The 144,179-nt window shown below is 39.4% G+C and overlaps 2 protein-coding genes and 1 pseudogene across 8 annotated transcripts; 2 read left to right on the top strand and 1 right to left on the bottom strand.

Annotated features, from left to right (window-relative positions):
* Positions 1–953: 953 nt before the first annotated feature.
* On the top strand, positions 954–69,350 carry DDX4 (DEAD-box helicase 4). Of its 7 annotated transcripts, none has more exons than XM_029216782.1 (22): positions 954–1,029; positions 1,885–1,961; positions 10,772–10,832; positions 27,933–28,010; positions 30,955–31,032; positions 33,277–33,327; positions 37,486–37,545; positions 42,495–42,596; positions 43,556–43,636; positions 44,691–44,738; positions 46,414–46,461; positions 46,566–46,613; positions 46,839–46,981; positions 47,619–47,771; positions 48,899–49,053; positions 52,213–52,342; positions 53,725–53,891; positions 60,683–60,828; positions 65,890–65,989; positions 67,138–67,408; positions 67,873–67,983; positions 68,658–69,350. In XM_029216782.1, exons 2-22 carry the CDS (start codon positions 1,890–1,892, stop codon positions 68,739–68,741), a joined length of 2,187 nt encoding a protein of 728 aa, XP_029072615.1. In that variant the 5' UTR covers positions 954–1,029; positions 1,885–1,889; the 3' UTR covers positions 68,742–69,350. The 7 variants fall into 7 exon arrangements, with proteins under 7 accessions (XP_029072615.1, XP_029072614.1, XP_029072619.1 ...); XM_029216781.1 differs by having other exon boundaries at positions 988–1,029; positions 1,809–1,961; XM_029216783.1 differs by having other exon boundaries at positions 1,022–1,029; positions 1,876–1,961.
* On the bottom strand, positions 55,801–56,830 carry LOC114893190 (annotated as a pseudogene).
* A 34,643-nt stretch (positions 69,351–103,993) lies between the features above and the next one.
* Positions 103,994–133,250, top strand: IL31RA (interleukin 31 receptor A). The gene is given in 12 exon segments (XM_029218750.1): positions 103,994–104,069; positions 113,362–113,441; positions 115,292–115,333; positions 115,335–115,509; positions 119,766–119,948; positions 120,934–121,035; positions 121,980–122,049; positions 122,051–122,124; positions 124,147–124,287; positions 130,130–130,223; positions 131,409–131,502; positions 132,801–133,250. Coding segments are annotated over 12 exon segments (1,560 nt in total). The 5' UTR covers positions 103,994–104,014.
* The last annotated feature ends 10,929 nt before the right edge of the window (positions 133,251–144,179 follow it).

Raw genomic sequence — 144,179 nt, forward strand, 5'->3', positions numbered from 1 at the left:
CTTTTTGTGGGGCAGAACTAGAATATCTGATTGGTGAGAGCATAAGTACCAAAATGACCTCGGTCACCCTTAAGTTTGGCCAGTAACTCTAGGGATATAAACAGGTAGGCCACAAATCCAAGCGCTGATGAACGACCTACACCAGCAGAGAATTTCCTTCTTCCTTCTGGATCAGAAAGCGTCTCCTTCCCAAAGAGTTGGACCCCCAACTCTGTAAGACAAGCTACTTTTTTTACAGTTTTCTGGGTATCAGCGTGACAGTCTCATCCCTGCCTTCACTGGGAGGAAAAGGAATGCAACCTCCACCGGCCTCAGCCGTACGTTGAAGCACTCGGGAATCCCCCGGATGTGAAGCAAGCGCCTCCGAAATAGGCCAACTGCCAGGGACTGCAATAGGCAAAAGGGGAGAGGACGCTTAAAGAGGTAGGTGAGAAGGCATTTTATTCCTCTAATTTTTTTTTTTTTGCGGTAGGCGGGCCTCTCACTGTTCTGGCCTTCTCCCGTTGCAGAGCACAGGCTCCAGACGCGCAGGCTCAGCGGCCATGGCTCACGCGCCCAGCTGCTTCGCGGCACGTGGGATCTTCGCGGACCGGGGCACGAACCTGTGTCCCCTAGCATTGGCCGACGGACTCTCAACCACTGCGCCACCAGGGAAACCCTGTTTTCAACTTTGACTTGCAGCTCTCGCATACGGAAATTCTATAGCCACTCCAGTTTGAGGACCCCACCCAAGAATCTAGAGACAAGAGGCGCACGGCCAGCTCTCTACCCCAGGCCTAACGGACCACTCTGGGAGGAGCCTAATGGGTCCAGCCACTGCGGCCTAGAATGCCAACAAGTAGGGTAGGAGAGGCTGGAGATGGGGGCGGGACGGCGCGTCTGCCTGACCGCTGATTGGCTGAGGGCACTCGTTGCCTGGCGCCATTTGTTGTCGGAGGGGCGCATCTGACGCAGCCTGCGTCCTGCACGTGCAGCCGTTTAAGCGGCGTCAGCGCCTGCGAGAACTCTGGGAGAGCAAGCAGCGGAGAGGTGAGTGGGCCAGCGGCTTTTTTCCCCCTGTACGCGCCTCGTCCCGACCCTCTGGGCTTCCCAGTAGCTGGACTTTGGGCCGACTGAAGGACGGATGCGGTGGGCGGGGGTTTGAAGCCGTCCTTTGGCGTCATTCTGCTTTGTGCCGGAGGGTCCAAAAGCACCGTGGGTGCCCGAAGTCTGAGGTTGAGGCCTGCAGAGGAGGTGAAGGAGCCTTTTTGACCAGCCCCTGCTCGTCTTTTTCTCTCAATAGGGATGGTTGTAGTAACACTGTGTATAAGTCCTCCTTGGCGAAGCCAGTCCTTTGTTGGAGGTATTCGAGCCACCTAACCACTGCTTCCTTCCCTGCCAAACTTCGAGGCCTTGATCCCCGCCCCGCCCCCCCCCCCAAGAAACTAAGTCAAAAACCTCAAGCTAAACGGCTTACCTAGTTTTGAAGGGAGGCATGTGAAGGGAGAAACCTTGAGTAGTATCTGAAAAATGTCCCCTCCCCTTAATATACAATAAGATGTTTGAGGGCCCTTCGATGGAGAAGATAAATTCTAACAACAGATTTTGGGAGAAAGCCTAAACATCAGTGGGGACATGGTGATTGCTAGAGTGATTAGGTAAGTGGTTCAACTGATTTTTAAAGAGAAAAAGGATGGACATAAATGCTGTCTCTAGGGAAGAAACAAAACTTAATTCCTTTTTTTGCAAAAACTTTTTGGGAGGATCAGCACTTAGTTGAGTAGTTTGGAGGGGTATATGTGAAATGATGCGGGTTTATGCTTTTAAAGATACGATTCTGATCTCTCTGATTCTAATTGAGGCTAAATGTGCATGTTTGTATTTTTATGAAAATAGAACTGGAAGCCACCATGGGAGATGAAGATTGGGAAGCAGAAATAATCAAACCTCGTATGTCTTCCTATGTTCCTGTATTTGAGAAGGTAATAAAATTCAAAGTTTGCAGTTATTAAATGCTGCAGATTTTATCGAAGTTGAAAATCACTGTGGTGAGAAAGTTCTAAATTACAGTTTGTTGTGCTTATCTCGGTGTGATTGTTATTAACTATCTCATGGCGAATGATGAAGAGGCACGCTAAGCCTCAAATAGAATAAAATAGTCTGAGGTAATTTGATAATTAAAAACTAAAATGTATATAATAATATTAACAATTTAATTTAAATCTCGATGATTTAGGACTTGTGGGTGAAAGCAAGCTTATGCTAATGTGGTTGAATGTCTCTGAGATACAGTCATATAGAAAACTGAAAAACTTTAATTTGATTTTGGTTGATGTTTTGAATTCTGAAAATTGGTTTCCTACAAGCAGGGCTCTCAAGATAAAAACATTAGGCTGATTCAGATGGTAACATCAGTTTGATCTTCAAATGTACAAATCAGCAGATCTTTTTTCTCAGTGGTGTTTGAAGAGTTACATTGGAATTCAGAAGAAGGGGTTATGGAGTGGGTTTTGGATTTCAGTTTTGACTTGAAAATTGACTTAATAAGGTGAACAGACTCTACTTTAGAAGATAGTGTATTTTAACGGGTTGCTTTTACTTAAGTGTTACATACTTGAAAATGTCTCCAAAAGTTGATTTTTGTCCTTTTAGAATTTCCAGTTGGTGTTTATGTTAGTCAATTCTGACACTTTCTATTTCAAAGTGATGTCTTAGTGGAAATTCTTAATTTACCCCAAATCATAAGATAAGTAATTCTTTCTCTCAATTGGATTTGATCTGTATGTATATAAAGTTTATATTAAAATACCTAAGATGTTAATCTGAATTTATCATGTTTCTTGTTTTGGGACTTATTTTAGAAGTAACATCTTTTGTATGTTATCTTTTTACAGTCTTCCCATCATAAAAATATTGGAACACCATTGGGAAAAGAGGAGAAAAATCACCTAACAGTCTTGCTCACTAGCACAAATGCTCTGTTTTTAGTAAATTTTCTTCTATTTTTCCCAAACATGTTTTTATATAGATTGTAATGATAGTACATAATAATAATTTTTGATTTCAGCTTTTTCACTCTTCAGCATTAACTATTCCATATTACTAATTTCCTAAAACTAATTTCTAATGGTTATATAATATTTCATGGACTAGAGCTACCATAACATAAATAATTTTCTGTTGGTGCGAATTTAAGATGTTGTTATCTTTCCACTGTAATATTGTCATGAATATCTACAGTTTATTCTTTGTTTTAATTTGGGAGTATTTTTTTCTAAAATGGAATTACTTGGTCAAAGAATATTTTATGGTTCTTTCTTTCCCTGGTTCTCAACAGATTTGTTCTAATACAAAGTTTAACTCACAGATACAGATGTTCTTCCACTTGGACTTGTCTAATTTTTATTTTTTCTTACTCTGAGATTTTGTCTTCACTAAGTATTCTTCAAACAGTATACTTACTGCACTGTAGCATGTTGTGCATGGTTATTGCAAAGGGTGTCTGAAATTGAGGATGGTCAACTGTCAGGCTTCCAGATTTACCTTTTGGAAATCTTTGTGCTATTCAGTAACATACTTTGTTTCTTGATACTGGTCATACTGAGTTGAATATTAATTTATGTTAACAGTTCTACCTTATGATTCTTAGTATCTATTTGTGTGGGGCCAGTTTGTAGTAAACTTTTTGCACTTGTCTGCAAACTTAACACCTGGTACTGGTTGAGCAATTAGTCATTTGGCCTACTTGACTTGAAGGAACATGGTGCAATCAGTGGCTCTGTTTGCCTGCCTTGGTGGAATAAGAAATGTAGAAACTAAGGACGAATACATGACGTTTTTATGTAGAAAAAATCTGAGGTCTTTTCTTCAGCCTATTTTTTTTTTTTTTTTTTTTTTTTGCGGTACGTGGGCCTCTCACTGTTGTGGCCTCTCCCGTTGTGGAGCACAGGCTCCGGACGCGCAGGCTCAGCGGCCATGGCTCACGGACCCGTGTCCCCTGCGTCGGCAGGCGGACTCTCAACCACTGCGCCACCAGGGAAGCCCCCAGCCTATTTTCTTTTAAAGGCACCATTTTGATTGGTTGTTCTAATTGAATTTCCATTTCAAGAGACAGCTGGGCTTCCCTTTTGTTCAATTTATATTGGCTCTGAGACCATCTTAGATTGGTAACAATATCTGTGATCAGCCTTTTCTTTTTTTTATTAATTTTTAAAAATTGGAGTATAGTTGATTTACAGTGTTGTGTTAGTTTCTGCTGTATAGCAAAGTGAGTCAGTTATACATATACACATATATCCACTCTTTTTTAGATTCTGTTCCCATATAGGTCATTACAGAGTATTGAGTAGAGTTCCCTATGCTATACACTAGGTCCTTATTATGTGATCAGCCTCTTCTGAATGCTTCTCAGGATCCTTACTTGGAGATTTAATATTGATACATGCTTATATAATTTTGAACTAACAGGCTACTATTCTGGTAGTTCTCAGAACTTCCCAATTCTAGTTTTTGAAGTGAGTGTACCACCTGAAGATAGAATAATAAAAGATGTGGGGTTGAGAGAAATTTGATAATGTTAACAGTTACAGCAGTCCAGAAAACCCAGTGGTTAGGCATTTGCACATTGCATGCAAACTTGTTGGGATGAGTGGCGGAATGGATGAGTATGATGACTGTAACAGGATGCTGGGTTTGCTTGCTAGTTGTAATGTTTCTTGTTAGATGACCCTGGGAGTAAGTCTACACAGTGATCACTTCTGTCTGATCTTTTTGCCTTTTTTGTGGCATATTTCAAAGGCAGATACTCTTGTGATTAAAGTGGAAACAGCTTGAGATAATTAGTCCATCCACAATTATTTTATTAAGCAGTAAAAGCAAAGTTTGTAATAATTGTTTAGATAAGAAAATAAAGTTCATGGCTTCTTTGTTCATGTTCATACTGCAGTTCTGACGTAGCAGGGGAAAATGTGGTGGTTGGACATTGTTGGGTTGGCAGACCTAAGGAAGTTGATGTGCTGGAGCCTGAGGAAGATTTCCAGCAATTTCTGCTGCTAGTCATCAGTGAGATGTGGGAAGATACTGTGTCTCTTACTCAAGAGCACAGAAAATCATATATGTTGAATAGGAGCAAGTTGTGGGAGATACATAATATGTTCATCCAAATAAAAACCCAGGAAAGTGCTTTCACTCATCTCCCAAATCTAAATGACGGAGTCAAGGGCAGAGGGACAAAAAAGTATGAGAAGGCTGAGGAGAAGGCTAAAGAGATTGCAATGATGGTAGAAATGTTGGTCGAGTTAGTCCAGGGGATAGAGAAAAGTGAATCCTCTTGAAGGAGGATTGGCAGTTTATGACCAAAGGATTCCGATGAACTGCTGGAGATTGGCTGATGCCCATGAGAACCTAAAACCAGAGAGTCTTTCGTTTTCTTCCTTTTTTCTCTGTATATACTCTGTCCTCACAGTAGGTTTGTGGTACAGTCTGCAGTTGATAGCATCGACGTGAGTTTTGATTGCTAAATGTTTTTGTTTGGGGAAATAACTTTTATTTGGAAAATGCTGTCACATGCAGAAATTAGGGCTTAGATTGTAAGCATTTGCAACAGACACATTTGTTCCTAGGCTTTGGTTATTGTTTCTATTTTGAGGTGATTTGCTCTTTCTTATGTGACATGATAGGTCATCTGGAACCTTAGGTCTGTGTGTGATACATGACACTCAGAGTTGGAGTTCTCTAGCTCTGGAGGTGCTGAAGGAGCTGCATTAATTCTAGAAGATGACTCCATGCAGCAATTGCTGGAGAAACTGAAGAAGGGACCAGACTTCAACTGGGAATGTGAATGGGGCTGATCTGGCTGGGACTGATGAATCAGAAGAAGGGATGGAGGATGGTATTGTCTGTATTTGGTGGCTTTAATTTCTGTTTTAGATCATAGGAGGAGAGATGTATTTTGTTCAAAATTTAAATTTTACATGGCATGCTCTCTGATGCAACCTATCTGGTCAGTTTATTTGGACAATGTAACTCAGCTTTATTTGACATGGAACCTAGAACAGGAGATGAGATCTTGGTATTCTGTACAAGTTGATTTAGTACTCTGATGCATTTCAGGGTATTCTGGGCATAAAATGGAGGATATTTGCAAAGGTTCTTAAAGGGCTGGGGAAGAAACACATGAACTGTCTGTATAGGTCACTGAATGGACAGGGAAGAGGCATCTTCAAGGTTCATAAGCTGTCCAGCTATAAGTTCGCTTGAGTAGCAGACCTGACAAGTAATTGAGATCAAAACCCTACCATGTTTTAAAAAAAACAACTTAACATGTTAATGGAAGTATTCATTTGTTTGGAAAGACAAAAGATCTAAAAAAAAAAAGTAAGATATTCCAGAATTGAAAATAATAAGAGTACGTATAAGGTAAAAAGAAATGTGTTCATCAAAATGCAAATAGATTATTTGTAGCTACCTGTGAGAACCCTTATGTTTAAAACATTTTGAAATTTCTCAGTTGGTTCATTTGAATGGATAAAGAGGTTATAAATATTTTATAGCTAAGTGTTCTAAAAATAAGGTAATGTTAAGACCTGAGACTCATTCAGCACATTTTTATTATTATTATTATTTTTTGGCTGCATTGGGTCATTGTTGCTTTGCTGGCTTTCTCTAGTTGCAGTGAGCAGGGGCTACTCTTCGTTGTGGTGCGGTGGCTTCTCTTGTTGCGAAGCACAGGCCCTAGGCGCACAGGCTTCAGTAGTTGTGGAGCACAGGCTCAGTAGTGTGGCACACAGGCTTAGTTGCTCCGTGGCATGTGGGATCTTCCCGGACCAGGGATCGAACCCATGTCCCCTTCATTGGCAGGCAGATTCTTAACCACTGCACTGCCAGGAAAGTCCCAGCACATTTTTATTTCAGCCATACTTGGTGCTGGAGAGAGTGGTGATCGTGATAGATAAGGGGCTCACTGTCATGGATGTTCTGTTTTACTGGGGGACACAGAATAAGCACATTGAAAATCAAATATAGAGTGAAAAATATTATGAAAAAAATCAGGAAACTCTGTGTGTGTGTGTGTGTGTGTGTGTGTGTGTGTGTGTGAGAGAGAGAGAGAGAGAGAAAGGGAGAGAAAGAGAGAGAGAAAGAGAGAGAGAGAAAGAGAGAGATAGATATTGGGATGGGGTAGATTTAGATTACTTGGAGAGGAAAAGCTTCCCTGAGACTATGACTCATGAGCTGGAGACCTGAAGGAGTCCCAGTAGGACATGATGTGTAAAGATCCAGAGAAGGGAACAAACTTGGGGTATCAGGGCAACAGGAGGAAGTACAATGTATTAGTTTCCTATGGCTGCTGTAACAAATTACCACAACCTAGGTGGCTTACAGTAACAGAAAAATTTCTCTTATAGTTCTGGAGGCCAGAAGTTAGAAATCATGGTGTCAGCAGTGCTGTCTTCCTTCTGTAGGCTCTAGGAGAGAATCCATGCCTCTTCCAGCTTCTGGTGGTTATGGGCAGTCCTTGGCTTGTGGCTGCCTCTCTTTCTGCTGTCTTCACAGGCCTTCTCTGTGTTTGTCTTAATACCCTTTGCCTCTCATAAGGACACTTGTGATGACATTTAGAGCCCACTGTGATAATCTGGGGTAATCTCCTCATTTCAGAATTTTTTTTTTTTTTTAAATTTTTGGCTGCGTTGGGTCTTCGTTGCTGCGTGTGGGCTTTCTGTAGTTGCAGCAAGCGGGGGCTACTCTTCAGTTGCAGTGTGCGGGCTTCTCGTTGCAGTGGCTTCTCTTGTTGCAGAGTACGGGCTCTAGGGCACGTGGGCTCAGTAGTTGTGGCACACGGGCTTAGTTGTTCCACGGCATGTGGGATCTTCCCGGACCAGGGCACGAACCCGTGTCCCCTGCATTGGCAGGCAGATTCTTAACCACTGCACTTCCAGGAAAGTCCCAGAATTCTTAATTATATCTGCTCGATCTCTTTTTTCCAAATAAGATAACATTTACACCTTTCAGGAATTAGGACAATATCATTGAGTGGCCATTATTCAATCTGCTATAGCAAGTATGGCTGAAGCACAGTGAGATAAGACAAGATTGGTAGAAAATGAAATCCAAGAAGGAAAGAGAAAAGGAGAGGGAGAGGACCCTGGAGATAGTGGTGGACATAGAGCTGATAGGACTGGATGGGCTGGATATGGGGAATGAAAGAGAGTGATGCCAGGTTTTTAAATTTAAGCAACTAGATAGATGATGGTACTCTTTACTGAAATGGGAAATATGTGGAAGATGAACAAATTTGGGAGGGGAAAAAAATCAAGAATTCTGAATTTGCTGTGTTCATTTTGAGATACCTAAGAAAACATGTAAGTAGGAATGCCAGTCAGTAGATAATATGAATTTGTTGCTTAGGAGAGGGATCAGAGCTATAGATACAAATTTGGGAATTACCTATATATTAATGGGATTTAAAGCTGTGAGATTGGGTAAAGTTAGATAGAGTAAAATAGACTGAGGGCTGTGCCATGAACTGTGGGGCACTCCAACTTTAAAGGAACGTTAGAGGAGGAGCTGGCAAAGGAGATTGAGGAGGGAGTGGCCAGTGGGGCAAGAGGAAAACCAGGGGAGTGTGTGTTCCTTAAGCCAGAGAAGAATGTTGGAAAGAGGAAGGAGAGTCTGTTGTTTCAAATGCTGCTGAGAGTTCTGGTAGGATGAAACATAAAAGTAGTAATTTTATTACATAATATCCTTATTATAAGCTTTTTCAGAGCAGAGGTGAGGATGGAGGCTAGACTAGAGTGGCTTGAAGGAAAAATGGAATATGAGAAAGTGGAGGCAGCAACTGTAGACAAGATGTTTTGCCTACAAAGGAGCAGAGAAGTGATGCAATAGCTGGAAGGAAATATGAAGTTAATTTATTTTTAAGGTAATGAAAAAGGTTAAGGATTTTTTATGATGAAAGATGAATTCTGTTGAAAAAATTTTTTTAAAAAAATTTGCCTTGGAATGTATTTGGGACATTAAATTCCACAGTCTGAAGATTGTCTAATAATAGTAATTTTTCGATTCTTTGGTGCCAGAGTGTTTCATTACTTTTTTATCAGTTATATAATGCTGAAAGTGTTATAACACTTACAAAACCAGCCCTTTTTTGGGCTCTATTCATCCAGTAATACTTTGGCCACTAGAAAAGAGAAAGAAGTCTTCAGGGTTTCAGTTTAAACAGGGAAAACTGGATTACTTTTCTTGTTTTAATGTCTATAGTAATCATAAATTGGAACTTTTTACTGTAGCCCAAGCCATTTCCAGGATTCTATTGTCTATTTTTAATAAGTCGGAAAAATAACTGGATGACTTTCGAGCTTTATAAAGGTAGTTTTTAAAGTCATTTAGTGTCTTTTGTGAAAGAAATTTTAGATAAAAGTATTACCTGAAGAGACCTACCTTGGTACGCTCCCTCCAGCTTTGGGTTTATTTAAAGGAATTTATTTGAAAAAATATTGTGATTCTTCTAATGCAATCAGTTAATTAAAGTATCATCTGTAAATTTTAGGTCACTTTTCATTTTTAAATTATTGAATTCTGATTTTGATGTGCAAGAATTTCAGAGCTCTGTTCAAAAGTTTTGCCTTAAGTAGAGGAAGCTTGTTTGAGAGGAAATAAAGATTTAATGATGATAAGGACATCCTAGGAGTTGGAAGTGAGAAAAATGTTACTCATGTTGTCATTAACCCAGGAATACCCTGAGAAATGTTGGAAGGTTCCAAAATTAACTTGACATTTAGCTATGAATTTTCTGAGTCCAACAGTCGTTACACCATTGCAAGCATAATGCATATGTATTAATAGCGAATAAATTTTGAGACTGAAGTAGGGAAAATGGAACAGTCAGTATTTGGGAGCATTAAAGGCAATCTTGAACTATTTCTGTGACAAATTTGATTGAAATTAACCATGAATATTCTGACCTGTAGCTGGCATCCACCATTTCATTGGATTTTTAGTGCACCTGCGAGATACATCTGTAGATACACTGTTTTTAGTGCATAAGTGAGGTTTTCTTTACTTTAGAATTAATTCTTTTTTTAATAATGTGAGTACATTAGTTTCACTTCATATAAAAACAATTGAAGTTTAAAAATAAATTTCTGTAGTGCTTTACTGTAGAAATTGTTATCTGCCACTCTCCTTCTGTGCTCTACTTTATTCTGCACAGATTTGATGAGTATACTGTAAAATACTGAACTCTGTAACCTATATTGTGTGTTGGCAGGTATTGATTTATTCATGTATTACTTTGGTTATTGTAGTTATATAATAATAGTATTTGATTATACTTTTCAAGTAGGGTGGCTAAAGTTTTATTTGAAGTTGGGTGTCAGCAAACTCCATAAAGGGCCAGGTAGTAAACATTTTAAACTTTGAAGGCCTTATGGTCTCTGTTGCGACTTTGCTATTGTAATGCAAAAGCAGCCATCGATATACCTAGATGAATTGAGGGTGGCTGTGTTCCAGTAAAACTTTATTTACAAAAACTGGTAGCCCACCAGATTTCTCTTGTGGCTGTAGTTTGCTGACCAGTGTTTTAAGTGATATATTAATACGCTATACGTACAATGTTAAAGTGGTGGTGTTTTAGAGTAATTAATAAAGGAACATGCAGTGACTCAGAAAATCTTACATTCTATAATTGTTTTGTTCTGAACAAAACCCAGTTGTTAAAATTTTGTAGTATTTGTGAGACAGATTACACATTTTTATTATTCAAAGTAGAAAACTAGTCTTTTCTTTTTTCTTACAGGATAGGTATTCTTCTGGTGCAAATGGAGACACTTTTAACAGGACTCTGGCTTCATTGTCAGGTATGTGTTAAGGCAAGAATGTAAAACCGTTTTTAGGTTAAGGGCTTCATCCAGTGGATGAGGAGCTGACTAGTAGATGTCTTGTAGAGGATGTTTTCTAAATTTTCTAGTGAGAATTCATTCTGGCTTGAATATTTTGGGTTGGGGGACATTTACAGCTAAAGGAAAGGAGACAGGAGAGAGTGTAGTGCTATAGAGTGTATCCTTTGATTTAGTAGGTTTGCTGTAAAACCTTTGCCCAACCTGGAAGTTGCATGTTTGGCTTTCAGGCTGCTTAGGGAACTGTCAGGGTTCCTGATATAAGGCAGTAGGAGATTGGACTCTGTAAGGTGTTGAAGCAGGTTGCAGTGGTGGTGACCTGTCAGGATAACTGTTTAAACCCAACTCATATCTAGATAATATGAGTTTCTTTGGGATCTGAAAACAAATTTAGGGGAGGTCCTAGGCAAATAAGAGAAACAAATCAAGATAAGGGAGCTGTTGTTTTCTCCTACCACTTATTTCCATCTGGTTCGCCTACATATTTTATAAAGTTGATGTGGATGGGAAGATGGGTGGAAGTGGTAGGACCTGGGCTAGGAAGTTAAACTTATGGCAGTAGTGTTTCATTTTGTTGAAGTCCAAAGCAGGCTGAAATGCTAGTTCTACTATTTTTCTTCAGTTTTTCTTACTGTGGTAAAATACACGTAACACAAAATTAACTGTATTAGCCATTTTTAAGTGTACAGTTCAGTGACATTAAGGACATTCATATTGCTGTGCAGCCATCGCCACCATCTACCTCTGGAATTTTTTCATCTTCCCAAACTGAAACTTCATGCCCATTAAACAATAACTCGCCAGTCCTTCGTCTCCTCAGCTCTTGGCAATCACTGTTTACTTTCTATGAATTTGAGTTGCTATGAATTTACTGTGAGTCTCTATGAATTTGAGTAACTACTACTTTCAAGTCTTACTCTGATGCAAGAGAGGGCCTGGTGACACCAGGTAGTTTCATTTCTCTCATCAAAAATTAGTGGATGAGGTAAAACATTTTATAGTCTAGGAAGCTACTGGCTCACTGAAGCCTGTCCCAAAGTGAAAAAACCTGTGGAGAGGTAGTTTCTGAAATGTGAAGGGGAGTTCGAGAATCAGAGTTCATTGGGTTAAAGCAAATTTAATTCCCATGTTCACCTTAATTTCAGAGTAATTCTCTCTCTCTTTTTTTTAGAGTAATTCTCTTGGTAGAAGGAAGTTGAGTTTAGAAGAAATGCTTTTGCTATTAACAAGATGCATTTGTCTTTTGTAAACATTTAAATGCAGCGGTTTAATATAGAATATTCAGATTCTCAGAAGTTTATGAAATTTATGCCTGCTGAAACCCCAGCAGCAGGCTAACCACATGCATGTGTGTGTACTTGAAGTATTCAGAAAAGAAAATTGGGTAAAAGTAATCTATACTTCTTAACACATCTATATGCATAGATCATTGCGTAATCAGGAGAAACCTTGTTCTGTGAGGTGTCAAAGATAATTTTTGTAAGGGAATGAAAGTTTGGGTCTATAGTATATTAAGGTATAACGTGACTTTGTAGTGAAATCATCAGTAAACTAGATTGAAATAGCCACCAACTAAAACCCTGGACTGTTCTTAGCATTAGATCTTGAATGTTCAGGCTAATGATATAAAATCAAATAATGAAAAATATAGATTGCCTGCTCACCTTCTGGATAACAAATACTTTGGTAGCTCTTTTTTAAGTAAAATATTTTTTTCATGAAAATAGATTTCCTTATTACAGAAATACATACTAGGCCAATGAATGCTATACTAAGTTAATACCTACATACTCTTATTGCAAAAAAAAAATAGTGGAAAAACTTAAATATAGTTGTGAAAAGAAAGAAAATGAAGTGAAATCTTGGCTCTCAGGTTTAACCACGAGTGTCTGTTGACAGTCTTTCAACTCTGATTGTTTAGATTTCTGCATGAATCAACCAACTATGGATGAAAAATACTTGGAAAAAAATTCCAGAAAGTTCCCAAAAGCAAAACTTGAATTTGCCCTCCACTGGCAACTATTTATATAGCATTTACATTGTATTTGGTATTATATGTAATCTAGAGATCATTTAAAGTATGTGGAGGATGTTAGGTTATATGCAAAGATGACACCATTTTATATGAGGGACCTGTGCGCCCAGGGATTTTGGTATCCTTGGGGGTAGGGGGTGGGTGGAGGGGATTAGGTGGTGGGTCCTGGATCCAACCCTCCTCCGATACCAATATTTAGCTCCCCCCCTTTCCCCTATATACTCCACTCATACTTCTTCCCTTTGCACTCTCCTAATAGTTACCACACTTTTTGCATAAAAACCTATACTCAGTTTTTGTATCATGGCTGTGTATATATCATTCATACGTGAACCATGTAATATATTATGGTTGCATTTCCTTTATGATTCAATCTTCTGTTTTGTTTTTACTAGAGTTAATCATTACCTTGTTTACTTGATCTGTGTTTCTATTGCTAATTTACTTCAAAACCCTCTGCCAGAAGCACAGCTATTTATTCATATCTATTTATGTTCATAGTTTTTAACACATCTTTCTAAGCATGGATATGCATCAGACTATATTCATGGTTAGTTTCTATCATGTATACAGTGATCTATCAGTTTCATTTTTTCCTGATTCCTCTATCCTCTCCAGGATAGACTTGCCTCTCTAGCCTCTCATCCCAAGAATTACCCTTCACCTCTTTCGTGTGTCACCTTTCTTTTCCCTGAATCCCATGTTTTTTCTATCTTGATTCCCCTGCCTCCCCACTTCAGTGGAGCCCATTTTCCTGCAGCTTCTTGGGAAAGGAAGCATGGGAAAGAAATTTGAGAGATTGCAAATATCTTTACTTTCATAATTGATTCATAAAAACAGAAGATTGATTCCTACTTTGAGTAACATTTTAGGTTGGAAATAATTTTCCCCCAAAACTTTATAATTGCTTCATTGTACGTGAAATACTAGTCATGCTGCTTAGTTTGATAATCTGAGTTCTGGTCCTTTGTATATGACTTTTTCTAAACTCTTCTAAAGCTTTTAGGATCTTACTTTGTCTTCTGTATTCTGAAATTTTTATGATTGTGTAACTTGATGTGGAACTTTTTATTTATTATACACTTAGTGTATATAGACAGTGAGTGGGCCTTTTAAATCTGAAATTCATACCCTTTACTTATTTTCTTATTTTTTTCTCTGAGGATTGTTATAATTTCATTTGAATGTTATTTCTGTTCCCTTTGCTGGTTTTTAGACTTCTTTTTCCCTGTGTTTGTTTTGTTTCATGTAGGTGACTTTCTTCAAAAGTCTGGTGATCCTTGCCTGCCTTTTTGTATTTAAGAGTGGAACATTAAAAACTCAACCCTGTGCCTGGACACAGCTTCTTGACTGATGGGTTCTACTCTTAAGTGATTGGGCCAGGGCTAGGCTGTTTTGTTGGGGAGAGCAGTTTTCTTAGAGAGGAATCATGTTGTGCTTTTCTAGAGGATTTAAGTTTTTTAAGCTCTCATTTCTTGTTTCATCCTTCCCTCCTCTCTCTTTCCTTGTTGTATTGAACAGATCCTGTGCTGCCTTTGCTGATTTCTTTTTTACCCATTTTTGAATGATTTGAATTCTTCCTAGACTAGCTATTAGAAGTGTCAGGGAATTCTTATTCCTCTACTTCCCTGAAGCAGCCGTTCTTTTTGTGTGTGTGTTTTAAAAGATATGTTGTTACGTGTGCCTATTTTTTTGTGTGCTTGTAATTTTAACTTAGAAAAATGTTACTGTGCTGAAGATCTCATAATTTTTTCTTACCCCCCACCACTATGTTTATGACATATTCCTAATTGTTAATTGATTGCATTATTTCTAACTACTGTATGGTATTTCATATACTTTATCACCAAGTTTTATCTCCTCCCTATCCCCATGATGGACACTGTAATTACCTCTTATTCCCCTCCAGCACCACAAGGATGAACATTCTTTTACATGTCCCTTTATGGGTCTAAGTGAGAATTCTTTGGGTAATGGACTCAGGAGAGGAATTACAGGGTCATGGGGTGTATAAATACTTAATTTGATTAAATATTTAATAATTGCTTTCCAGAATAGCTATGTCAGTCTATACTCCCATAAGTAGGACCTGAGGGTTCTTATATTCCATTGACATTACTATTCAGTCTTGTGCTTTTAGCCAGCCTATTGGGTATATAGTAAAATCTCTGTTTTAAATTCGCTTATCTGATTATTTATTAGCTTAACTGTCTCTTCATATGCATGCATGTTATCTTTTTGGGTTTCCACTTCTGTAAGTTGCCTATCATACATTTAGTCCATTTTTCTATTGGGTTTGCTTTCTTCCTCTTGTTGATTGGCAGGCATTCTTTGTATGTTCAAGATTTTACACTTTTTTTCTGATTTAGACATTGTGAATATCTTCTTCCATTTATTATCTATCAACTTTGTCCATGATATTCCTTACTGATCAAAAATTTTAACTCAAAGCCATTAAATTAATTTTTTTTTTGCTTTCTGATTTGCTTTTGCACTTTTAGTTAAGATGCTTTTCCCTACCTCTGTGTCAAAAAAGTAACCACCTAAGTTATCTTTAGAGTTTTACCTTTCACATTTAAATTTTATTCATCTGAATCTGTACTTTTAAAAAAAAATTCATGATGGCCATATTTGGGTGCCAAATCAGGACTTAGTATATGTAGTATGAGTGTACATACAGGGCTCACAAAAAAGAATCTTTGACGTTAGGGTTTTTCTCGTCAACTTGGGCCATGGGTCTTCAGTGATAGTGGAGGTTTTTTTTTTTAAATCTTGGTAACATAAATGTAACATAAAATTTACTGTCTTAATCATTTTTTAAGGTAAAAAATGATTAAAAACTACTTTTTAGAGCAATTTTAGGGTCACAGCAAAATTATAGGGAAGGTATAGAGTTCCCATAAACCCCCTGTCCTGACACATGCTCTGCTTCCCCAACTACCAACCTCCCCCACCAGAGTAGTACATTTGTTACAATTGATGAATCTACGTTGGCACATCATTATTACCCAAAGTCCATAGTTTACATTATGGTTCACTCATTGTGTTGTATATTCTGTGGGTTTGCACAAATGTGTAATGACATGTATCCACCATTATAGTATCATACAGAATATTTTCACTGCTCTAAAAATCCTCCATGCTCCACCCATTCATCCCTGCCCTCTCCTTCAACTCCTAGCAACCACTGATCTTTTTATTGTCTCCATAGTTCTGCCTTTTCCAGAAGGTCGTATAGCTGGAATCATACAGTATTTGGCCTTTTCAGATTGGCTCCTTTTACTTAGTAATATGCATTTAAGCTTCCTCCTTGTCTTTTCATGGCTTGATAGGTATTATTATTTTTTCTTTTTTCTTTTTTTAGTACTGAATAACATTCCATAGTCTGAATGTACCACAGGTTTTTTGTTGTTTTTTTTTAAACATTCACCTACTGATGGACATCTTTGTGGCTTCCAAGTTTTGGCAGTTATGAATAAAACTGTTAGAAACATCCATGTGCAGGTTTCTTTGTGGACATAAGTTTTCAACTCCTTTGGATAAATACCAGGGAGCATAGTTGTTGGATGGTATGGTTAAGAGTATGTTTATTTTTGTAAGAAACAACCAGACTGTTTTCCAAATTGTGTCTGTAACATTTTGCATTCCCACCAGCAATAAATGAGAGTTCTTGTTGCTCCACATCCTCCTCAGCATTTGTTGTCAGTGTTATGGATTTTGGCCATTCTAATAGGCATATAGTGGCATCTTATTGTTTTAATTTGCATTTCTCTGATGTCCTGTCATGTGGAGCATCTTTCCATATGCTTATTTGCCCTATATTCTTCTTTGATGAGGTGACTGTTAAGGTCTTTGACCCATTTTTTAATTGGGTTTTCTTATTGTTGAATTTTAAGAGTTGTTTATTTTGGATAACAGTCTTTTATCAGATATGTCTTTTGCAAATATCTTCTCCCAGTGTGTGGCTTGTCTTTTCATTTACTTGACATTATCTTTCACAGAGAAGTTTTTAATTTTAGTGAAGTCCAGCTTATCAATTATTTCTTTCATGGATTATGCCTTTGGTGTTGTATCTAAAAAGCCATTGCCATTCTCAAGGTCATCTAGATTTTCTTCTGTTATATTCTAGGAGTTCTATAAGTTTTGCATTTACATTTAGGTCTGTGATTCATTTTCAGTTAATTTTTGTGAAGGGTGTAAGGTCTGCTCTAGATTCTTTTTTTTCTCTTCTTTTTTTTTTTTTTTTGCGGTACGTGGGCCTCTCACTGTTGTGGCCTCTCCTGTTGCGGAGCACAGGCTCCAGACGCGCAGGCTCAGCGGCCATGGCTCACGGGCCCAGCCGCTCCGCGGCATGTGGGATCTTCCTGGACCGGGGCACGAACCTGTGTCCCCTGCATCGGCAGGCGGACTCTCAACCATTGCGTCACCAGGGAAGCCCTAGATTCTTTTTTTTTTTTTTTTTTTAATATCATGTGGATGTCCAGTTGTTCCAGCACCATTTGTTGAAAAGATTTTCTTTGCTCCATTTTATTGCCTTTGCTCTTTTGTCAAAGATCAGTTGACTATATTAATATGGGTCTATTTCTAGGCTCTCTCTTCTGTTCCATTGATCTATTTGTTATTTTGCTAATACCACACTGGCCTGGTTACTATAGCTTTATAGTAAGTCTTGAAGTTGGGTAGTGTCAGACCTCCAACTTTGTTCTCCTTCAATATTGTGGTGGCTATTCTGGGTCTTTTGTCTTTCCATATAAACTTTAAAATCAGTTGTTGATATCCACAAAATATATAACTTGCTGCAATTTTGATTGATATTGAACTTATAGATCAAGTTGGGAAGAACTGACATCTTGATAATATGGAGTCTTCCTATCCATGAATGTGGAATTATCTCTCAGTCTATTTAGTTTTTCTTTGATTTCATTAACCAGAGTTTTATAGTTTCCCACATATAGATCTACATATTTTGTTAGGTTTATACCCAACAGTTTCATTTTTTGGGGTGTTAATGTAAATGGTAATGTGTTTTTTATTTCAAATTCTACTTGTTCATTGCTGGTGTGTAGAAATGCAGTTAACTTTTGTGTAATAACCTTGTATCCTCCAACCTTGCTGAAATTGCACATTAATTCCAGGAGGTTTTTTTTCAGTTCTTTTGGGTTGTCTACATTGATGATCGTGTCATTTGTGAAAAAAGACAGTTTTATGTTGTATGTCTTCCTTCCCAATATGTATACTTTTTAGATAGAACTTCCAGTATGATGTTGAAAAGGAGTGATGAGAGGGCACATCCTTGCTTTATACCTGATATTAGTGGGAAAACTTTTGAGTTTCTCATTATTAAGTATGATGTTAGCTATAGGGTTTTTTTTGCTATACTTTATCAAGTTGAATAAGTTCTCTCATCTTAACAATTTTTAAGTGTACAGTTGAATCCATCCTTTTGAATATGGTGTGAAATAGAGATCATTTTATCTGCATATTGCAACCCAGTTTTCCCGGCACCATCTGTTAAGCATTCTGTCTCTTCCCTCATGATATCTGATGCAGATTTCATCTCATACAATTTTATTCTTTTTTTTTTTTTTCGTCTTGAAGCACTGTCTTCATTGAATAGTAGTAGAAGTAACAAGCATTTAGGCTTTTCCTCATTTCAGTGGGAATGCGCCACATTTTTTATAATTAAAGTGTAATGTTTGCTTTAGGCTTCTGTTAATTTTTTTTTCATTCATGCCAAGGAAGTTTCTTTCCTTTCTGTGTGACTATTAGTTTTGTTCAGGAATGGCAGTTGAAAGTTAGCCAGTGCTTTTTTTTTTGGAATTACTGATTTCTTTTGTTTTTCTTCTTTAAATATGTTAGTGTAGGGAAATAAATGGATTTTCTATTTTATTTTTTAAATTAATTTATTTAGATTTTATTTATTTATTGGAGTATAGTTGCTTTACAATATTGTGTTAGTTTATATTGTACAGCAGAGTGAATCAGCGATATGTATACATATATCCCCTCTTTTTTGGATATTCTTCTCATTTAGGTCACCACAGAGCATTGAGTAGAGTTCCCTGTGCTACATAGTAGGTTCTCATTCGTTATCTATTTTATACATAGTATCAATAGTGTATATATGTCAATCCCAATCTCCCAATTCATCCCACCTCCCCCTTTCCCCCTTGGTATCTATATGGTTGTTCTCTACATCTGTGTCTCCATTTCTGCTTTGTAAGTAAGATCGTCTATACCAGTTTTTTCAGATTCCACATATATGTGTTAATATACGATATTTGTTTTTCTCTTTCTGACTTACTTCACTGTGTGTGACAGTCTCTAGGTCCATCCGTGTCTGTACAGATGACCCCGCTTCATTCCTTTTTATGGCTGAGTAATATTCCATTATATATATATGTACCACATCTTCTTTATCCATTCCTCTGTTGATGGGCATTTAGGTTGCTTCCATGTCCTGGCTGTTGCTGATAGTGCTGCAGTGAACATTAGGGTGCATGTGTCTTTTTGAATTATGGTTTTCTCTGGGTACATGCCCAGTGTTGGGATTGTTGGGTCATATGGTAGTTCTATTTTTAGTTTTTTAAGGCATCTCCATACTGTTCTCCATAGTGGTTATATCAATTGGATTTTTTTTTTTTAACTTGAACTAACTTCGTGTTCCTAGGATAAGTTTCTAGGATAAATTCATTCCTTGGATAAATATAGTTATTTTATTGCAGAATTGGATGAAATTAGGTGTTTTATTTAGCACTTTTTGAATTATATAAGAGTGGCCTGGGGCTTCCCTGGTGGCGCAGTGGTTGAGAGTCCGCCTGCCGATGCAGGGGACGCGGGTTCACGCCCCGGTCCGGGAAGATCCCACATGCCACGGAGCGGCTAAGCCTGTGAGCCATGGCTGCTGAGCCTGCGTGTCCGGAGCCTGTGCTCTGCAACGGGAGAGGCCACGACAGTGAGAGGCCCGCGTACTGCAAAAAAAAAAAAAGAAAAAAGATTGGCCTGTAGTTTTCTTAAGTTGTTCTCATTTGATTCTGTTTTCAGGCTTTTCATTTAAAAGAAAAATAAGCTCTGGAACATGGAAATTACCTGCTTTTTATAAGTTTAGTAGAATTTGTCCACAGAAGTGTCTAGGCCAGGCCAGGTTCTTCTTAACTAAATAATTTTTTTTTTATTGAAGCATAGTGTACACACAGATTCAGTATTTTTAATTGAGTAATATACATATCATAAGTGTACAGGTCACTGGAGTTTTACAAGCTGAACACTCCCTTGTAACCAGCACCCAGATCAAGAAACAATGCATTATAGGAGAACCCTAGAAGCCCTCCTGTGTCTCCCTTCAAGGTACAATCCCTCTGTCAGGAGTAACTACTATTCTGATTTCTAACAGAGACAGGAAATCTTGGGGAAAGTATACAGAAACTTTAGTTGATTGAAAGGTATGTTAGTCTGTTTCTTGAGCCTAAAACATTTCCTGTTGACTCTAAGGGCTTGCCATTTCTTATACACAAGTTACTTTCTTATGTATTTGAGTACCATTGCAACATTTGCTTTATATGTTGATTCACTATAGAGAATGAGTGAGTACTTTATTCCTTTTTCCATTTATGTCTTAGTGATACAGCTTGGGAACTACCAGTCTTAGACCAGTGCTGTTCATTAGGACTTTCTGCAAGGATGCAGATATTCTTTAGTTGTACTGCATTTGGCTGTTGAACTACAAGTTATATTTGATTGTTGAGCACTTGAAACATGACTAACATGACTCGTGCAACCGAGTAACTGAATTTTTGATTCTATTTAATTTTAATTAATTTTGAAGTTAAATAGTCACATGTGGCTAGGCACTACTGTATTATACAGCATAGCTTTAAAATTTGAGCCAGCTAAGGCATGGCTATTCTCGTCTTGTACATTTGGGGAGAGCCTGGCAAACATTAGAAACTAGTGTTTGGAAAATTGTTAATTTTTCTGGCTGTGTCCTTGCCTGGAATGTTCTTGTCCTTGTAATGTCCCCTTCCCTTTTCTCTTTACCAAAAGCAAATCTACTTCTTACTGTGATGCTGAAATTGGTACTTCCTTCATGAGGAGTCCCTTGAATGTCGGAGCAGTTAGATTTTTGAATAGATCTTCTTAAGTTGGCTTTGAGCTTTCCGTCATCTGAGAGCATTTGAGCTTTACCTATTTACTACTACCTGGAACTCAGAAGCCTTTAGGTTACTTGATGAAATGTTTAGCCTAATCAAGAGAGAAGGAAACTAGTATGAATTGTAATGCTAGAGGAGGAACGTACAGAAGAGGGATATGTGACTTAAATGTCTTTTAGCATTTTTTATTTTTGAAAGTTTTTTTTTTACCCTAATATATGGCAAGTAGTGACAGTAAGAATTCAAAGAATAATTGTTACCTTGTGACTTTATTTTATTGATAGAACTTTTATTGAGGGACTTTTCATAAAAAAATACCTACTATATTAAAAATGTCACATTTGCAAATTATAAAGCTTCATAAATGTTTTGAACTACCACCCATTTTTAAGAACACTATTAACATTGTTATATTGTTTATGTATTATTTTCCTGTTCTGTTGTCCAGTCCCCATCCTACGTTGTTTCTTTCCCTTCCTTTTCAAAAAAAAAGCTTTATCACATACGTATGTCTCCCCAAACACTATATTTAAGTTTGCTTCTTCAAGTTTTACAAAAATGGTGCTGTACCATAAATAGTTTTTGTTCCGCAATTTGGATTTTTCACTCAGTATTCTTTCTTTATTCTTTATCTGTGTTGCCAATTGTTGTAGTTCATTTATAATTATACTCTGCTGTGTGAATCTACCATATATATAATACTATATAATATAGAACACAGTGTATGTAAAACTCTGTTGTGACTATATACCATATATTTTAATTCGTTTCTTGGTGCACATTTGAGTTGTTTCCTTTTTTATTGTTATGAACAAAGCTGCCATGAACATCTCTTTTTTTCCTTGTTTGCTAAGTATATGTTTTCAGTCATGAATGGTGTTGAATTGTATTATTTACTTTAATCTGTGGGGATAATTAGTTTTTTCTTTTCTAATCTGTTAAGGTTGTTAATTACCTTTTTAGATGTTCTGATGTTAAAATACCCTTGCATATTGGAATAAACCCAACTTGGTCATAGTGTTTTATCTGTTCAGTTACTGTTGGGCTTGATTCACTAATATGTGTTTTTGAGATTTTGTATCTACTTATGAGTAAGAGGGGTTTATAATTTTCTTCTGTCTTGTCATATCAAAATTACCATGGCCTTGTGGAATGAGTTGGGGTATAATTCCTCTTTCTATTTTCTGGTGGACTTGTATGACATTGGAATGATTTGTTCTTTGAGAGTTTGGTAGAATTCACCTGTGAAACTACATTTAGGTGTGATGCAGAGATTTAAGTACTGGTTCAGTTTCTTAGGACAATTTCGTTTGTTTTTATTGCTTCTTGAGTCTGTTTTGATGAGTTAATTTTCTTGGAACTTTTCTGTTTAAGTTTTAAATTTAGTAGTATGAAGTTGTTCGTGGTAATTTTTATTTTATTGTGGTAAAAAGCATATGACATGAGAGTTACTCTCTTAAACTTTTAAGTGTACAGTATTACTGTTAACTACAAGCAAAGTGTTCAGCAGAACTCTAGAAACTTTTTTATCTTACATAATTGAAACCTTATATCCATTTAACAGCACCTCCCGCTGTTTTTGAGGTTATTTCCTTTTTAAAAAAACTCCAAATACTGTTCAGTTATGTCTTTTCTTTCTTTCCCTTCCCCCTGCCTCCATCAGACTTCTAGTGATTTGTCACTCTGGCAAGTCTTCACTGGTTTCTTTAAAAAAATTTTTTTTTTAATTGAAGTATAGTTGACTTAAATGTTGTGTTAGTTTCTGGTATATAGCAAAGTGATTCAGTTATACATATATATACATACATATGTTCTTTTCAGATTCTTTTCCATTATGGTTTATTACAAGATCCCGAATATAGTTCCCTGTGTTATACACTAGGACCTTGTTGTCTATTTTATATATAGTAGTTTGTATCTGCTAATCCCAAACTCCAAATTTATCCCTCCCTCCCCTTTTCCCTTTGGTAACCATAAATTTGTTTGTATGTCTGTGAGTCTGTTTCTGTTTTTTAAATAAGTTCATTTGTATCATTTTTTTAAGATTTCACATATAAGGGATATCATATGATATTTGTCTTTCTTTTTCTGACTTCACTTAGTATGATAATCTCTGGGTCCATCCATGTTGCTGCAGATGGCATTATTTCAGTCTTTTTTATGACTGAGCAGTATTCCATTGTACATATATGCCACATCTTCTTTATCCATTCATCTGTTGATGGACATTCAGGTTGCTTCCAAGTCTTGGCTATCGTAAATAGTGCTGCTGTGAACATTGGGGTGTAAGTATCATTTTGAATTAGAGTTTTCTCCAGATATATGCCCAGGAGTGAGATTGCTGTATCATATGGTAACTTTATTTTTAGTTTTTTAAGGAACCTCCATACTGTTTTCCAGAATGGCTGCACCAATTTACATTCCCACCAGCAGTATAGGAGGGTTCGCTTTTCTCCACACCCTCTCCAGCATTTATTATTTGTAAACTTCTAAATGATGGCCATTCTGACCCATGTGAGGTGATGCCTCATTATAGTTTTGATTTGCATTTCTCAGATAATTAGCAATGTTGAGCATCTTTTCATGTGCCTATTGGCCATCTGTATGTCTTCTTTGGAGAAATGTCTATTTAGGTCTTCTGCTCATTTTTTGTTTGGGTTGTTTGTTATTGAGTTGTTTGTATGAGCTGTTTGAAAATTAATCCCTGGTCGGTCACATCATCAGCAAATATTTTCTCCCAGTCCATAGGTTGTCTTTTCATTTTGTTTACGGTTTCCTTTGCTGTGCAAAAGCTTGTAAGTTTGATTAGGTCCCATTTGCTTATTTTTGCTTTTATTTCTATTGACTTGGGAGAGTGATCTAAGAAAACATTGGTAAGATTATTTCAGAGAATGTTTTGCCTGTGTTCTCTTTTAGGAGTTTTTGATGTGATTTGAAAAGGGATATTTTTTTAAACTTTCCCTTTCTGGTATTTCATTGTTAGTGTAAAGAAATGCAACAGATTTATGTATGTTAATCTTGTTCTGCTACTTTGCTGAATTTGTTTATCAGTTCTAGTAGTTTTTGTGTGGAGTCTTTAGGGTGTTCTATATATATTATGTCATCTGCATATAATGACAGTGTTACCTCTCCCTTTCCAATTTGGATATCTTTTATTTCTTTTTCTTGTCTGATTGCTGTGGCTAGGACTTTCAATACTATGTTGAATGGAAGTGGTGAGAGTGGGCATACTTGTCCTGTTCCAAATTTTAGCGTGAAGGTGGTGTTTTTCACTGTTGAGTATTATGTTGGCTGTGGGTTTGTCATAAATTGCTTTTGTTATGCTTAGGTATGTTCCCTCCATACCCACTTTGGTAAGAGTTTTTTTATCATGAATGGATGTTGAATTTTATCAAATGCTTTTTCTGAGTCTATTGAGATGATCATGTGGTTTTTGTCTTTTGTTTTGTTGATGTGGTGTGTCACATTGATTTTGTATGTGTTGAACCATTCTTGTGACCCTGGGATGAATCCAGCTTGATCATGGTGTATGATCCTTCTTATGTGTTGTTTGGATTCAGTTTGCTAATATTTTGTTGAGAATTTTTGCATCTATATTTGTCAAAGGTACTAACCTGTAATTTTCTTTTTTGGTAGTGTCTTTGTCTGGTATCAGGGTGATAGTGGCTTCATAAAATCACTTTGGGAGTATTCCCTTTTCTCAGTCTTTTGGAAGAGTTCGAGAAAGATTGGTACAAGTTCTTCTTTGTATGTTTGATAGAATTCTCCAGTGAAGCCATCCAGTCCTGGACTTTTGTTTGCAGGGAGTTTTTAAATTACAGTTTCTATTTCACTTATAGTGATCAGTCTGTTCAAATTATCTGTTTTGTCTTAATTCAGTTTTGGTGGGCTGTATGTTTCTAGAAACTTGTCCATTTCTTCTAGGTTGTCCAATTTGTTGGCATATAATTGTCTATAGTATTCTCTTATTTTTTTTTGTATTTTTGCAGTGTTAGTTGGTATTTATCCTCTTTCATTTCTTACTTTGTTTATTTTGGGTCCTCTGTCTCTTCTTCTTGGTGAGCCTGGCCAGAGGTTTCTTGATTTTGTTTATCATTTCAAAAAAACCAGATCTTGGGCTTCCCCGGTGGCGCAGCGGTTGAGAGTCCGTCTGCCGATGCAGGGGACACGGGTTCGTTCCCCGGTCTGGGAAGATCCCACATGCCGCGGAGCGGCTGGGCCCGTGAGCCATGGCCGCTGAGCCTGCACGTCCGGAGCCTGTAACAAAAAACAAACAAAAAAAAACCAGATCTTGGTTTTATTGATTTTTTCTTTTTTTTTTTTTTGTGGTACACGGGCCTCTCACTGTTGTGGCCTCCTCCGGTTGCGGAGCACAGGCTCCGGACGTGCAGGCTCAGCGGCCATGGCTCACGGGCCCAGCCGCTCCGCGGCATGTGGGATCTTCCCAGACCGGGGAACGAACCCGTGTCCCCTGCATTGGCAGACGGACTCTCAACCGCTGCGCCACCAGGGAAGCCCTCTATTGTTTTTTTAATCTCTGTTTTATTTATTTCCTCTTTGATCTATATTATTTCTCTCCTTCTTGTGACTGTAGTTTTTGTTTGTTCTTCTTTTTCTAATTCCTTTAGATGGTAGGTTAGGTTGCTTGTTTGAGAGTTTTTCTTGTTTTTTGAGGAAGGCCTATATCACGATAAACTTCCCTCTTAGATTTTGTGTGTTTGTGTTTTTGTTGTCATTTGTCTCAAGGTATTTTTAAAATTTCCTCTTTGATCTCATTGTTGACCCATTGGTTTTTGTCGTAGCATGTTGTTTATAGTCTCCTTGTAATCATTTTTTTCTTGTTTCTCTTTCTGTGGTTGATTTCTGGTTTCATGCCATTGTGGTCAGAAAAGATACTTGAAATAATTTCTATCATCTAAAATATGTTGAGGCTTGTTTTGTGTCCTGGTATGGGTCTAACCTAGAGAATGTTCCACATGTGCTTGGAAAGAATCTGTAGTATGTATATATTTTGACCATAATGTCCTGAAAATATCAATTAAGTCTAACTGTTCTATTGTGTCATTTAGGATCTCTGTTGTCTTATTGATCTTCAGTCTGGAAGATCTGTCCATTGATGCCAGTGGGGTGTTAAAGTCTCCTACTATTACTGTATTCCCATCCATTTCTCCCTTTATGTCTGTTAGTATTTGTTTTATGTATTTAGGTGCTCCTATATTGGCTGTATATATGTTAATGAGTGTAATATCCTCTTCTTGTATTGATCCTTTTATCATTATATAGTGTCCTTCTTTAGCTTTCTTTATGGCTTTTGTTTTAAAGTTGATTTTGTCTGATATGAGTATTGGTACCCCCACTTTCTTGTCATTTTCATTTGCATGAAATATCTTTTTTCCATCTCCTCACTTTCAGTCTATGTGTGTCCTTCATCCTAAAGTGGGTTATTGGTTTCCTAAAGAGCTAGGTTTTGGTTTTGTTGAGCCACTATTATATGTTTGTTTCTCCTATTTCATTAATTTCTGCTCTTACCATTTTTTTCCTCCTTTACTTTTGTGTGATTTATTTTGTTCTTTTTCTAACATTCCTATTAGTTGAGATGGCTGTTTAGCTCATTAATTTTGAGTTCTTTTTTTTTTTAGTTCCTTTTTTTGTATAAATATTTAAGTTCTGATATATGTCATTTTTATCATACAATTCTAAGTATTTCTAAAGTTCCATTGTAATTTTTTTCTTTGCGCTATGTTATATAGAAGTGTTTTAGAAATACATTTCCAAATGTAAGAGGATTTTAATCAAGTTTTTTTGGTATTTAATAATTTCTAATTTTTAAAAATTGAAGTATACTTGAGTTATAATACCATATTAGTTTCAGGTATATAACAGTGATTTGATTTTTTTTGGGTTACACACCATACAAAGTTAATATAAGACATTGACTATATTCCCTGTGCTATACATTACATCCCTGTAACTTATTTATTTTATAACTGGTAGTTCGTACCTCTTAATCCCCTTCACCTATTTCGTACCTTCCCCCACCCCTCTCCCATCTGGCAAACCACTATTTGTTTTCTGTATCTGTTACTCTTTTCTGTTTTGTGTATTTGTTTGCTTGTTTTGTTTTTTAGATTTCACATATAAGTGAAAATATACAGTATTTGTCTTTCTTTTGGTAACTTCCAAATTGATTGCATTGCAATTAGAGAATTTTGTGTATATGATATTGATTTTTGAAATTGTTGATTTGCATTTTGGCCTTCCATGTGGCCAGTTTTTATGAACATTCTATTGTTGAATGTCAACTTCTTTAATGTTTTTAGTTCTGTGAGTGTGCACAGTGTTCTGTGAATGACTGTAATTTACCTGTTCTCCTTTGATTTTTTTTTTTTTGGCTATTATAGACAATGCTTATAAAAACATCTTTGTGTGTATCTGTTACCATCTGAGTATATCCACAGGGAAAATCATACTAGTATACTTCCAAAAAGTATTTTCTTTTAAAATCAGGATCAAGATTGATCCAGTTTATAGTTTCAATATTGTATATGATTTGTGCTTGTTTCGCTATGTCCTTGATTAGTCTCAGTATTAGCAAACTGTTTTCCAGTCAGTTGTGGTTGAGAAAATTATATCCTTTTTTTGATTTCCAATTTCTTTAATTATGAGTGAGAGACACTTTTTTTTTCTTTCTTTCTTTTGGAGAACTACCTATTCTTATTCATAGCCCATTTTTCTACTAGGCTTTTCATCTTTCTTAGTGCTATATAAAATTCTTCCTTTACCATGTGGATGGCACTTTGAGAAGGTTTAAAGTTTGCTTACCACCAAGGTATTTTTTTTGTTATTTTGACTTGCTTCAAATGTTATTTGCTTTAGAAATGGATGATGGATCTTCTCGAAGAGATCATTTCATGAGAAGCAGATTTGCTGCTGGGAGGAGTTTGGGAAACAGGGGTAAGTATCTTTCCTTAATCTTCTGTTAAATAGTTTTGAATAGTGGAATGAATAGAGGCCTTTATGGCTGTTTAGTGCAAGGTAAAATCTTTTATAACTTAGTGTACAGTAGACTTTGTTGGGATAATGAGTTTTTTTTTTTTTTTTTTGATGTCTGTTATTTTTTGCTGCTTTACTTTTTTTTTTTTGCGGTACGCGGGCCTCTTACTGCCGCGGCCTCTCCCGCTGCAGAGCACACGCTCCGGACGTGCAGGCCCAGCAGCCACGGCTCACGGGCCCAGCTGCTCTGCAGCACGTGGGATCCTCCCGGACCGGGGCACGAACCTGTGTCCCCTGCATCGGCAGGCAGACTCTCAACCACTGTGCCACCAGGGAAGCCCGCTGCTTTACTTTTTTTAAGATAGTAGGCAGTAGTTAAATTGATTAGATAGATTGGTTAAAGAGAGTTGCTTCCCAGAGCTTCTTCAGGTGTTGGTGATTATTGTTCCCAACAATTGGCATGGGAGGAATGTTTGTAAAAGCTCCAAAGATTATGGTGTGAAGGACTTCTTTCTTAAGTTTTACATTTCTCAAGAAGAGGAAGTATGGAAAGCAGTTCTGTTAGCTCATTAATATTAAGAGGTTATTTTCCAAAAATGGAATTTTTTGTTGTTACTTTTAGAACAACCAGTGCTAGATATGACAGATAATGACCCAGCAAAATACCTTCCTCCAGTCCATTTGATATTAAAATGCTGAAAATATTCTGCACTATGTTTTATTATAGTGCAACAAAATATTTATTATTAGAACCTCAAATTAAATGGTCATATGGATTTTAAAATAAATTTATTTCTTTTATGGGATGCCATAAGCTAGGGTTAATTGGCAGTTTTAAATATACATGACACTTATTCTTGAATTTATTATTATTTTTTGAAAAACGTCAATCCTTCTAGATATTTTTATTCATTGGAAACTAAAGGTTGATGCGTGTATTTCATTTGCCATTTGGAAAATTTAATATTTTTAGATACAGTTAACATAAATGTGAACTTTCATGTTTTGACATGTTTCTGCTACTAATGGAAATACTTTATTTGTTAAATATGCCTATATACATTTTGGTTTTTAAGCCTGCGTATTAAGTAAGAGTTGTTGATGATTTGGAGCATGTAGTTGTGCTAAGAGGTTGAAGTGTGGGTTTTGTTTGCTACTACTAAGATTAGAAATACAAATACCTTAATATTATACTGAGGGAACTATTTAATATTTAGATATATTTTAAAATCCTAATTTAGAATGGGTTATAATACTTTTTGATGAAGACTTCTAAACATTGTTGAATAAAGCCTTTTTAAATGAGAAAGCCATCACTGAGAGAGACTTTACTATAAATTGTTAATTCCATATGTTGTAGGTTGAAATACATTAAATTTCTGATCAAAACTCTTTGTAAATGTTAATACTTTAAAAAGTTATCTTTGAAAAGAATCTGAAAAAGAATAAACATATGTGTATGTATAACTGAATCACTTTCCTGTACACCTGAAACTAATACATTATAAATCATCTGTACTCCAATAAAATTAAAAGAAAAAAAGAAAAAAAAGTTATCTTTAATACTACGTATAATCCTGGAAATTCATAGAAGACCCATGAGTATAACCCCTTTCCCGAATGATCCATTTAACATTTTCGCTATTTTCAATCTCTGTGATATTTGTTCTCAGAACTTGCATATCTAGTCACATAGTTTTGAAATTGACTCTTAATTGCTTAACATATATATTGATTAGCTTTTTATCTTCTGTGAAGTATGGCCTAAAAAGCCTTAACTTCCTGAATCACACACTTCTTTAGAATCTGATGAAAATACTGATAGTTGCATATATGCAATTTTGCATTTGGCATTAGGAGTTTCACAGATCCCTTAACTCCTCTGCACTAGGATATTACAGATGGAGGTAAGACAGTTTATGAGGATCACAAGATAATGATAGTTATCCCAGTGATAGTTTGAAGTGGCAGTTTATGATGTTTTGGATGTCTGTTCTAAGTTTTTGTTTTAAATACTTGTGCTGCTTGCCATAGCAACTCTGCCCTCAAAATTCTTAATTTAGTGGTAGAGAAACACATGGAAAGAAATATTGCTAAAAAAGAGATACACATAGTGTACTGTGGGAATGTGACTGAAGGATTGACTATGGCTGGAGGACTGAAGGAGGACTTCACTGAAGAGGTGGCTTTTGAGCCCGGCTTTTGAAGAGTGAAAAGAATTTTGCTAGGAAAAATAAGAAAGCAGGGAATGTCATGCTGAAGGAACAGCATGTAGGAAGGTAGAAAATATTAGAAGTTCACAATGTGGAGTATGGGAAGTTGTTTTATGAATTAAAATGTTGGGTGTTCAGAGCCATGTAGTGGGGGATAAAGCTAATAAGGCTGATATGAGGACATACTATGGAGGGGTGGGAGGTAAAGGGGAGTGGTATTCATAGCATTTTTTTCTTTATTATGTAGTCCCTTCCTAATTTTAATTTTAAAAAGTGGAAAGACTGAGAGCGACTGAAGTACTAGAAAAATGAATAAGTAACAGAATAATTACAGGACAGCAGTGTAAAATTTTCAGTAGCAATGACTTTCACATAGGGGTATAATGTAAGTAGCTATCAGGGTGAGGTTTCAATATATAGAAAATCAGAGTTGAATTTCTTGATTAAAGGTCACTAGTAAAATAACACCTAGTAGACACTTGTATTTCACCAATAGTATATTTGTTTTTACTTTGGTGTAATTTAATGATTTTAAAAAGTTGCAGGTGTATTTTATCTTTATAAGTTCCTGTACTACTCTCTCCCTGTCTTTGGGAGTTCCCTTAACCCACAGATTCATTTAATTCCTAGTTATTGATGGCACACTTGATTTTGTATGTTGAAGAGTTTTAACTCTCTCTGAACTTTTTCAGATCCTGGCGAGTCTAATACAAGAGAGAATACATCCACAGTGGGTGGCTTTAGAGTTGGAAGGAGTTTTGGAAACAGAGGTAACCTGCTTATGATATCTTACAATCAAAACTTAAGTGACCCCAAGTTTTATAGTCTTTGAATTCTGTTTCCCTTTAATATACATAGAAAGTGTGTGCCTTTCCCAAGACTTTATGGAGATCACAAGGGAGTGCTTTCACTTTCCTAGTCATAGTTTAGAGCAGCAGTTGCTGCTTTGGATGTGTCTGCTACTCTATTTCGCTTTTTTTTTTTTCTTTTTAATAGCCATGCTACTTGCTGCAACATCTCTTCAAATTGATTTACCCCACAGGTGAACCCCAGTTCTTTTCTACTATACTCATGACTTGCTTTCCCTGCTCCCACAAGCAAGAGATCTATCTTATACTTCCAAAGGTGAATCTGAGTCGCCATCTTTACTTGAGCAAAGAACCAGTAGAAGCTTTGAAATTACATTTTTTTTCCATAAAAACTTAAAAAACTGTAAAGTAGAACTTAGGTAAGAGTTTAAGATCGAGACCAGTAGTGTGTAGGTGGAAGACTTTCTCAAGCATTTTGGAGACCCAGCACTTGACTTTTCTGGGAGAGGTGTATGGAGGGGAAGGGGCAATTGTAGAGGGCAGTAGAACGTAATCCTTTTCTGAACCAACTTCAAAGATTGCAAATGTTTAAATGAATAAAATAACTCAAAACCCAATTTTGTGATATATAGTCTTTTTGTAGGGATTATCTTTATTTTGAAATTACATATCTGTTCAACGAAAAAGTGTCATCCAATCATATATTGAGGCCAAAGGGTACTTATTTTTTATATGCTAATTGGGTATTAAATTTCCAAGAGGTTTAATGCTGGAGGGTACATAGGTTTGTTGAACCTGAGATGTTAAATGACTTGATATGTAGACATTTTGCATATATATATATTTTTTAATTTATTTTTTATTTATTTACTTTTGGCTGTGTTGGGTCTTCACTGCTGCGCAGGCTTTCTCTAGTTGCAGCGAGCGGGGATTACTCTTCGTTGCGGAGCATGGGCTCTAGGCGTGCGGACTTCAGTAGTCGTGGCACGCAGGCTCAGTAGTTGTGGCTCGCGGGCTCTAGAGCACCGGTTCAGTAGTTGTGGCACACAGGCTTAGTTGCTCCGCGGCATGTGGGATCTTCCCTGACCAGGGCTTGAACCCGTGTTCCCTGCATTGGCAGACGGATTCTTAACTACTGTGCCACCAGGGAGGTCCCTGCATATAAATTTAACATCTGTCGAACAGTAACTGATTGGTCTCTGTAGTACCAAAGCCATAATTTAATGTATTTTATTATTTAGGTTAGATACTAATTGATAGGCATTGCATATTGACATTAGGTTTTTTTTGCGATATGTGGGCCTCTCACTGTTGTGGCCCCTCCCGCTGCGGAGCACAGGCTCCGGACGCGCAGGCTCAGCGGCCATGGCTCACGGGCCCAGCCGTTCCGCAGCATGTGGGATCTTCCTGGACCGGGGCATGAACCCGTGTCCCCTGCATCGGCAGGCGGACTCTCAACCACTGCGCCACCAGGGAAGCCCTGACATTAGTTTTAACTTACATTATTCCCTGAGTATCTGCAGTAAAGATCATTTTATTAAGGCTCAAATTTTTAAAATTTTATGAAATATTTTGATGGATGCTTTTAAAATGAATTTTAGAGATATATCTATATGCTCCAGAGATGCATAAATCTGGAGATACAAGTTTTTATTAAATGAGATATTTGAAAGCAGAGCTTGATGAAAGATTTTTCTTTAAAATTTTATAAACAAAAAGAAGTTGGCAGAATTTCCTTGTTATTGAGAAGGGGAAAATTATTGAATATTGGATTATAATTCAGTTGTATTGTCCTCCAGCAGATGAAGAGATTACAAGTTAATTTATAAAGTTTAAAAAGTTTTTATATTTTGAATAGAAAGTACATAGTGGTTATAGTGATATATATATACACACACAGCCATGTACATATAGAGGAATATATGACATTTGAGGTAATATAAGATTGGCTGGTATTTTATAAACTGACACAGGAAGAAGTTGTCATACAATGTGTATGAATTCTCATTCACTATTTATATATACAGTTGTATGTGGTTTATACTGTTTTAAAGGGGCATCAAAACTAGAAGTCCCTGTAAAGAGAGTGTTTCTTTGTTTCTATGTTTCTCTTTCTTTCTCTTTTTCTTTCTTTCTTTCTTCTACAAAGGTATAGGTAATTGTTGTTTTCAGAAATGTGCAAGTTTAATTTTATATTTTTTGTAGGTTTTTCAAATAACAAGTTTGAAGAAGGTGATAGCTCTGGTTTCTGGAGAGGTAAGTTCATTGTTTTTTGTAGTGACTTTAAGAATTTAGTGTCCAGAGTACATGCTAAAGAGAAACTAAGATTAATTATCTTAGTCTGTTCCAGTTCTATTTTATTTAAACCCGTTTTATAAAGCAGCTATAGCCAGAGCCTTAACCAAGAGTTCAGCCATCCTAATTTGGCCTATTGTCACCTGCCTTAATTAATCTATAAAGTGCAACTTTTGAATGCTGTGCTTCCTTAAGAAAAAGAGGATAGTAGAAAGAGCAAGTCAAGAATCAGAATTTCAATAAAGATGTAAAAAAAAAAAAAAAAGAATAGCTAAAACAATTTGTGAAGGAAGATTAAAACGGGAGGAATTAATCTACCCAATTTCAAGATTTTGCAGTAATGATGGAGGGTAGATACATAGATCAGTGGAATGGAATAGAGAACCCAGAAATAGACTGACATAAATGCATTTAACTTGTTTTTGATAGCAGTGCAAAAGCTATCAAGGAAGAATAGGCTTCTCAAAAAATGGTACTGAAACAGTTGGACATCCCTCAACAAAAACAAACAAACAAAAAATGAACCTTAACCTAAACCTCCACACCTTACATAAAAATTAAGTCAAAGTGGATTATAATCTTAAATGTAAAAGCAGGACATTTTTAGAAAAAAAAATAGAAAATCTTTGGCATCTAGAACTAGGTGAATAACTCTTAGACTTGACACTGCAAGTATGATCAATAAAAGCAAAAACTGATAAATTGAATCTCATCAAAATGAGTTAAAAATGCTTCATAGAAGATCCTTTTAAGTGGATGAAAACTAAAATTACACAGTGGGAAAACATATTTGAAAATCCCATATGAGACAAATGACTTGTATCTATACTATACAAAGAACTCTCCAAACAACTTAAAAAAATCCAACTAGAAAATAGGCAGAAGACAGGAACAGATATTTCATGGAAGGGAATATACACATGGCAAAGAAGCACATGAAAAGATGCTCAACATCATTAGCCATTGGGGAAATGCAAATTAAGACCATAATGAGATATCAGAGAATAACTAAAATTAAAGTATAGTGACAACATCAAATGCTGGTGAGTACGTATAAAAATTATATCACATCACTGGTGGGAAAATAAAATGGTTTTAGCCTGAAAAAAAAATGAATCAGAATTCCAGTTTCATATATAAATATAGTTTGAGACATGTAGGTCTTTATTCAGGTTCATGAGACTGTGGATCACTGCTGAAATCAAAGACATTTCTGTCAAAGGTACTGACACTCTGGTTTGGAGGAATACAGAGAATGATGAGAATAGAGTAATGTTACCATAAGGTAGACTACAATAATTAACATTACTTTTCCAGGAGAGCCTGGTTGAGTAGATTTGGGTGAGGCCCTGGAACCTGTATTTAAAAAGCATCCCTGGTGACTCTGATGCCTCTTTTGTTTGGTAACCACTGATCTATGGAATCTTTATAACATAATACACTTTGGAGTTCCAGACTTTGTTTCATGTCCCTGCTCTGCTATCTGCTAGTTGAATAACATAGAGCAAGTTGCTTAATTTCTCGGAGCCACAATTTCCTCTTCTGTAGAATGGAGACCATTCATTTTATAGCTTGTTAGGCACACTAAATGAGAATGTGTGTAAAAGCACGAAGCTTAGTCCCAGACACATACATGGTAACCAGTAAATGTCATCTATCTTCATTAAATATTTGAAACTTGATCTTAACTGTGATTCTCAAAATCAAAACCAAACCTAGACCTGATCACCTTAAAACCCTTTTGGAACATGGTGGGGTTTTAATATATCAGTTAAGACTGCTTCTCCAAACTACTGTCAGTCTCATTCTCCCTGCTCTTGTCTGCTTTTTCTCCTATCCTGTTTTAATGAAAACATGTGTAACATACAACTAATATTTGAGAGAAGAAAAACATCACCATTTTTATCCTTTTCCATTTCTCCTTTTCCTAGTTTTCCAACTTTTAATTAGTATTCAAGATCATTTCTACTCACCAAAGACATTCCTTCCCCCCGAGTTGACTCTTTAGTGATGAGCCAGAGTGCTTTTGAGCACAAATTCCAATTTCTCACAGCACTTGAGAGAACTTCTCTCCTCCAGAATGGTCTACTTTCTTCCTTTGATCTATTTACTTCTTTTTTTTTTAACATCTTTATTGGAGTATAATTGCTTTACAATGGTGTGTTAGTTTCTGCTTTATAACAAAGTGAATCAGTTATACATATACATATGTTCCCATATCTCTTCCCTCTTGTCCCTCCCCCCCACCCTTCCTTTCCTTATTTACTTCTATTCTCAGTTTTAGTTCGCCTAAACTAAAAAACTATGTATATTCCTAAAAATTTCTTTCACTCTCACAGTTGTTGGCAAGCCCAGGAGCAGGTTTTGCTATCATTATAGAAGCTTTTTGTCTGCACACAGATGTATAGAGTGTTTTGTGGTTATTTTCTCTGCAATCTCATGTCCCCTAGCTGGTATAGTATAGCGATAAGGAGCTCAGACACCTTGGATTTGAGACCCAGATGCTCCTCCTGTCAGTTGTATTATCTTAAAAAATTCTGTATTTCTTTTTCTCTGTTTATAATTTGAGGATAATACCCACCTCGTAAGGTTTTTGTGAGGACTTAAAAAGTTAAAACAGACTTCATTTAGAGCAGTGCCAGACAGATACTAAGTTCTATTTGTTGTTATTACTATTATTTTTATATAATTAATAGATTATAACTGATCTTGGGATCATCGTCTCATTTTTGTTTGTGCTTGGCTTTATTTTTTAAGCTACAGAAATTATTTTTTTAATTTTTAATTTTGAAATCATTTGACTCAAAAGAAGTTTCGAAAATAGTACAGAGGGTTTCCTCCACCCTTCTTCTAATGTAATTGTACCCTTCACCCAACTGCTAATGTCATCAGCCTATTTTAATTCCCAGTGTGGTAAAAATAGCTTTGGGCTTGTTTTAGAACAGTTGGCCAAAGATTATATGAGACCTTTTTCTCCTTGTCAGGCCCCAGATTAATTCATAGGTTTTTTTTTTCTGTAAGGCAATAAATATTAGCTAACATCATCATTATTCCAGAATTATTATTCCAAGAATCTTTCCAAAATTCTTTCTTTACTGTTCAGCACGCTTGTCATATTATATCTTGCTTCTAAGAAAGTTGTCTTGATGTTAGATGGCTCTTCAGGAATATTTGTCAGTTGTTGATGTCAGCTCAAATAGGAGCCTGCAACAAGAGCTCTGGGCCATTGTTTATTACAAAACAATATTAATTGAGTAGATTAGTACTTTTGCGCAGAAAATTATAGCTTCTACTCTGTTCAGCCATTTGTGTCATCACTGGGACCTAAAGTTCTCAGGTGCTAAAAGTTAGTGATATGTACAAAGATCCCTTGAAACCATCTCGGTATTTCCCAAACATGGCTTTTTTGGAATCTTCTAGAAAGCTTAAAGTTATTAGTAAAAGTTATAATTTTTTAATTTAGAAAAATCATTCCTTGCTGTCACTCTGCACGTTCAAAATAAACATCTCTGGGGGTGGGCTCTTTCCAACTTACTAATAATTTTTAGGCAGCCTTCAGTGTAGTGATCCTCATACCACTATTTAGAAACCCTGGTAATGTTACTTGATAATGTCACTAAAAACAGAAAACCAGGATATCCCCCAATTTCTCCATTAAGATGAATGGGAGAAAGTTTGCATATATTAAAAAAACACTGACATCTCAGATTTATTAAGAAAGGCAAGTTACAGAAGTAATGACATTATAAGAAGAATAGTCATGCATTTCTGAGATCCCCACTACTTAATGGTTAGATATTTCTGAAACTGTTTCTAGTTAAACTGATATTTACGAAATTCTTATTTTTTGGCTGTGCTCAGAATTCGACAAATTATACGCTTAACATTTAATATTTAGATATATTAGGTGATTTGTATAGGGAATTGACTGAATAATGTCTTTGTATTTCTGTGGTTACAATTATTTTAAAAATTAAAATGTTCATATTTTAACTTATAAAGATTTTTATTTTTTCTTAATAATTTCTCTTGTGACAGTGCTATTCCTTAGATGCTACATTAATGTAAATACTAAAGTAATTATTTAGATGCTATTCACATGTTAAATTTTTATTCAAGAGTCTAACAATGACCGTGAAGATAATCAAACACGGAACAGAGGGTTTTCCAAGAGAGGCGGTAAGGACCATGTTTTGGAACAATTTGTACTTAAGACAGAGATACGAAACTGAAAACTACATTCCTTTTTATGGCTGAATACTACTATTCCATTGTATGTGTACTTTTTTTTTTTTTTTGCGGTACGCGGGCCTCTCACTGTTGTGGCCTCTCCTGTACTTTTTAAAATCCATTCATCTGTTGATGTACACTTGGGTTTCTTACTACTTTTGGCTGTTTTGAATAATGCTTCTGTGAACATTAATATACAGTTATCTGTTTGAGTCGCTGTTTTTGCATTTTTGGGGTATATGTCTAGAAGTGGAATTGCCAGGGAATGGGACTGTGGTAAGTTAAAATATGCCACAAAATTACTGCTCTTACCAAGAATCAGCCTTTTTTTTTTTTTTAACATCTTTATTGGAGTATAATTGCTTTATAGTGGTGTGTTAGTTTCTGCTTTATACAAAGTAAATCAGTTATACATATACATATGTTCCCATATCTCTTCCCTCTTAGATCTCCCTCCCTCCCACCCTCCCTATCGCACCCCTCTAGGTGGTCACAAAGCACCGAGCTGATCTCCCTGTGCTATACGGCTGCTTCCCACTAACTATCTATTTTACGTTTGGTAGTGTATATATGTCCATGCCACTCTCTCACTTTGTCACAGCTTCCCCTTCCCATATCCTCAAGTCCATTCTCTAATAGGTCTGTGTCTTTCTTCCTGTCTTACCCCTAGTTTCTTCATGACCTTTTTTTTTTCTTAGATTCCATATATATGTGTTAGCATATGGTATTTGTTTTTCTCTTTCTGACTTACTTCACTCTGTATGACAGACTCTAGGTCCATCCACGTCACTACAAATATCTCAATTTTGTTTCTTTTTATGGCTGAGTAATATTCCATTGTATATGTGTGCCACATCTTATTTTTTGGTTTTTTTTTTCTTTTTTTTTTGCGGTACGCAGGCCTCTCACTGTTGTGGCCTCTCCCGTTGGCGGAGCACAGGCTCCGGACCTGCAGGCTCAGCGGCCATGGCTCATGGGCCCAGCTGCTCCGTGGCATGTGGGATCTTCCCGGACCGGGGCATGAACCTGCGTCCCCTGCATCGGCAGGTGGACTCTCAACCACTGTGCCATCAGGGAAGCCCTGTGCCACATCTTCTTTATCCATTCATCCAATGATGGACACTTAGGTTGCTTCCATGTCCTGGCTATTGTAAATAGAGCTGCAATGAACATTTTGGTACATGACTCTTTTTGAATTACGGTTTTCTCAGGGTATATGCCCAGTAGTGGGATTGCTGGGTCGTATGGTAGTTCTATTTTTAGTTTTTTAAGGAGCCTTCATACTGTTCTCCATAGTGGCTGTATCAATTTACATTCCCACCAACAGTGCAAGAGGGTTCCCTTTTCTCCACACCCTCTCCAGCATTCACTGTTTGTAGATTTTTTGATGATGGCCATTCTGACCGGTGTGAGATGATATCTCATTGTAGTTTTGATTTGCATTTCTCTAATGATTAATGATGTTGAGCATTCTTTCATGTGTTTGTTAGCAATCTGTATATCTTCTTCGGAGAAATGTCTATTTAGGTCTTCTGCCCATTTTTGGATTGGGTTTGTTTTCTTGTTATTGAGCTGCATGAGCTGCTTGTAAATCTTGAAGATTAATGCTTTGTCAGTTGCTTCATTTGCAAATATTTTCTCACATTCTGAGGGTTGCCTTTTGGTCTTGTTTATGGTTTCCTTTGCTGTGCAAAAGCTTTGAAGTTTCATTAGGTCCCATTTGTTTATTTTTGTTTTTATTTCCACTGTAGGAGGTGGGTCAAAAAGGATCTTGCTGTGATTTATGTCATAGAGTGTTCTGCCTGTGTTTTCCTCTAACAGTTTGATAGTGCCTGGCCTTACATTTAGGTCTTTAATCCATTTTGAGTTTATTTTTGTGTATGGTGTTAAAGTGTTCTAATTTCATTCTTTTACATGTAGCTGTCCAGTTTTCCCAGCAACACTTACTGAAGAGGCTGTCTTTTCTCCACTGTATATTCTTGCCTCCTTTATCAAAGATAAGGTGACCATATGTACGTGGGTTTATCTCTGGGCTTTCTATCCTGTTCCATTGATCTATATTTCTGTTTTTGTGCCAGTATCGTACTGTCTTGATTACTGTAGCTTTGTAGTATAGTCTGAAGTCAGGGAGCCTGATTCCTCCAGCTCCATTTTTTGTTCTCAAGATTGCTTTGGCTCTTCGGGGTCTTTTGTGTTTCCATACAAATTGTGAAATTTTTTGTTCTAGTTCTGTGAAAAATGCCAGTGGTAGTTTGATAGGGATTGCATTGAATCTGTAGATAGCTTTGGGTAGTAGAGTCATTTTCACAATGTTGATTCTTCCCATCCAAGAACATGGTATATCTCTCCATCTATTTGTATCATCTTTAATTCCTTTCATCTGTGTCTTATAATTTTCTGCATACAGGTCTTTTGTCTCCTTAGGTAGGTTTTTTCCTAGATATTTTATTCTTTTTGTTGCAATGGTAAATGGGAGTGTTTTCTTAATTTCTCTTTCAGATTTTTCATCATTAGTGTATAGGAATGCCAGAGATTTCTGTGCATTAATTTTGTATCCTGCTACTTTACCAGATTCATTGATTAGCTCTAGTAGTTGTCTGGTAGCATCTTTAGGATTCTCTATGTGTAGTATCATGTCATCTGCAAGCAGTGACAGCTTTACTTCTTCTTTTCTGATTTGGATTCCTTTTATTTCTTTTTCTTCTCTGATGGCTGTGACTAAAACTTCCAAAACTATGTTGAATAAGAGTTGTGAGAGTGGGCAACCTTTTCTTGTTCCTGATCTTAGTGGAAATGGTTTCAGTTTTTCACCACTGAGGATGATGTTGGCTGTGGGTTTCTCATATATGGCCTTTATTATGTTGAGGAAAGTTCCCTCTATGCCTACTTTCTGCAGGGTTTTTATCACAAATGGGTGTTGAATTTTGTCGAAAGCCTTCTCTGCATCTATTAAGAGGATCCCATGGTTTTTCTCCTTCAATTTGTTAATATGGTGTATCATGTTGATTGATTTGAGTATATTGAAGAATCCTTGCATTCCTGGAATAAACCCCACTTGATCATGGTGTATGATCCTTTTAATGTGCTGTTGGATTCTGTTTGCTAGTATTTTGTTGAGGATTTTTACATCTATGTTCATCAGTGATATTGGCCTGTAGTTTTCTTTCTTTGTGACATCCTTGTCTGGTTTTGGTATCAGGATGATGGTGGCCTTGTAGAATGAGTTTGGGAGTATTCCTCCCTCTGCTATATTTTGGAAAGTTTGAGAAGGATAGGTGTTAGCTCTTCTCTAAATGTTTGATAGAATTCACCTGTGAAGCCATGTGGTCTTGGGCTTTTGTTTGCTGGAAGATTTTTTTTTTTTTTTTTTTTTTTGCGGTACGCGGGCCTTTCACTGTTGTGGCCTCTCCTGTTGCGGAGCACAGGTTCCAGACGCACAGGCCCAGCGGCCATGGCTCACAGTACCAGCCGCTCCGCGTCATGTGGGATCTTCCCAGACCAGGGCACGAACCTGTGTCCCCTGCATCGGCAGGCGGACTTTCACCCACTGCGCCACCAGGGGAGCCGTGCTGGAAGATTTTTAATCACAGTTTTAATTTCAGTGCTTGTGATTGGTCTGTTCATATTTTCTATTACTTCCTGGTTCAGTCTCAGTAGATTGTGCATTTCCAAGAATTTGTCCATTTCTTCCAGGTTGTCCGTTTTATTGGCATACAGTTGCTTGTAGTAATCTCTCATGATCCTTTGTATTTCTGCAGTGTCGGTTGTTACTTCTTTTTCATTTGTAATTCTGTTGATTTGAGTCTTCACCCTTTTTTTCTTGATGAGTCTGGATAATGTTTTATCAATTTTGTTTATCTTCTCAAAGAACCAGCGTTTAGTTTTATTGATCTTTGCTCTCGTTTCCTTCATTTCTTTTTCATTTATTTCTGATCTGATCTTTATGATTTCTTTCCTTCTGCTAACTTTGGGGTTTTTTTTTGTTCTTCTTTCTCTAATTGCTTTAGGTGCAAGGTTAGGTTATTTATTCGAGATGCTTCCTGTTTCTTAAGGTAGGATTGTATTCTATAAACTTCCCTCTTAGAACTGCTTTTGCTGCCTCCCATAGGTTTTGGGTCGTCATGTCTCCATTGTCATTTGTTTCTAGGTATTTTTTGATTTCTCCTGTGATCACTTCGTTATTAAGTAGTGTATTGTTTAGCTTCCATGTGTTTGTATTTTTTACACATCTTTTCCTGTAATTGATATCTAGTCTCATAGCCTTGTGGTCAAAATCACTGCTCTTATCAAGAATCAGCCTTTTTTTAAAAAAAAAATGTTCCTTGGGTTGATGCAAGTCCTTGTTGAATTTTCAGTTTGGAAAATGTTAATTCTGACAGTTTTTTCAATTTTTTTTCTTCTTTGGAGTAGCAGCATTTGGAGTCCCTTACTTTGCCATTTTCATTGATATCAGTGATACATACCATTTAATAATTTTCATTTTGTTTGCTGGTGTATAGAAATACAATTAACTTTTGTATATTGAAGGTTCAGTAACCTCACTAAACTTATGGTAAGTACTTTTTCTTTCCATGGATTGTGGAAATACCCTGTTAATGGTGCAGTTGTGGCAACTTTGAGTGTTTTACAACTGTCATTTTTTCCTTTTGGTCATTTTTAGTTTTTATTCCCAAAGCAAGTAGCAGGTTTTTAAAATACTGTAGTATATCTATTTATACTAATGAAGTTGAACATTTATAGGTCACATACAGCGTTTCTTTTTAGTAACTATCTGTTAATGGCTTAAAATATTAAAGTCATTGAATTATGCAAGACTTGAATTAACTTGGCCACCATGTCCCTGGTATTTCTTTCTTGTTGTTTTGTGTTGTTTTTGTGTGTATGTTTTAATATTATAGGCTGTCAAGATGGAAATGATTCAGAAGCTTCAGGGTCATCCAGAAGAGGTGGAAGAGGTAGTTTCCGAGGTTGCTGTGGAGGATTTGTTCTAGGAAGTCCAAGTTAGTGGTGGATTGCAAATAGTGTGTTCATTTATTACGAAAGAAATGATAAAAAATAATACTTATCATATAAGGTTGTTATGATGATTATATGAGAATAGTTAAGCATAGTGGTTGGTACATAATCACTTATATTGTATAAAATATTATTTTTTAGACACATGTAATTCCTTACAGGTTAAGTGGGAATATATGAATCTTTTTACCAGTGTGTGTGACTCATTTCTTTAATATTACATACTGTGAAGCATTTTAGAGCTTTGATAAAGATGGCTGACCTTACAAATAGGTGGCCTTCTCTATGGCTCTGCGTCCCATTATACTTCTTTTATACCAATGTGGCTTTCTACCTAAATTCTACCAGTCATCATTCCTTGGTGCTAAGGTATTGTTTTCTGAAGTCACTGTTGGAATGCGTTTGTCACTTAACAGAGGAGGACAGAATAGTGGAAGCTAAAAACATAAATTGTAATAATGATTTAATAGATGTATAGTGGATTAGTGAATTGTCACTTTAAAAAAAGTGAAGGGATCTGGAGGGTTGCTGTTCAGGACTGATAAAGTTTGATTTGGGAACTGTGGGTGCAAGGGGTGCTTTTCTGGAGAATAAGCAGTGAGATTATGTAATGTGAAATTTCTGGGGGCAGTAACCGTGCTATTTTTCAGAGGTAATTTAACTTTTGCTTATATCATATTTTGGTGTAGTATTGACCCTAACTACTTTTATAAAATAATTTTAATAAAATAAAAATTTTAAGGAAGTAATTTGTAATTGAAGGAAATAATTTGTGGAGAAATCCTTTTGTGTGCTTCTTAGAAAAATACTGTAATTCCTGTTAAATTTAAATTATTCTGCATCTTTTTAAATTATGGCACCATAAGTTGATTTTTTTCTTTGCTGCATGATTTAAAAGCTTCTTAAAAGTAACATAATCTAAATTTATTATCTGTAAATCTAGATAGCAAATATGAACAAGATGAGGGGACCCAGCACACTGGTGGCATTTTTGGCTCTAGAAGATCAGCATTAACTGGTGTAGGTGAGAAATAGAATTTATTACTGAATATTAATCATTTGCTTTTAGCTCTAGGATTAATAAACCTAATATATATGTTTAAGTGTACTAGATTGGCTCATGATTTTCTCTGCTTTTTAGATTTGTAGGCAAAAATACATGGACAGTTTTGCCTCCCTTACAAAGTTTGTGCTCTGTGAATTATTTCTTCTTTCTTATCTACCAGTTAATTTGAGTTATAAATTATACTTTTAATTGGAGGAAGGAAAATGAAGTTTGCTTTGATTTCAAAGAAAGGATTCTGAGTTAGGGGATTTGAGGAGAAAGTGAAAAAAAGGAACATAATTATTGACAAAAAATGTTGAAATGTGGATAAATAAACTGTGGTACTAAAAAGAAATGAGCTATTAAGGTATGAAAAGACATAGAGGAACCTTAAATATGTATTCCTGAGTGAAAGAAGCCAATCTGAAAAGGCTACATACTGTATGATTCCAGCTATATGAAATTCAGGAAAAGGCAAAACTATAAGAAGAAGGGTGAAAAAAAAGGTGGTTGCTAGGGGTTGGGGGAAGGGATGAATAGGCAGAGCACTGAGGATTTTTAGGGCAGTGAAGTTACTTTGTATGATACTGTAATGGTGGAGACATGCCATTATACATTTGTCCAAACATAAAGAATGTATAATACCAGGAGTGAACTGTAATATAAATGATGGACTTTGGGTGATTATGATGTGTCAGTGTAGGTTCATCAATTGTAACAAATTACCTCTTTGGTGGAGGATGTTGATAATGGGGGGAGGCCATGCAGGTGTGGGGATAGGAGGTATATGGGACATCTCTGTACTTTCTGCTTAATTTTTCTGTGAACCTAAAACTGCCCTAAAAAAAATGAAGTCTTTAAACAAAATGTTCAAATGAGAAAAAGGTTTAAGTATAGAATTAAGAGATGGGTGGATTAAGGGACTAGAATCCTGAGTAATTACTCAGTATTTGAAAAGAAATAGCTATATGGTTTATGTGCTTGAGGAGGAGCTGTGATTTCTCTAAATCTTCTGTAAAACAATGCCTTACAGGTAAGGGTGACACTTATCAAAGCAGAAGTGGTAGTGGAAGTGGACGAGGTGAGTTCTTATCTGGTTTACCTGTAAGTGGTTAAAATTACTGTAATCAAAGCTTAATTTTTGAAGTTAAAGGTAACTGTTGCTGCTTTTATACACTTTGTGGAGTATGCATTTGCACAGCCAGTTTTGGGGAGTTGTTTACTACTACTCTTTAATCCAACAATTCTGTTATAGGAATTACATACTGTAGGTGTATTTGCTCAATACATGTAAAAGTGTGTTCACTGCAGCTTCATTTATAATAAGTAAAAACTGAAAATCACCTAAAAACTCATCAGTCTGTTTAATAAATGATATAACCATAAAATGGGAGATACCATGCAGATGTTAAAGATTGAGATGTAATCTATATGTATAAATTCTTATTAAAATAATGTTTTTTCTTATGAGATAGTTATTTGGCTTGGCATAGGGGATAAAGAAAGTTCAGTATAGATGATTTTATACTATGAGAAAATTTTTCAGAGTTAAAAATATTTAAATGTCACATAAAAGTTGAAATGTTTTCCAGACTAGTAAAACCATAAAGCTTGTTTGATGTCTCTGAAAAATTCTTAGTGATCATTATTAGTCCCCACTTCCTTCCTTTGGATTCTTGGATTCTCCACTATAGAAAAAGATTATTAATGGCTAAACCGTATCTTCTACAAATGCTCAGATGTTGTTTGAAAAAGGATTTCAAGACCTATGGACATACAGGACAAGAAAATTAGCTCACATGTAAAGATGCTATATCTAGTTAGCCTTTCAAATCTAATGCAGTCCTTGTTCTTTTTTTGTGGTAGTACCTGAAAGTGGCACAATAGATGACTCCTTGTCTAAAGATCAGAAAGATAGTGTATAGAAAAGAGTCAACACGGCAGACCTGACTGCTGTTCTTTGAAAGTCCTGCTTATAAGGTTGGACCTTACCTGGCTTCTGAGAACTTGGATTTAGGGTTCTCACCACTCTTAACTGGTGTGAGTGGCTCACTGTGCCTAAACAGTTTGTACAACTGTGTGGTTTATGCCGAATACCTGCTTTTCTTCTGGGAGTCTGGAAGTTTGGTACATGCCAGGCAGAAGGTTCCTGCATTATCAGCACCTCATAAGAACCCTGGATATTGAACCTCTAATGGGCTTCTCTGGTAGACAGCATTTCCAACATGTTGTCACAACTTGTCCTGTGTGATACCAGTGGGAGAGACTCTTGAAAGCTTGGTTGCCTGGTTTTCTCTGGACTTTTCCCCGTACACCTTTTTCCTTTGCTGATTTTGCTCTCTATCCTTTCTATGTAATAAGTCACAGCCATGGTTATGACTGTATTCTGAGTCCTAGCAAATCATAGAACCTATGGGTTGTAGTGGGGACATCCCAACAAAGATGGATTTTTAGTTCCTTTTAGAAAATATATTCCTTTGCTGAGGAATATAGGGATTAGGAAAGAGACATAACAGTTTAAACGAAAGAATACTAATATGTTATAACAGTGTAATCTGCATAAAATCAGCATGTTGAATGCTAAGGAAACAAAATGTTCAGGGTTCTATTTATCTTAGTTGTCTCAAGTATTATTTGTACGAAGGGACTTTATGCATTTTCAGAACTTTTTCTCTTTGAAGATAAGCAATGAAAAGAAAAATGTGCATAGTCTTGTATCTTGTATCTTGACTGTATCTTGTGGATTTCTTTAATAGGTGGTTACAAAGGTTTAAATGAAGAAGTAATTACAGGCTCTGGAAAGAGTAAGTTTTACTTTAGATAAGGTATTTGATTTTTATAGTGAGCATTCTTTTACCCTTCAATTTTTAAAAACATTTATCTGTTTTTCAATTTGATTCCTTTTAAGATTCTTGGAAGTCAGAAGCTAAAGGAGGAGAAAGTGGTGACACTCAAGGTATATTAATTTTTGTGTGATCCACATGAGTGTATATTGCATTTTAATACAAATACAGAATATTTAAAAACAGAGCTAATTTTTTAAAATTTGAAGTGAAAACTTTAATGGTAAACATTGGGAATTACTACAGTATTTAAAATTTGAGTTTGTCAGTTCTTGTATGTTTTCCCTCTTATTTTTATTCTAGTCCTTGTAATGTAAATTTTCTTTTTAAATTCTAAGGACCAAAAGTGACCTACATACCACCTCCTCCACCTGAGGATGAGAACTCCATCTTTGCACATTATCAGACAGGCATAAACTTTGACAAATATGATGCTATTCTTGTAGAAGTATCTGGACATGATGTACCACCAGCAATTCTGGTCAGTGTAATAATTGTTTCTATAATGACTGTGTAGCAAACTTCGGTTTTTAAAAACTTAGTACATTTCTTTAAGTTGGTATTAAAGAATACAAAAATTTCATCTTATTCTCTAATGTCTTAGGTTGGAAATTTAGAACCATGACTACCACCTACATTAGAATTAATTGCTATGTTGAAAGGGAGGGTACTATATTTCCTCCCCACCTCCCCAAACCAGGATGAGAACTTTATTTAAATTCACTAAAAAGGATACTTTTCCTAGAGATCAAGATTTCTGCTTCCTAAGTGTGTGAGAAAGTGTGTCTTAGGGGAGTGGTTTTCTAAAGAGTGGGGGAGCCCAGAGTCCCTTGTTGGTAATGAACCATTTTTACTGATTAGAGTTATTTGTATCTCACAGGTTTTAAGGGGACAGAAAAGAGTTTCTAGAACCACTGTCTATATGGAATATTCCTTAATTCTATCAAGTAATAACATACAGGTTCTGGATACTACTTTTGAGTGGGGGCATATTTGTAAAGTTAACCTAGTATATAAAGTGGAATTAACAACTTGAAACTAATTCAAATAGAATATGTTTATGGAATGACCTGTATATGATATATGGAATTTAATCACTGCCACCTGCTTTTTTTTAGACTTTTGAAGAAGCTAATCTTTGTCAGACACTGAATAGCAACATTGCTAAAGCTGGTTATACTAAGCTTACTCCTGTGCAAAAATACAGTATTCCTATTATACTAGGAGGAAGAGATTTGATGGCTTGTGCTCAGACAGGGTCTGGAAAGACTGTAAGTCACTTTCCTGCATGTATTCTGTCCCATATGCAAACTGCTACTTTTTGAACTTTGGTTCTTCCCAAGTAGAAGATTTCAGTGAACTGTCATAAATATTCATTGCTTCTGATTTCTGGTTTTATTGAGGTTTGTGTGCTTCTGAAGAAAGAATTTTGAACTATTTCCAGAGTAGTTCATAGATTTTTAATCTCTAAGCGTGGTCAGCTTTTTCTGTGCAACATAATATCTAAAACAAAATGATTGAGGGTCAAAGCACCAAAGTTTATAAGCCACAGAGAAAGGTAAAAAATAATTTATGTAATACAGCTGATACAGTTTTGGAGTCAAGAGAATGAGAAATAGCTGTAGGTATTGTACCTGATCCTTAGTATGAAGTGACCTCCGGTTATGCTAATTCTAAAAGAACTGATGGGACCAGGTTGGTTTTAGGACTAAACTGTGGGGTTTGTCTACTAAATAGGGTTCCATGAGATGAGTATTAAAGACTGTCATTTCCAGGATGATAGACTCTTGGTTCATACTGTATTAGTCTTAAAAAGCTTCCATAGTAGAGTTGAAGGGAAAATAAGTGAGTTGTATAATACAGCAGCTGTTGTGTGACTTAAATGTGGTTTTGGAGGTAGATTTTAGTGTCTTATTTGTTTAATGAGAAAACTATAGCACAAAATTTCTTGCCACATGTAACTTTAATAAGGGTGATATGTTTAGTAATCCAAATGAATGATTTCCCAAGTTTTGCTCTGCTCGTGGACCACTTTTGTCATGCATTCTGATAATTTTATTTCTACCCCAAAAGGAGTCATTTAGAATGAATGCTGCATGCTGCATTAACCTCTAAAAATAAGTTTATTTAGAATCCATGGCTGTGCTTTTTAAAAAAAGAACAAAAGATATTTTCATAGGGTAGATTAACATTATCAGACATTTTATATTGTATAATATGAGCATGAAGACCTAAATGTTAAAAACTCATGGAAATAAAAATAGTTTTCCTTTCTCATCTTAAATTTACCAAAAAGATGAAAGAAGAAGCTAAAGGATATGAAGACATGAGGAATAGGTTGCCATAGGGAGAAGGATGATGCACTATACATTTGTAAATTATGGAATTTAACTTCTAGGCAGCTTTTCTCTTGCCAATTTTGGCTCATATGATGCGTGATGGAGTAACTGCCAGTTGTTTTAAAGAGCTGCAGGAACCAGAGTGTATTATTGTCGCACCAACCCGAGAATTGATCAGTCAGATCTATTTGGAAGCCAGAAAATTTTCTTTTGGGTAAGTACATCTAGAATGCCACTCACAAACAAGTTTTTCTTTAGAGAATTTTCTTACTTATTTTGGGAAGAACACAGTGCATGAATAAGAATGCACTCATGTAATTGATTGAAGTTTACTTTTTCATAATCTTGTTTATGGAATCTCTTTATTTTAAAAAGAAACATTCTTATTAAAAATTAGATGATAATAGAAATAGATAAGACAATAGTGAACATATTGGTGTGTCTTCTGGTAGTTTTTAAATGTATGTTTAAAAAATGAACTTAGGGTGTTCCTAATAATTTTCTGTTCTTTTACACGTAACTTAATAAAATGGATAACTGCTTATTTAACAACCAGACCTAATTTTTAATGACTTTAAGATTGCCCATGTGTATGTATTTTATTTCTCTATTTTGGGGGATTTAGGTTGTTTCTAATTTGGAGCTACTATAAATAAAAATAATTCTTGCTGTAATGAACAGCTTGCTATATAAATTTTTTCTACTTTTATGTTTTAAGTATTTTCTTAGGGATTTTTATAAATTTAATGTTAAAGAATATGGACTTATTTTAAAGCTTGCCTTCTACCAGCAGTATATGAGAATGCCAATTTCACTACACACTTTGCCAGTATTTGGTATTAGTTATTTGTTGCTGCTTACCTTAAAACCTAGTTGCTCAAAACAATAAATATTATCGGGTTTCCCTGGTGGCGCAGTGGTTGAGAGTCCGCCAATGCAGGGGACACGGGTTCGTGCCCTGGTCTGGGAAGATCCCACATGCCGTGGAGCGGCTGAGCCCGTGAGCCATGGCTGCTGAGCCTGTGCTCCGCAACGGGAGAGGCCACAACAGTGAGAGGCCTGCGTACTGTAAAAACAAACAAACAAAACAAAACAAAAAAACCAATAAATATTATCTTACAGTTTCTGAGGGTTAGGAATTGCAGAACAGTTTAGCTGGGTGTTTGTGACTTGGGATCACTTATGAGGTTGCAGACAAGATGTCAGCTAGGATTGCAGTCATCTGAAGGTTTGACTGGATCTCTGTGTAAGGATGCTTGATTGTCCTTAGGAAATGACAACTGGCTTCCCTTAGATTGAGTGGTCAATGAGAAAGAGCAAGGAGGAGGTTGCTATGACTTTTATAAAACAGTTGCAGTCACTTTGGCCATATTCTGTTAGTTACTAAGCAAGTCAGTAAGTCTAGCCCAAACTCAGGACTGGCTATATATTTTGCTAGAACTAGTGCAAAATGAAAATGCAGGGTCCTTTGTTAAAAAATTATGAATTTTAAGCAGCAAATATAGAGCATTAAACCAAGCACAGGGCTCTTCTAAGCTTGAGACCCTGTATAACTGCATAGGTTGTACACCTATGAAGCCAGCCTTGTACACACCTATGGAGGAGCGGAGTTAGGATCTATATTTAAAGGAAGGAGTATTGAAGAATTTGTGTACATATTTTAAAACCACCACAGGTATCTTCATTTTTTTTTTTCATTTATTTGGTTATTGAGAGGTTGAACGCTTTATACATTTTCTTTTGTGAATTATGTATTTGTTATCTACCAGTTTATCTATTGGGATATTAGTGTTTTTCTTTACAATTTTTTAGAGTTTTCTCTGTATAGAAGCTTAACCTTTTATTTTGTATAAATCCGTTTATTTAAAATGAGAGTAGAAAAAATTAAAATCATTAAAATCCCTTTAATGTCAAGCTTGACAGATCTTTTGGAAAAAGTAGGTGTACATTGCTTATACCAGTGTTTATTTCTTGCTGATCCCCATGTAGTATGTTGCTCGTCAGTCTTTTATTTTTACTTTTTTTTTTAAAGCTTTTCCAGTAAATTTTTTAAAAGTTTTACTTATTTATTTTATTTTTGGCTGTGTTGGGTCTTCGTTGCTGTGCGCGGGCTTTCTCTAGTTGTGGCGAGCGGGGGCTACTCTTTGTTGTGGTGTGTGGGCTTCTTATCGTGGTGCCTTCTCTTTTTGCGGAGCACGGGCTCCAGGCGCGCAGGCTCCAGTAGTTGTGGTGCGTGGGCTCTAGAGCGCAGGCTCAGTAGTTGTGCTGCATGGGCTTAGTTGCTCTGTGGCCTGTGGGATCTTCCTGGACCAGGGCTCAAACCCATGTCCTCTGCATTGGTAGGCAGGTTCTTAACCACTGTGCTACCAGGGAAGTCCCAACTTCAGGCTTTTAAATCAAGTAAAAGATAACAGTTTTCTTTTTTAAAAAACGAAAGCATATGTATGATAAATTCAGATAATTATGCACAAAATGAATATTAGTACATGGATATTTGTTGGAACATTTTTGTGGCAAAAAACTGAAAAGTATCAATGTTTGTCTTTAATTCTCCTCTTCAGAGTTTACACACTATTAACAGTTTATGTGAATTATTGTAGAAATAGCTGGTGCACATGTATGCACTTTAATTCTCTCAACAAATGGTGGCATACTAAGCTTGTTGTCACCCTGTTTTTTAAAAGTGGTGTATGTTGGAGGTAATGCTTACTCTAGAACTGTACTCCTTTTTATGAATGCACAGTATTCCTTTGTATGGGTGGGCTATAATTTTAAGTCTTTTATTGTTAGACAATTAGATAGGTTTCAATCTTTTGATACTAAAAATAATGTTAGTAGTGAATATTATTTTACAGTCATCTTTACCCATGTGTGGGGACACATCTGAAGGGAAAATTCCTAGATGTGAATTTATTGGGAAAAAGATATGTTTTAAAATTTTAATAGAGACTAAAATTGTGTTGTATCAGTTTATCCTCCTGAGTGCCAGTTTCCCTATGCCCTGGATAACATGGTATTATCATACTTGAGGGAAAATGTTGTTAGTCTTCATTTATTTTGCTTTTAAAAGTAATGTTGAACTTAAAGTGTCTAAAAACCTTTGTATTTTCTATGAACCATTTGTTCATGTTTTTGGCTTATTGCGTGAGTGTTGGTCATGTTTATCATTGTTTTTGAAGAGCCCTTTATCAGACAGGTTGCAAATATTTTTTTCTCACAGCTTTTCAGCTTCTTTCTGGGAAGAATTTAATATTTTAAAAATTATGTTGAATGTATTAGCTTTTCCTTTATGGATTTCATTTTACATCTTGTTAGAAACAAATGGCTAATTTTCAAGTAACTAGAAAGCGACATTTACTTTTATTGTTAATAGGACTTGTGTAAGAGCTGTTGCTATATATGGGGGAACCCAGTTGGGGCATTCCATTCGACAAATAGTACAAGGCTGTAATATATTATGTGCTACTCCTGGGAGACTGATGGATATCATACGTAAAGAAAAGGTAGGCTCTAGAGGGATAACAAAGTTGTGGTATTGATTAATAATTTTTTTTGTTTGGGGAAGAGAGAGATTGGTATAAAGATACATATATTTATTACAGCACCATTTATATATTAGGCCCCCATCAGATGCTTTGAATGCATTCTCATATAAATCTTAAAATAATGAAAATAGGAGGTAAATAGTATTTTCCATTTTATACTTGGGAAAACAAGCTTAGTGAGATTATGTAATTTATTTTAAACCTCTCAGTTAGCTCTAGTAAGTGATAGAGCTAGGGTTAGAATCTGGATCTGATTCCAGAATCTGTATCCTATACCCCACTACACTGGGAGAGAAATGTAATAAGTGCTTTTATCTAGTTTCATATATGTCTTGATGAAATAAATTTTTTTTCCTGAAAGAAAGCCTTTGTGGCATCAGTAATTTTGTCTTCTGTTTTAGGTGTGGGAGTGATATTATCCAGGACTATTAATTTTCTGTCTTCAGAAAGAGATTTTAGGGCTATGTATTTCTTTTTGGTATTCACATACCACAGTATTACATCTCTGTATCAATATTTTGAGTTCACTTTCATGACTCTGATCTGCTTTTTTAAGGCCCTTCTCTAAAGGGATTGTTCAAAACATGCTGTTTCTGCATAAAGGGACTTTTCTTAAGATACTTATTAAGAGTATCCAGAGAAATCCACCTTGATTAAACATCTTGCCTGGGGTACCAAAATAACTTGTTTTCTTTTTGCAAATGTGTGTCTGTTTTTAGCACTAAGTATCCATGATAGGTTAGAAAAGTTTCCCAGTTGTTCCTGAGTGATTAGAGAATGGGGGATTTATTAAGGGTTTAAAGGAGTTAGAAATAAGTTTAGCAGTTACAAGACATTTGAATATGTCATGCTGTTAAGAAATTTTATTTCTTACATTAAAGAGTCTGACTTTATCAGATAATATAGTCTAGATCTGTGCTGTCCAATACAGTAGTCACTAGCTACATGTGGCTATTTAAATGTCAAAGTGATATAAAATTAAAAATTCATTTCTTCAGGCACACTAGCTACATTTCAAGTGCTTATTAGCTGCATGTGGCTACTGGCTAACAGTGAAGATACAGAATTTTTAAGTAATTACAGAAAGGTGTATTGTGTAGTACTGATCTAGATGTTTTGGTTTCTTTCTTATAAAATGTTTTATAACATAAGGCAAAATTGAGAACTGAAATAAACACTGATAGTAGTACCTAAACATAACAGTTCTCTTCATTTTATGCATTTATTTCTAATCTTCATCCTTAAGAATATATTAATAGTTGGAGTTGTAGAGAATATTTTAGTTTAATACATTAACTAGTATGCATTCTCTGCCCTCACCCTTGAAAATATCCTTAAAGATTGGTCTCAGACAAGTCAAATATATAGTTTTGGATGAAGCTGATCGCATGCTGGATATGGGTTTTGGACCAGAAATGAAGAAGTTAATTTCCTGCCCAGGAATGCCATTAAAGGAACAGCGTCAGACCCTTATGTTTAGCGCAACTTTTCCAGAAGAAATTCAAAGGTAAATTTTTTCTTCTTAAAAGTAGTTGCTATGTACTTGATGCTTTTATAGCAGGAGAAATACTGTGAATATCTTATTTTTGAGAGATTTACTTCATTTAATCCTAAATTTAAGATTGTAACATAGGTAGTTTAGAAGTATTTCCAGGAAGTTTACCCTATTTTTCATTGTTTCTTACCTTAATTTCTGGCTTTACATTAGCATCACATTTTATTAAAGTGTGTGTGTGTGTGTGTGTGTGTGTGTGTGTGTGTGTGTGTGTGTGAGAGAGAGAGAGAGAGAGAGAGGGGGAGGGAGGGAGGGAGAGAGAGGGAGGGAGAGAGAGGGAGAGAGAGCGAGTGAGCACATGAGTGCAACACCTAGCTAGGATTTAATAAGTGCTTACTAAATGAAATTATTTTTATTGTTGTGCCTTCTCCTCAAACCAAATAATAGAGCTTGGGGGAATTGTGCTTGTGTTGGAAAATTTATATACCAATTTCCACAGATATTTGAGTATCATACCACGTACTGTGTGGTCTGTGAGTTCTGAGATTAGGATGACACATTCCTGCTAGAGTGGTGACTCTACCTCCTGCCTGCTGATCCCTTGGCCACAGGGAACCTGAAATGCCCATGCAGCAGCTCTAGCTTACAGTTCAGTAAGACTCTTCCTGTTTTCTCTGGTGGAACCATTCTCTCTTTGGGAACCAAGGCCTCCAAAACTGCAGAACCTATACTTGTAGTGGGGGTAGGAAGCACAGATTTCCCATGTGGGTCACTGGAAGTTATGGATGATATGTGGACCACCCTTGCTTGTATCCCTTGGTTCACAGACCCATGTACCACATGAAGATCTTTGATTCCTACTGAATGATATTCCATCCTCATAAAGAATCACTTCCAAGCTGTCCCTTTAGCTGTTCTTTCAGTGGACAGTTCCAGTTTGTCAGGCTGGCAACTTCTGGGTGTTGTGGTATGATATGGACCCCATGGTTGTGCACCTGCTGCAATACCACCTTTGCTGAAAGTGGATCCCCTGGTCTGATAGAATGTTATGTGGGGTCAAACACTATCAATTTGTATTACTTATTAGATGATTTTAAAAGTCTTTGTATAAAGTTAAAAAGAGCTCTTTACTGAGGAAAAAGTCTAAATCGTAATAAAGCATTTGGCCAGTTGCCAGGATTTTTTTCTTTCCTAGTGGTACATAAAAGAATAGTTTCTTATATTTAAATGGTGTCTTAAATTTGAAATGGGATATCTACATTCCCATCATCATCATAGGTAATTAATACTAGGTGGGTCAATACCTACCTAATTAGCAGGTAATATTCCTGCTGCCTGTTTTTTTTTTCAACAAAATAATTTTATTTCCGGGACTTCCCTGGTGGCACAGTGGTTAAGAATCCACCTGCCAATGCAGGGGACACGAGTTCGAGCCCTGGTCCGAGAAGGTCCCACATGCCGTGGGGCAGCTAAGCCCGTGCGTCACAACTACTGAGCCTGTGCTCTAGAGCCCGCGAGCCACGACTACTGAGCCCACGTGCCACAACTACTGAAGCCCGAGCACCTAGAGCCTGTGCTCCGCAATAAGAGAAGCCACTGCAATGAGAAGCCACTGCAATGAGAAGCCTGCGTACCGCAACAAAGAGTAGCCCCCGCTCGCAGCAACTAGAGAAAGCCCGCACGCAGCAATGAAGACCCAACACAGCCAACAATAAATAAACAAATAAAATTTTTTAAAATTTATTTTTATTTATATCCTAACACGTGGCAAACATATACATCCAGTACGTACTTATCTTGGACATTTATTGACAGATGACTTCCAAACTACAACTGTCTTGATATTTAAGCAGGAAGTTATCTTAGTTGATATGAAAGATGCTTTTAGATGGATAACAGTATGGATATATTGCATTGGTCACAGCAGAATTTGATTGATTAGTTCTATAAATTTAAAGCTTGGAAAAGTTACTACTTTTGCATCTAATGCTTTCAGACGAATAGGATGCAGCAATATCAACTTGTATTCCAGAGAAATTTCCTTAGTTTTTCTGGTGATGGAACCACTTATCCCCGTCTGTTGGTATTGTGCAGGCGGATTCACATGGTGGTGGTAAAGCGTCCACAATGGCTTTGGCAGCATCAGTATCACACTGGAAGGGGCTCTCAGACACTGTGGTATTCATGCAACTGATTCCTTTTCCATCAGTTTTCTAAGTCACTAATGCTCTCCGGTAGTCATGAGTGCTTTTAATAATATCAGTTGCAAAGTCCTTATCTTTAAATTCTGCGTTGAAAGCAAACTGGTTCTCAGGTTTTCCATCAGGAACCTTGTACCTTCTAAACCAGTCCACAGTAGCTTCCAGGTAGCCAGGTTTCAGCCGCTTGACATCATTAATATCATTATAATTGGCTGCATCAGGATCATCCACATTAATGGCAATGACTTTCCAGTCAGTTTCCCCTTCATCGATCATAGCCAGTATGCCCAGAACTTTCACCCTGATTATTTCCCCTCTTGCACATACCTTGCTTCCAGTTTCACACACATCAATTGGATCATTGTCACCACAGCAGCCGGTGTGTTCACAATTGTGTCCTGGGTCTTCCCAAGTCTGAGGGATGGCACCATAGTTCCAGATATATCCTTTATAAGGGAACAAATTTGCAACATAATGGAGTTTTCCTTTTTTCACATCTTGTTTAATTGGGTTTAAAGGATCCTTTGTAGCAATCTCCAATTTTGCATTCGACCAGCGTGGTACTTCGACCACCATGTGGAACACATCCTTATCTGCATAAATTGGAATATCATGAAATGGAGATATATATTGTCCTTTTTCATTTTTGAGGAAGACTCAGTACTCGAGGGTGAAGGGTGTGGCGTGATCCTCGCTGCTGAAGCCGCTCATGATGCTGGAGACCAGCCGCCGCTGCCGCTGCTGCTACAAAGCCACTCTATTTTTTTTTTTTAATTTTAATTTTTGTTTTTTGGCTGTGTTGGGTCTTCGTTGCTGCACGTGGGGCTTTCTCTAGTTGTGGCGAGTGGGGCTGCTCTTTGTTGTGGTGTGCGGGCTTCTCATTGTGGTGACCTCTCTTGTTGTGGAGCACGGGCTCTAGGTGCGCGGGCTCCGTAGTTGAAGCATGCAGGCTCTGGAGCACAGGCTCTGTAGTTGTGGTGCACTGACTTAGTTGCTCCACAGCATGTGGGATCTTCCCGGACCAGGGGTTGAACCTGTATGCCCTGCATTGGCAGGCAGATTCTTAACCACTGCGCCACCAGGGAAGTCCCATCTATTTTTTTAATTTACCCTGAAATAGGGAAGTGTTTGGCCAGATATTGGCCAGCCCAAATGACTAATGTATACTACCGTCAGTCAGTAGTATTTGTTGAGGACTTTTTATGAGCCATATTTGATTATAAGCCCTGGGGCTATATGATAAATAGGATAGAGTTCCTGACCTTGAGTTGTTTATATTCTTGAGTTCTTGATGACTTCTCAGTTGCTTTACTGTCTGCATTTAAATGTTACAAGTTGCCTATTATTCTGTCTAAAGTCCACTTTTTTCATTCTGCATATTCACTGAACCATTGAAGCATCCATTTCCTTGGCTTGCACTTGTACCTGTTTACTCTCCCAAACTTATTACCTGTATCTTTTTTGATTGAAGTATAGTTGGTTTACAATATTATATTAGTTTTAAGTGCTCAGTGTAGTAATTCAGTATTTTTGTAGAATATATTCCATACAAAGTTATTATAAAATATGAAGTATATTCCTTGTACTGTACATTTTTCTAACTTATTTATTTTATACCTAGTAGTTTGTAACTCTTAATCCTCTTCGCCTCCTTTACTCCTCTCTCAGCCTCCTCCCTTCTGGTGACCACTGGTTTGTTCTCAGTATCTGTGAGTCTATTCCTGTTTTGTTATATTTGTTCCTTTTATTTTTAGATTCCACGTATAAGTGAAAACATACAGTGTTTGTCATTCTCTGACTTATTTCACTAAGCATAATAATCTCCAGGTCCATCCATGTTGTTGCAAATGGCAAAATTTCCTTCTTTTTTATGGCTTAGTAATATTCCATTGCATATACATATACCCCACATCTTCTTTATCCATTCATCTGTTGATGGAAACCTAGGTTTTCATGTCTTGGCTATTGTAAATGATGCTGCTGTGAACATTGGGGTGCACATATCTTTTCAAATTAGTGTTTTTATTTTCTTTGGATATATACCCAGGAGTGGAATTGCTCCATATGATAGTTCTATTTTTAATTTTTTGAAAAACTTCCATACTGTTTTCTGTAGTGGCTGTACCAATTTACATTCCCACCAGCAGTACACAAGGGTTCCCTTTTCTCCACATCTTGCCAACCCTTGTTATTTCTTGTCTTTTTGATAATAGCCATTCTGACAGGTGTGAGGTGGTATCTCATTGTGGTTTTGATTTGCATTTCCCTGATGATTAGTGATATTGAGCATCTTTTCATGTGCCAGGTGGCCATCTGTATGTCTTCTTTGGAAAACTGTCTATTCAGGTCCTCTGCCCAGTTTTAAAAATTGGGTTTTTTGTCTTGTACTGTGAAGGAAACCATGAAGAAACACAAAAAGACAATGTACTGGTTGGGAGAAGATAATTGCAGATGATATGTTCCATAAGGGATTAATATCCAAAATATGTAAAGATCTTCTACAATTTAATATCAAAAACAAACAACCCAATTATTACTTGTATGCTTAATCTCTCTCCTCAGCTCCAGACTTTTAGATTTAACTCTTTAGGATTGTTTTTCCTCTTAGACGAATTAACCGGTAACTCATGTTCATCAAGTCCAAAATTGAACCTATTCTTCAGCTCCCTCTTTCCTTTCCAGTTTTCCTTATTGGCATTGTGGTCTTTGGCAGCCAGAGTTCTTTGAATCATGTTGATTCCTCCCTCATAGTCCTTTAATTCTGCCCTTCAAAAGTGTTCAACTTGGCAGTTATCTCTAAAATATCTCATATTCATTAGTTTATTTCCCACCGTATTTTAGGTCCTTTTCAGTTTCCCTCTGCTCATTGGTAGTAGCTTTCTTTCTAACCTGTCTCCCTGCCTGTAGTTTCATTTTTATGCTGGTAAAAATTCCAAAACAAAGTCTGATCTTTATAGCCATTTATTTAAGATAAACCCTCCCATGTCTTTCCATCTCCACAGACTAACCAACTTTCAAATTCTTTTACACAAGACAACTTCTGCCTCATTTCCACTTTTTTACCTGGACCGATGTATTTCTGGCTTATTTAGACTATTTCCTATCAGCCACACAAGCCAAATTCTGTTCCTCCTCATTATTTATCCTTGTGTCGTCTTATGCATTGAGTGCCTTTCCCTAGTCATCATTTTTTCACATTCTTGCTTGCTGCTTCCTTAGATCAAGCTTCAAACTTGAAGACTCTTTAACAGACATCATTTCATCCATTTCCTGTCAGTCTTGTGAAAGAATCCTGTATCATGTGAAAGAAACTATTTAAAACACTTTTCATGTTTCTTGGAATATAGTTAGGTTCAATAGATATTAACTATTGTAACACTGGATTATTATAGTAAATCATTAAATAATTAAAATATGTAAATATTAACCTATATAAATATTTTAGGTTATAGTAATTATTTTTTAATATAATTATATTTATGCTACCTGATATGAGCACCTCAGAGGCAGAGACCATCACATTCATCTTTATACACCCAGTGCCTTGTACCATGTATGCCTGACACGAGGCACTCAGAATATGTTTTCATGAGTGTAAAGGATGATTGACAATTAAGACTTGCAGATGATCTCAAGGTTTGAGAGGGTTCTTGTCTCTAGAGGTAGTATATCAACAGTGTTTTTCTTTTATGGTAAGAGAGCAGATGAAGAGAGAGAAGCAGCAGTGACTTATTAAGATTATGTATTTACTGAGTTTGAACTATTTTCTTGATATGCTAGGAGGTGGCTAGAAAGTAAGGGACTGCTACATAGGAGAGTATATACAAGACTGCTACATGACCTTCCCTTTTTTTCCTTCCAGACTTGCTCTGTAATTGGCAATTCCCCTTCTCCCTACTCCATGTTCCTGGGTGATCTAGAGCAGGGCTTCCTAATTGTATGCTGTCAGTGAGTTGTGTGTGTGTCAAGATGCTGATACCCCCAACCTTTGGGGTGAGCCTCCACAACTTGGTGTGGCCCTGGCCCCTAGTCTCTTCACATCATCTCATTTTTTTGCCCAATTATGCTGTACAAATATTATCATTTTCTATGTTTGTCATGTTACAAAAAGCACTGACTTAAGATCTGGTTTGCTTCTAATACTTCATTTGAAGTATACTAATTTGACAACTAATATTTTCAGGAAACAACTCCTAGAAATAACATACATGAAAGCAATGAATGAAAAACAGAATTTCTGTTGTAGGGTTACATTTTAATTTTTAATAAAAAAATTCCTGCTTGTAGTCTGATACTTAGCATACTTTTTTTTATTGTTATATACACGTTTTATATAGTTTTGTATGGTGAGCACATCCACTTGAAATTACTTATCCATAATTTGACACAGACTTTTTCACTAGTAGTTGTTAAGTATTTTGCAAAATCTTAACATTTAATACTGATATTTGAGAGTAGTACTTGGATGATGTAAGTATCCACCTTCTCTTATTATAGCTGTTATAATCTGGCTTATTAATATTGAGGTAACACTTGCAGGAATATTAGGAAGGAGTATTAATGGAAGAGGATAAGTTAAGGAATACTGTCTTGTCTTTCAAGGTTGGCTGGGGAGTTTTTAAAGTCGAATTATTTGTTTGTTGCTGTTGGACAAGTGGGTGGAGCATGTAGAGATGTTCAGCAGACCATTCTCCAAGTTGGCCAGTACTCAAAAAGAGAAAAACTTGTCGAAATTCTACGAAACATAGGTACCTTACATTGATATAATTATCTTTTGTTATGATTTTGATTTTTACAAAAATGACTTCTGGAAATGACTTTAAACATTATTTGGTATAAGTTAAATAAATAAGTTTTCACTGTTTCCTCTTTCTCTAAAGCTCTTTTTCTTATGATTCGATATTTTGGGTAAGTGATGTAGCAGTATAATCCTTTCTTCTCTATAAATGTTAAAAATAGGAAGAATTTGAGACTTTGAACAGTGTTTGACAAAAAACTATTCCAGCAGAAATACATATTTTCTTGTTTTAGAAAATAGAAAGGAAGAGTAACATATCTACATCAAGCTCTGTTTACTCCACTAAAAGTGAAATCTTTTGTATTTCTACTTCCCAGTTTCTGCTCTCTAAGGCTTCCTGTATTCATAGTTCAAAGAATTTTGGAGATAGAAGGGACTTTAAAGATATAGTTCTGTTCCTTCACAATGTTGATGAGAAATCTATTTCCCCTCAAAAAAAATTTTTTTTTCAATAGATAGTTGTATTTCTTTGATTGAGATAGCTTTAGTTTGTGCCTTGAAATAAAATTTTCTAATATGGCCTTTTTTTTTTTTTTTTTTACTTTGCATGGAAATGTCATGCCATATATCCTAGTATTTTACATATTTTTGTTCATATAATTATCTCTTTTTCTAATTGTTAACTTAAATCTGCTAGCTTTCCTCTTCTGCCTTTAAAGTGTGTAGGTTTCATTATTTCCTAGTAGTATATACCATCTGCCTTTTTCATAATTTTAAATGAACAGGTGTCAAAGATTTTGTTGAGCTCATTAATTACAAAGGGAGCTAGCAAGATGTTACAGCCAATTCTAAGGAGAATTCAAAGAACACATTTATGTTTATTTATATTTTTTTGGCTGTGTTGGGTCTTAGTTGAGGCATGCAGGATCTTTCATTGTGGCACGTGAGCTTCTCTTTAGCGTGCGGGTCTTTTCTTCTCTAGTTGTGGCGTGCGAGCTCCAGAGCACATGGGCTCTGTAGTTTGCGGCATGTGGTCTCTCTCATTGAGGCACATGGGCTCGGTAGTTGTGGTGCACAGGCTTAGTTGCCCCACGGCATATGGGCTCTTAGTTCCCCGACCAGGGATCGAACCTGTGTCCCCTGCATTGGAAGGCGGATTCTTTACCACTGGACCACCAGGGAAGTCCCCAAAGAACACATTTATGTGTAGGATATCAGGAAAGCTAAGATGGATTTACAAATAGATGCAAAAGTGGTCAGTATCCACAAAGCAATAATCAATTACATTTGAGGGAAAATTTTCATTTGTATTTTTATTGATAAGAATCATTTGCATTGCTCTCAGTTGCAATAGAGGTATAAAAAAATAAAGACAGTAAAAGACACAGACAACCCTTAAGGGTTTGCTCATCAGTGATCATCTTTGCTCTTTTCTTGAAAAACAAACACACAAATGGTTTATATTTCTTGGTCACTGTTACTCCAAGTGTAGTCTCAACCACTTATGTTAATTATTTTAACTGTAGTAACTTCTATTTCAGAGAGTAAACTAGAGGCAGGGATGGACAGTTGAGAGATGTCATACACAAACATTGTAGCTGACTACCAGAGCTCATGAACTTTCTATACCACACATATATCTTTCTATACCACACATATTCTTTTACACTTAAAGTAGCAAAATTGAGTAGGTTCATTTTTTTTTTTTTTTGCGGTATGCGGGCCCCTCACTGCTGTGGCCTCTCCTGTTGCGGAGCACAGGCTCCGGACGCGCAGGCTCAGCGGCCACGGCTCACGGGCCTAGCCGCTCCGCGGCATGTGGGATCTTCCTGGACCAGGACACGAACCTGCATCCCCTGCATCAGCAGGCGGACTCTCAACCACTACGCCACCAGGGAAGCCCGAGTAGGTTCATTAATATGACCCAAAGATATTGCCTCTCTATAGTATATGAAAAATAACAAGCAAAAGGATATAAACTTATGTTTAGTAATTAATGTTTGAGAATTCAATCCTATATTCAGTGATTATTGAGTTAATTAACTCAATATAGTCTACTATTTTAAGTTATCTAAAGCCAAAGATCTTGGAAATTATCTTTCAGATGACAGTATACAAAACGGTAGATAGTGTTGAATAGTCAGTTTAGTTGAACACAGATTTACATTTTCATACACTTAAACAAAACATTATGGAGAATGTTAGTTATTTTGACTGGCAAATCTCTATACATTAAGAAAAACCCAAGTAAAATAAGATACATGTTTGTTTTCTACTTAACACTGATAAATTCGAGAAAATACATTTGTATTTTTAAAACCAAGTAAGTTAGTCTTGTTTACCAAAGATTTCACTTAATTATGGGAACTTGGAATCTTAAAATATTTCTGCTTTAGCTCCTATAGGAAGAATTTTTTTTAAGTCTAATATAGTTAAAGTATTATGAGTCAATTTCTTTATTTTCCAGGAATTTTAGGAGTATTTATCTCTATAAATTCTCTAATTTATCTCTGTAAACCAATCAGAATTGAGCTCCTTTAAGAGACTTTATAATTTGTTAATACTCTCCATAGAGTATTAACATAATGCTTATACATAGTGGTGGGTAAAGCCCTTTCTGAATTATAGGTACATAAAGAGCTTATAGCTTCATTTCTACCACTCCAGCCACAGGTAAAGAGTAAACACAGAAATACAAAAAATTGCAATCTAACTACCAAAGCTAGAATTCTTTTTAGATTCTTAATTGATTTTAGTTCACAATGGACTAATAGTCAAAAAAGGCTAACAAGATGAATTGTCTATTATTTTTCACGCAACAAAATATGTAACTATAATTCATTAATCCATTTACAAAGGTCACCAGATGGTCTGCTTATAAAACTAAATTTGCATTATTGCTGCCACCAAAGGGGTATAGCTTATTGTCTGAAGGAGAAAAAATACCAAATCAGTAGAGGAAAAAAACTAGAGAAGTGTCAGGGGAGTTAAATTTTTTATTACCATTTGGGATTCACAGTGGGAACAAAGAAAAGATGAAATCGAGGCTTTAAGCTGCACAGTAGTATTAGGTAACTGACTATCAAATTTATCAGTTTTGGCATTGGGCATCTTGTTGGATTGAAAGGTAATTTTTGATAAAACATAAAATCATTACTCTCTGATAAATAAAATGACTATGTCTCAAGGATATAACTCATTTATTACTGTAAGAATCAGTTGCTCTATTGATTTCCTACCTGGTTGTCTAATAGATATCTGTGATTTATTGATAATTAAATATCACCTCTAAACCTTCCTTTCTTACAGTCCTTCTATCTCACTTAGTGTTTGTTCCATTCTTCCAGTTGCTCAGACAGAAAATCTGAGGCATCCTTGAATTCTTTCTCCAGTGTGCACATCTGATCTGTTAGCAAAATCCTCTTGTTTCTATCTAGCATCAAAGTATATCAGAACCGGGCTTCCCTGGTGGCGCAGTGGTTGAGAGTCTGCCTGCCGATGCAGGGGACGCGGGTTCATGCCCCGGTCCGGGAAGATCCCACATGCCGCAGAGCGGCTGGGCCCGTGAGTCATGACCGCTGAGCCTGCGCGTCCGGAGCCTGTGCTCCGCAACAGGAGAGGCCACAACAGTGAGAGGCCCGCGTACCGCAAAAAAAAAAAAAAATAATAAAATAAAAATAAAAAGTATATCAGAACCCATCAGCTGCTCAGTTAAAACAAAGATCAGATCTTTCCACTTCTCTTCTCCAAACCCAGTGGCTTCCCTTCTCAAAGTAAAGATCTTTCAGTGGTTTTCAAGGCCCTTCATGATATGGCCTCCATTACCCCTCTGTCTTCAAATCCTACTGCTCTCCCTTGCTCACCCTATTCCAGGCACACTTTGCTCGTTACTATTCCCCACACATAGCAGACATGGTTCTGCCTCATTGCCTTTGTTCTTGATGTTCCCTCTGCCTAGAACATAAAAACCACATGGGGACCTCTTTTCTGTTTTTTTTTTTTTTTCTTTTTTCTTTGAGCACACCAAGAACACCCATACCTTAGATCTGATCCTTTATATTTGTTCTTACGCTCTGGCTTGTAATACTGTTTCCTCGGGTATCTGAATAGTTCACTTATTTTAGTAATATCTCTACTCAGATGTCATCTAATTAGAGAGGGTACATCAGTCCACTTGGGCCCTTTATTCTGATTTTTTTTCCTTTTTAGACTTAATGCATAATATTTGTTATTTGCCTCCCCACAGTGAGTGCAGGGGCTTTGTTTTATTGCTGTGTTTTCAACACGTAGAATAGTTACTGGCATCTACTAGGCACTAAATATTTGTTGAATAAATGAAGCCAGCTCATAGGAAGATGGGGGAGTGGGATTATGAAATGTAATACCTTCTTACTTTAAGGCTATAAATATCTTTCCTGTCTAACATTTTATAGAAAAGTTCCTTGTGTGGAAATGTCTCTGGCTCATGCTTGAATTTCAGCCAATTAAGTACTTATAAAATAACAAGTAAATATTCTTTAATGCGTTAAGGCCCTGGGATAATTTTCTGTATATATAAGATACTTTGGGGATTAAGGGGTTTGAATTAAGAGATAATGTTGGAACATGGAATATTGTAGAGTTTGTCAGCCCTGGGTTGGATGCCATTATTATGAATACCTCTGGTAGTCAAGGTAGAATAAAAGATTCTATGATCTTGGGAAGTAAAGAACAAAGGCATTTATTTATAGAGAGGGAAATGAAGGGCCTGAGACAAATTTGTGGAACTGTTGAGAGTTGGCAGGTAGATATCATTTATCTTTCCCTAAGTCTCTACTTCTTGGTTGGCTTAGGAAGGCAAAGGGCAAGCTGATTTTTTTTTTTTAGTCCTAAAGTAGGAAAAAGTCCTTGTCTCTCTATCTTTGACATTCATCCATTCAGGAAATATTTGAGTTACTATTACCTATTAGGCCTCAGTCTAGGTGCTAGGAATACGGTGGTGGATGAGACAGTTTCCTACTCACCCTACCCTTTTCTTTTCTTTTCCTAATTTTGTAGTTTGAATGTTAATCATTGTTTCATTGTCTTGTAGGAGATGAAAGAACTATGGTCTTTGTTGAAACCAAGAAAAAAGCAGATTTTATTGCCACTTTTCTTTGTCAAGAAAAAATATCAACAACAAGTATTCATGGGTGAGTAGATTGATATGATTTCCTAGTAAGGAGGTAACTTCTGTTTGTCATTTGTTAAGAAATGTCAGTATATTTAGTATAAAATCCTAGAATTAAGATCTCAAGATCTAAACTGTTATTCTTCATCTTCATTTTAAGTTTTTATAAGAACCAAGTGGCAGGGATGGGCGAGTTAAAGGTGTGTCTTAGACTTCTTATTATGAGGATTGGTAACTTCTCAAGACATCTATTTAAAAGGCTCTTTGATAGTTAGAGCTAGGTGTTTCTTCAGCTGAATCTAATCTTTCTGATTAATCAGTGAATAGAATTCAGAGATTATGCTCTTTAAAAAGCAGCAATTTTTTTTTCTTTTTTTACTGCTCAATCGACAGTACTGTATTATTCTCCATCTGAAAAAAAAACCACTCAGAATTAAATAAGAAAAGTTTCAAGACAAACTTTAAAAGGCACTCAACAACTATGTGGAATTGGCTTCGCCTCTGCAGGTTGTTTGGGTACATCCTTGATATGACAAAACTTGTCACACTCTTCCACGTTCTTAAATGTTGGTAAAGGGGCTAGACTAGAAAATGACATTCATAGTTGCCAAAATCTTTCTCATACATCAGGGCATGCCAACGACCCCACTTCTTCTCAGGTAAGAGCACCACCTCCACCTTGGTCCTCTTTCGGGGGCTGGACTCCACCTCTCTCTCTGCCATGTTGAGCCCCGCTTGGAACCACTGCGGCTCCCAGCACTGTGGCGGCAGAACCTCTCGGGCCCCCGGCCCCCACCCACACTCAAAAAGCAGCGATTTTTGAGGTGGCATTCTGATCAAGTAGTATATTTTTTGTCAAGACTAGAAAGAGATTATTAATAGGTACGGTTTGATGTTTGTCACATTTGAGCTCTGTGTATTAGCTGTCACCTTACCTCATCTGCAAATGGGGTTAATTGTCCTAACCTCAAAGTATTATTATGAGAATCCAATTAAATTATGACTTGAAAGTAATTAGTATAATACTTGGTATGTAAGAAGTAGACATTAATGTTAAATGTTGCTATTTCTTACTGTTATTAAAAAGAAATTTATGTGTTGAACTTCAGTGTTTCTTTTAAATAATTTTCTTAAGTGCTGTCCTAATACATACTTTTATCTTCTTTCAAGTGATCGAGAACAGAGAGAGAGAGAACAAGCCCTTGGAGATTTCCGCTGTGGAAAGTGCCTAGCTCTTGTTGCTACTTCAGTAGCTGCCCGAGGGCTGGATATTGAAAATGTTCAGCATGTTATCAATTTTGATCTCCCTTCTACCATTGATGAATATGTTCATCGAATTGGGCGTACTGGTCGTTGTGGAAATACTGGCAGAGCTATTTCCTTTTTTGATCCTGAATCAGATGGCCATTTAGCACAGCCTCTAGTGAAAGTACTGTCAGATGTAAGTTTTTAATTTTTTTTAAAATTTTATTTATTTATTTATTTATTTATGGCTGTGTTGGGTCTGTGTTTCTGTGTGAGGGCTTTCTCTAGTTGCGGCAAGTGGGGGCCATTCTTCATCGCGGTGCACGGGCCTCTCACTATCACGGCCTCTCTTGTTGCGGAGCACAGGCTCCAGACGTGCAGGCTCAGTAATTGTGGCTCACGGACCTAGTTGCTCCGCGGCATGCGGGATCTTCCCAGACCAGGGCTCAAACCCTTGTCCCCTGCATTGGCAGGCAGATTCTCAACCACTGCGCCACAAGGGAAGCCCCAGTTTTTAATTTTTAAAACTGAATAGATAGTGTTCTTACCTTGTCATTGAAAGAGGACATTTTATATATATGTATTTTAAGGAAAAGTAAGCTGTGCCAATCTTTGCAACTTTATGCATGTTGTATATGAAGTTAATTTTTTCTTTTAAAGGCTCAACAGGATGTTCCTGCATGGTTGGAAGAAATTGCCTTTAGTATGTATGTTACTGGCTTCAGTGGTAGTACAAGAGGAAATATGTTTGTATCAATTGATACTAGAAAGGTAAGTTGAAGGGAAAAATTTAGAACTTGGCTTTTAGTTATTCTTTGTAAATGTTGTGCTATTGTGAAGTAACTGTAACATTCAATAATTTACCTATTCCATTATTTTCATACCTGGAAGAATAATAGTTCTCTATAAGTTTTATATACATATTATATAGTTTTGGTCTTAAAGGTGAGTTTGAGATTTATGCTCAGACACCTTCCTTTCCCAATTCTGCTGGCATTTTAAATTCTAATTTGGGATCTTCTGAGATTTTTGTAGGAATTCTTTATTTTTTGAATTCTGACCACATTATTAAGTAAGAAAATAATAGAGGTGTGGTTGCATATCTTTTCTGTTGTCAGTTTATAGGCAACATCATTTTTATACAGAAACAATGAGCATACTAATCATTAAATATTTATGCTTATTCATTGAAGTGAAGAGCTTTGTTTTTCCACTTGCCAAAACTATTGGCTTAAAGTTTTCTTGAAATCCTCTGTGCATTTAGACTTTCCAGGTTTATATGTACCGTTTTTCAAATGGATTGGAGTCAGTTGGAATGAAATTTTTTATATATTTGGGGAAGACATGGTGGAAAGCTTGAATCTCAGTCTAGGCAGTGTAACTTTAAAGCTACATAAAATTAAATGTTTGTTTGTTTGTTTCTTTTTTTTTTTTTTTTTTTAAAGAATTACCAGGGCAAGAGCTCTTTGAACACAGCACGGTTTTCTTCACAAGCTCCTAATCCAGTAGATGATGAGTCATGGGATTAAAACTAAAACAACCTTCAAGTTTGTGGTACAGTTTTGATGCGGAGAAGAAAATAGTTTTGATTTTTGATTTTTTAAATAGAAGTATGAAACCTGACACTCTTGTTTCTCCTGTCTTCTGTTCTTACTCCCACCCTTAAAAAGACATCGTTGCTGACTAGTTATGTGAAATGCTAAAAGTTACAACGTTGCAGTTACTGATACAAATGGTGTTAACTGGAAAGATTAAAGCATTCTAAATGTCTTGCTTATTTTTATTGTATTCTTCAGGGGTTTTAGACGTATTTTATGTCTAAATGCCATGTCTTAGTATAGTGTTTATTGATCCTTTAACAAACAGGACAAACGATACACTTTTGGTTAAAAATTATTGAGTCCTATTTTTACTTAAAAGGAGCCTTTAAACAGTAGTGAGTCAGTGAAATATAATGACATGATTTTCATGACAAATAGACAAGCTTTTAAAAGTAATTTTGATTTTATATCATCAGATATGTGATGAACATAGTTAAATGTTTGCAATGTGAGCTCTGTACTCAATGATACAACTGTTTGTAGTTATACTATATAGACATTCCTTGAAAATAAAGGATGAAACTCTTTTCCCCCTAAGTTTTCCAACAGCACTTTTAATTTTTCTTGTTACAGGTCATAGTTCTCAACTCCTGTCTTTTGAAATTTTATTGAGTCTTGTGAAACCAATGAAGTGAACAAAAAGTCATATAAGTTGAATATAATATACATTAATACACAGATGTAATAATGAATGTCATTCTTTGAACTCAAACTATATCAATAAAAAACACTGCTGTTCACTGTTATAATTTTTTGATATTTTAATATTGAGGGAAAGTACTCTGTTTTTTTCATTTACCATTATATATCTTAAACTTACTATGTCTAGAATGTAAGAAATTCTTAATAAATCATTAAATGAGTGAGCCAAAACATTAGGACATAAAACAAGTGAGATGTAAATATTTAGGGGGACAAAAATAATCAGTTTCAAATGTATGTTTTTATCGCTTAAAATACAGAGCAACATTTCCCCAACATATATGTCTTGTTATAGGAATTTGGTTAATAAATGAAGCATCACATATGAAAAGAGGAGTGGAATATTCAACAGATTCTGTTGGGATAACTAGTTAGATGCCTACCCCATGCCATATTAAAAATAAGCCCTATGTGAATTACATAAAAAATTACAACTACAGAAAAATACAGTTAAATATTAAACCTTTGAATTGGGAATGAGAGTTGACATTAAGCTCAAAGGACAGAAATCATGATGGAAACAACAAACAGATTTGATCACAAAAGAATTAGTTGCTTATGTAAAAAGGTTAAACAATAGACAAGGAAAAGTATTACTGTGACTACAGTGGATTATCAGTGTATAGTTATTTATATGTGGATATTTAGGAATTCTATTAGTCCAATGCGCAAAGAACAGACAACTCAAAAAGGGAGGTTCAATTTTAAAAAACATGGGACAGGAATTCCCTTGTGGTCCAGGAATTCCCTTGTGGTCCAGTGGTTAGGACTCTGTGCTTTCACTGCCAGGGGTCTGGGTTTGATCCCTGGTCAGGGGAACTAAGATCCCACAAGCTGGAAAAAAGAAACAAAAGGGGAAATATTTAACTTGTACTGTTAATCTTACTTCTGGGAAAGGCTAATTTCCAGTTTGTTTTATTTACAAAGAGCATTTATAAGTCATTTCTTTTTTTTTTTTTCATTTCCTCAAAGAGCTTCTTGGTCATAGCCTGATTGCCTTAAAACTTTTTTGAATTTGCTTGATTTGTCAGATTTACCATAATAGCATTACTGAAACAAATGTAAAAAGAGAAAGAAAATCATACCTGATCCTACCATCATTATAAACCAACTGTAAATGTTCCAGTGCTCAATTACTTTCCTCATTTCTAGGTATAGATTTGAATAATTTCTTTTAAAAATATCAGAGTAATGGATACACATATGACTATAAAAAAAAATCAAAGTAATGGATACACATATGACTAGAAAATAAAATTCTATAGAAAGACTAATAATAGAAAGCAATATTCTGCTGCCTCTCCCTTTCTTTTTTTTTTTTTTTGCGGTACATGGGCCTCTCACTGTTGTGGCCTCTCCCGTTGCGGAGCACAGGCTCCGGACGCGCAGGCTCAGCGGCCATGGCTCACAGGTCCAGCCGTTCCGTGGCATGTGGGATCTTCCCGGACCAGGGCACAAACCCATGTCCCCTGCATCGGCAGGCGGACTCTCAACCACTACACCACCAGGGAGCCCGCCTCTGCCTTTCTAAATTGCTATTCCACATCCCACAAATACCTTTAATCATTTACAATGGTTGCCATCATATCTTTTGTTTTTGTCTCACCAAGTTCAGACTTCTATTGACTTTGTGTGTGATAGATAAAGATCACTCACCTCACTCTTACTTCCTTGGTAACTTTATTATGTTTTTCAAGTTTTATTGAGATATAATTGTTATACATCACTATATAAGCTGAAGGTGCATAATGAGCATAATGGTTTGGCTTACACTGTATTGTGAAATGATTACTGCAGTAATCATCATCTTATATAGTATATAAAATAAGAAAGCAAAAGAAGAAAAAAAATCGTAACTAATATAGTTAGAAGTACACTTTGTGAGATGATTGATAAAGGCACCCTTTTCCTTCCCTCTATTTCTGTTTTTATATTACAGCATCTGTAAACTATACATTTACATTTCCAAAGTTAATATTTGCATTCTATTCTATAACAAAAAGTCTCCCTTGTTATATCTACAGGTTGATTCTAAAATTGGAAATCAATAGACAAGGTTTATATTATACAAATATTGTTCTCTGAATGGGCCAGTTAACATAGTCTGATTATCTTTACTATTTTTCCAATTTTGTCACCTCTGTGTTTCAAGGGAGAATTATTATAATTATTATAAATGCCAGGGTCAAGTGAAAATTGATCAAAACCATTTCACATACCAGTTTGCTTTAACCTTGGGCCATACTCTTAGAGCAATTTATTTACCCTGTAGTTTGATTGTCTTTCTTTTTTCTTGTTGGGAGAAGAAACATGCCCTTTTCATCATATTATTACCTTTCTGGGTTCAAAGTTAGTATTGTCTGGAAGCTATATCCTCAAATATGTTGGTGTTGTTAACTTTTATGAATGGACATTTTAATTTTGGCGAGTACTTGGTGTGCTTTGCAGATTCCTGGGAGTGTGTTGTATTTCTTTGATAATTTTTCCTAAGCTTTCTCTGTTCTTTCTTTATGGAACGTCTATTAATTTTGCTAGAACTGCAAAATTAATCTCTAAATCTCCTATCGTTCATGTTTTTTCATCTTTTTGCTTATGTTGTGGTAGAATACTTACCATCAAAACATTTTTAGCAATTTTATTTCCAATCTTGTTTTTCTAAATGTTGCTTAATAATGAATGTTCTGCTTTACTAATACTTGTTTAATCCTTGTAATTTAACCTGAGAAATCTTCTTTTTTTTGCATTAAGCATTTGTTTTCCTGCTGCTTGGCACCGAAATCTTAAGCCTTTATCAACTTCTAAGTTGTATGTATATTGAATGCTGGCTTTAGTCAAATTCAGTAATCTGTTCATTTTTGTGCATTTCCCCCCAACCCCTAGAGTCTAGTGCCCTCTCCTCTCTCTCTAACTCTGTTCATCAAGGCCTCCTCTCAAGAGAAGGGATAAGTTGAGATGTGAATAATAAAGCTTAGATTTTCTTCTATTGAATTCTTTGCATTTTAAGGAGTCAAAGGTTCTGGCCTAAAGTGGGAAGCTCAAACTAAAGTGGGAAGCTCAAAATGTGGAATAGCAAGTATTAGCTGTACCAGTGAAGGGATAAAGATGAAGAATGGTCCTGATTTCGTACTGGGTACATGACTTACTGCATCTGTCTGTTAGGGTCTTGGGGTAGAATAGTCCTCGCTTTCTGATTTAACTTTTCAGCATTGATAACATTTCATCATAGGGCAGCAGCATAAGTTTACCCTCCCACATTTCCCCTAGCTTTACACTTTGAGCTGTTTTTATAATCTCTTTATTGGTCCCCTAATTCGGGAGAAGACAGCTCTTCATGTTGTTTGGTTTGTGTGCTCTTTGTAGATTTTTAAATATGTTTTAAATGGCACTGTTAAAATTTCAGCCACACAACAGCGTGCATGATGCTGTGGTCGACAGGGGTTGTCTGTGTTCAATGCAGGCTTTAGATTTCCCCGCTGTACCCCACGCAGAACAGGAAACCTAGTACCTCCTTTGTAAAAGTCCAGAATGGACTCGTATTATGTCCCACGGTGCTGGTGGTGAGATAAGGCGCTCGTTTTACGATCCGGCCAGCAGAGAGCCAAGCCTCGGCGGCCAGATGGCTGTGTGCGGCCGTGGCCACCTCGAAGCAGCCAGTGCTGGAAAGCAGCTTCGTCTGCATCCCGCCTCCGGCTCGTGGAGGCGGCCCCCCGGGGGCGGCCCTGACCTGATGGTCCTTCCTCTCCCGGACCTGGCAGCGTTCTCTCCGCGGCCTCGGCTGGGGAATGCCAACTAGTACTGGGGGCGTGGGGTGGCAGGAGCCTTCCCCCCGGGGCGGAGCCGGAGGTTGGCCTCAAGGGATCTGAGGGACTGCGATGAGCAGCTGTTACGAAGGCGTCCCTGCCGCCGGGAGCTCCGGCTGACCAAGTCCAGGTGAGTGTGGGGCGTTCGCGCGTGGTGGACTGGCCCCGCGGGGCTTTCCTCCGGCCTTCGCTTTAGAATCGCAGCTCCTAATCACTTTGGACCGCGTAGGTTATGGACCCAAGTTTTACTTCAAATCCCGGGGGATTTATCAACCTATGTAAAACCCATTCGTAGACCCAGCGAAAGGCCCCAGAACCGAAGATTGAATGACTCCTGCTTTAGAGACAGTTGGTAGTGCCCCGAGGAATTCCTCGTGAAGAGAGAATGGGGGTGGGTGGGTGTGGGTTGGAGTGGGGGAAACAGCGGGGTTAGTGTGCTGAAACACTGCGGAGGCTGGAAATTGCGGTGAGCAAATGATTTGTCTTAGAGCTTGGGGTCTGGCGATTCAGGTTAATCCTTTAAGCGACTCATTACTTGTTTTACTGTAATTTAGGAGACTGCCAAATTATCAGCGTAGGGCATTGAAATCTTCTTTTCTGTGGGGGATTTTGCATGTGAGAATTCCTTGAAAGATTTTTTCTGCTGTCAGTATTTTCTGGATTTGGAGTCTCATGTGTTTGTAGAATTCTTTTTCAGCATTCAGGAACAAAACCCAACTTTTTCTCCCCTTCTGTGTATATGAACTTGTTAATTCTCCCAAAGTCTTGGCTGTATCTATTTAACCTGATTTTCTCCTTAGTTTTGGGAGGGGGTTACCATGTGGGGGGTAAATTCTCAACAGAGGTAAGAGCAGTTTAAAATACTCAAAAACTTGTATGTGTAGGATGAGAAGCTCCTGTGTGACAAGGTAGGTATGATGCTTCATTATAAAGAACTAGTTGGAGTAACCTTAACACTGGCTTTAATGTTGACTTGGTGTTGCCTAGCACTATCAGTGATCTGCTTTATGCCTCAGTTTGCTTTTATATAAAAGAAAGACAGTAACTGGATTTTTCTTCATTCGGTGTTCACCCAATGAAGATGCACACAGTCAGTGTATGCAGTTACAATAAAATACTTTTAAAGAGGCAGCTTTGTGTAAGAATGCAGGGTATCATAGCCAAATGCTGGTGCACTTGTATTTTTATGTTCATATTCTAATATTGAATTAGCTGATACATCTTTTTAAAAATTTTTTTTTTTAATTTTATTTTTTGGCTGCGTTGGGTCTTCGTTGCAGCATGTGGGCTACTCTTTGTTGCAGTGTGCGGGCTTCTCATTGCGGTGGCTTCTCTTGTTGCAGAGCACGGGCTCTAGGTGCATGGGTTCAGTAGTTGTGGCGCACGGGCTCAGTAGTTGTGGCTCACGTCAGTAGTTGTGGTGCATGGGCTTACTTGCTCTGCCACATGTGGGGTCTTCCCAAACCAGGGGTCGAACCCATGTCCCCTGCATTGGCAGGCAGATTCTTAACCACTGTGCCACCAGGGAAGTCCCTAGCTGATATATCAACGTTCAATAAATAGTTGATTCTCGAGAAATACGTCAGAGATCACATTTGCAACTATAGTGCTTGAATTGCTTATAAATATCACAGGGGCATGAGTGACGCTTGTTAATTGACTATTTCTGCATCTTACTATATATCTCATCTATCGATTGTTTCATCAGTCATAGGATGCTCCACCACCAGAGCATCTACAGATACTAATCAACTAATGCATTTGTGCCAGTTAAATGCAGTGCAGGTTCTGACAATTTTAACATGTTTGTTCTTCAGCTGAATTATCTTACTATATTACTAGTCATGGGGGATGGTGGAAAGTTTGGATTCAGTCATTTATTTCAGTTCTGTAGACAGAATTACTGCTGCTATAGTGCAACAAAGTTAAAACCAGCATTTGAAGTACAGAATGTTTTGGTGCCAAAATAAGTACAGTTTATCATAATATGGATATTATGAATGAAATATGTAGAGGGAATGATGCTAATCACATATTTAAAATAAGTAGTAACAGTCTTCTTGTAGTTTTCTCTGTATATAATTGGGTAGGAAAGTGAACCCTACTCAAGTCAGAAGACTCAGATTGACCTAAGTTTGAACCCGAGCTCAACATCTTACTATTTGTGTGCTTTGGGACAGGTTAACTTTTTAATCTTTTTATTTGAAATAAGATTTTCATATTATAAAATGCACAGATATTTAGTGTATGGCTTAAATTTTTACTTACATATACTTAAAACCATTGTGTGAATCAAGATGGGTAACATTTCTATCACCTTCTTGTCCCTTTGCACTCAACTCCCTTGCCCAGAGGTAACCACTATTCTGATTTTTATAACCATAAATTATATTTGTTCCTGAATTCTATATAAATGGAATCATAGAGTACGCTCTCTTTTGTGTTTGGTTTTGTTTAGGATAGTATTTGTGAGATTCATCCATGTTGTGTGTATCAGTAGGTCTCTTTTATTGTGTGGTGTTCTGTCATGTGAATATACTATAAATTGTTTTTCCAATTTCTTGTTGATGAGCATTTGAGTTGTTCCCAGTTTTAACCAATTTCTTGTTGATGAGCATTTGAGTTGTTCCCAGTTTTTAACTACTATAAATAAAGCTTCTATGAGTATTCTACTACAAGTCTTTTGGTGAACACAGCCCTCGGTTCTCTTAGGCATGTACCTAGGAGTGGAATTGCTGGATCATGGGGTAGGTATGTGTTTAACTTTATTAGAAACAGACAGAGAGTTTTCCAAAATGGTTGAATCATTTATTATAGCTACCAGCATTGTAAGAGTGTTCCATTTGCTTCACATCCTCACCATTTTTTGGTATTGCTGGCTTTTAAAATTCTAACCATTTACTGTGGTTTTAATTTATGTTTACCTGATGATTAGTGATGTCGAGCACCTTTTCATGTGTCGGTCATTTATTTCATTCTTTCTTCACCTGTTTACATGTCTACCTGGTCACAGTCTTGGCAACAGTACACCTGGGAGTGGTAAAAGGGGTGGAGAAAAGGTGGAATCAAGGGGTGGGGTGCTATCTTGCTGCTTGGTGGTGACACCAAGAATTGTGAAATGGTTTACCTTTTTTTGAGTCACTGATTATATCTACTAGGATGACACTAGCTGCTTTTACAACTCCCAAAACTTCAGTGGCTTAACAAGATAGAAGTAGGTTTTTGCTCACCTAACTATCCAAGGAGGGGTGTTCCTGCAAGGTAGGTGGCCTCTCAAATTGTTACTTAGGACTTCAAGCTTCTTCCATCATGTGGCTCTGCGATCTTTGGTACATGGCTTCCAAGGTCTTTATGCTTCTCTTCATCAAACCAGGAAAAGGGGAAGAGGTGGGTGGGGGAAGGCAGAGGTGCACATATGGAAGATATTTATGGATTAGGCAAGGAAATGGCATATATACCTCTTCTCACATTCCACTGTTGAGAATTTAGTCACATCTAATTGTAAGGGAGACTAGGTAAAGTAGCCTTTTCTGTACACCCAGGAAACTGGGAATCAGCTAGCAGTCTCTGCCAATGCTGGTGAAATGGGATGTTCTTAGGAACAGTCACTGGATTTCTGTACTAAACTCAGGACAAAGACTAAATTCTTGATTTGTTTCAAGTAGCAAGGAACCTGTGTAAACTGCTAAGAAGATATTAAATAAGATACCTCCCCATTCTGGGTTTTTGCAACCTGCCTGTGCTGTAGGAGTTGGAGAGTGACCATAAAAGATAATGATAACTTAATAAACCCACTTTGTGCTGGCTTAAAATGCTTTGGTGAAAGCTCTTATCCAGTGTAATTTTATTTATGTAATATCTTACATTTATGAAATGTAATTTAGGATAAGGTAACAAAATTTATCTTTCATTAATATTTCAGGACTTTCTGATATTAAAACTTTAAAGAAGTGTTTAAGTATTTTTTAGTGACTTATTAGAACACTACTTCTAAGACTGTCCATGGGGAAATGCAAAGTTGTTTCTTTCACACCTTTCCCTTGAGCTACTAAGATACTCCTAATATATTGTAGTTGCTAAGTCATTCCACTGATCTTTTGTAATTAAAATCGTCAACGAATAAGCGGTTGCCTTGAATTATTTAAACCCTGGGTCAGCAATCTTTCTAGCTCTTGAGTCCAGTGCACATCATTGTTAGAAGGAAGAGAGGGAGAAGAAAACAAGGGAAGAAAGAAGGGAACAGAAAGAAAATGAGTGTGAGGTGAAGTGCAGTAGAGCTTCCTAAGTAGCCCTGCTTTTAAGCCTTCCTTGGGCAAATCATTGCTCTAGAGCAGTACTGTCTGATAGAAGTATATTGTGAGCAGTTTTTCAGTTGCACTAGCTGTGTTTCAAGTGCTTAGTAGCCATATGTGGTTAGTGGCTATGGCTACTTTAGTGACAGTGAAACTCTAAAGTCTAGACTAAGTTAACTGTAAGCTCTAGGAAGGCAGGGACTTCTGCCTGGCACTGAGAAAGTGCTCAGGAAATATTTGTGGTTTGAAAATAATATCCTATTTCAAAGTTGGTAGAGTTGAGAGTGAGACTTAATAAATAAACTAATTTAATTGAATAGCTGGAGGGAAGCCAGGCTTCCAAAGCTACGTCTTTGTTTCCAAAATTTAATTATTCCTAATAAGCATTTAGTGTGGAGCTATTTAGGCCAGAATGGCTATACATTTTTGGAGCATGCCTCTTTCCACTCCAGTGGGTGGCAACTCTGGTCAAATTGCGTATTAATTGCCACATAGTGGATTAGCTAAACAACTATGGGGGAAAATAGTCAGTCTGATCTTTCTGTACTTCATTGGTTTGAATTTGGGGAATATAAGCTAAAGGAAAATGAATGAAGTCAAAATAATTAAGGTTTTAATTCTGAAAAATAATCATACATCCTATGTTGCTCGGCAGAGGAAACTACTTTGTTGTTACAGGGGCAGACACATCTAATTTAACGACAACAACAACAAAAATCTAACTTGCACAATGTTCCATAGTGTGAAAAAAGGACTATATTCTTTGAGAATGGGAGTTTTATGTTTTAACATCCCTATGTTTTTTCCCACTAATTATGCAAATTTTACTAGTTTGGTGCTCTACTCACACTTCTTCCACAAAGCCTTCCTTGGTTACTATAGTTCATAATGCTTCCTCCCATTCCTGGATTCTTTTCTCATAGACCCCAATATTTTGTCATCCAAATATATATCTACAGTGTTGTGAATTGTTTCCCATTTGACTCATGTCATGTCATATCTAGCCATGCCAACTCAGTGTTCTCAGTGTTTAATGAGTAGCAGTTCCTCAACATTTGCTTGAGTACACAGAAAACAAGTGGAAATCCTGGCTGATAGACTTCTTAAGAACCTGACTGTTCCCATGGTTTGTGTTCAAATTGCTTTACTGCATTCTGTTTGACTTGAGTAGTGGCAGCAGCTTGGCTGAGACTGAGAGAGAGAGCTGAACTGCCAGGTATTGGGAGTACTGGATTAAACAACAAGCCAAAGTGAAAATGACAGTCAAGTCGTTAATCACTTACTGAGTTTGTATAAACAAGGGTCTAAACTAAAGAAAGACTCCCTCTGTTCCACTTTTCCCTATGGAATGGCCTACTGGTTGAGGGTCAGGTGGATCAGCACAGATGTTGGGGGTTGTCTCACTGTTCAGGGAGCCCTGAACAAAAGGCACCTGCAGATTTATGGACCTAGGGGCTGGGAGAAGGAAGAAGGAAGAGCTAGGAGTGGGAAAGTACTGAGTCGGGTGAAGAAAATTGTCTTCAAGTTTTCCACCATAGGAAGACTTCCAAATAGAGACGCCTGGGCCAGGAATGCAGATATGTGTAAGAGCATGGCCATCCATGGGGACCTGAGTCCTTGTATGCAACAACTTTCAGAAATGGCAATGCATTGTGTATTGATTTTGTACCAAATCTGATATGGAGAAGGCCTCTTTCTCCTGTGAAGCCTGCCAGGGAAAGCCTTTGTAATTGCCTATGGTCAGCCTGAAAAGTCAGGTTTTTTGGGCTGGGAGGTGGACTCCTTACATATGAAATCTAAATACTTCTATTCTCAGGACCTGAAACTATTCTCATCTATTCTAGGAGGGACATTTCCTCACGTTTTAATATCTTTGAAATCAGAATGCATTTTACAGTTGACATCATCCAGGTAACAGCTGTGATCTAACTGATGCTTTTGGATAAAAATCAAGAAAGTACCAGCAGGTAGAGAGCAAGAAGGCCAAGAAGGATAATATGGAGCTCACTTCCCCTGATGAACACATAGAAATACATCTACATGTGGAGCAATTCTCATAGAAAACAAACTGGAGACTGGCAGACTTATGTAACCAAGGCTGTAAGATCCACATGGAGTAGAGTAGGAAGGAAAGAAAAGTGGTCAGGTCAGGACCTGTGTCCCTGGGAGGAGACACAGAAGAGGAGCAGGATTATGTGGGCTCAGATCCTCCCTGGGGAGTGAACAGTTCAAACCGTGTATTGGGTGCCTTAGCCCTGAGGTCTGACACTGGGAAGACAAGTCCTTTTAGCTGGTGTGAAAACCAGTGAGACTAACAATAGAACTGTTAGGAAACTAGACTTGGCTCACGAAGAGCATGCACATGCTTGCTTACTCCTGAAACAAGGCAGAGGACGTAGATTGAAACTGCCTGGGACTTAGGCTGGTTTCCCTCGACCACTCAGTGCATGCCCCGGCCGATGCCAAGCACCTGCTCCAGCTCCTCTTGCTCTGCAGTGCAGCTTCCCACTAGGGTGAAGGCTGCTGTTTCTGAGGAGAGTACACAGTTGTGGGGGATGGAGTGGCTCAGACCCAGCACAGCACCCATATAGGGTGAGGGCAGGCATTACTGGCATTTATGGGGGCAACAGATCGGGAGTGGTGTGGAACTCTGGTGTGCTGGGACTGCCCCAGTGTGCACCCTGGCCTGCACCAGTCACCAACTCCCATCACTCACTTGAGTCCCTCTTGCTGCATCACTGCTCCCCTCTGGGGTAAAGGTGCTGATGCTGGGAGGGGGAAAGCACAGACTTAGAAGGAACAGAACCAGCTCAGACCTGACCCTCAGGCCTTTTGTTCCAGCAGTTTGGGACCTGCCCCTGACCCCAATAGAATGATGTTGCATTGAGCAGAGGAGATGCCCTGGCTCACACCTGGCTCTGACTCTAACCCCTCCATCTCCAGCCCCACCTCCCACCAAGGTGATAGCTGCCAGCACACCCTGGGGTAAGACGTGACTCATGATCACTTCAGGTCCAGCTCTCCCAGGAAAGCCACCGGGCACATGCAGACAGTATAGGCATGCTCCCACACAAGGACACCCTTGCAAGACTGGGATAGGTAACTGGTTCACCTAATTTCAAAAGAGAAAGTTAAGCAAAATGAGAAAGAGGCATTTTTTTTTCAAATGAAAGAACAAGAAAAAGAAAAAACCCTGAAAAAACTAATGAAGACGATAATTTATCAGGTAAAGAGTTAAAAGCATTAGTAATAAATGCTAACTGAATTAGGCAAAAGAATAGATGAACACAGTGAGAATTTTAATAAGGAAGTAGAAATGTAAAAAAGAACCAGTCAGAACTGAAGAATACAATAACAAATGAAAAACACACTTGAAGAAATGAACAGCAGACTAAAGTGATACAGAAGGACACATAAGTGATCTGGAAGATAGAATAAGGGAAATCACCCAATCAGAACAGCAAAAAGAAAAAAAACGAGAACAGATTAAGGGACCTGTGGGAAAACACCAAGTATACTAATAGTCACATTATAGGCATCTCAAAAGAGAGAGAAAAATGTACTGAAAATGTAACTTGATTAAACTGTGGCTGAAAAATTCCTGAAACTGAAGAAGGAAATAGATATCCAGATATAGGAAGCACAGAGTCCCCCAAAAGATATGAACACAAAGAGACCCACAATAAGACATAATTAAAATGGCAAAAAGTTAGAATTCTAAAGGCAGCAAGAGAAAAACAAGAGTCACTTAAAAGGGAGCTCCCATAAGGCCATCAGCTGATTTTTCTGCAGAAACTTTGCAGGCCAGAGGGGAGTGGCATGATTTATTTAAAGTGCTGAAGGGAAAAAGCCTGAAACTTAGGATACTCTACTGAGTAAGGTTATAATTCAGAATTGGAAGATAGATAAAGAACTTATTAGACAAGTAAAAAAATGAAAAGAATTCATCAACACTAAACCAACCCTAAAAGAAATGTTGAAGGATTTTCTATAAGTGGAAAAGAAGGCTACAACAAGAAGTAAGAATTTATAGGAAAGGAAAAATCCAATTAGTAAAGGCAAATACATAGTAAAGGCTGTGAATCACTTTAAATAACCTAGTACAAAGATTAAAAGATAAAAAAATTGTAAAATCAACTATAACTACAAAAAAGGGATAAACATGAATATGTAAAATATGACATCAAAAATACAAAAATGCAGGGATGGGGAGTAAAAAAATGTAAGTCTTTTAGAATGTGTGTGAACTTAATGACTACCAGTTTAATTAAAACAGGTAGATATAGGTCAACATATGAACTCCATGGTAACTGCAAATCAAAAACCTACAATAGATACACAAAAGCTAGAGAAAAAAGAACAAGCATACCGCTAAAGCAAATAATCAAACCACAAGGGAAGAAACTGAAAAAGAAGAAAACAGAACTACAAAACAACCAGAAAACAAGTAGCAAAATGGAAATAAGTATATTTAAATGTCCGTGGACCAAATGTTCCAATCAAAAGACATAGAGTGCCTAATTGGATAAAACAGTAAGACCCATGTATATGCTGCTTACAAGAGACTCACTTCAGAGCTAAAGACACACATGGAATTAAAGTGAGGGTATGGAAAAGAATATTTCATGCAAGTAGAAACGACAAGAAAGCTGGGGTAGCAATACTCATATAAGACAAGATAGACTTTAATTTTTGAATTTTATTTTATTTACTTTTTTATACAGTAGGTTCTTATTAGTCATCAATTTTATACACATTAGTGTATACATGTCAATCCCAATTGCCCAATTCATCACACCACCATCCCCACCCCACTGTGGCTTTCCCCCCTTGATGCCCATACGTTTGTTCTCTACGTCTGTGTCTCAAGTTCTGCCCTGCAAACCGGTTCATCTTAATATACGATATTTGCTTTTCTCTTTCTGACTTACTTCACTCTGTATGACAGTCTCTAGATCCATCCACGTCTCAACAAATGACCCAATTTCGTTCCTTTTTATGGCTAAGTAGTATTCCATTATATATATGTACCACATCTTCTTTATCCATTCGTCTGTCAATGGGCATTTAGGTTGCTTCCATGACCTGGCTGTTGTAAATAGTGCTGCAATGAACATTGGGGTGCATGTGTCTTTTTGAATTATGGTTTTCTCTGGGTATATGCCCAGTAGTGGGATTGCCGGATCATATGATAATTCTATTTTTAATTTTTAAAGGAACCTCCATACTGTTCTCCACAGTGGCTGTATCAATTTACACCCCCACCAACAGTGCAAGAGGGTTCCCTTTTCTCCACACCCTCTCCAGCATTTGTTGTTTGTAGATTTTCTGATGATGCCCATTCTAACTGGTGTGAGGTGGTATCTCATCGTAGTTTTGGTTTGCATTTTTCTAATAATTAGTGATGTTGAGCAGCTTTTCATGTGCTTCTTGGCCATCTGTATGTCTTCTTTGGAGAAATGTCTATTTAGGTCTTCTGCCCATTTTTGGATTGGGTTGTTTGTTTTTTAAATATTGAGCTGCATGAGCTGTTTATATATTTTGGAGATTAATCCTTTGTCCATTGATTCATTTGCAAATATTTTCTCCCATTCTGAGGGTTGTCTTTTTGTCTTGTTTATGGTTTCCTTTGCTGTGCAAAAGCTTTTGAGTTTCATTAGGTCCCATTTGTTTATTTTTGTTTTTATTTCCATTACTCTAGGAGGTAGATCAAAAAAGATCTTACTGTGATTTATGTCAAAGGGTGTTCTTCCTGTGTTTTCCTCTAAGTGTTTTATAGTGTCTGGTCTTACATTTAGGTCTCTAATCCATTTTGAGTTTATTTTTGTGTTTGGTGTTAGGGAGTGTTCTAATTCCATTCTTTTACATGTAGCTGTAGGGAGTGTTCTAATTCCATTCTTTTACATGTAGCTGTCCAGTTTTCCAAGCACCACTTATTGAAGAGACTGTCTTTTCTCCATTGTATATCCTTGCCTCCTTTGTCATAGATTAGTTGACCATAGGTGCGTGGGTTTATCTCTGGGCTTTCTATCTTCTTCCATTGATCTATGTTTCTGTTTTTGTAAGATAAGATAGACTTTAAAACAAAGTCTATAACAAAAGACAAATAAAGTCATTATATATTGATAAAGGGATCAATACAATAAGAGGATATAACATTTGTTAACATGTATGCACCTTACATAGGAGCGCCAAAATGTATAAAGCAAATGTTAACAGATGTAAAGGGAGAAATTAACATTAATAATAGGTGACTTTAACACCCCACTTACATCAGTGGACAGATCATCCAGACAGAAAATCAACAAGGAAACAGTAGTATTAAGTGATACATTAGATCAGTTGGACTTAATAGATATCTATAGGATATTCCACCCCAAACCAGCAGAATACACGTTCTTTTCAAGTGCACATGGAACGTTCTCCAAGGTAGATCATATGCTATGCCACAACACAAGTCTCAACAAATTTAAGAGGATAGAAATTATATCAAGCATTTTTTCTGACCACAACAGTATGAAACTAGAAATCAGCTACAGTAAGAAAAATGGGGAAAAAAACCCAAACACATGGAGACTAAACAACAAGCTACTAAAAAACCAATGGGTCAATGAAGAAATAAAAAGAAAATCAGAAAATACCTTGAGTCAAAATAAAAGCACAACTTTCCAAAATCTATGGGACACAGCAAAAACAGGTCTATAAAGGGAAGCTTATAGTGATACAGGTCTACCTCAGGAAACAAGAAAAATCTCAAACAACCTAACCTACCATCTAAAGGAATTAGAAAAAGAAGAACAAACAAAGCCCAAAGTCAGTAGAAGGAAGGAAATAGTAAAGATCAACAAGGAGGGCTTCCCTGGTGACGCAGTGGTTGAGAGTCCGCCTGCCAATGCAGGGGACACGGGTTCGTGCCCTGGTACGAGAAGATCCCACATGCCGTGGAGCGGCCAGGCCCGTGAGCCATGGTCGCTGAGCCTGAGCGTCCGGAGCCTGTGCTCCACAATGGGAGAGGCCACAACAGTGAGAGGCCCATGTACCGCAAAAAAAAAGATCAACAAGGAAATGAAAAAGAGCCCCTCCCCCCCAAAAAAACACCAATGGAAAAGATCAGTGAAGCCAAGAGCTGTTTTTTTGAAAAACAAAACAAAACAAAATTGGTAAGTCTTTAGCCAGGCCCATCAAGAAAAAAATAGAGGACCCAAATAAAATAAGAAGTGAAAGAGGAGAAATAACAGCTGGTACCACAGAGCTACAAAAAATCGTAAGAGAATACTATGAACAGTTATACACCAACAAATTGGACAAGCTAGAAGAAATGGACACATTTCTTTAAGCATACAGTCTTCCAAGACTGAATCAGGAAGAAATAGACAATCTGACCAGACCAGTCACTAGTGAAATTGAGTTTGTAATTTTAAAAACTTCCAGCAAACAAAAGTCCAGGACTGGAAGACTTCACAGGGGAATTCTATCAAACACATAAAGAAGCACTAATACCTATACTTCTCAAACTATTCCAAAAAAGTTGAAGAGGAGGGAACACCCCCCAATTCATTTCTATGAGGCTAGTATTACTCTGATACCAAATCCAGACAAAGACACTACAGAAAAAAAACAAAATCACAAGCCAGTATCTCTGCTGAACATAGATGCAAAAATCCTCAACAAAATATTAGCAAACCAAATCCAACAATATATAAAAAGGATCATACACAATGATCAGGTAGGATTTATTCCAGGGCTTCAAGGATGGTTCAATATTTGCAAATCAATCAGTGTGATACACCACCTTAACAAAAGGAAGGATAAAAAAATTACATGATCATCTCAGTAGACTCAGAAAAAGCATTTGACAAAATTCACCATCCAATCACAATAAAAAAACCTCTCATTGAAGTTGGTATATAGGGAACATACCTCAACATAATAAAGGGCATTTATGACAAACTCATAGCTAACATCATTCTCAATAGTGAAAAGCTGAAAGCTTTTCCTCTCAAATCTGGAATAAGACAAGAATGTCCACTCTCGCCACTTTAATTTAACATAGTATTGGAAGTCCTAGCCACAGCAAACAAGAAAAAGAAAAGTCATCCAAATTGGAAGGGAAGAAGAAAAACTGTCTCTATTTGCAGATGATGTGATACTATATATGTAGAAAACCCTAAAGTCTCCACCAAACTCTATCAGAAGTAATAAATGAATTCATTAAAGTTGCAAGATACAAGATTACTATACAGAAATCTGTTGTTTTTCTAGCCACTAGTAATGAACTTTCAGAAAGAGAAAGCAAGAAATCAATTCTATTTAAAATCACATCAAAAGAATAAAATACCTAATAATAAACATAACCAAGTAGGTGAAAGACCTGTGCTCTGAAAACTTTTTTTTTAGGCCATGTGTGAGGGCATGTGGGATCTTAGTTCCCTGACCAGGAATTGAAACTGCATCCCCTGCATTGGAAGCGTGGAGTCTTAACCACTGGACCGCCAGGGAAGTCCCTGAAAACTATGAAACATTAATGAAGGAAATTGATGATGATACAAAGAAATGGAAAGATATCCCATGTTCATGGGTTGGAATAATTTTGTTAACATACCCATACTACCCAAAGCAATCTACAGATTTAATGCAATCCCTGTTTAAAATACTCATGACATTTTTCACAGTAGAACAAATAATCCTAAAATATATATGGGACCACAAAAGACTCTGAATACCCAAAGCAATCTTGAGAAAAAAAGAACAAAGCTGTAGGTGTTACACTACCTGACTTCAGACTGTACTACAAATCTACACTAATCAAAACAGTATGGTACTTGCACAAAAACAGACTCACAGATCAATGGGACAGAATAGAGAGCCCAGAAATAAACCCACACACTTACGTTCAATTAGTCTTTGACAAAGGAGGCAAGAATATACAATGGAGAAAAGATAATCATTTCAACAAGTGGTGCTGGGAAAACTGGACAGCTACATGTAAAACAATGAGATTAGAACATTTCCTCACACCATATGTAAAAATAAACTCAAAATGGGTTAAAGACCTAAATATAAAACTTGAAGCCTTAGAACTCCTAGAGGAAAACAAAAGCAGAACACCATTTGACATAAAGTGTAGCAATATTCTTTTGGATCTGTTTCCTAAGGCAAAAGAAATAAAAGCAAAAATAAACAAATGGGGCCTAATTAGACTAAAAGCTTTTGCACAGCAAAGGAACCCATCAACAAAGAAAAGACAACCTACTGAATGGGAGAAAATATTTGCAAATGATATGACCAACAAGGAGTTAATATCCAATATATATAAATAGCTCATACAACTTAGCATCAGAAAAACCCAATAGCCCAATTAAAAAATGGGCAGAGGGGCTTCCCTGGTGGCACAGTGTTTGAGAGTCTGCCTGCCAATGCAGGGGACACGGGTTCGAGCCCTGGTCGGGGAGGATCCCACATGCCACGGAGCGGTTAGGCCTGTGAGCCACAAATGCTGAAGCCTGTGCACCTGGAGCCTGTGCTCCACAACAAGAGAAGCCCGCGCACCTCAATGAAGAGTGGCCCCTGCTCACCGCAACTAGAGAAAGCCCACGTGCAGCAAAAATAAAATAAATAAATTCATTAAAAAAAAAAAAAAATGGGCAGAAGACCCGAATAGACATTTTTCCAAAGAAGACATACAGATGGTCAACAGGCACAAGAAAAGATGTTCAGCATTGCTAATCATTAGGGAAATGCAAATCAAAACCCAGTGAGATATCACCTCACACATGTCATGGCTATCATTAAAAAGTCTACAAATAACAAGTGTTGGTGAGGATGTGGAGAAAAGGGAACCCTCCTGTGCTGTTGGTGGGAATGTAAATTGGTGCAGCCACTATGGAAAACAGTATGTAAGTTCCTCAAAAAACTAAAAACTAGAGATACCATATGATCCAGCAATTCCACTCCTGGGTATGTAAAAGGAAGACACTAATTTGAAAAGACATATGCACTCCAGTGTTCAAAGCAGCATTATTTGCAGTAACCGAGTTATGGAAGCAACCTAATTGTCCATCAACAGCTGTGTGGATAAAGAAGTTGTGGTATATATATACAATGGGATATCACTTGGCCATAAAAAAGAATGAAATTGTGCCATTTGCAACAACATATATGGACCTGGAATATATTATGCTTAGTGAAATAATTGAAACAGAGAAAGACAAATACTGTATGTTATCATTTATATGTGGAATCTGAAAAATAAATGAACGAATATAACAAAACAGACTCACAGTTATAGAGAACAAATTAGTGATTACCAGTGGGGAGAGACAGGGTAGAGGATTAAGAAATACAAACTATTATGTATAAAATAAGCTACAAGGTTATATTGTACAGCACAGGGAACATAGCCAATATTTTGTAATAACTTTAAATGGAGTATAATCTATAAAAATGTTAATCACTATGTTGTACACCTGAAACTAATATAATCGTGTAAATCAACTATACTTCAATTTTAAAAAAAGCAAGTACAGAATCAAAAAGTCTTAATCTTGGTGAGATACAATATCTTTTTATATTTTCTTACCTATCTTTCTTTTAAACATTTCCTACATAAGATCTTGAATTTGGCAGTTTATGTCTTTGGCATCTCTGTTTTAGACTGTCCTAACGTGTTCTGTTGAGATAGATTGAGGTGTAGGGTATAGAATCAGAAGGGAATACAGTGGACATTCTGAAGCAGAGAGGCCAATGTCTAATTTTTCTTTGATGATTGTTCCTCCGTATTTAATTATGAGAGCTTCCCATGGCTAAGTAAATTATTTCTCAGTCACCTGAGAAGAGTAAGTTTTCCTTTTTCTTTTTTTGGCCCAAAGTCCTTATCTTGTAAAGGTCAAAGTAGTAAAACACCTAACTGTCAAATCTTATGTCCTCTTTTTTTCCCCCACTCACTAGTGTTTTCTAGGGATTGTTAGCACCTCTAACCATGCCAAGGTTTTCTGGGAATGACTTGAAATCTTGCTTACTAGTTTTGGGAAACATGATATGACTGAAAATGTGACTTTACTAATTTCACTAGCTCATGGGTCTCACTAACTGGAGGTAGTCCTGAAGAGACTACACATATGAAAGGAAACTTTCACTTTACTCTGTGTCAGGACTGCCATGAGCTGTTTCACAACCTCTGCCAGGGCAGAACAAACTAATTAAACTGTGGAATGTTTAAGGATCCAACTGGAGCCATTTCCCCAAATCTGACTGCTAAGCCTGTCTAGGAATAAGGACTGGGGATAAGATTCTGATGATATCACAACAGTGTCCCTCTTCACTTGCATTTATCTTTTTTAAATTTTTTTAAATTTTTATTTATTTATTTATTTTTGGCTGCATTGGGTCTTTGTTGCTGCACATGGGCTTTCTCTAATTGTGGCGAGCGGGGGCTACTCTTCATTGTGGTGCTCGGGCTTCTCATTGTGGTGGCTTCTCTTGCTGCGGAGCACGGGCTCTAGGCGTGCAGGCTTCAGTAGTTGTGGCATGCGGGCTTCAGTAGTTGTGGCATGCAGGCTTCAGTAGTTGTGGCTCGCGGGCTCTAGAGTGCAGGCTCAGTAGTTGTGGTGCATGGGCTTAGTTGCTCTGCGGCATGTGGGATCTTCCCAGGCCAGGGATTGAACCCCTGTCCCCTGCAAGGGCAGGCAGATTCTTAACTACTGCTCCACCAGGGAAGCCCCTGCATTTATCTTTAATGCAATTTGGAAACCAAATTCAACTGGTAGATAGCAGGAAGCCAAAGGATCCTGAAAGACCACATAAGAAATGTGGTGAACCAAAGCCCTTTTGTAACAAGGAGAGCAAATCCTGAGACAGTGGCTCTGACAGCCTCACCTGCTATGGACTGAACCAGAGGCTTGGGCAGTGGAATCTCATTGGAAAAAAATGGACTTCATTTTCCTTATTTTTTATTACCCCATTTTACCTTTTCTGTATATTTCTGTCTTCTAACACTCCTCTTAGCCCCGAGTTATTCTGATGTGCACCCCTGCTTAAGAAGCACTGGCTAGATTTTACTTTCTATAGAAATATCACCTATAGGTAAATGTATATTAGCACATTCTCTTTTCTACTTTTTCTCTTGAAATCTGTTTTAGTTATCTATTGCTGCATAATAAATTAGCCCCAAACTGAGAGGCATAAATCAACATTTATTATCTCACCGTTTCTGTGGGTTAGGAATCTGGGCATGACTTAGCTGGGTCCTCTGGTTCTGCGTGTCTCACAAAGCTGCAATGAAGGTGTTGGCTGGGATGGTCATCTCAGGACTTGGTTAGTAAGGATCTGCTTCCAAGCTCACTCAAGTGGTTGCTGGCAAGATTTAGTTCCTCTCAGGTTGTTGGGCTTAAGACCTCAGTTTCTCACGAGCTGTTATCAAAGGTTGCCCTGTGAGTTCCTTGCCATATGTGCCTCTCCATAGCACAGTTTACAATGTGACCACTAGTGTCATCAGGGTTGAGCAAGTGAGAGGGCAGGAGAGAGTTGAGAAAGAAAAAAGTTAAAATTTTATAACCTGATCACAGAAGTGACATCCCATCACTTTTGCTGTGTTCTGTTAATTAGAAGTGACTCACCGATTCCAACCTACACTCAAGAGAGCATTACACAGAGCATGAATAACAAAAGGCAAGATGATTGGCAGACATTTTTATTTTTTTAATTAAAGTCTAATTGACATACAACAGTATATTAGTTTCAGGTGTACAACATAATGTTACAGTATTTGTATACATTAAGAAATTATCACAATCTGTCTAGTTATGCTCTGTCACCATACAAAGTTATAAGAATTTTTTCTTGTAATGAGAAATTTTAAGATTTATTTTCTTAGCAACTTTCAGACTTGCAGTACAATATTGACTATAGTCACTATGCTGTACATTACATTCTCATGACTTTTTTTTTTTTTAAATGTTGAGCCTTCTTTTAATTTATTTATTTTTATTTTTGGCTGTGTTGGGTCTTCGTTTCTGTGCAAGGGCTTTCTCTAGTTGTGGCAAGCAGGGACCACTCTTCATCGTGGTGCGTGGGCCTCTCACTGTCGTGGCCTCTCTTGTTGCGGAGCACAGGCTCCAGACGCGCAGGCTCAGTAGTTGTGGCTCACGGGCCTAGTTGCTCCGTGGCATGTGGGATCTTCCCAGACCAGGGCTCGAACCCGTGTCCCTTGCATTAGCAGGCAGATTCTCAACCACTGCGCCACCAGGGAAACCCGACTCATTTCTTTTATAACTTGAAGTTTGTACCTTTTGATCCCCTTCTCCCATTTTGCCCTCCCCTTAACTCCTCTCCACTCTGGCAACCATCAGTCTGTTCTCTGTATCTGTAAATTTTGTTTGTTTTGTTTTTAGATTTCACATACAAGTGAAATCATGCAGTATGTTTCTTTCTTTGTCTGACATATTTCACTTAGCATGGTACCCTCAAGGTCCATCCATGTTGTCTCAAATGACAGAATTTCATTCTTTTTCTATGGCTGAGTAGTATTTTACTGTATATTTATACCACATCTTCTTTAACCATTCATCCATTGATGGACACTTAGGGTGCTTCCGTATCTTGGCTATTGTAAATAATGCTGCAGTGAACATAGGTGTGCATGTATCCTTTCGAAATACTGTTTTTGTTTTCTCTGGATAAATACTCAGAAGTGGAATTGCTGGATCATATGGTAGTTTTATTTTTAGTTTTTTGAGGAATCTCCATACTGTTTTCCATAGTGGCTGCATCAATTTAAATTCCAATGGGAGACGTTTGAGAAGCTGTCTACCACAGAATGTAAATTATTACATGAATGATATACAGTTTGGAAATTGGAACACATAGGGGTGTGACTCCTATTCCATAACTCTTGAAAGTAATATAACAACTTTAAAAATTCAGCCTGAATCTGATAGTCCCTATCCTGTTGGAATGGCAGGATATTTGATCTCAGGCATTATTAGGGATCACCTTCACCCCAACACATAAACTCATAGTTATGCTGAGGTTCCAGGTTCATGAGCACCACCAAAGTCCTGGGGAAGCCCTTCAGATCAAACTCTTGAAACCTAGAAAATCCTTTACCTCTCCATGGTCTGGGGCTGGGTGGGGGTTTTCTTCCTCTTATTCTCTGCTGCCTCTCTAGACACTCTCTTCTCCCTTCCTTGAGGTACCTCTCCCATTAATCTGAGCCCTCCCTAAAGACTGGAAGAGTCATTGACTTCAAGTGGACATTTCCAGCCTGTTCACATTCCCGAGTAAAAGAAATAACAAGGGTCCTGTCTTCTTGCTTATAATGGGGAAGGAAGGAAACATAAGAGAGATGCATTAACATCTCAAAATTAGCCTGTTGGACAAGATGAAACCTCTTAGACACTGTTTAAATATTGTTTCACCAAACTATTAATATGGTTGTTATTTTTAAATCTTTTTATTTTATATTGGAGTATAGTTGATTAACAATGTTGTGTTAGTTTCAGGTATACAGAGAAGTGATTCAGTTATACATATACCTGAATCTATTCTTTTTCAAATTCTTTTCCCATTTAGGTTGCTACCTAATATTGAGCAGAGTTCCCTGTGCTATACAGTAGGTCCTTGTTGGTTATCCATTTTAAATATAGCAGTGTGTGTATGTCAATCCCAAACTCCCTAACTATCCCTCCCCTCCCCCCACTTTCCCCCTGGTAACCATAAGTTCATTCTCTAAGTCTGTGAGTCTGTTTCTGTTTTGTAAATAAGTTCATTTGTATCATTTTTTAAGATTCTGCATATAAGTGATATCATACAGTATTTCTGTTTCTCTGACTGACTTCACTCAATATGACAATCTCTAGGTCCATCCATGTTGCTGCAAATGGCACTATTTCTTTCTTTTTAATGGCTGACTAATATTCCATTGTATATATGTACCACATCTTCTTTATCCATTCCTCTGTCGATAGACATTTAGGTTACTTCCATGTTTTGGGTATTGTAAACAGTGCTGCAGTGAACATTGAGGTGCATGTATTCTTTCAGACTGTGTTTTTCTCCAAATATATGTCCAAGAGTGGGATTGCTGGATCATATGATAGCTCTATTTTAAGTTTTTAAGGAACCTCCATGCTGTTCTCCACAGTGGCAATACCAATTTACATTCCCACTAACAGTGTAGGAGGGTTCCCTTCTCTCCACACCCTCTCCAGGATTTATTGCTTGTGGATTTTTTGATGGTAGCCATGCTGACTGGTGTGAGGTAATATCTCATAGTAGTTTTGATTAGCATTTCTCTAATAATTGGTGATGTTGAACATCTTTTCATGTGCCTCTTGGCCATCTGTATGTTTTCTTTGGAGAAATGTCTATTTAGGTCTTCTGTCATGTTTTGATTGGGTTGTTTGTTTTGATGATATTAAGGCGCATGAGCTGTGTGTAAATTTTAGAGACTAATCCCTTGTCGTTCACATCATTTGCAAGTATTTTCTCCCATTCTGTGGATTCTCTTTTCGTTTTGTTTATGGTTTTCTTTGCTGTGCAAAAGCTTTTGAGTTTAATTAGGTCCCATTTGTTTATTTTTGTTTTTATTTCCATTACTCTGGGAGACAGATTGAAAAAGATATTGCTGTGATTTATGTCAGAGAGTGTTCTACCTGTTTTACTGTAAGAGTTTTATAGTGTCCAGTCTCAAATTTAGGTCTTTAATCCATTTTGAATTTATTTCTGTGTATGGTGTTAAAGAATGTTCTAATTTCATTTTTCTACATGTAGCAGTCAAGTTTTCCCAGCACCATTTATTGAAGAGGCTGTCTTTCCTCCATTGTACAGTCTTGCCTCCATTGTTGTAGATTAATTGACCATAGATTCATGGGTTTATTTCTGGGCTTTGTATCCTGTTCCACTGATCTATATTTCTATTTTTGTGCCAGTAGCATACTGTTTTGTTGACTATAGCTTTGTAATATAGTCTGAAGCCAGGCATCCTGATTCCTCCTGCTGCATTTTTGTTTTTTTCTTTTCCTCTAGGTTGCTTTGGGTGTTCAGGGTCTTTTGTGTCTACATACAGATTTTATGATTTTTTTGGTTCTAGTTCCATGGAAAATGCCATTGGTAATTTGATAGGGATTGCATTGAATCTGTAGATTGCCTTGGGTAGTATAGTCATTGATTCTGCCAATCCAAGAACATGGTATATCTTTCCATTTGTTTGTGTCATCTTCAATTTCTTTCATCAGTATCTTGTACTTTTCAGAGTACAGGTCTTTTGTCTCCTTAGGTAGGTTTATTCCTAGGTATTTTATTCTTTTTGATGTGATGGTAAATGGGATTGTTTCTTTAATTTCTCTTTCTGATCTTTCATTGTTAGTGTATAAAAATGCAAGAGATTTCTGTGTATTAATTTTGTAACCTGCAACTTTACCAGATTCATTGATGAGCTCTAGTAGTTTTCTGGTAGTGTCTTTAGGGTTTTCTATATATAGTATCATGTCTTCTGCAAACAGTGATGGTTTAACTTCTTCTTTCCCAATTTGGAGTCCTTTTATTTATTTTTCTTCTCTGATTGCTGTAGCTAGGACTTCCAAAACTATGTTGAATAAAAGTGGTGAGAGTGGGTATCCTTGTCTTGTTCCTGATCTTAGAGGAAATACTTTCAGCTTTTCACCATTCAGTATGATGTTACCTGTAGGTTTGTCATATATGGCCTTTATTATGTTGAGGTATATTCCCTCTATGCTCACTTTCTGGAGAGTTTTTATCATAAATGGGTGTTGAATTTTGTCAAAAGCTTTTTCTGCATCCATTAGATGATCATATGGTATGTATTCCTCAAATTGTTGTAGTGTATCTCACTGATTGATTTGCATATATTGAAAAATCCTTGCATCCCTGGGATAAATCCCACTTGATCACGGCGTATGATCCTTTTAATGTGTTTTTGGATTCTGTTTGCTAGTATTTTGTTGAGGATTTTTGCATCTATGTTCATCAGTGATATTGGCCTGTAATTTTCTTTTTGTGGTATCTTTGTCTGGTTTTGGTATCAGGGTGATAGTGGACTCATAGAATGAATTTGGGAGTTTTCTGTCCTCTGCAATTATTTTGGAACAGTTTCAGAAGGATAGTTAGCTCTTCTCTAAATGTTTGATAGAATTCACCTGTGAAGCCATCTGATCCTGGACTTTTGTTTGTTGGGAGTTTAAAAATCAGTTTCAATTTCAGTACTTGTGATTGGTCTGTTCATATTTTCTATTTCTTCCTGGTTCACTCTTCAGAGATTGTACCTTTCTAAGAATTTGTCCATTTCTTCTAGGTTGTCCATTTTATTGGCATACACTTGCTTGTAGTAGTCTCTCATGGTCCTTTGTATTTCTCTGGTGTCCATTGTAACTTCACCTTTTTCATTTCTAATTTTATTGATTTGAGTCTTCTCCCTTTTTTTCTTCATGAGTCTGGCTAAAGTTTTATCAAGTTTGTTTATCTTTTCAAAGAACCAGCTTTTAGTTTCATTCATCTTTGCTATTGTTTTCTTTGTCTCTATTTCATTTATTTCTGCTCTGATCTTTGTGATTTCTTTCCCTCTACTAACTTTTGGTTTTGCTTGTTCTTCTTTCTCTAGTTGCTTTAGGTGTAAGGTTAGGTTGTTTATTTGAGATTTTTCATGCTTCCTGAGGTAAGATTGAATTGCTATAAACTTCCCTCTTAGAACTGGTTTTGCTGCATCCCATAGGTTTTGGATCATTGTGCCTTTGTTTTCATTTGTCTCTAGGTATTTTTTTATTTCCTTTTTGATTTCTTTAGTGATCCATTGGTTGTTTAGTAGCATATTGTTTAGCTTCCACATGTTTGTGTTATACAGTTTTTTTCTTGTAGTTTACTTCTTTTTTTTTATTTCTTGTAGTTTACTTCTAATCTCATAGTGTTGTGGTCAGAAAAGATGCTTGATATGATATCAGTTTTCTTAAGTTTATCAAGGCTCGCTTTGTGGCCCAGCATGTGGTCAATCCTGGAAAATGTTCCACGTGTACACAAGAGGAATGTGTATTCTGCTGCTTTTGGATGGAATGCTGTATAAATATCAGTTAAGTCCATCTGGTCTAATGTATCATTTGAGGTCTGTGTTTCATTACTGATTGTCTGTCTGGATGATCTGTCCATTGATGAAAGTGGGGGTTAAAGTCCCTCACTATGATTGTGTTACTGTCGATTTCTCCCTTTATGGCTATTAGTATTTGCCTTATATATTGAGGTGCTCCTATGTTGGGTACATATACATTTACAATTGTTATGTCTTCTTTTTGGATTGATCCCTTGATAATTATGTAGTGTCCTTTTTCGTCTCTTATAACAGTCTTTATTTTAAAGCTTAATTTGTCTGCTATGAGTATTGCTACTCCAGCTTTCTTTTGATTTCCATTTGCATGGAACACCTTTTTCCATCCCTTCACTTTCAGTCTGTATGTGTCCCTAGGTCTGAAGTGGGTCTCTTGTAGACAGTGGGTCTTGTTTTTGTATCCATTCAGCCAGTCTATGTCTTTTTGTTGGAGCATTTAATCCATTTATATTTAAGGTAATTATCGATATGTATGTTCCTATTTACATTTTCTTAATTGTTTTGGGTTTGTTTTCATAGGTCCTTTTTCTTCCCTTCTTTTGTTCTCTTGTGGTTTGATGACCATCTTTAGTGTTGTTTGGGTTGCTTTTTCTCTTTTGTGTGTGTATCTATTGTAGCTTTTGGCTTTGCTGTTCCCACGAGCTTTTGATACAGCAATCTTTATATGTGCAATATTGTTTTAAGTTGCTAGTCTCTTTCTCCCCTAGAGAAGTTTCTTTAACATTTGTTTCAAAGCTGGTCTGGTGGTGCTGAATTCTCTTAGCTTTTGCTTGTCTGTAAAGCTCTTGATTTCTCTGTCAAATCTGAATGAGAGCCTTACTGGGTAGAGTATTCTTGGTTGTAGGTTCTTCCCTTTCATCACTTTAAATATGTTGTGCCACTCCCTTCTGGCCTGTAGAGTTTTTGCTGAGAAATCAGCTGATAACCTTATGGGAGTTCCCTTGTATATTATTTGTCATTTTTCCCTTGTTGCTTTTAATATTTTTTCTTTGTCTTTAATTTTTGTCAATTTGATTACTATGTCTCTTGTTCCGTCTTGGGTTTATCCTGCCTAGGACTCTCTGTGCTTCCTGGACTTGAGTGACTGTTTCCTTTCCCGTGTTAGGGAAGTTTTCTGCTATTATCTTTTCAAATATTTTCTCAGGTCCCCTCTCTATTTTCCTTCTGGGACCCCTATAATGCAAGTGTTGATGTGTTTAATGTTGTCCCAGAGGTCTCTTAAACTGTCTTCATTTCTTTTCATTCTTTTTTCTTTATTCTGTTCTGCAGCAGTGATTTCCACTATTCTGTTTTTCAGGTCACTTATCTGTTCTTCTGCCTCAGTCATTCCGCTATTGATTCCTTCTAGTGTATTTTTCATTTTAGTTATTGTTTTGTTCATCTCTGTTTGTTCTTTAGTTCTTCTAGGTCTTTGTTAAACATTTATTGCATCTTCTTGATCCTTGCCTCCATTCTTTTTCCATGATTCTGGATCATCTTCACTCTCATTATTTTGAATTCTTTTTCTGGAAGGTTGCCTACCTTCACTTCACTTCGTTGTTTTTCTGGGGTTTTATTTTGTTCCTTCATCTGGGACATATTCCTCTGCTGTTTCATTTTGTCTAACTTTCTGTGATTGTGGTTTCCATTCCACAGTCTTCAGGACTGTAGTTCTTCTTGCTTCTGCTGTGTGCCCTCTGGTGGATAAAGCTGTCTAAGAGGCTTGTGCAAGTTTCCTGTGGGCGGGACTGGTGATGGGTGGAGCTGGGTCTAGTCCCTCTGGTGGGCAGGGCTGTGCTCAGTACAGTTTTAATCTGCTTGTCTGCTGATGGGTGGGGTTGTGTTCCTGCCCTGTTGGTTGTTTGGTCTGAGGTGACCCAGCACTGGAGCCTACAGGCTGTTTGGTGGGGCTGATGGTGGCCTTCAGGAGGGCTCACACCAGTGAGTACTTCCCAGAACTGCTGCTGCCAGTGTCTTTGTCCCCACAGTGAGCCACAGGCACCCCTCACCTCTGCAGGAAAACCTCCAATACTGTCAGGTACGTCTGGCCCAGTCTCTTATGGGGTCACTGCTTTTTCCCCCTGGGTCCTGGTGCAGACGAGACTTTGTGTGCACCCTCCAGGAGAGAATTTCTGTTTCCCCCAGTCCTGTGGAAGTCCTGCAATCAAACCCTGCTGGCTTTCAAAGCCAGATTCTCTGGGGACTCCTCCCATTGCTGGACCCCCAGGCTGGGAAGCCTGATGTGGGTCTCAGAACTTTCACTCCTGTGGGATAACTTCTGTGGTGTAATTGCTTTCCAGTTTGTGGGTCGCCAACCCAGTGGATATGGGATTTGATTTTATCATAATTGTGCCCTTCCTACTATCTTGTTGTGGCTTCTTCTTTGTCTTTGGATGTAGCGTATCTTTTTTTGGTAGGTTCCAGCATTTTTTTGTGTGTGTGTGGTACGCGGGCCTCTCACTGTTGTAGCTTCTCCCGTTGCTGAGTGCAGGCTGCAGACGCACAGGCTCAGCGGCCATGGCTCACAAGCCTAGCTGCTCTGCGGCATGTGGGATCCTCCCAGACCGGAGCACAAACCCGCGTCCCCTGCATCGGCGGGCGGACTCTCAACCACTGCGCCACCAGGGAAGCCCAGAAGTGATTTTTTTTAAGTTACAATAATGCACTCTGCTTCCCAGCATAAGTGGGTTAAGTGCCACCCTGGCTTGGGCTGGGCTTAAAAGCAAAGGAAAAGCCCCTGGACAACCAGAGAGGAAATATTCACATAGCTCTATGTGGATAAATTACAGACCACCCTCCCCATTCTCACTTGTGCTGTAGGGGACAGAGACGTTTGATTCAGATCCTTTGAACCAGCTGGACATCTGTGGGACACCATCTGATACAGGGAGGTGAGTGCTGCAGAGTTTGATAACCCAAACACTTGCAGATTAGGTCTCTTCTATTATGTAAGGGTGTTTTTCTGCTTTCTTCAGTAAAATTATGGGTCAGAATTAACCTTAGAATTGCTCCTTAGACTGGTTGTGATGGTTACAGGGAATCTAATCTTTTGGCAGTAAATATTTTAAAATGCTGGGACTGGAGTGGGAAATCATGGAGGACAGTGGTCAGGGGCTGGGGAAAATATATGAACATAATGGATTTAACTTTCTGGAAACTCTAGGCTATAGAAAATTAGACCTAGGAGGTTCAGAGGAAAATCCTTGTGTGTATTGGTGTTTTGTGGCAGGAGGACTGAGGGAGAGTAAATCACTAATAGTTACTGCTTAATTTTGGTGGAAAGAGTCTGGGCTTTGGAATAAGACAATCATAGGTTCAAATCCAGCTAAGCCATTTACAAACTATAAGATTTTTGGACTGATTACATAATATTACTGAGCTTCAACTTCCATATCTGTAAAGTGGAGGTAATAATACCAACTCTGCAGAGATTTTAAGAGGGACAGATGTAATTTGTAACGTAATCAGCACTTTGTAGACTCTCACTATTGTCATGGTTGTGTTTTTGCCAATTTTGCTGTTGGCTGTCTCAAAATTTTCATTGTGTGAAAGCACCCTGAACCTCAAATGGGTTTATAGACTTTGAAATTGAATGTAGTTATCTGACAGTTCTTTTAAAAAATAGTTGAGATATAATTGACTTATTATATTAGTTTCAGATGTACAACATAATAATTTGATATCTGTATGTATTGTGAAATGATCACCACAATAAGTCTAGTTAACATCCATCACTATACATAGTTACAGAATTTTTTTCTTATAATGAGAACTTTTATGATCTACTGTCATGGGACCTCCCTGGCAGTCCAGTGGTTAAGACTTCACCTTCTAAAGCAGGGGGTGTGGGTTTGATCCCTGGTCGGGGAACTAAGATCCCACATGCCTCACGGCCAAAACCAAAACAACATAAAACAAGCAATATTGTAACAAATTCAATAAAGACTTTAAAAATGGTCCACATCAAAAAAAAAATCTGTTATAGCAACTTTCAAATATACGATACAGTATTGCCAACTATCGTCACCATGTTGATAGCTCTTAATCTCATTTTGGGCAAGGTACATAATCCAAAAAGAAAGGATAGTATTATTTATTAGGTTGAAATTGCCAATATTTGACTGTTTTAGACTTATGAAAATAGCAGTTTTATATGATTCAACGTAAAAGTGTATTGCTCTCCCTAGAATTTACTGCTCCTTCGCTCATCCTTTAAAGACCAATCCCACACTCCGCATAGTTTGTGGCACAGTATGAGTATCAACATACATTAATTGAGTGAATGTATGAATAAATGAATGAATGAATGAGTGAAAGTAAGGTCAGCCCTGGGAAAAATCACATAGTGATACATTTTTATACAAGTGAAATCAGATAAAACAGCATCCAGGACACAGCCTTGAGCGGGAACTGAATTGCCAAAGGACAGCTGAGGTGGGGGGGTGTTTGTGTGTGTAATGGGAGCCTGCTAGAGAGTGGAACAGCCATGCCATTGCTTTTGCTTCGGTCATATGAGACAGGATGTGGGGAGGCAGGGATAATTTAATGTCAGCTGGCAGGGGCAGTGTCTCTTCCTTTGTTTTCTCCCTCTTACCTTGTCTCCAGCCACTGCTATAGCCAGCAGTAATTACTTGGATTTATTTCCAGTCATTCTACTCCAAACAGTAGCTCCGACTTTGAAGATAAGACACCACAAATTACTTAAGTGGCATCACTTTATATTCTAAGAGTCCTTTGGTTCAGCATGGAATATTCATAGCGTTGTTTGAGAATTCCAGGACTCCATTAAATGCTGTATTCAAATGAGGCACCACTAATGAGAAACTGTATATTTCTAGGAGGTGCCCTCTTAGTGAAGACCAGTTATTCACAGCTGCTGCATTTTAAAAGTTTAGGGCTGATAACCCAGGCAATGAAGGAAATGGTTTGATGTTTCTCCTTAAGAGCACAGGATAATCTTTGTGAATGTTCTACAGCCCGTAGTCTGGCTGCACCCAGAATTGCTCAGATTTGGGAGGGTTGATTCACCTCATGTAAGACTTCATGATACTGATATATTTAAACAAAGGCGGGATAGTCTTTTCTAATGACTAGAAGAAGGCTTATATCCCTTTTTCAGGGTCTCCCCTTCTGCTAAATTAGTAACCAGAAAGGGCTTCATAGAATCAGAGCAATCATGGAGATTTTGGGTTTTGAGATATATTTCATCAAGGCTGTGGTGAAGTCTGAGGTCTATAAAGTTGCCCTCTTATAGAGTATAGCTGACGCTTGAACAACATGGATTTGAAATGTGTGGGTCCACTTATATGTGGACTTTTTTTCAATGGTAAATACTATAGTACTACACTATTCGTGGTTGGTTGAATCCAAGAAGGCGGAACCTTGGATGGGGAGGAACCACGTATATGGACGGAAGTTATGTGAGTGGATTTCTGACTGTGTGGAGAACCAGCACCCCTAAAGCCCACATTTTTCAAGGTCAACTGTATATTGCTCCAGCAACAGAAAACTTCATCATTTCCTCCCACGGATCGTACTGGATGAACACTGCCAACTTTTGTCTTCTTTAACCATCAATGTTTTACATTCTGTGGTGACCTCTCTTTTCTGTTCCCCAAATCTCCTTCCATTTAGGATACAATTAGTTGAATAGATTCATGCAGCTAAATGGCAATGTTGATTTTCCAGATCCAACTCTCTTGAGTATATACCCAGGCTTCCTTGGATGGAGTTTGGAGAGAATTCAAGTTCTTCAATTACCCTTTTACCAATACATTCTTGATTTACTCCCACAGTTAACTAGGATAGCCTTTGTGCACAGATTTTGCTGGTTGAACTCTCAGTTGAACTTATTTCTGAGTTCCTGGGCGGCACCTCACATTTGTTCGCATTTACTACCAACAAGCCGTCACATGCGGTGGTTCTCTGCTGTGCGAGGGCAAGTGGAAAAGGCACTGGAGGACAAACAGGCATTATCATCGTCCTGGCAATGCTTGTTGGCTTTCCCCAGTTGTCAGCTCTTTCCTCTCCATGGACGCTCTGTGCTCTCCTTGTACTACTGTAATTACAACACTTACCAGGTGATATTTTCTATTACTGTCCATGCTGCTGTCTCTGCAAGTAGATCACTGGTCCTCAAGCCTTTTTTCTTCTGCAATTTTTCCAGCTTTGTCTCTGGGTATAACTTAGTACTGTTGCTTTTTCTTTCTTTTTTTTTTTTCCTTTAAATTTATTTATTTATTTATTTTTGGCTGTATTGGGTCTTTGTTGCTGCATGTGGGCTTTCTCTAGTTGCGGTGAGCGGGGGCTACTCTTCCTTGTGGTGCGCGGGCTTCTCATTGCGGTGGCTTCTCTTGTTGCGGAGCATGGGCTCTAGGTGTGTGGGCTTCAGTAGTTGTGGCACATGGGCTTCAGGAGTTGTGGTGTGTAGGCTCAATAGTTGTGGCTCGTGGGCTCTAGAGCGCAGGCTCAGTAGTTGTGGCGCATGGGCTTAGTTGCTCCGTGGCACATGGGATCTTCCCGGACCAGGGCTCGGACGTGTGTCCCCTGCATTGGCAGGTGGATTCTTAACCACTGAGTCACCAAGGAAGCCCTGTTGCTTTTTCTTAAGGCCTAAAAAAAATTCACAAATAATAGGTGAGTGTTCTTACTATAAAGGAAGCAAGCAATAGCTACAATTAATTAAAATATTTTATATACATAAAATATTCAATAATATTGATAAGATTTTTAAATGCAAAATCCTGTATTGGAATAACAGTTTGAGCTTTAGCACCCGTAATTATTTATTTATTCAATTACTGAGAATGTCAGCCTACATGGTTGGGCCTCCCTACCTTTCCAATATGCTTTTAGAACTTGTAAAGGCATGTCTTTTGGCTAAGAATTAGCGAAAATTAAGACAACATTGTGAATAGTTAGACGTTAAAAATACTATTACTGGGAATTCCCTGGCGGTCTGGTGGTTAGGACTCTGCGCTTCCATTGCAGAGGGCACGGGTTCGATCCCTGCTTGGGGAACTAAGGTCCCACATGCCGCGTGGCCAAAAAAAAAATGCTATTACCGTTATAATTAATTTTCAAAGAACACATTTATTCTTCACTGAAAAACTTAAAAAATTTTCCCTTTAAGTTTTATACTCATTTCAATCAAAATGGTTATTTTGGAGAGACTAGCTATAGCTTTTGAATAACGGGCATTAACTATTGCTGTTATGTAACCAGTCTCTTATTGTTTCATGATGGTATTTTTATTATTATGGATCCAAGTTCTCATTCTGCTTTATTTTGCCTTAGGCATTTTCAATTAGGTATTTCACTTGGTTTGTGTGTGAGAAAATGTTATCCCTGTGGTTTTGTCCAGAAATGCTGCATGGGATTTTTTCTAAAATGATTTATTTTGTTGAGCACTCTCCTTTTTTCCCCCCTATGATGATATGTCAGCTGAAAATGTAGCATTTATTTCTTCCTGAAAGGGAGGTATTGCTTTTACATTTGCTATATCCTGAGACTATCTCACCATCTCATCTGGGATGAGATGAGGAGCCAGTGCCAATAGTCTTTTATTCTAATTATTCCACGAACAGTAGTGAATGTCTACCGTTGAAGGCACTGCCTTCAACACTAAGGCTTCATAGAGGCATTAGAGAAGCTCCACTCTTCAGAAGCTCTCTATCTGTAGAGAAGCCAACAGATAAACTACTAAACGCCATTCTGTGTGCCATGTGCCACAGTACAGATGGCATGGAGGGTGGGTGGGACACAGGAGGACTGGCTGGCCGAGTCCATCTGGGAGTTGAGGGAAGGCATTTAGAGGTTAGCCTTGAGCTGAGTCTGGAAGGATGGATTAATTTTCAGGAATAAGGAGGAAATGACATTCTAGGCAGAAGGAGCCACATGGACAAAGTGTGGAGATGCGAAATCGCAGGGTGCTTTTGGGAAATTATGAGATGTCCCGTTTGGCTGGAGTGCTCAGGAACTGAAGCAGAAACTGGAGGACTGTACTCTTTCTGGAGTATATTCTTGGTGGCTGGTGCACTTCCTCTAATATATAGTAGAATGACTTGTGGACGAAATAAAATGTTGACTGGGGTTAATGGAGTAATTATGAAGGGATCTGGGTGATGATAACCAAATAAATAAATAAAACAAAATAAAATGTAATATAAAATATATAAAATAAAATACCTTTCCTCAAAATTCCCAGAATCTATTTGTCACTGGAAATAGAGTTGTTGAAAAGAGATAGGAAGCAACCTCATTCTTGACTGATGATATTTTCAGTTTTCTTCCCAGCCTCCCTGCATTAACTTGGGGACAATGTGGGGCTGGACACTGTGGATGCTCCCTCTACTCTGCAAATTTGGCCTGGCAGGTAGGTCAGCCTGTGCCCTTTTATGGATTATGTGATTCTTTTTGCGTTCTTTGGATAAGAATTGTTAACTTGAGAACAAAGGGACGACACCTAGATATAGGCACACATGGATGGACACTGGGGGATTTGTGGGCTCCCTGAATTTGCGTGGGGGTCTGTATGCATGCTGATATATATTTATGCATGTGCAGATTTTGCAAGATCATATTTTCAAGGGGAGCTACAACCCTCCAAAAGATCAAGATTTGGGCTTCCCTGGTGGCTCAGTGGTTGAGAGTCCGCCTGCCGATGCAGGGGACGCAGGTTCGTGCCCTGGTCCGGGAGGATCCCAAATGCCGCAGAGCGGCTGGGCCCGTGGCCGCTGGGCCTGTGCGTCTGGAACCTGTGCTCCGCAACGGGAGAGGCCGCAGCAGTGAGAGGCCCGCGTACCGCCCGCCCCTCCCCCCCAAAAAAGATTAAGATTCACTGTTTTAGAGTAATGGTTGGTGCTTACCTTGATAATTTCTGTGTTAAGTGCATTGGTTTCATATAAGACGCACACATACAAAAATACCATTTCACACCATTTGCCGTAAATTTCAAGGATAAAAAGGGAAATGAAACACCATATACCTACAATGGTCCAACTCAAAACTATGGGCCTAATACCCATACAACACCTTGCAGGTCTAAGATGTATTACTTTGATCACATATTATGGTAAAAAAAAAAATTAAGACCAGATTTAAAGAAGTGGGGATTGGGCACTGGGGAAGTAGAGAAGACATGTAGTATACATACTAGTCTGCTGAGGCTGCCATAACAAAATACCACAGACTGGGTGGCCTGAGCAACAGAAGTTTATTTTCTCACGGTTGTGGAGACTGGAAGTCCAATGTCAGGGTGCCTACAGAGTTGATTTTCTCTGACACCTCTCTCCTTGGCTTATGGATAACCATCCTCTTGCTGCCTCTTCACATGGTCATCCGTCTGTGTATCTTAATCTCCCCTTATAAGGATACCAGTCAGATTGAATTAGGGCCCACTTTAATGGCCTCATTTTAATTAATACCTCCTTAAATGCCCTATTTCCAAATGTAGTCACCTTCTGAGGTACTGGCAGAGAGATGTGAGTTTTGAGGGGAGGGACATAATTCAGCCCATAACATGTAGTCATTGGGAGTCACCCAGAAGGCAGTTGTGATCTGGAGATAATGAGAATGTCTTCCAGACCTCTGTCCTGGCCTGGCCTGCCCTGCAGCTCCCTGGAGTTACACATGTGGCACTCCAGAGCTTTGTAGATAATACAGGCAGGTAGGCCTGTGTCTCTCTGTCTCATTCAGCCTCTTTTGGCCACCTCAGAAATCAACAGTTGCTCCCAGTTAATCCAATTTAAAGTTCTGGTGATGAGGATCATGACACCGTTCCCCTCGACTTGTCTTTTTCGATCTTAGATCTTTGTCTTCTCTTGCCATGTTTCACTTAATAATTTCCTACATAACTGACTCCAATTTCCACACTACTTCCCTTCTAGACTATTCTTCGCTTGGTCTCAGCCTTGCCCTTCTTTTATTTCAAGACATTTTTCAGAACAAACACTAACTTTACAACAGTACCGAAGTGATAACGAGCATAGCGGGAAGAAGGGAGATCAAGAACAGCTTTTTAATTTTGAAAAATATTCCTTTTGCATGTGGGAAATTCTCTGATAAGCAAGAACATTATCCTTATCTTTCTTACAGGAAAGTTATGACTATTTCTCCTTATTTCTAAAAATAGGGGAAATAGTTATTTCTAGAAATGTAGAAATATGGTTATATGTTTTTTCTTAAGAAGGGGAGAAGGATAGATGTGTGAGAGGGGCAAATCTAGACTTCAGTTGTCCATGTTTAAAAAACAAACATTCTGTTTTAATTTTAAATTTACACAAATATTGTGAACATAGTGTAGAGAATTCTTATATACCCCTCATCCAGTTTCCCTCATTGTTACTATTTTATAATACCATAGTGTATTTGACGAAACTAAGAAACTGATACTAGCACCCGACTATCAAGTAAATTCCAGACTTTATTTGGATTTCACTAGTTTTTCCTTAATGTTCTCTTTCTGTTCTGGGATCTAATTCAGGGTAGCATACTGCATTGAACTGTCATGTCTCCTTAGTCACTTCTGGTCGGTGACAGTTTTTTAGTTTTCCCTTATTTCTCATGACCTTGGCAGTCTTGAGGAGTACTGCCAGTACTCCTGTTTTTGTTTTTTTTTATTGTTTTTTTTTCTGCTGTACGCGGGCCTCTCACTGTTGTGGCCTCTCCCGTTGTGGAGCACAGGCTCCGGACGCACAGGCTCAGCGGCCATGGCTCAAGGGGCCGGCCGCTCCGCGGTATGTGGGATCTTCCCGGACCAGGGCACGAACCCGTGTCCCCTGCATCGGCAGGTGGACTCTTAACCACTGTGCCACCAGGGAAGCCCCCTGTTGTTTTTTTTAACATCTTTATTGGAGTATAATTGCTTTACAATTATTGTTGTGTTAGTTTCTGCTGTATAACAAAGTGAATCAGCTATATGTATACATATGTCCCCATATCCCCTCCCTCTTGCATCTCCCACCCACCCTCCCTATATCACCCCTCTGGGTGGTAAAAAAGCACCGAGCTGATCTGCCTGTGCAATGCAGCTGCTTCCCACTAGCTATCTATTTTACATTTGGTAGTGTATACATGTCAGTGCTACTCTCTCACTTCGTCCCAGCTTCCCCTTCCCCTTCCCTGTGTCCTCAAGTCCATTCTCTACGTCTTCGTCTTTATTCCTGTCCTGCCGCTAGGTTCTTCAGAACCGTTTTTTTCTTTTTTCTTTTTTTTTTTAAGATTCCATATATATGCATTGGCATACAGCATTTGTTTTTCTCTTTCTGACTTACTTCACTCTGTATGACAGACTCTAGGTCCATCCACCTCACTACAAATAACTCAATTTCATTTCTTTTTATGGCTGAGTAACATTCCATTACTCAGATATGTGCCACATCTTCTTTATCCATTCATCTGGCGATGGACACTTAGGTTGCTTCCATGTCCTGACTATCGTAAATAGAGCTGCAATGAACATTGTGGTACATGACTCTTCTTGAATTATGGTTTTCTTGGGGTATATGCCCAGTAGTGAGATTGCTGGGTCATTTGGTAGTTCTATTTTTAGTTTCTTAAGGAACCTCCATACTGTTCTCCATAGTGGCTGTATCAACTTACATTCCCACCAACAGTGCAAGAGGGTTCCCTTTTCTCCAACTCTCTCCAGCTTTTATTATTTGTAGATTTTTTGATGATGGCCATTCTGACTGGTGTGAGGTGACACCTCATTGTAGTTTTGATTTTCATTTCTCTAATGATTAGTGATGTTGAGCATCCTTTCATGTGTTTGTTGGCAATCTGTATATCTTCTTTGGAGAAATGTCTATTTAGGTCTTCTGCCCATTTTTGGATTGGGCTTTTTGTTTTTTTGATATTGAGCTGTGTGAGCTGCTTGTATATTTTGGAGTTGAATCCTTGTCAGTTGCTTCGTTAGCAAATATTTTCTCCCATTCTGAGTCGTCTTGTTTATGGTTTTCTTTGCTGTGCAAAAGCTTTTAAGTTTCATTAGGTCCCATTTGTTTACTTTTGTTTTTATTTCCCTTTCTCTAGAAGGGGGGTCAAAAAGGATCTTGCTGTGATTTATGTCGTAGAGCGTTCTGCCTATGTTTTCCTCTAAGACTTTTATAGTGTCTGGCCTTGCATTTAGGTCTTTAATCCATTTTGAGTTTATTTTTGTGTATGGTGTTATGTTTTTTTTTTGTTTGTTTGTTTGTTTTGCGGTACGCAGGCCTCTCACTGTTGTGACCTCTCCCATTGCGGAGCAACAGGCTCCGGACACGCAGGCTCAGCGGCCATGGCTCACGGGCACAGCCGCTCCGCGGCATGTGCGATCTTCCGGGACTGGGGCACGAACCCATGTCCCCTGTATCGGCAGGCGGACTCTTAACCACTGAGCCACCAGGGAAGCCCGTGTATGGTGTTATGGAGTGTTCTAATTTCATTCTTTTACATGTAGCTGTCCAGTTTTCCCAGCACCACTTATTGAAGAGGCTGTCTTTTCTCCATTGTATGTTCTTGCCTCCTTTATCAAAGAAAAGGTGACCATATGTGCATGGGTTTATGTCTGGGCTTTCTATCCTGTTCCATTGATGCATGTTTCTTTTATTGTGCCAGTACCATACTGTCTTGATTACTGTAGCTTTGTAGTATAGTCTGAAGTCAGGCAGCCTGATTCCTCCAGCTCTGTTTTTTGTTCTCAAGATTGCTTTGGCTATTCGGGGTCTTTTGTGTTTCCATACAAATTGTGAAATTTTTTGTTCTAGTTCTGTGAAAAATCCCATTGGTAGTTTTATAGGGATTGCATTGAATCTGTAGATTGCTTTGGGTAGTATAGTCATTTTCACAATGTTGATTCTTCTAATCCAAGAATATGGTATATCTCTCCATCTCTTTGTATCATGTTTAATTTCTTTCATCAGTGTCTTATAATTTTCTGCATACAGGTCTTTTGTCTCCTTAGGTAGGTTTATTCCTAGGTATTTTAGTCTTTTTGTTTCGATAGTAAATGGGAGTGTTTCCTTAATTTCTCTTTCACATTTTTCATCATTAGTGTATAGGAATGCAAGAGGTTTCTGTACATTAATTTTGTATCCTGCTACTTTACCAAATTCGTTGATTAGCTCTAGTAGTTTTCTGGTGGCATCTTTAGGATTCTCTATGTATAGTATCATGTCATCTGCAAACAGTGACCGTTTTACTTCTTTTCCAACTTGGATTCCTTTTATTTCTTTTTCTTCTCTAATTGCTGTGGCTAGAGCTTCCAAAACTATGTTGAATAATAATGGTGGGAATGGCAACCTTGTGTTGTTCCTGGTCTTAGTGGAAATGGTTTCAGTTTTTCACCACTGAGAATGATGTTGGCTGTGGGTTTGTCATATATGGCCTTTATTATGTTGAGGTAGGTTCCCTCTATGCCTACTTTCTGGAGAATTTTTTAAATCATAAATTGGTGTTGAATTTTGTCAAAAGCTTTTTCTGCATCTATTGAGATGCTCATATGGTTTTTATCCTTCAGTTTGTTAATATGGTGTATCACATTGATTGATTTGCATATATTGAAGTTTCCTTGCATTCCTGGGGTAAAACCCAGTTGATCATGGTGTGTGATCCTGTTCATATGCTGCTGGATTCTGTTTGCTAGTATTTTGTTGAGGAGTTTTGCATCTATGTTCATCAATAATATTGGCCTGTAGTTTTATTTCTTTGGTATCAGGGTAATGGTGGCCTCATGGAATGAGTTTGGAAGTGTTCCTCCCTCTGCTATATTTTGGAAGAGTGTGAGAAGGTTAGGTGTTAGCTCTTCTGTAAATGTTTGATAGAATTCGCCTGTGCAGCCATCTGGTCCTGGGCTTTTGTTTGTTGGAATATTTTTAATCACAGTTTCAATTTCACTGCTTGTGATTGGTCTGGTCATATTTTCTGTTTCTTCCTGGTTCAGTCTAGGAAAGCTGTGCTTTTCTAAGAACTTGTCCATTTCTTCCTGGTTGTCCATTTTATTGGCATAGAGTTGCTTGTAGTATTCTCTTAGGATGCTTTGTATTTCTGCGGTGTCTGTTATAACTTCTCCTTTTTCATTTCTAATTTTATTGATTTGAGTCCTCTCCCTCTTTTGCTTGATGAGACTGCCTAATGGTTTATCAGTTTTATCTATCTTCTCAAAGAACCAGCTTTTAGTTTTATTGATCTTTGCTACTGTTTTCTTTGTTTCTATTTCATTTATTTCTGCTCTGATCTTTATGATTTCTTTCCTTCTGCTAACTTTGGGTTTTGTTTGTTCTTCTTTCTCTAGTTCCTTTAGATATAAGGTTAGATTGTTTATTTGAGATTTTTCTTGTTTCTTGAGGTAGGCCTGTATAGCTATCAGCTTCCCTCTTAGAACTGCTTTTGCTGCATCCCATAGGTTTTGGATTGTCGTGTTTTCATTGTCATTTGTCTCTATGAATTTTTTGATTTCCTCTTTGATTTCTTCAGTGATCGCTTGGTTCTTCAGTAACGTATTGTTTAGCCTCCATGTGTTTGTGGTTTTTGCTTTTTTTCCCCTTAATTGATTTCTAATCTCATAGCATTGTGGTCAGAAAAGATGCTTGATATGATTTCAATTTTTTAAAATTTACCGAGGCTTGCTTTGTGACCCAAGATGTGATCTATCCTGGAGAATGTTCCGTGCGCAGTTGAGAAGAAAGTGTAATCTCTTGTTTTTGGATGAAATGTCCTATAAATATCAATTAAATCTGTCTGGTCTATTGTGTCATTTAAAGCTTCTGTGTCCTTATTTATTTTCATTTTGGATGATCTGTCCATTGGTGTAAGTGAGGTGTTAAAGTCCCCCACTATTATTGTGTTACTGTCGATTTCCTCTTTTATAGCTGTTAGCAGTTGCCTTATGTATTGAGGTGCTGCTATATTGGGTGCATATATAGTTATAATTGTTATATCTTCTTTGATTGATCCCTTGATCATTATGTAGTGTCCTTCCTTGTCTCTTGTAACATTCTTTATTTTAAAGTCTATTTTATCTGATAAGAGTATTGGTACTCCAGCTTTCTTTTGATTTCCATTTTCATGTTATATCTTTTTCCATCCCCTCACTTTCAGTCTGAATGTGTCCCTAGGTCTGAAGTGGGTCTCTTGTAGACAGCATATATATGGGTCTTGTTTATGTATCCATTCAGTAAGCCTGTGTCTTTTGGTTGGAGCATTTAATCGATTCACGTTTAAGGTAATTATCAATATGTATGTTCCTATTACCATTTTCTTAATCACTTTGGGTTTGTTTTTGTAGGTCCTTTTCTTCTCTTGTGTTTCCCACTTAGAGAAGTTCCTTTAGCATTTGTTGTAGAGCTGGTTTGCTGGTGCTGAATTCTCTTAGCTTTTGCTTGTCTGTAAAACTTCTGATTTCTCCATCGAACCTGGATGAGATCCTTGCTGGTTAGAGTAATCTTGGTTGTAGGTTTTTCCATTTCATCACTTTAAGTATATCATGCCACTCCCTTCTGGCTTGTAGAGTTTCTGCTGAGAAATCAGCTGTTAACCTTATGGGAGTTCCCTTGTATGTTATTTGTCATTTTTCCCTTGCTGCTTTCAATAATTTTTCTTGGTATTTAATTTTTGCCAATTTGATTACTATGTGTCTCAGCGTGTTTCTCCTTGGTTTTATCCTGTACGGGACTCTCTGTGCTTCCTGGACTTGGGTGGCTATTTCCTTTCCCATGTTGGGGAAGTTTTTGATTATAATCTCTTCAAATATTTTTTCTGGTCCTTTCTCTCTCTCTTCTCCTTCTGGGACCCCTATAATGCAAATGTTGTTGCATTTAATGTTGCCCCAGAGGTCTCTTAGGCTGTCTTCATTTCTTTTCATTCATTTTTCTTTATTCTGTTCTGCAGTAGTGAATTCCCCCATTCTGTCTTCCATGTTACTTATCCGTTCTTCTGCCTCAGTTATTCTGCTATTGATTCCTTATAGTGTAATTTTCATTTCAGTTATTGTATTGTTCTTCTCTGTTTGTTCTTTAATTCTTCTAGGTCTTTGTTAAACATTTCTTGCATCTTCTCGATCTTTGCCTCCATTTATTTTCCGAGGTCCTGGATCATCTTCACTATCATTATTCTGAATTCTTTTTCTGGAAGGTTGCTTATCTCTACTTCATTTAGTTGTTTTTCTGGGGTTTTATCTTGTCCCTTCATCTGGTACATAGCCCCCTGCCTTTTCATCTTGTCTATCTTTCTGTGAATGTGGTTTTTGTTCTGCAGGCTGCAGGATTGTAGGTGTTCTTGCTTCTGCTCTCTGCCCCCTGGTGGATGAGGCTATCTAAGAGCCTTGTGTAAGTTTCCTGATGGGAGGAACTGGTGGTGGGTAGAGCTGACTGTTGCTCTGGTGGGCAGAGCTCCGTAAAACTTCAGTCTGCTTCTCTGCTGATCGGTGGGGCTGGGTTCCCTCCCTGTTGGTTGTTTGGTCTGAGGCAACCCAACAGTGGAGCCTACTTGGGCTCTTTGGTGGGGCTAATGACAGACTCTGGAAGAGCTCACACCAAGGAGTGCTTCCCAGAACTTCTGCTGTCAGTGTCCTTGTCCCCACGGTGAGCCACAGCCACCCCCTGCCTCTGCAGGAGACCCTCCAACACTAGCAGGTAGGTCAGGTTCAGTCTCCCCTGGGATCACTGCTCCTTCCCCCGGGTCCCGATGCACACACTACTTTCTGTGTGCCTTCCAGTAGTGGAGTCTCCGTTTCTCCCAGTCCTGTCAAAGTCTTGCAATCAAATCCTGCTAGCCTTCAAAGTCTGATTCTCTAGGAATTCCTCCTCCTGTTGCCAGACCCCCAGGTTCAGAAGCCTGACGTGGGGCTCCGAACCTTCACTCCAGTGGGTGGACTTCTGTGGTATAAGTGTTCTCCAGTCTGTGATTCACCCACCCAGCAGTTATGGGATTTGATTTTACTGTGATTGCGCCCCTCCTACCATCTCTTTGTGGCTTCTCCTTTGTCTTTGGATGTGGGGTATCTTATTTGGTGAGTTCCCGTTTCTTCCTGTCGATGCTTGTCCAGCAGCTAGTTGTGATTCCAGTGCTCTCGCAAGAGGGAGTGAAAGCATGTCCTTCTGCTCCGCCATCTTGGTTCCTCTCTATATAATCTCTTTATCAGTTATCTATGTCATTCCCAGCTTTAATATATGTGAATGTTATATCTTAGAGGATATGAGATGTCACATTCCAATCCAGATTTGAATGATAAATTATATTATGATGGGGTCTATTGTAGTTTTATTTTACATTACCTTTAGTCATCAGATCCAAGGGAAATTTTATTATTTTATTTTTACTTTTGCACTAAATAATTGAGATTTTATTTTTTCACAAAGTACAAAGCTTTGCACCACATTACAGTAGTGTTCTAACACAAGAAAATCCCAGTGTTTTCATTGGGAGGGGAGGAATGATTTATATATAGGATACTGATTTTATAGATTGCTAGTTACTTTTGACCTTTGGTTGATTCCAGTCCTTCAGTCACGAAATGAAGACATCATTGCAATGTTGCCATCCCGCCACTCTGCCCCTCACTCCTGCTGCCTCCCTCGAGCAAATCCTTTCCAACTGCATTTTCTAAACAGGCAGCCTAGCTCATGTCACCATCTACTGCTGCAATTGCCTCCAGTCTGTGTTGAGCACCTCACTCTTGTTCCTTCCAGCTCCACATGGCCTGGATCTGTGGCGAGTCCTGGGACTAGCCGAGGTGGATGGAAGAAGGCCAGTGCAGTTGCTGTGGAAGGTGACCTCCCTCTGGGTTATTTATTTACAGTTTCTGTTTAAAAGCCTTGGTCTCTTACACCTCTAAGAACTGTGATTATTGGCATTTTACCTCCTTAATTTCCTTCCCTAGAGGCTTTGATGCCCCAAATCTCACAACCGTTTCCCATCTCCAAAAAGCCCTATAAGTCATTTTGTAGATGGCCTAAATGTGAATTACAGACCCTGGCCCCTCTTATTTGGTCTGAAATGTTAACATTTGGGGCAGGTACAAAGTGTAAGTGCAGGAGGCACCTTGACCTTCTGGAGAAGACTGTCACTGGCTGGCCTCCACTAGAAGGCAATGTAATATATAGCCCCACCGCCACAGTGGAGAAGAGCACTGACTTGCGGTGAGCTTACTGGTGTGTCCTGAAGTTACTGCCAACATATACTGCACAAGTGACTTCCTGAGTACTGGGATAGTGGGGTGCAAGGATAGAAGAAGCGTCCTTTGTAGGATGGAGGCCGGGGAGTGAGGAACAAAGGAGGAGCCAGGTGGGTAATGCAGAGGAGATGAGCGAGCAGGAAGAGATGAGAGGAGATGGTAAGAAAAAGGACAGAAAAGGAGGGGAAGAAGCAGGAAAGGAAAAGGGCAAACAGAGGGAAAAAGCAGCCAGGAAATAGGAGAGAGGAGGTAGGGAGGTGGGGGAAAGAAGAGAGGGAGGAGAGCAATGAGATGCCAAAACTCTTTGGTGTGTCTCCAGAATTCTCAGGTAATACTCATCGGGTTATCTCATACTTGCTCAAGTTCAGGCAAGTTTAAAATCCTTTTGAAAATGGAGAAATCACCCTGTTTTTCCAAATGACATTCCAATCCCAATCACTTCAGGGTTGGAGCATTCTTCTACCTTTCTCCTTTCCCTTCCCACCCCAAGGGCTGAGGGGCACCCTCAGAGGCAGCAGGCAAGGGAAAGCATAGCCAGTGGCATTGGGAAATCTTTGAGAATCAATGCCAGATGTTGTGGGTTCTTTCTCAGTTATCAAGTGTGGAAACGAATGATTCTGTCAACGTATTTTTTTATATAGATTTTATTTTTATTTATCTATTTTTGGCTGCATTGGGTCTTCATTGCTGCACACAGGCTTTCTCTAATTGCGGTGAGTGGGGGCTACTCTTTGTTGTGGTGCGTGGGCTTCTCATTGCTGTGGCTTCTCTTGTTGTGGAGCATGGGCTCTAGGCGCATGGGCTTCAGTAGTTGTGGCTCACAGGCTCTAGAAAGCAGGCTCAGTAGTTGTGGCCACAGACTTAGTTGCTCCGTGGCATGTGGGATCTTCCCGGACCAAGGATCGAACCCGTGTCCCCTGCATTAGCAGGTGGATTCTTAACCACTGCATCACCAGAGAAGCCCTGTCAACATATTTTTGAGGTAGGAAAGTAAACAGTGGCACATACCGCGTGAGGCCAGACCCACGTGGGTCAAGTAGGCCAACCTGTGAAGTAGGTGAGATGGACTTCAATGCCCTCCTTCCCCTCGCCTGGGGGCTGGTCTTCCTTTTGCTTCAATAGGAGAGTTTTCTATGAATTAGAGCTGCTTAAAAAAGAATGGACTAAAATTAGATAGTGGTGATGGTTACACAACTCTGTGAATATACTAAAAGCCAATGAATTGTACACTTCAAAAAGGTGAATTTTCTGGTGTGTGAATTATATCTCAATAAAGCTGTTACTGGCACAGGGTATGTTATGCATCCTGGAAGGGTAATTACCTGATTGTAGTTTAGCACCTTATAGTTGATATTACCTCCCAACCCGATTCCCACCATTTATGACTGTCTCAATGCCTTTCTTTCTTTGCTTTTGGCAATAAATTTTGTTTCCTCTGTGTTCAGAAGGCAAAAGGAGCCCTGGTCCTGGAGAAAACTCTAGGCTACCAACATATGGTATTTTCCAGAAAACAGCACTAACCTCACAGAGACAATGAACACCACTAACCAGCAGCTTAAATTGTATCTGGGAGGCAAGACCTACCGGGTATATGTGATTTCTTACAATTCTCTTGGGGAGTCTCCAGTGGCCACGCTTAGGATTCCAGCTATTGATGAAAAGTGTAAGTATAACATAAACTTCTTACTTAGATGCCTGACCCCATCCAAATGTCCAAGGAGTACTCCCTGTCCTTTCAGAGGCTGCTGTTTCTCTAGAGTCAAAATGATTCTGAAGTGAGGACTTTTTAGGTTATGGGGGAGCGATCATAATCTTTGAGTAATTCACGAACCTCTTGAAATAAAGTTCCTTTGGAACAAAGCCTGTGTTGAAAATCAGAGACTTCATAAATCATATGATACAAAGTCATGAGCCTAGAAGTTCTACATGCAGCCTGTATTTATTTTGTTCTGAGTCAGTGTAAGCTGGGTTAAGTCATAAAAATCTGTCAGATCTGCCACATTTATCCTCAGTGGCTGAAACCTCTCTTTTGAAATCTTCCCGTCACAGGATTGACTGCAACCCAGGCGTGGTTTGCTCACTCCTGTTTTCTTCCTTTTCTCCTTTCCATTTGACTATCAAGTTAGGGAAATTTCTAATGTTTATACTTTCCAATAAATTGCTCGTTACACCTTTAATTAAGTAATTTTAGGAATGTTACTGCTCCCAGGTAAACTCATATTTTGTATTCTGTTTTGGAATAAAATAGCTTCTTTGAGTCTTAGTCAAGGAATTGCAAGCAATGGATTCCCTCTTCCCTGCTTTATTTTTCTCTATAGATCTTACTATTCCTCATTCTATAGATTTTCTCATTTATTTTGATTATTACCTATCTCTCCATCAATAGGATGCAAGTTCCACAAGAGCAGAGACTTTTCTTTTTGGTCTCTTCTTCTCATTTTCTTTCTCCTCCTGGTCCTCCTCTCCTCCTCCTCCTCCATTTCCAAAATCTAGAATAAACACAGCAGTTGGCATAGAAAAGACGCTCAGTAACTATTTGTTGAAACACACCATAGCTAGGGAATGCACTCTCCAATTCTCCATCTCGCTCTGTTTGCTTAGATCTAGAATTATATCAGGCATTTACACTACCAGCGCTAGACTTGTCTGCCTGTGCTTTCTTCTTTCTCTTCTTTTTTTTAATCATAGTAGTTTTTATTTTTATTTATTTTTAAATTTTTAAATATTTATTTATCTGTTTTTGGCTATGTTGGGTCTTAGTTGAGGCACGTGGGATCTTTCGTCGTGGCACGTGGGCTCTTCATTGCGGTGCACGGGCTTCTCTCTAGTTGTAGCGAGTGAGCAGGCTCCAAAGTGCGCAGGCTCAGTAGTTGCAGTGTGCTGGCTTAGTTGCCCCATGGCATGTGGGATCTTAGTTCCCTGACCAGGGATCGAGTCCGCACCCCCTGCATTGGAAGGCAGATTCTTAACCACTTGGACCACCAGGGAAGTCCCTCTTCTTTCTCTTCTTAAACTTAACCCATGTCTTCTTTTGCCTCATTTTAGAACTCCTAGATATATATTTCGTGTGTGTGTGTTTTGAGCTACAGTCAGTATTTGATATTGTTTTAGTCAGTGTTTGCCACAGCCCTTAGTTCCTGGCATCCTAGTTCCTGCCTGTCCAATACCCCTGGTGATGAAGTTTCCGACAAATGTGTGTGTCACTGAACACACATTCTGTGTTAACAGAGGCACTGACGAATAGTAATCGTAGTTTCCTGGTGTGGCCCTGTAGTGGGAGGCAGGAAAGGGTAGGGAATAAAAACATGGGCTGTAGAGTCTAGCAGCTCTGGATTCAAATCTTTGCTCTTTCACTAGATACCATAAACATTGGGCAAATTATCTAACCTCTCTAAACCTTAGCTACTTATTAAATGGGCTTTTAGTTATACCTCCCTCATAAGGCTACTGTGAATATTAAATGAGACTGTGTATAGAATGCTTTGTCTAGTGCTAATTATTATTATTGTGATTCTTAACAGAATGTCTAACTAATTGAATTTCTATTAGACGTGGATTACCAACTATAAAAATATCATAAAATACACTTTAAGATTATGCTAAATTCACACAGCGTTTTTTATTTTTCCCAATTCTGAAGGTATTTGCTTTATGTCACAAGTATTGGCACAATCATCAGTTATCATGGTTCCAGACCAAGTGTAGGCAAACTATAGCTTGTGGGTCAAACCTGGCCTGACACCTGTTTTTGTAAATAAAGTTTTATTGGAACACAACCACACCTATTCGTTTTTACATCGTCTATGTCTCCCTTTGTGCAACAATGGCAGATCTGAGTAGTTGCAACAGAGGCCTGCAAAACCTAAAATGTTTATATTTGGCCCTATATAGACCTCTTTACAGGTCCTGGTCCTAGACATATATAAGAAAGTAATGCTCTATAGAATTTTGTTTAATAAAGTAGAGTCAACTGGAAAATAGTTATAATAATAATTGTAAGTTTAACAATCATTAAGTAAGTATAATTATCCAATATTGTCCATTAGGATATATCAGACATTGTGCTAAGATGGTATAGGTTAATCTGATTTTAGCCTTGAAATGACCCATGGGGTAGGTGCTATTAGATTCACTTTATAGCTGATGAAGCTGAGATTCAGGAAAGCTTAGTAATTTGCTCAGAGTCTCTCAAGTGGAATTCAAGCCCAGGTCTGCATATTCCAAACTTGTACAATGTACTTTATCCAGAGCCTTGGACTTGGTATTAATAAAGTGACTTAGAAATCTGGCTGTGTGACACTGAACTGGTCAGTGTGTGTGTGTTCTGCTGGTTTGTGTGAACTGCTGTGAAATCAGACTTTCAGCCTGACTGGAACAGCGACTAAGGCTGCTTAGAGGCTATGAGCAGGGGAGGGCAGGGAGGAGAAAGCAGGAGCCCTAAGGCTCAGGTGGGGTTGATTTCCTGGCTCTGTGCTCCTTGCCCCCGCTCCAGCTTCACATTTTCCCCATGCCTCAGTTGCCCTTCCTCAGAGCTACCCTTTCAGGTAGACAAATTCTCTGGCCTTACTTCTAGACCAGAAGCTGGAGTCTCTCATAAAGGCCTGGTTTGGGGAAAGGCTCCGCCAACTGTGGCCTTCAGGAACAGAAGCTCCTAAATATACACACACCCCACTGGGGCTTGCTGCATAGAAATAGCGGAATTCAGTACCCCCCGGCCCCCTACATCAAATCTCTACCCTTGCCTAGGCTTCCAGCTTCAAGAGGAATTTTTGTTATTTTGAGGGACTCTGTCTCCTCTTCTGCCCTCATCCAGGACTATACGTTTTTTTTTTTGTTTGTTTGTTTGTTTTCGGTACACAGGGCCTCTCACTGTTGTGGCCTCTCCCATTGCAGAGCACAGGCTCCGGACCTGGCTCATGGGCCCAGCCGCTCCGCGGCATGTGGGATCTTCCTGGACCGGGGCACGAACCCGCGTCCCCCGCATCGGCAGGCGGACTCTCAACCACTGCGCCACTAGGGAAGCCCCAGGACCATCTTTGATGTTCATTTAAACATACTTCCTGTGGATTTCAATTTTGTAGGCTCAGGTGTGTTGTAGGTGGTGAGGAGTAGATGAAGGAAAGAGCCACACGCAGTGGTCTTCTGAGCCCCACTCCTTCATGCCCTCTTTCCCTGCTTCCCTACACCTCCAATAGTCCTCTCTTCTGTGTGTTCAGAACATTGCCAATAAGGGAGCTCTCTGATTTGATTAAATCCCTGGTAAGGGATTTGAAGCCACATGTTCAACTTTTCTATTAAAGGAACCCTGCGGACTGTTTCCCCACCTGCGTTTTTTGCTAGGCCTGCAGAAAACATAGTCATTTACATATTGGTCCACACCTAGGTGCTTTGGATGGATGTGTCTTTCTGCTACAGACACAATTCTTTCTACCTTGAGAATAGGACTCCGTAGCCAGGTTGTATAGCGCCAGCCTAGACAATTGAAATTTGAAACCATCACCCTGGTATGATTTTAGGGTCACCATCTTCCAGCTTCCCAGCCACAGAATTACAGGTGCCTGAAATTCTACCTTTAGAGATTCATTCTTTGTCTCAGGCTTGCTTTCCTTTTGACTTGCAGAGACACGAGAGCTACCCTGTAAGTCGTCTTAGTCATCAACCTTCTAGTAAGATTCTTTGCTGGAAATAGGTAAAATTGGGGAAGATAACAAAACATGAAGAAGGCAGTTCATCAAATATTGAGGGTAAGGAAAAGGGACACAATAAAAGCAGTAAAAACAGTATCATAGGGGAAGGCCGCAGTGGGGATCCTGAACTTTGACCTTCTTTACACTTTGGGCAGTGAATGGATGTTAATGTTGTTGGTGCATTTGGAGGATGAGTTAGGTGTTGTGAAGCAGTCCTCTTTTCTCCTTTCAGCATTTCAGTGCATCGAGGCCATGCAGACCTGCTTCACTCAGGACCAGCTGGTGATGGAGTGGCAAAGCTCTGTTCTGGAGGTAGATACATGGATGATTGAGTGGGTCCCAGATTTGGACACAGAGTCCTCGACCATTTCCTGGGAATCTGTGTCTCAGACCAGGAACTGGACAATCCAGCAGGGTAGCCAGTGCGGAGCCCACAAATTCCCTCTGTGTAGGGTTCAGTTTCATTTTCATCAGTTTTTAAATCCTTAACTTTGGCTTCAAAACTGTAAATGTGAGTAATGAATTTGACAAGCTAGGGCAAGCTTAAGGAAGTGTACTTCTTGACATTTCCCAGCAATACTAGAATAGGAAGCCATAGGTATCAGACCAGGCATCTGGTGTGTTTCCAGGTGGAAAACACCATCTTGACACCCACCATCAGAGAGCTCTTCCCAGATATCTTGATCACGTGGATAACACCAGAGTTTGTATCCCATCTGTCCTACCCAGGGCACCTCCTTCAGTTCTGGTTGCCTGTTTAAGATCTAGGCCCCTTCCCCAGGTGATTGATACAGGGAATAGCCTTCTTTTCAAGAAAGCCCCTGCTCCATGTAAGACACATAAGTGAGGCTTTACTCTCCAACCATTTCTTAATAGCATCCACATGAAGAGTTATGCTTATGTAGGGATGCAGACAGAAGAGGTACAATTTATGGTACCTGAGTTCTCTAGGGTGATACACTATTGAAAGAAGGGTTAAGTTTATTCTGTAGTGCCCCCAAATCATGTAACAAAATCAGTGATGGAGGAGAGACTGGAGCTCTTACTTCTCCTTTCCTGGGTGGCTCTGTCATTTTGTCAGAGTGGTGCAGGTTTAGTTCTAATAATTAATTTTAAAATATTAGAAATGGAATAGACATTAGAGACCATCCAACCTAACTTCCTTATTTTCCATATGTGGAAACTATAGAAAAATAAAATATCTTCTGTAAGTCATAGGCCATAAGTCTTAGTCTAGCTTTCCTTCTTCTATGCCATGCTCTGCACCTAATGCTTGTTTCTCTCTCTTCCCACTCTCTCTGTCCCCCTCTCTCTCTCTCTTTCTCCCTCTCCTTTCCTCTACGTCTCCCTCCCTCCCCAACCTTCCCTCTCTCTCTCTCCCCCCTCCCCTTTTTCCACAGATGAACTAAAACCTTTCCGGTGCTATAACATCTCTGTGTATCCAATGTTGCAAGATTGAGTGGGTGAGCCATATTCTATCCAGGCTTATGTCAAAGAAGGTGGTATGTATGGACAAGTTTCTGTTGAGGAAAGGAAACACTGGGACCTGTCCAACATTTACACAAGGCTGTGAAGGCCTGTAGCTTGTTCACAGTTGCTTTAGTGCCCATCCGTGCTGCACCTTAGCTCGTAGTAAGCTATGTATGTTTGACCCAGTTGTGGTCACGGTATGGATTCACTGAATTTTTTTTTTTGGCTGCACTGTGTGGCATGTGGGATCTTAGTTCCCCGACTAGGGATCGAACCTGCATCCCCTGCATTGGAAGCGTGGAGTCTCAACTACTGGACCACCAGGGAAGTCCCTGGATTCACTGAATTTTAAAGCTGGAGTAGACATTAGAGATCATCAAGTCCAAGCCCTTCATCTCACAAATGGAAAATTGAGGCTCAGAGAGGTGAAATAACTTGCCCAAAGTCACAAAGAAACTTAGTGCAAATAGCGCTGTAAGCAGAAACAACATTTAGCTAAGACTAAGTTAGGAACCCTAAGAGTTATTCGTAACTTGGAGATGCTAAAAAATTATTTTTAATTGTGTAGTGATAAGCCAGGGTTTTATTGGCAAACCACTCAGACTTTATCTTTTTGAAAGTTAACATCTTCCAGATTCAACCTTAGGAAATATATCCTGTCACTCAGAGGTAGCCCATGGAGGCATACTCTTTAATTGTTTGATAATAGCTATTACAGGTATGAATGAAAGAGCTGGGCTCCAAATCAGAGTGAGAGGTCTTGTTCTCTGGTCTTGGACACTGCTTCCTTTCCTGTTCAAGATGGATGATTCTAGACGACAATTTTCTCAAACAAACCAACTCGTCAGTTCCCTACTCTTCCCCCACCTCCCACCCCCAGCACTGATTAGTCTGAGGACTCGCCAGAGATTTTGTGGGGCAAGGATCTGCTGGGGTGTAATTCGGTGTTTATTATTTATCTCCCTGTCCTATAAAGGTCCATCAGCAGGTCCCATGACAAAGGCGGAGAACATTGGTGTGGAGACGGTCACAATTACATGGAAGGAGTCCCAAGAGTCAGAGAAATGGTTTCATCAACAACTGTACCGTATTTTACCAAGCTGAAGATGGAAAGGAATTCTGTAAGTGAGCTTATAGACAAGTTGAAAGAACCCCAAGCCCCAGATAGATGCTATGGATAGACCTGCTATAGGGGTGACTCCCATGGCTGGTGCCCTGCCACCTTGCAGGAATCACTCAGCTTCTTTGAGCTTCTCTGAAAATGGGGCCAAGGGCACCCACCTCTTGAGATTTTTAGAGTCAGGTGAGAGTGAAATGACTGTACCTGAGAGTCCGGTAGGAACCAGAGGGCTTGATATAATTTGTGCCTGTCAGGCCGTGAACAGGTGGGCCTTCTGGGAGCTTCCTGACCTTTATTCCAGAGTGGGGCATAACCTGGATTAAACGCTGGAGGGGGACAGACCCTGTTTGGTGGCACTTACTTCAGTGCGGGACCCTTTACCATGACTCCTACTGTCCACTGCTTTTTTCTTGCGTCTACAATATTGCCTAACATCCTAAGTTCTGGGCTAGGCTTGGATTCCCATTTAGGCTAATTTGTTGTTGTTACAGTAAAATACATATAACACAAAACTTACCACTTTAAACATTTGAAAGTGTACAATTTAGTGGCATTAAGTACATCCATAATGTTGTGCAACCATTACCACTACCTATTTCCACCCCAGATAGAAACCCTGTACCCATTCAGTCACTACCTTACCCTTGTCCCACAGTCCCTGGCAACCACAAAGTTGCTTTCTGTTTCTATGGATTTACCTATTCTGGATATTTCATATACACAGAATCATACAACATGTGGCCTTTTTTTGCCTGGCTTCTTTCACCTAGCATAATGTGTTCAAAGTTCATCCATGTTCTAGCATGTATTAGCACCTCATTCCTTTTCATGGCTAAATAATTTTCTACTATATGGATAAACATTTTGTTTATCCATTCATCAGCTGGTGGGACATTTGGGTTGTTTTCATCTTTTAGCCAGTGTGATTAATGCTGCTGTGAACATTGGTGTACAACTATCTGTTTGAATCTCTGCTTTTTATTCCTTGGGGTGTATTACTAGGAGTAGACTTGCTGGGTCATATGGTAATTCTAGTTTAACTTATTTAAGAGCCACCAAACTCTTTTCATAGCAGCTACACCAATTTACATTTCTACCAGCAATATATATGAGAATTGTAATTTCTCCATATCCTTACCAACACTGGATATTTTCCATTTAAAAAAAAAGTGTGGCTATCCTAGTGGGTGTAAAGTGTTATTTCAATGTGGTTTTGATTTGTACTTCCTTAGTAACTAATGATGTAGAGCATCTTTGTACTTGCTCTTTGGCCATTTGTGTATCTTTGGAGAAAGTCTTTTCAGACTCTTTGCCATTTTTATTTATTTTTATTTTTTTTGTGGTACGCGGGCCTCTCACTGCTGTGGCCTCTCCCGTTGTGGCGCACAGGCTCTGGACGCGCAGGCCCAGCGTCCATGGCTCACGGGCCCAGTCGCTCCGCGGCATGTGGGATCCTCCCGGACCCGGGCGTGAACCCGTGTCCCCTGCATCGGCAGGTGGACTCTCAACCACTGCGCCACCAGGGAAGCCCTGCCATTTTTAAATGGGGTTGTTTGTCTTCCAGTGTTGAGCTGTTAGAGTTTTGTGGGGTTCTTTTTAACATATTCTGGATACAGATTCCTTATCAAATATATGATTTGCAAATATTTTCCCATTCTGTGAGTTGTTTTTTCACTCTCTTGATAGTGTCTTTTGATGCACAACAACTTTTAATTTTGATGAAGTTCAGTTTAACCTTTTTGCTGCTTGTGTGTTTGGTGTCATATTTAAGAAATCATTGCCAAATTCAAGGACATATAGATTTATCCTATGTTTTCTAAGCGTCGTATAGATTTAACTCTTATATTTAGGTCTTTGATCCATCTTGATAGGCTGATTTTAATCAGAACATGAATAGAGAGATTGGGGTATGAGGTGGCCAAGCTTGGAAGCCCAGGTTCCAATGCTTTTATTTCAGTGCCACTAAAGCACAGTTTTCACTTGGGTTTGGCTGTGGTGTTCGACTTTTATATTTTTCCTTTAGTCAAGACAGTCAACTCCAGCATTTTGCAGTATAGCCTGGAGTCCCTGACACGAAAGACCTCTTACACTGTTCAGGTCATGGCCAGCACCAGTGCTGGGGGAACTAGTGGCACCAGGATAAACTTCAAGACATTGTCAATTAGTGAGTACTCCTTCAGTCCCTGGGAATGTCTCCTTGGCCTTTCCTTTAGGCTAGTCACAGATGATGTTTCCCAAAGGCAGGGGGAAGGCAGATGAAAGGGAGAAGTGAGAAGAACCATTTGCTCTCTGACTCATTGGCCTTCCTGGAAAACATATGGGTGAGGAGGGAGGAGGGAGAGCAGGAAAATTGAGAGCTGAATTTGGAAAGATGGGTCATTTTGCTTCTTCCTGGGTAGCCCCGAATCTTCTTAGGGAGGAGGGATCAAGTGAATGCCAACTTCACTGTCACTCCAAACCAGCTCCCACCTCAAGGCTATCCCCAAGTTCATAGTCACCAGTCCCTGTGTGTCAAACAAGGGAAAGCCTTGGTTGATCAAGCACCATTGGCCCACTTAACCTCATTGTTTGTGGAGTTTTTTGAGTAAAACAGTGTATAATATGTTCTACTAATCAGCTTTTATATTAAAAAATGAGAGCAAGAGGGCTTCCCTGGTGGCGCAGTGGTTGAGAGTCTGCCTGCCGATGCAGGGGACACAGGTTCGTGCCCTGGTCTGGGAAGATCCCACATGCCGCGGAGCGGCTGGGCCCGTGAGCCATGGCCGCTGAGCCTGTGCGTCCAGAGCCTGTGCTCCGCAACGGGAGAGGCCACAACAGTGAGAGGCCCGTGTACCGCCAAAAAAAAAAAATGGGAGCAAGAAAAATTGAATAAATACAACAATAATGTAAAATATAATGTGATTCATACGATGGTTATGGGGAATATTCAAGAGGGAAAGAAGACAGGCTGAAGAGGGAGATGAAGAAGAAAGAAGGAAGGAGAATGGGAGAAAACAGAGAAATAGAATGGGAGAAACAGAAATCTCTGTCTTTGAATGACAGAGGTTTGATTTTAAGGATATACTAACATTTTAAAAAAAAATGAAGCTTAGAAGTGAAGGAACATTGCAAAATTTTCAATAAAAGCTATAAATAGTCTGAGTATTCTTGAAATTCTCCTGTTCATCATCACACATCCAAAAGAATAAAAATAGCTTGTGGTTCTGGAAAATGTGAGTAAAACGTGTTTTTACACAGAAAACATGTCCTGTTTTTATTGACTAACATTGTCTTTTGGGAGTTCTTTTTGATATTGCTCTTTAAAGTCTTTTAAAATCATGTTATATTTTCACAACACTAGGCACAAATTGCATTATCTGATGGAATTTTCTCTATGGGTCAGATTGAAGGCAAGAGCCTGCCTTGGAGACTAGAAGTTTCTTACCCTTGGTTCTTTTGTTTGTTTTTCATTTTTTTTTATTGGAGTATAATTGCTTTACAATGTTGTGTTAGTTTCTGCTGTACAATGAAGTGAACCAACTATATATATACCTATTTCCCCTCCCTCTTGGACCTCCCTCCCACACACCCCCCCCATTCCCACCCATCTAGGTCGTCACAGAGCACCGAGCTGAGCTTCCTGTGCATGTTCCTGCTAGCTATCTGTTTTACACATGGTAGTGTATATATGTCAGTCCTAATCTCCCAGTTAGTCCCACCCTCCCCTTCCCACCCTGTGTCCATATATCCATTCTCTACATCTGCACCTCTATTCCTGCCCTGCAAATAGGTTCATCTGTACCATTTTTCTAGATTTCACATCTATGCATTAATATGCGATATTTGTTTTTCTCTCTCTGGCTTACTTCACTTTGTATGACAGACTCTAGGTCCATCCACCTCACTACAAATACCCAATAAAACCTTCCTATAGGAGTTCACTGTGTTCTGTGGTTTAAGCGGGTGTGCTTAATTGTTCTGGAATTTCTGATCAATTGAAATTAAAAAATCTTGTTGCAATAATAGTGGTTTTGCCACTCCCGGTTGTTTGAGATGGATCTGTCCCATGTTTGGTTGGGGTCTTATTCAGTGTGTGTTGCCACCGGCTGCTCACAGGTAAAGCAGAAATTCTCTTTTACCAGCAAGTTTCTGCTTCTTATTTTTAGAATAAATCATCAGGGAAATGAAGAGAGGATGATTTTGCTTTGGGTTGTGGTCAAGAACTGATTAAATAATTTAGTGTCCCTGGCACACACTAAAAATCATACACTTCAGTTGTGATCTCAGTGGCATATTTGTTTGCTTATGTTTTATTACGTTTATTATTGCAGATGTTCAGTAGTTCATTACTTTCTCTTATTTTTTTTTCTGAAAATTTAATTTGCGGTTGTAACTACAGTGTTTGAGAACTCAGCATCCTTGTTTTCTACAAATACTGATTAAAACAAAATGCTGTAAAATGTAAAACATTGTAATTACCTTCCCATGTTTTTGTTGTATTTGTGCTGAAATGTTTTCACATTCCTTTGTCTGGAAGAAATCCTTTGCTTTCGTTTTGATTATGTTGCTTACCTTGAAATCAATAGGTTTTGATATTTTCTCTTGGAAGATTTTATATATTTTTGGGAATATGTAATATATCTAATAAAAGATAAATATTATCATGTAAACAACAACAACAACAACAAAAAAAACCTCATACCTTTTTATGGTTGAGTGATATTCCATTGTATATATGTACCACATCTTTATCCTTTCATCTGTTGTTGGACATTTAGGTTGTTTCCATGTTCTGGCTATTGTAAATAGATCTGCAATGAACATTGAGGTACATGTGTCCTTTTGCATTATGGTTTCCTCAGGGTATATTCCCAGTAGTGGGATTGCTGGGTCATATACTAGTTCTATTTTTAGTTTTTTAAGGAACCTCCATACTGTTTTCCACAGTAGCTGTATCAATTTATGTTCCCACCAACAGTGCAAGAGGGTTCCCTTTTCTCCACACCCTCTCCAGCATTTACTGTTTGTAGATTTTTTGATGATGGCCATTCTGACCAGTGTGAGGTGACACCTCATTGCAGTTTTGATTTGCATTTCTCTAATACTTAGTGATGTTGAGCAGCTTTTCATGTGCCTCTTGGCCATCTGTATGTCTTCTTTGGTGAAATGTCTATTTAGGTCTTCCACCCATTTTTTAATTGGATTGTTTGTTTTTTTGATATTGAGCTCCATGAGCTGTTTATATATTTTGGAGATGAATCCTTTGTTGCTTCATTTGCACATATTTTCTCCCATTCTGAAGGTTCTATCTTTTCATCGTATTTATGGTTTCCTTTGCTGTGCAAAAGCTTTTAAGTTTAATTACGTCCCTTTTGTTTATTTTTGTTTTTATTTTCATTACTCTAGGAGGTGGGTCAAAAAAAATCTTGCTGTGGTTTATATCAAAGAGTGTTCTGCCTATGTTTTTGTCTAAGAGTTTTATAGTATCTGGTCTTACATTTAGGCCTCTAATCCATTTTGAGTTTATTTTTGTGTATGCTGTTAGGGAATGTTCTAATTTCATTCTTTTGCATGTAGCTGTCCAGTTTTCCCAGCACCACCTATTGAAGAGGCTGTCTTTTCCCCGTTGTATGTTCTTGCCTCCTGTGTCATAAATTAGGTGACCATATGTGAGTGGGTTTACCTCTGGGCTTTCTATCCTGTACCATTGATCTATCTTTCTGTTTTTGTGCCAGTACCATACTGTCTTGATTACTGTAGCCTTGTAGTGTAGATTAGTCAGGGAGCCTGATTCCTCCAGCTCCATTTCTTTCTCAAGATTGCTTTGGCTGTTCGGGGTCTTTTGTGTTTCCATACAAATTGTGAAATTTTTTTTTCTAATTCTGTGAAGAATGCCATTGGTAATTTAATAGGGATTGCATTGAATCTGTAGATTGCTTTGGGTAGTAGAGTCAGTTTCACAATATTGATTCTTCCAATCTAAGAACATGGTATATTTCTCCATCTGTTTATGTCATCTTTGATTTCTTTCATCAGTGCTTTATAGTTTTCTGAGTACAGATCTTTTGCCTCCTTAGGTAGGTTTATTCCTAGGTATTTTAGTCTTTTTGTTGCGATGGTGAAAGGGATTGTTTCCTTAAGTTCTCTTTCTGATTTTTCATTGTTAGTGTATAGGAATGCAAGTGATTTCTGTGCATTAATTTGTATCCTGCCACCTTACCAAATTCATTGATTAGTTCTAGTAATTTTCTGGTGGCATCTTTAGGATTTTCTATGTATAGTATCCTGTCATTTGCAAAGAGTGACAGTTTTACTTCTTCTTTTCCAATTTATATTCCTTTTATTTCTTTTTCTTCTCTGATTGTCATGGCTAGGACTTCCAAAACTGTGTTGAATAGGAGGGGCAAGTGTGGACACCCTTGTCTTGTTCCTGATCTTAGAGGAAATGCTTTCAGTTTTTCACCATTGAGAATGATGTTTGCTGTGGGTTTGTCGCATATGGCCTTTATTATGTTGAGGTAGGTTCCCTCTATCCCATTTTCTGAAGAGTTTTTATCAAAAATGGGTGCTGAATTTTGTCAAAAGCTTTTTCTGCATCTATTGAGGTGATCATATGGGTTTTATTCCTTAATCTGTTAATATGGTGTATCACATTGATTGATTTGCATATATTGAAGAATCCTTGCATTCCTGGGATAAACCCCACTTGATCATGGTGTATGATCCTTTTAATGTGCTATTGGATTCTGTTTGCTAGTATTTTGTTGAGGATTTTTGCATCTATATTCATCGGTGATATTGGCCTATAGTTTTCTTTCTTTGTGACATCTTTGTCTGGTTTTGGTATCAGGGTGGTGGTGGCCTCGCAGAATGATTTTGGGAGTGTTCCTCCCTCTGCAGTTTTTTGGAAGAGTTTGAGAAGAATAAGTGTTAGCTCGTCTCTAAATGTTTGATAGATTTCACCTGTGAAGCCATCTGGTCCTGGACTTTTGTTTGTTGGAAGATTTTTTTTTTTTTTGGCAGTATGCGGGCCTCTCACTGCTGTGGCCTCTCCTGTTGCGGAGCACAGGCTCCGGACGCACAGGCTCAGCGGCCATGGCTCACGGGCCCAGCTGCTCTGCGACACGTGGGATCTTCCCGGACGGGGGCACGAACCCATGTCCCCTGCATCGGCAGGCGGACTCTCAACCACTGCGCCACCAGGGAGGCCCCTGTTGGAAGATTTTTAATCACAGTTTCAATTTCATTACTCGTGATGGGTCTGTTACTCTTGGTTCTTATAGATCCCCCTGCTTCTGTCTTTGATCCTCTACCATCTGTTTTCTACACAGCAGCTAGAGTTTAAAATCCTAGACCCCCTGCCTAAAACCCACCAGTGGCTTCTGTTGTATTTTGAATTCAATCCAAACTCCTTCCCATTGCTTTCAGGACCCTTCCTCATCTGTCCCTTCCTGACCTCACCTCCCACCACTTCCCGTTTATGTTCCCATTTATGCTTTTCCTTCTGCCTGGAATGCTTTCCCCAGCATGAATGTGGGCAGTTCCTTCTCATTATTCACATTAGCTCAGATTTCACTTCTCCAAGGAGTCTTCCTTTGCCACCCTATCTAAAGGTGCTAACCCCCTACCCACTTTACCCTACTCTCTATCACCCCATTTTATCTGAAATAATCTTAGGTTATTTATTGTCTGAATTCTTGAGCCAGAAGGTAAGCTCCACGAGAGTAGGGATCTTGTGTTTCTTGCTTCTTGCTATTTATTTTATTACCCAGAATAGTGTTTGGCAAATTGTAAGTGCTCAGAAAATGTTTACTAGATGAATGAAGTTGGAGGATGAACGTGGGGAACACAATTTCTGTCAGTATTATTCAGGGAGAAGAGAAACTGAATGAATTTGAATTAAATTGAAAGAAAACGTTTAGGGTATATGTTGCTGAAGCTACTGGAAGAAAACATTAATCTTTGATTTTTGTCAAGAAAGTAAGGGGCTCAACCTGCTACTGACTTTTGTTCTCCTTTTCTCAAAGGTGTCTTTGAGATTTTCATTATAACTTCTCTGGTTGGAGGTGGCCTTCTTATTCTCATCATCCTGACGGTGGCATATGATCTCAAAAAACCCAAGTGAGTTTGTAGACAACAGTGTGGGCCCTCAAAATCGGGGGTGGAAAGGGGTGGAAGACACCATGGGTGGAAGAGGGCACACTGCCATTAAGGGGTGTCCATTCATTTATTGAGTTGATACATATGTATTGAATTTATTGTATGCCTTACACTGTGGCACATCAGAATTCTAACCAAACAGGAGGACTTGTACCCCCGACAGCGCTGTGCACCGGGCCTAGGGCTTTTTGAAGCCAGGGAAGTGCCAGCTGCCCCACAGGCCTTGTCTGCTGTGTTCGGCATCTGAGACTAGAGCTGAGGAGAAGATCCTCTCTCTGTGTGTCTAGAGGGCACTCGTGGCAGCAGCAAGGGCCCTCAAGGCCACCAGCCTCTCTCCCAGGCAGAGCAGGGAGCAGGGTGCCCATGGAGTTAGAGCACTGGCCAGCGTATGCCCAGCACAGGCGGGTCCTTGCTTGTGGCGCAGTGTCGGAGGGCTCGCTGAGGGCCATTTGTCCTGCCTGCTCTCGCTACTGTAGGGAAGGAAGCTTGTCTTCAGGGTCTTGTGCTTTCTCTCTCCAGAGAGCCTCATTCTACCCTGAAGGTCAAGGGCTCTCTCCCCATTAGACCGCTCTCTCCAGAGTTACACAGTCGTGGGCCTTCTCTGCCAAGCAGCTGTGCTTAGTTATGGCCAAGCTAATGTCAACCTGAGTCAGCTTTGGGTTGTAAGCGAGTCATCAGCACACGTTCTCGTACATTTTGCACGTCCGACAAGCTCCCAGGTGGTACTGATGCTGCTGGTTGGGACCACACTTTGAGAATCACTGCTCTGAAGTGTGGGTGTCTTGTAAGGCTTAGCGTGTCACCTTTCCTGGGGAATAAATCTCAAGGAAATGGCTCTGTGATGGTGTGATTTTCAGCATCAGGACCAGGGGGTGGAGATGCAGGGGTGGGAGAGCAGGGAAGAGTAAGAAAAGCTTTGCCTGGGGAAAGGTCTCCTCCCATCACGTCCCATAGTTGACTTGCAATTTCACTCCCCAAAGTACTTTGCTTTCCCAGTTTCTGTCAGGAGGCTGTGAGCTTGCCCTTATTCAATAGGGAGCCATACGATTCCCTGCATCGAAGCCCTGCTCTTTTGGCTTGGCCATGCAGTAGAAGTAAAATGCTTCTTGGACTCACTTCCTATTTTAAAATCTTATCTCTTATTAGCAAATTAAAGCACCTATGTTGGCCCAGTGTCCCCAAACCTGCTGAAAGCAGTATAGCCACGTGGCGTGGAGATGATTTAAAGATAAACACTCCTGTTTTTGTTAAGGAGATTGTTGAGCAGGCTGGTTGTGGGAGGTGGACAGGGTGATGGACTGAGGTTTGCATAGGGTTCACATAAAGAGAACTCGAGGTTAAAAAGTCCCAGGGAATGGCTGGCAGGACAGGTGGAATCAGCCTTCCTGGAATGACTTTGACCTCATTCTTTGGACAAAAGGAAAGGGCTTTACCAGGCTCATAGGACCCAGTGTTCGCTGGGCATAAAACTGGTCCTATAAAGGGTGCCACGGAAGAGACACTGGCCCTACCCTTAAGGACCTGACTGTCTAATTAGAAAGCAGGAGAACCCAGCTATAAGATTGGAGACCAGTTAAAAAGCAGCCAAGAGCAAGTTAATCCAGAGACCACCTGGGGACCCGAGGGGCCGCTAATGTGCATTTCTGTCCAGAGGCTGGGGCAGGCTGCATCAAATTGTGTTTCTCAGATTGGAGACATTGGCAATGGGGTTTTCTAGGGAGTTATCCATAATAGAAACCTCCCATTTTCATACATTTTTAAATTGAAAACTGTTCTGAAATTTTAAGGTTTAATTTCTCGGTTAAGTAGAAAGAAGCCCAATCAAATATAACCTTTTAATCCTTGTTATTGAAAGACTGTATTCCTTGATACGGAATTTTTAATATTAGCCCCTGTTTCAACTCAGAAGTCTTTTTTTAACACGGACGTGAAAATTATTTTTATTATTTATTTAATTAAATTTTGGTTGTTTCTATTTTCTTCTCTATCATTCATGTGTTACCTTATTTCATTTCCTGCTTACCAAAAATTATTAAGAGAGTGAACTAATTCATAGGCAGTCTTGTCTGATGTCTAAAATGTTTTTTGAATCATCTGTAGGTCTGGCCTCTGTAGCAGTCACTTATTAATCACTCACTATACGCCAGGCAGTGAGCTAGGCTCTGGGGATACAAAGATGTCGGACACCACCCCCACCAGGAGGAGGCCACCTTTGATTTTCTGGTGATGTTGGACAAGTTATTTGTCTTTGTGATAATTCTAATTTTGATGTTTCCATCTTCACTGGGATTTTATGAGCATATGATTATGTGGAAAATAGCCTTGAGCTCTCTAGAAGAAGAAATTGTTTGAATACACTGCATTCTTCTCAGGAAATGGACCACTCTTGCTAACCTCCCATGGAAGGGCACCACTTCTGGCCTCTAAGAGGGGGGCTGGTCCAGAGGTGGGGCTTTGGGTGTCCCAAGCCTAATAGCTTTTGGCTACATCATATGTGGCCCCCAAATGACCATTGGGGTGTCCCTTTCTCTTTTCCAGGATAAACTAAATCTGAAGGAGTTTGATGACTCTGTGAACACAGAAGAAGATGGGATTCTAAAACCATGTTCTGCCCCCAGTGACCTTATTGACAGGTTGGTGGTAAATTTTGAGAATTTTCTGGAAGTGGTTTCCACAGAGGAACCTGAAAAGGGTCAGGAAAATATCTTGGGAGGGGAAAAGAATGAGTACATGACCTCCCCATATGGGACTTATTGTCCCTCAGTTTCAGTCGAGATTCCACCGAGAGAATCGCAACACCTATGTCCTGGAACGCCAGAGGGGATCTGCTCAGAAGCCAAAGAGCATCCTCTCCCTCCTACCCAAGGTTTAGGGCCAGACCATCTCTGTGGGGAAGGAGCACCAAACCCATACTTGAAAAATTCAGTGACAACCAGAGAATTTCTTATGTCTGAAAAACTTCTAGACCAAACCCAAAGAGAAGTCTAAATGCCGCCACGGCTTGAATCCCCCTACATCTCAGTATGCATGACTCACAGAGAGAAGACTTGGCTACAAGAGCTTCCTTGGCGTCTCCCCATCCCGCTTGTGTTAGAAAAAGTTTCGCACACCCCCGAGTGACTCGTTGAACTTGGCTGGCCCAGACGTGTAGCTTGCTTGAGAAGAAAGGATGGTGGACTTCCCTGGTGGCGCAGTGGTTAAGAATCCGCCTGCCAATGCAGGGGACACGGGTTCGAGCCCTGGTCTGGGAGGATCCCACATGCAGTGGAGCAACTAAGTCTGTGCGCCACAACTACTGAGCCCACGTGCCACAACTACTGAAGCCCACATGCCTAGAGCCCGTGCTCTGCAACAAGAGAAGCCACTGCAATGAGAAGCCTGCGCACTGCAATGAAGAGTAGCCCCCGCTCTCCGCCCGTGCACAGCAGTGAAGACCTAACGCAGCCAAACATAAATAAATAAATTAAAAATAAAGATTTAAGGGCTTCCCTGGTGGCACAGTTGTTGAGAGTCTGCCTGCCGATGCAGGGGACACGGGTTCGTGCCCCGGTCCAGGAAGATCCCACATGCCGCGGAGCAGCTGGGCCCGTGAGCCATGGCCGCTGAGCCTGCGCGTCCGGAGCCTGTGCTCTGCAAAAAAATTACTTCTTCATTGCGGAGCCGGTGCTCCACAACAGGAGAGGCCACAGCAGTGAGAGGCCCGCGTACCGCAAAAAAAAAAGATTTAAAAAGAAAGGATGGTGATCAGCCTGAGCACTTTGCAGAGGAAAAGCAATTTATTTTCTTTTGTTCAGATAACAAGCTCTCGCTAAAGCCTCTGACGGATTGACTTGGAGGGGCAGTGGACACCAGAGGCGGTCATATCTGGCCTTCCTGAGGAATTGGGCCATGGGCACAGTCTTTGCTGGGACCACTCCTCGCAGCTCCAAGAGAGACTTTCCCTGTTGCCAAAGGACAGTTGCTTAGTTGGCACTTGGGTGGTCTGCCAGGAGGCAAGGCTCTCTCCCTCCACCTTGACCTCCCTGGCTCCAGGCTACACCTCTGAGGTAGCGCTGACACCACTTTAGAGATTAAGTCTCTCTCTCAACATAGGGGTGGGAGGTGGTGTGGCCCTCCTGATGGTGTGCCTGAAATGCCTCATTACCCTCATTAAATCTCAAGTGTCTGTAGCAAAACCCCCGCCCAGGGCTCTTGCCCTTGGTCCACTGCATGGCTGGGGATGGAGGAACGAGGGAGGGCCTTGGCAGCGCGCTGGGGAACGGACTCTGGCTGGGCCGGCAGGTCCACACCACTGTCCAGACCACTGCCCAGCCCTGCAGACAGTTCCTGGAGGCCCTCGCTGCCCCTCTATCTTGCACCCAAGCCTGGGAATAGAAAGATACCAAAGACTGCAGCAGCTTTTTACAGGGACTCTGTCCCCTCACACTGGCTCAGAGCCCAGGGATGCTTACTAAACACACCCTTCAAAGGCCTCTTCCCAGAAGCAGCTGAGCAGGGCCTGTGGACATGGAATGCTTAGCACCTGTGCTGCTCCAACACCAGGACTCCTCTGCCTTCGCGCGGCAAAGCCCAGGGCTTGCAACCATGACTGGAGCCTCTAGCTCAAGTGCTAATGGCAGATACTTGGGAACTTATGGCTGGCACTGGGCTCCTACCCTGAGCACAGTGACATCACATGACTTCCTGACGTGTGGCTAAGACTCACCTGGCCATCAGGGGAGGTCGCTGAGAGCCTGGTGAGATGGGGGCAGCAGGGCACAGTGAGCCCGGCATTTGCCAGAGAGAAAGGCTGACAGTAATTTTCCTGAGTGCTTGAGAAGTCAGTGCTTGTGTAGCAGGCACAGACTTCACAAGCCACCGACTCAGGTGTGCAAAACCATCACTTTACTTTTCTAGAACTAAACTTAATTTCTGGCCCAAGCCCCTGGCCTTTCGAAGTGGCCATGGCCCAGTGCAATGATTTGCGTCGCCTCAGGTTTGTAACTCGGTCTCACTGGGGATTTTGTGCCCCATCCACCCTGGGACTGGCTCTGAACGCCAACCGGATGTTCAGGAGAGCAGCATGGAGTCTGCTTCCCAGCGCTGGGCAGGGATGTGCCTCCCCGCCTCCCCGCCACCTGCCACTGTCCTCAGCCAATTGCTGCATCCTTATCACAGGCACGAGCAGGGGGGATGCTTTCCCAAAGCTCTCCTCGTTAAATCTCCAGCGTCTGTAGCACCCTCCCACCCCCCAAATTCGTCACTCCTAGTTTACAGAACAGCAACTACTGATAAGTCAAGGAATAAGGGGGGCCTGGAGCAGGGCTCTGCGGAACCTGTGTCCTGGGAGTGGAAAGGGACCAAACGAAGGGGATACATGGGGTCCCGGCTGTGGTGGGTTCTCTCCGCCCTGATACCTCCCCCACCCCCGACTGTTGTGATGTGGGCACTTCTGTGAGCCGCCAGTCCCTCAGAGTTCCAGACGGGGCCCTTTCCGCCTGCTTCTGATTTGTGAACTCACAGGAGGTCCTAGCTTGGTGTCCCAAAACTCCTCCCTCCCTCCTGTGACCCTCTGCCACCTCCAGCTGAGGGACGGTGGGGGGGGGGGCGGAGGAGCCCCTCTAATCTTGTTTGTCTCACACCTGGGTGAGGCTTTTGAACCTGAAGTCCAAGAATTTGATGGTTGGGGAGAAGAAAAGGTCACAGGTGGCTTCTGTGAGTGGGTTTCAGAGATGAAGATGTTACCCTCTTCTCTCCTCCCCTTAATTATTCATTAAAGCCTGAATGAATAGTTTGCAAATACCACACCCTGGCCCTTCCTCTTTTCATTTCTTCTTCCCTTTTCTCACTTTCCTTCTTGCCTCCTGTCTTCCGCTTCTTTTTTCCCACGACTCCCAGCAGCTTCTCATCTTTTTAACACTTCCTTTTTTTTTTTTTCCTATTTCTTGTTTCTTTTCTTTTTATTCCTTTCTCCCCTTCCCATCAGCCCCACTTGTATGATTTCCAAATTTACTTTTGCTACCTTTGAGGGCTAGGGAAATCAGGGTCCTCTGTTTTGTTCTAGACGGTCCAAGATAGTTTCATAGGAGTCAGCATCTCCTCTAGTAAGAGGGGCAGGAAGCCCAGAAGCGCATTCTGCAAGCCACACACTTCGCTCTCCAGAGCAGATCACAGGACATGGCCTAAAAGAAGGCAGTGGTGACTTTCCTCTCCTGGAATCGAGTCATGAACTGTCCCCACTCCCAGTGCCCTGCGCTGCCTCTGTGACTGGAGAAGGTCATCTGCGTTTTCTCTGTTAACTGTCAGAGAGACGTTGAGAGGACACAAACAGGAAAACTTGTGTTTTAGCAAGGTCATTAAAAACTGATAAAATTCCCGTTAGAGTTTTCTAGGGCTCTGGGAACCATGCAAACAGCTCCGTTAGTGCCCTATCAATAGCCTTTCTTTTACAATAATATCAGGGAAAAAAATGTTAAAGAATGGCAGAGAAGCCAGTCTGTGGTTAAAAAAGAGAGATGATACCTTCATTCTTTCTCCGGTGGCTGCAGTAAAACACAGTAAAAGCACCAGGTGGGGGGCGGGTCCGGGTGGGGAGGGGCGTGGCTTGAAAAGGGCCCCAGCCGTCCCCAGGCCGCTCCTACCTCGTGCGGGGAAAGCCCGTGCGGCCTGCCGGGCGGGCACGGAGCCCGCGCCCCACTCACTGCTGCTGCTGCAGGCACGCTTCAGCCCAGGACTCAGCCAGCCAGCCCTCAGGCCCAGACTGGGCCCTGTTTCTGTGGGCCCATGAGCCAGAAATGATCCTGACATTTTGAAAGGCTAGAAAATGAAATGAAAAGAAGAGTAACGTTTTAATGAGGTGTGAAAATTCCATAGAATTCAAATTTCAGTGTCTACCGGTGAAGCCTAATTGGAGCACAGCCACGCCATCCTTTATGTGTCACCCGCGGCTGCTACCCACAGACAGAACTGAGTAGTGGTTGTGACAGAGAGTTTCTCCTACAGAACCTAAAATGATCACCATCTGGCCCTTTACAGAAATAGTTTGCTGGCCACCCCTGTGTAGCCCACAGACCTGGGGCTCAGACTGCACAAAGCACTTTAACTTGGAAATGGTTGCTAATGAGAAAAAAAAAATCAGACTGTGTCATCCTGGGTTTCTAACAGGATAGGGACGGCCCGCTTAGAGGGGCACACATCCCTGGCTCGCCAGAGCCCTCACAGTCGCTGTCCCTGCTGCCCATAGCCAAGCTGGAGACTTGATGGCTACTTACCACTTACTCCAGTGGTCCTTGACCCAGGTCATTTTATCTCCCGTCCCCCATTTGGCAATGCCTGAGGATCCGAGCTAACCTCTGCCCTGGGCCCACGTCCCTTGCCATGGGTGCTGTTCAGCCTCCATACAGAGCTCTAGGTGGCACTCTTTTTTTTCTTTGTAAATTTAAATTTTGTTTTGGATTCAACTTTACAACAACATCGACGACAAAAATCTCTTAATACCAATTATTTATATTTATAATCAAAGTATGTGGCTTTACCGTGTCTTGCGCTCTTGCTGGGTGGGAGGTCCGGAGCGGAGTGACAAGGGTCATTAGCAGGCCTTGTTCCCTCTGCAGCTTTTACTGGACACTCGGGTCAACAGGGGGAGTTTGCTCAGAAGCACAAACAGCTGCAGTCCACGTTTGCAAGGGCCTGGAGACCTCCCCTGCCCTCCGCGCTGAGCTCCTGCTGGGCCGTCCTGTCCAGATGCCTGTCCCCTTGCTGCTGAGAAAGGTGCGGGAGAGGCGGGGGGTGGGAGGTGACCCCTCCAGGAGAGCTCACAGCCAGCCGGCCCTGAGCCGCAGGGGGCTGTTCAAGGGAATCGAGGTGCTGATTCCCTTTGTAGGAATGGAATTCTCTGTCCTGCCCAACTTCACTATATGTGTACGGCGAAATGCCAGGAAGGTGTCCTGAGGCCTGGACTTGGAGACAGAAATCAAGATGTGCAAACCAGAATGATGATGGCAACGAGGAAGGCTGACCACGTGTACCAGGAGAGACGCCTCTCTGTGGGCTGTGCCTGTTGTCTTTTCCACATACTGTTCGTATGTCGATGCAACACGTAACGCATGTACAAGAAAGTTCTCTGTCTTAAGGAGAGTATGAAGACATGTTATTGTAATGAGAATAGCCTTTCAAATGCTTTATTGTAAGTGCATTTATGTTTTGATCTTTCAAATAATAAAGCTGTAATACCGTTTTTATGTAATGCTATATTTCCATTTTAAAGCTTTACCCACTCAGATGTTTAAAATGAGACGTGAAAAAATGTAAAAGGCTAGCTTTGTTAGACATGAGGGGTCTTGTGGCTGTGGGAAGCACCAGAGCTCCAGGTGACCAGGGATCAGATGCCGGCAGTTACCCCTGCGTGCCTCCCACCAAGGAGCCAGCTGGGCCTCACGCCCGAGCTGTGGTTGTCTTCCTGCTTGATTCCTCGTGGCAGCGTTTCAAACTCCTTCCAGATCCTCGAGCTCCCTCGGGGTCTCCCCTCACTGCTCTCAGCAGGTGACGTGGCCCCCACTCATGGAGGATGCGCTGCCAGCCCTTCTCTCTTCCGGGAGGGTCTCAGAGGCAGAGGTGGCCCTGTTCTCGTCCATCCCTTCCTTGGCCTCTCTTGTACCTTCAAGTTCTCCCTCTCCAGCAGTTCCTTCCCCTCGGCCTCTAAACTTGCTCTGGTTGCTTCCAACTTAAAAGAGGACAAAGGATGCACCTCGATCTTCACCTGCCTCTTCTACCTGTGACCCTGCAGCCCGGCCTGTGCTTTTGGGTAGAAAGGGCCACATCTAGTGTAGCAGTTTCTCCAGGTGGCTGAACTTTTCTTTTTCTTATTTTGGTAGTGAGAAGATTGCACTGCTAAAATATTCTAGAGGAATAGAAAGCAAGTGCTTCAGGAGCAGACAGTTTTGGAACAGGGTACAAGGGCACCAGACAGGCCTCTTAAGTACCCAAGTATAAGGCACACGTGTGCCCACTCTTGTTGGAGAAACGCTGGAGTGGGGCGGTTACCAGATTTTGTTCTGTTCATCACTAAGTTCGCCCACAGTTAATGTTTACGAGCACTTGCTGTGTACCAGGCATGTGCTAAGGGCTTTCTGTGCATTATCCAGCAATTCTCACAGCTCTGTGAGGTACTACTACCCAACTTGCAGAAGGGTGGGGACCATAGATAGGGTAGTACCATTATCCAATTTACAGACGAGGAAACTGAGCTCAGAGAGGCTTAAGTGACTTGGCCAAGGTTCTGCAACCAGGGAGTGGTGGGTTGCAACCCAGCCTCCCAGCTCCTCTTGTGCTACTCTGCCTCAGGTCAATAACAAGTTGGCTCCTGGGGTCAGAGAGAGTTAAAGGCGAGTGGAGACTCCAAGGTGTGGAGGGCCCTTGAGAATCTCTTCTTGGCTGGGCCTGGAGACCCTTCCTCACTCTCATTGCCTGCTAGGACCCCTGAGATTGGTTTCAGATCCAGGAGTGGGTAGGGTTGGGGGCGGGCACCATGTCCATGTTCTCAGTACAGGGAATGAGAGGAAGGGAGAAGACCCAGGGAGCCTGAGCTTCAGGATGGGCTTGGGAAGCTGCAGAAGCCAGATGAGGTGCCACGACAGAGTGATAGACTCTGGGAGCACCCTGGGACCTCAGGCAGGGCAAAGGGAAGTCCGGTGGAAGAGGGGACTTCCCATGACAGTTGGAACAGGGCTCTGCACGTGACTTTCCCCTCCCACTAATCCCTTCTTTCCACTCCTCCCTAATCACTGTTCTGTTCTTTTTTTTTTTTTTTTTCTTTATTGCGGTACGCGGGCCTCTCACTGTTGTGGCCTCTCCCGTTGCGGAGCACAGGCTCCGGACGCGCAGGCTCAGCAGCCATGGCTCACGGGCCCAGCCGCTCCGCGGCATGTGGGATCTTCCCGGACCGGGGCACGAACCCGTGTCCCCTGCATCGGCAGGCGGACTCTCAACCACTGCGCCACCAGGAAAGCCCTCACTCTTCTGTTCTTTGTTTCTCAGACTCCTCTTGGCTGACTTGCCCCTTGAACCTCAGAGTTCCCTGGGGTTGAGTCCCTGGTGGACAGATGGCTCCACAAGTTCTCCATCATCTACACCCAGGCTTCAGCTGCATCTGTGTCATCCCCAAATCTCCATCTGCATCGAGCCCAGGATCCACACTTCCAACTGCTCACTGGACATCTCCACTTGGAATGAACACGTCCAAGACAAAGAATGTGTATCCACAACCTATGTACTTCTCTTTCAGACCTTGTTTCTCCATTCTCATACTTGGACACTTGGAGTCATTGAAGCTCCTTCCTCATCACCAGCATCCAGTGGGTCACCAAATCCTCATACTCCTCTCTGCAAAACTCTCCCCATCAGCCCTCCCTACTCCATTCCCTCTAATCCCGTGCCAACCCTGGCTTGGTCATCTTTGATCTGGACCTTTGAGCAGATGCCTCACTGGTCTTCCTTCCTGCAGCCCTAGTTTCTACCCACAAACCCATCCTCCACATTACCTCCAGAATGATTTTATACACAGACCTGGTTCCATCTCTTGCCTGCTTCCTAATTCCTGATGGAATAGTCCACAGGTAACATCCAAACTCCTTAGCATGGCAATGGGCGGGGTTTCTTTTAAATTATTTGCTCATGTGCTACTAAAGAGTTAACAGGTATTGGTTGTCTATGGCTGCTGTAACAAATTACCACAAATTTAGTGCCTTGAATGACATGAATTATTATTTTCCAGTTCTGTAGGTTAGAAGTTCAATGTCATCTCACAGGGCTAAAATCAAGGCATCAGCAGGGCTGTGTTCCTTCTGGAGGCTCTAGGGGAGAATCTGTTTCCGTGCCTTTTCTAGAGGCAGCCTTTATTCCTTGCCTTGTGGCCCTCTCTTCCATCTACACAGCCAGCACTGTTGCATCTCTCTGATGGTTCTTCTGGAGTCCTGTCTCCCTTTGCTCGCTGGGGCTGAGCTCTGCCTGAGGCCTGAAGGGTAGTACCATTCAGGTGAGGCCCCAACCAAAGCCTCACTCTGCATCTGTTAACTTTGTCTACTTTTTAGTGTTCCTGACCCGTGGACCAGCCTTGTCTGAGACCAGAGCCCAGTGGGAGCTGGATGTGGACCACTCCCAGACAGAGATCCATACCATCTCATTGCCAGCAAAGCTGCCTAGAGTGCCTGGCCCTAGATCTGTGACCCAGAGGGCTTGCTAATGGTCACCCCAGAATTAGACACACCGGGTCTCAAGCTCAGCTGGACTCCACAGGCCTCGCTCTGCAGGGACAGGCCCCACTCCTGTGGGGCAGAGGACTGACCAGGGCGCATTGTCCTCCAGACGGGCTGGCTCCCAGAGAGAGAGGCCGAGAGAGCAGACCTAGGGCTGCCCTCAGCTGACGGGACCCTTGGGGGCCTTGGCTTATAAGAACCACAAGGGCAAGGCCCTGGGAGAGGACAAGGGGAGGCATTGCCAGGCCAAACAAACTTCTGTTCAGAATTCCAAGTATTAACTTGACGCTCAGGACATGGCAGGGCTTGGCATTCCATGGCAGCACACCCCAACTAGTGGACAACCCCCAGTGCTGGGGAGTCAAAACCATGCCGTGATATGTACGCATCTCAGAGCTTCTTTATTCCAGATCTTCCTTCACAGGGATGAACCCAAAGGACGAAAAATCTTCCCTTTGCCTTTCCAAGTAAATAGCAAATATTTACTTAGAAGCTAAGTTGAACATTTTCTCTGGAGGAGTCAGCATATATCTGTAACTCAAGCCCCTCCCAAGATGTGTTTTATCAGCCAGCCTTTGTTGTCTTTCAGGAAAAAAATATGAGTTCCGGGAAAAAAGCCTCTAGGGTTGTTGGATGCTGATTTCTTAAACAGCCTCCTAAACTGACAATTCCGTGACATCTCAGGGCTGGTTCCAGAGAACACATGATACTTTAACCGAAGGGAAAATGCTCCACCCAAAGGCAGCATCTCTTGGACCCAAAGCAATTTTTTCCATCTCTCCCTGTCAAAACAAAACAAACAAAACCAAAAAAATACCCCAAACACAGACACACAAAAACCAGAAACAAAAAACTCCCAAACATGGGCTTCCCTGGTGGCACAGTGGTCGAGAATCTGCCTACCAATGCAGGGGACACGGGTTCGACCCCTGGTCTGGGAAGGTCCCACATGCCATGGAGCAACTAAGTCCAAGTGCCACAACTACTGAGCCTGCACTCTAGAGCTCGTGAGCCACAACTACTGAGACTGCGAGCCACAACTACTGAAGCCCGTGCACCTAGAGCCCGTGCTCTGCAACAAGAGAAGCCACTGCAGTAGAAGCCCGCTCACTGCAATGAAGAGTAGCCCCTGCTCACCGCAACTAAAAAGAAAGCCCGCACACAGCAGTGAAGACCCAACACAGCCATAAATAAATAAATAAATTTATTTATTTAAAAAAAAAGAAAACCCGAAACAAAAACTTCTAAAAAGAACAAACCCAAAAGAAAAACAACAAAACGAAACCCAGGGCTCCTACTGTCTGAATATCATCCTTTGTGCTCCCCCTGCCCTCCCTGGATGGGAGAGTCCCAAGCAAATGAGCTTGTGTGTGGGGGGGGGGGGGGAGTCCCTCCGAGGTCTGCAGTCTCAGGTGAGGACAGGGTGGCATTGGAGACCCATGGCTATGCTGCCCACAGCATAGCAGACATGCAGGCCCACAGATGGACACATTCCTGACTTCTTAGGCCGGGAAAGCAGTCAGGCTCCACGAGAGCCTGGGGACAGCACACGGTGGTGTCTGGGATCAGAACCGCTACATGGGAGTTGGGACCAAACCTGGGGTGGTGGTGGCAGAGCCAGCCTCAGGGCTCATGAATGGGCACCCCAGCTTCCTCCCACTCCTTGCTGGCTTTGGTGCCTGGCCGCCTTTGCCGGTGAGGGGCAGCCGGGAGGAAATGACCGTGAAGTCTACAGGTGTTTGAACTCTGGTACTGACACCGAAAACTCAGACTCTGTGCACCAGTGCCGAATCGAATCTCGGAGACAGAGTTTTGGGTGAAGCAGAAAAGAATAACTTTATTGCTTTGTCAGGCAGAGGGGGACACAGCGGGCTCCTGCCCTCGAAAACAGTGTGTCCCAACTTGGAAGGATAGGTGAGGAGTTTTACAGCAGTAGTTCAAGGGTGGGGTTGCTGACAGGATTAGGGTGTGTGCAGGGCCTGCACTCCTTTAATCTGGTCTCAGGTGGTCTCTTGATGAGCATCTCTGTTTCCTTTAATTTGGCCTCAGGTGGTCTTCTCTGGCATGAAGAATGCTAACATCTTCCATTTGTTGGGTTTTAGTTCTATAAAGAGCTCAAAGATATTGTTAATGCGTATCCCTTGAGGTGGAACAAAGACCCCAAGTCTGCGCTATAGTTTCTTGTCTGCCCCTCCCTTGTCTCTGCACACCCTCCCTTCCCTGATTAGTAACTTCAAATCTGCCCTTTGGAACTCAGGGAGGGTCATGGAGGCTGGAGTCTCTTCCCTACAAACTAGAAACGGGGGACTCAGGAGCTACATGGGGTCCTGCTTGGTTTCAGTACCCTAGCTTCCACAGGCCACACCCTTGGTAGGATTAGGACACAGACCCAATAACAAACCAGGAATTCTCTGGCTCATTCCCACCAGCGAGACTACAGAACGCTGGCAACAAAGCCCTCATTTCTAGGGTTACATGCCTACCTGCTTCTCCCTCCCACTGTCTGCTGTGCCCCCAGCTCCTGAGGGGCTGTATGCAGCCCTGGCTGTGGGTAGGGTGCTCAGCTGTGCAGGACTGACGGGTATCCTGGGATGTGGGCCCTGCAGCGCTAAAACTCGAAAGTCCCAGGCAAACCAGGATGGGGTAACCCTAGGCTGCAGCCCCTGGGCCTGTCCCCTCTTTTAAG

The sequence above is a fragment of the Monodon monoceros genome, unplaced genomic scaffold, assembly GCF_005190385.1.
Source record: "Monodon monoceros isolate NGI ecotype Baffin Bay Population unplaced genomic scaffold, NGI_Narwhal_1 Super_Scaffold_12, whole genome shotgun sequence".
Taxonomy (NCBI): Eukaryota; Metazoa; Chordata; class Mammalia; order Artiodactyla; family Monodontidae; genus Monodon; species Monodon monoceros.

Excerpts from the sequence above, each read along its gene's own strand:
- DDX4 (XM_029216781.1), top strand. The coding sequence starts at position 1,866 with ATGAAAATAGAACTGGAAGCCACCATGGGAGATGAAGATTGGGAAGCA. Across the intron at positions 65,990-67,137 it reads TCAACAACAAGTATTCATGG|TGATCGAGAACAGAGAGAGA; the intron begins GTGAGTAGATTG and ends TCTTCTTTCAAG. Across the intron at positions 67,984-68,657 it reads TATCAATTGATACTAGAAAG|AATTACCAGGGCAAGAGCTC; the intron begins GTAAGTTGAAGG and ends TTTTTTTTAAAG.